At 41.1% G+C, this 110270-nt stretch overlaps 3 protein-coding genes and 1 long non-coding RNA gene across 6 annotated transcripts; 2 read left to right on the top strand and 2 right to left on the bottom strand.

Annotated features, from left to right (window-relative positions):
• The first annotated feature begins 12218 nt into the window (after positions 1-12218).
• Positions 12219-16395, top strand: LOC142151537 (interleukin-1 beta-like). The gene is made up of 7 exons (XM_075207287.1): positions 12219-12288; positions 12404-12458; positions 12739-12784; positions 13216-13435; positions 13600-13779; positions 14591-14733; positions 15892-16395. Exons 2-7 carry the CDS (start codon positions 12412-12414, stop codon positions 16099-16101), a joined length of 846 nt encoding a protein of 281 aa, XP_075063388.1. The 5' UTR covers positions 12219-12288; positions 12404-12411; the 3' UTR covers positions 16102-16395.
• On the bottom strand, positions 14413-52532 carry LOC142151538 (uncharacterized). The gene is made up of 3 exons (XR_012691203.1): positions 52446-52532; positions 41989-42055; positions 14413-14626 (listed from the first exon to the last, which is right to left on the bottom strand). It is a non-coding gene; the product is annotated as an uncharacterized LOC142151538 (long non-coding RNA).
• Positions 52533-52602: 70 nt separating this feature from the next.
• Positions 52603-68201, top strand: CKAP2L (cytoskeleton associated protein 2 like). The gene is made up of 9 exons (XM_075207286.1): positions 52603-52710; positions 58183-58252; positions 59071-59131; positions 59976-61123; positions 63368-63575; positions 64266-64421; positions 65098-65161; positions 65252-65447; positions 66601-68201. The coding sequence occupies exons 1-9, from the start codon at positions 52680-52682 to the stop codon at positions 66863-66865; spliced, it is 2199 nt and encodes a 732-aa protein (XP_075063387.1). The 5' UTR covers positions 52603-52679; the 3' UTR covers positions 66866-68201.
• A 2824-nt stretch (positions 68202-71025) lies between these two features.
• On the bottom strand, positions 71026-109464 carry LOC142151535 (cytosolic purine 5'-nucleotidase-like). 3 transcript variants are annotated; one of them, XM_075207284.1, is made up of 19 exons: positions 109174-109247; positions 107077-107133; positions 104155-104228; positions 103059-103176; positions 101657-101752; positions 99613-99704; positions 99440-99497; positions 98063-98156; positions 96732-96785; positions 95572-95655; positions 95440-95481; positions 83527-83637; positions 83099-83165; positions 80808-80978; positions 79566-79617; positions 78463-78523; positions 77079-77255; positions 76246-76341; positions 71028-72120 (listed from the first exon to the last, which is right to left on the bottom strand). In XM_075207284.1, the coding sequence occupies exons 3-19, from the start codon at positions 104171-104173 to the stop codon at positions 72010-72012; spliced, it is 1503 nt and encodes a 500-aa protein (XP_075063385.1). In that variant the 5' UTR covers positions 104174-104228; positions 107077-107133; positions 109174-109247; the 3' UTR covers positions 71028-72009. The 3 variants fall into 3 exon arrangements, with proteins under 3 accessions (XP_075063384.1, XP_075063385.1, XP_075063383.1); XM_075207282.1 differs by lacking the exon at positions 107077-107133 and having other exon boundaries at positions 109174-109463; XM_075207283.1 differs by lacking the exons at positions 77079-77255; positions 107077-107133 and having other exon boundaries at positions 71026-72120; positions 109174-109464.
• Between the last annotated feature and the right edge of the window lie 806 nt (positions 109465-110270).

Below are 110270 nucleotides of genomic sequence, written 5' to 3'. Positions count from 1 at the left end.
ACACATTAATGGTAATTGCAACACATAGTCAGTTATGTCGAAATATAGTAGTATTTATATGTTATATCAGAGTTACATACATATTAGTGAAATACACGGAACGGGTTAAAGGAATGATATCATGAGTGGTATCATAATGAACCTTGTTACATATCCTACTGTTTGGTTCACTCTGCGAGGGAATCGCAGAGTGCATACGCAAGTTATGAATGATAGGGAATTATGAACTATTTAAGACTAAGGAATCCGGGCGGGAAGAGCAGAGCATACCCCCTGCAGAGATGACCCCCTTCTTTGGATTCCTTAGGATGAACCAGCCAATGATTGACGACCCCTTGGACATTCCTGAGACCCGGACCAATAGATGCAAGCCATACCATCTTCATTGTATTGCTGTATTTGATTGTGTATATAAGCAGCAGCTTGTGATCCAGAGAGCAGACATCTTGTCCCCAGACTTCAGGATTGAATGACTGCACTGGATCCAGAGCGCCTGCGATAAGTAACGGCTGTATTTACTATTACTTCGCTTGAGCATATTTTTCCACTTATTGCGAATAAATCTTTGTGCTTTGGAAACACAAATCGAGGTTCGACAATCGTTATTGGTTAGCGACAGTACGCACATTAACAATTTGGGGGCTCGTGAGCTTTGGAGGTTTCGTTGCCGATGATACGCAAGACCAACGGATTTCGGTTCCTCAACAAAGGGTGGAGACGCGTCATAAACGGGTAAGAACGCATGGTGTTCCAAACCTGAATTTTACTCTGTGTTGCGAAACCGAATGTCCGTTTTGCATTATCTAGGGCACGCTAACTAGAACCTAGGGACAAAAGAGAAAACTGTTTCTTTTTTCTGTCATTGTGCGTTTTAACTGTATTGCATTGTTTAGCGTAGCGTATGTGTACTTCCTGCTGTGCATACGCGAACTTCCGGTAAACTTGCCACATGGTTAAACAATCGTTTTGATAGTTATTGTACATGTACAGTATAATTACTTGGGAAAGCCTCTGAGACATTATTACTATTGTTGGGAACTTTTGATTTTCTGCGCAGAAAAGGTGTATAGTGTGTGATGTTGTAACGTAGATACACTGTTTTATTGTTGAGGTGCTCAGTTGCTGTCTGACGAGGCGGATTGCCCAACTGAAGGACGGTATACAGGGCAGGTATACCGAATGCGAAAACTGGGTTTTCGTAAAGCGCTACCAATAGATCGCAAGGTTTGCTAATAATTAGTATTGGTAGGCAGTGCGATCCGGTCGCACCGTTAGTGCGAATTGGTGAAGCAGCTAGGAGGAATTATACTGGAAAGGCAGGTTGATTGTATCGACTTTGCGCTCCCAGCGATAATAAACTCAGCAGATTTTTGTGGTTGAGCCAGGGTATCGAGGAGCTGATAGCCCTTGGGGCCCACAGTGATATTTCTGTATTAGGGATCCTCGCCAGGGGCGAGAAAAGCGAGTGAACGCGGCTAAAGGAAATACGTTCACCGAGCATTATAGATCTCTAGCGGTGAGTATAGCAACAGAGTTGAAATTATTAGGTGGAAAGAACAGAGCATTGCGGTGTGTCTGTATTTCACATTTGGCCGGAAGGAACAGAGCATTGCGGTGTGTCTGTGTTCCGGGTAGAAGGTATATTGTTCAACATGGGTTCTAAGCATACGCTAGAGATGGTCAGTGTACTGCCTAAGGAAGGCCCTATTGGTTCAGCGAGGTTTCTCATGTGTAAGAAATATGGTGCATATGCAACTGTGTATTGTGACACGTGGGTCGGGATGACCAAAGCTTGTGATAGGCGTTTCCCAACAATAGGGAGTTTTAATGCAGAGGTACTAAATACTGTAAAAGATAAAATATGGTTGATCAAGTCAACGAAAAAGAGAAATAGACATAATGATTGTTTAAAATTGTGGCAAATGGAAGGTAACACGTGGCAGAGCAGCGAATGCAAACCGGAAATAGGCGTGGCGAAAAGCGCGCGCGAGGCGGATGTAACCATTGAGAAGCGTGGCGAACTCAGCGCAAGCGCGCCCCCGCCACCTTATATGGCGGGAGGGGTAAGTACAGCCGTTGTTAAAACTGAAAATAGAAAAATTACTAAGTTGTACCCTGTTTTAAATCAGTTTCAATCAAGTGTATCTGAAAATGAAGATGAACCCACTGTGATTTCGGCCATTGCCCATGCTGTTAATGTACTAGAGGCTCAGCGCAAGTATGAGAAAATGGCTGAGATAGGTGAGAGTAGCGTGATCACTAGGAGTGAAAGTGTTCTAAATCTAGGGCCTGTAAATCCTGTAGCGTCCCCTGAAGTTAGTGTACCAGAGGGTGTGTTCCCGGTCCGTACAATATCGGTTCCCAATGGGAAACCAGATAAGGATGGTGTAGTTCCTTTAAGAAATGTTACAATGCATTGTCCCTGGACTAGATCAGAATTACGTTCCATTATGACTGAATTCCCGGACCCTAGAAAGGAGTTAGCTAAATGTCAGAAATTTGTTAAAGACTTAGGGAATGCTCACGAACCAACCAGTAAGGATTGGCGGGTAGTGTTGAGGGCGTGTCTTCCTCCCAATACTAACATACAAAAATTTATTGGAGATTGTTTGTTGGAGGAAGATGACACCTTGACTGATGAGATTAACCAACGGAATATAGAACAAATTGTCAAACACTTAGCCATCTGTTTTCCAGTAGTGGTAAATTGGAGTAAGATTTTCACCATTAAACAAAAGGATAGTGAAACTGCCTCAGATTACTTTGCTAGAGCTATAACAGCGATTGCACGATTTACTGGGATATCCAACATAAGTGAGGACCCACATCACAGAGAGGTAGCTGTAGGGGTACTGATGGATGGCCTTAGGGAAAATTTAAAGACGAGAGTACAAACCACATTACCTAATTGGAGAGGCGTCACGGTAGACTTCCTTAGGGAGTCTGCTGTGGAGCATGACAAGAACCTTTTTAGAAAAAGGGAAGAGAAAAGTGATAGGTTAATGACGGTAAGTATACAGGCTCTAGAAGGGGTGCACACACGACCACCAGCATACAACCCATATAACAGGAAACCTAAAGTGATCAGGTGTTTCAACTGTAACGAGGAAGGACATTACAGGAGAGATTGTAATAAAGAAAGACTCAATACACATAGGGGTGGGTCACATAGATATCCTCCAAGAAAGGATTCACATAGACTAGAAGACTCACATCTACCCGCGCATATTACGGCAGCAAATGCTGCACGGGAAATCAATAGTCAGCGCTAGGGGTCAGGTCATACCTGTAGTCTACAGCCAGTGAGGTTAACTGAGAGTCAGAGTGAAGAACCAACAATGATAGTTGACATAGCTGGCAGGAAACAAACTTTTCTTGTAGATACAGGGGCGGCCCGATCTGTGATAACCTCTCCTTTCAATCTACAGGTGACCAGCAAAAATATTCCAGCTATGGGGGTGACGGGAAAAGTGTTACATTATCCTCTAACTAAACCCGCCGAAGTTACTATCGGGCCTCTGCATACTAAGCATTCGTTTCTCTTGGCTGCAGCGGCTCCTACTAACTTGCTAGGGAGAGACTTGTTATGTAAAATGGGATGTGTCATATACTGTACTTCAGATGGTGTGTTCCTAGATATACCCGAGAAGGTTGCACATGAGGTACAGGACATATTGGACACCCCTCAAAGGTTAATGTTACACTCTCCTGTTATAGAACAAAGTCTATCTCAAGTAAAGGGGATGTTGCTGGAAATACCAGGTTCCCTATGGACCAGAGATGGACAGGACACTGGACTGATGGCAAACGTAGCCCCTGTCATGGTCAATCTAAAAAGTGGTAGGATAGCTCCAAACATCCCAGAGTATCCATTAAAACCGGAGGTGGAACTAGGGGTATATCCTGTTATTGAGAGGCTGTTACAACAAGGGATTTTAATTCGTACAGCCAGTACAGCAAATATTCCTATTTTCCCTGTGAAGAAGAATGGGGGGAGGGGCTATAGATTAGTCCAGGACTTAAGGGGAATTAACAAAGTTGTTGAGAGCCAATTCCCCGTAGTGCCGAATCCAGCTGTCATCCTTATGCAGATTCCACCGTCTGCCAGTCATTTTACTGTCATTGATCTATGTTCTGCTTTCTTCTCAGTCCCTCTTCACCCTGACTGCCGATACCTTTTTGCATTCTCCTACAGGGGAGTGCAATACACATGGACCAGACTACCCCAGGGGTTCATTGACAGCCCCAGTATTTTCTCCCAAGCCTTACATGACTGTTTGCAATCCTTTCAACCCCACAATGGGTCTGTTCTAATTCAATATGTGGACGATTTGTTGTTGTGCTCTGATTCTTTTATGTCATGTTTACATGATACTAAATTGTTGTTGCTTCATCTTTCACAAACAGGGCACAAGGTGGCAAAGGATAAATTACAGCCATGTCAGACTAAGGTCAAATACTTAGGACACTGCCTCACTAAGGGGCTAAGACACCTGACAACCGACAGAATTGAGGCCATACAACACATGACCCTGCCGCAGAGCCAGAAGCAGATTCGTACTTTCTTGGGGATGTGTGGATACTGTAGGTCCTGGATCCCAGGTTTTTCTATTCTGGCATTACCATTGCAGGAGCTAGTCTCCTCCTCAAAACCAGAACGTGTCGTACACACAGAAGAGTCAGAGCAAGCGTTCTTTAACCTTAAAGATAGTCTGACAAGAGCACCTGCATTGGGAATACCTGATTATGAAAAGCCTTTTGAGCTATTTTGTACAGAAGCTGATGGCTGTGCAGCAGGTGTACTCGCACAGAAACATGGTGATGCTAGCAGACCGGTAGCATACTACAGTGCACAATTAGACAATGTGGCAAGGTCACTCCCAACATGTCTCGAAAGTGTAGCAGCAACGGCCCTTCTAGTAAGTAAGAGCGAGGATGTAGTATTAGGACATAATTCAACCATCTATACACCCCATGCTGTATCAGCTCTGTTAAATTCAGCCCAAACCAGACATGTTTCTTCAGCTAGATTCACAAAGTGGGAACTAGCCCTGATGGCACCCTCAAACATCACCATCAAACGATGTAGCACCCTAAATCCAGCTACATACCTTCCGTATGTGTCTCAAGAGACACAAAGGGTGGGAGGTGAGGAGACCCTGGTTGATGATGAGTTAGGCAAGAATACTGACACGCATGACTGTATGGAACACCTGAATCAGACCTTTACTGCAAGGCCCGACATACGTGACACCCCCTTAGAAAATGTAGATTTTACGTTTTATACAGACGGAAGCTGCCATAGACAGACAGAGACAGGAGAGCTATGTACTGGTTACGCTGTTGTAGACGATCAGGATGTGGTAGAAGCTGAACCCCTTGGTCCACCTCACTCAGCCCAGGTGGCGGAACTAGTAGCACTAAAGAGAGCGTGTGAACTGGCAGAGGGTAAATCAGCCAATATATATACTGACTCTAGGTACGCCTTCGGGGTAGTGCACGATTTTGGGGCCCTTTGGCGTCTTAGAAACTTTACGACAGCAGCAGGTACACCAGTGGCACACTCACAACATATAAAAGGACTTCTGACAGCGATACAGTTACCCAGAACAGTAGCCGTCATAAAGTGCAAAGCCCATACCTATGAAGAAGACCCAGTGTCATTGGGCAACAACAGGGCAGACGAAGCTGCTAAATGGGCAGCAGGGCAACCTATGACTGTATCGACCGAGACTATGATGGTTTTTCAGACATTAGACACGCAGAAATTAATTGAAATGCAAGATTTGTGTTCCCTGCAGTAAAAAGGCGGTCTGGAAGGCGAAGGGATGTGGTCAAGAGTCCTCAGGACTCTGGAGGGATGGACAAGGTAAGCCTGTAGCTCCCCGAACATACTATCCAAGCCTGGCTGAAGCAGCACACGGCCTGACTCACCTGGGTAAAGAAGGTATGCGCAAACTGGTGAGAGCATACTGGTGTGCTCCCGGATTTTCCTCTCAGGCTGGTAAGAAAGCAATGTCATGTCTTACTTGTTTGAGGAAAAATGTTGGGAAAACTATTCCAACTGAGCCATCCCACATCCCTCCTACAGACGGACCTTTTCAGGTAATACAAATTGACTATATCCAATTACCACCGTGCAGGAATCTAAAGTATGTGTTAGTGTGTATTGATGTGTTTTCAGGTTGGGTAGAAGCATATCCGGCAGCCACTAATACTGCTGTGTTCACTGCAAAGAAAATCGTACAAGACTTTGTGTGTAGGTTCGGTATCCCTAGAATCATTGAAAGTGATAGGGGTACCCACTTTACTGGTGATATCTTCCAAAATATGTGTAAACTCATGGGAATCAGTAGCAGACTTCACACCCCTTACCGACCACAAGCCAGTGGTAAGGTGGAGAGAGTAAACGGTACTATCAAGAACAAACTAGGTAAGATAATGGCTGAAACTGGGTTGGCATGGCCTGAGGCTTTGCCGTTGGTCCTCCACAGCATTCGAACCACTCCTAGACCTCCTCTTAATCTGTCCCCCTTTGAGATACTGTTCGGACGACAACCTCATTTGATCGTGAGTCCACAAGACGACTTGAAGTGTAATAATGAAGTGACTGTACAATATCTTATAAGAATGAGTAGACAGCTGAAACAACAACAACAAAAACTAAAAATGCTGTCACCTGGTATGCCAGAAACGAACTGTCATGATGTTGAACCTGGAGACTATGTTATGATCCGCAATTTCTTATGTTCAGGTTGTTTAACAGACCGTTGGGAAGGCCCGTACCAAGTGCTGCTGACTAGTACTACATCACTGAAGGTTGCAGAGAGAGACACTTGGGTCCATTCCACCCACTGCAGGAGAGTCCATAATCCGGAGAAAATGCAAGACAAGACTCAGACCGACGACATAGAACTGTCACTTGTGAACCTGTTCCGGGAGACCTAAAGCCTGCAGTTGAGACACCTGAACCAGAGACGTTGCCTCAGAACTATCTTTCCAGCGATGGAGTGGCAGTTTTTGTTTTTCTTTTGTTCCAGGATTTTCCTTGTTTTTACTTTTTCTAGGACATTCTATTTTTGTGAAGGAGGATGGAGGACGGAGGAGAGTTCTGGGAGTGATACGGATGAAATGGAGGCCGAAGAAAAGTTAATAGGATATCCTGAGCAGCCCATTATCAAACTTGGTCTAGGGGTTATGAAAAGGTCTGCTAGCTCAGGAACTCGGAGGCAGTGTGAGGGGCTATTGTCTGATGAGTATTGTATCTGCAAGTTCTGCAACTCCCTATTTGAAGAGAGATGCATCCAACGATGCCAGTCCCCTAGTACTCTGAATATAGGCGGGCATCCTTTGGAGGATTATCACTCCCTGGTGGGTAAGGTGCTAAACCAAACCGAGTGTTGGGTGTGCTCTCACGTGCCTCAAGGGCAGCATAACATAGGACTAGTGCCATTCCCTCTAAACATATCCGAAGTACTCGAATTAAGGGGTGGGAGGCCCATAGAAGGGAGGTACAATAACACTAGGTCCCCTAGTCTGACGCTTCGACAATACTCCATAGGCAGATCTTTGCTGTGCCTAAACATATCTCATGCAAAGCGCCTGGAGAATTGGGAGGCTGACCTATCAGATCAGACAATGGCTCGCCACACTCATTTTAGAGAGAGACTCACAAGGTCACTACTAGGCAGGAATGTTGATGGAAGTCACAAGTTAGGGCGTATAACCAAACATAAGAAGGTATCTATTGGAAAAGTCTCTACAGATAAATGTGAAAATATCATTAATGCCGACACGTGTCTAGAGCAGATGGAGACACTAGGCATGGGTAGTTTTATCAAAACTCTGTGTGATATAATTCATGGGCATACTGTTCCTTATGTTCTCCCTGATGATGTGTATTTTGTTTGTGGAAGGAAAGCTTATTCCTGGGTGACTCAGAGTTCCAAGGGCTTGTGTTTCTTAGCTAAACTGGTTCCTGAAATCATTACTATTACTCATGAAGAAATGGTAGATATTCACAAGACTACATCACCACCATACATACACACACAGTATGAACACCGTGGCAAGAGAAATATGATTCCTGGTGAGGAACCCATAGCTACAAAATTGATTAGTGAAACTGCTGGTTTCCAAGTTATGGTTGCTCTAGATCTCACCAGGACCGCTCGGGGAACATTAAACTTTAAATATATCCAAGACCTAGCTAAATTAATAGATAATATCACCGAGATGTATGATGACACTTTCAGGTATACTGGACGGGAGCTACAAGCGTACAAAAAGGAGTTGGTGCAACATAGACTGGTACTAAATTATCTCACTTTTTCTTATTTTTGGTCTTCTGTGGTAAGTGCACGGCTTAGCAAGTCAAGATGGTAGGAATACTAAGATTTGCTCCTTTAAATTGCAGGAGCTGTCAGAATTGGGGCCCGGTATCTTTGCCGAATACAGGTTAGCTACAGTATTGTGACTGACTATAAGCAGAATGGAAATACAATATGTCATGTTTTAGTATAAAATATTCCAATGAAATTGAAGGAGTAGAGACATTTACAGGGTGTTCCCGGTTTAGCCGACGTTCACAGTTCCATTCTGGACATAGAATTTTACTAGATTACTAGACATCTTCTGTAGTGCTGGCTATCGGGAATTAGCCATTACTTTAATTGGGACAAATGTTATATTTTTCACACAAATTTGTTATAGCAATGCACTTTAATTTGTGTTTGAAGACCAAGGTAATTATAACATTCAAATGTATAAATATGACACATGTAATAAAGACTGTCCCTATGTCACCTTAGACTAAGGCTGTCTCTATGATGCCTTACTCTCATGGCTTGTTCAGGACATATATGAGGCTCCAACAGGCAGCATTTTAGGAGTAAATAAAAAGATAAGATGTACATAATCATTGGGTGATCCAGAAATGATGTCAAGCATGACTTTGAGGTTTGTTTTTATTATTGCTGATATACACAGTCCTATCACAGACAAATGGTCGGAATACACATCCCCACAGATGCACATCCAGAAACTGGTGTGCGTGCACCAATGTATGAGTACGGTCCCTAAATAGGTGCATTTGCTTAAAGAAAAGTGCTGTAGATCTGCATCTGCATTCAGAGTGCAGGTATTGGATTACAAACAAGCAGGTCGCCCTCCCACAAACTACCAGCTTGCGCTGTGGGAGTGACTGTTCACAATTAAACATTTCAGGCAAACTCTCAGCTTATGCAAGAAGCCACAAAAGTAGTAACATAAATAACTTACATGGCATGAATGCATTCATCGCCTCCATGATTTGGATGCTACTGCAAGGAGTTAAACAGGATATCAGAACTCAAACTTACACTCACCAATCACGCAGATCTCGCTGAATAACACCCCAAAGCAATTCTCTCACATCTATACACAACTTAATCTCTGCCACCATCTATTATGTTAGTAACAGGAATCTATAACTCCATAGCTCCATCCATCTCGCTCCCAATCTGTGCTCCTGCAGAACGGGCACTCAAAACTCACCTGTTCCTGAAAGCCTTCCAACCATCCACTTAACCCCTCATCTACTCTGCTTGTTCTCCCCTCTCTCCCCTGCTCCTTTTCTCCCTTGCATCACTGCCTCCCTTCCGTGCCTGCTTTGTCCACCTCCCCTTAGGATGTAAGCTCGCATGAGCAGGGCCCCTATCCCCTCCTATATCCATACCTACTCTTCTGCTCCGCCCTCACTCCATATGTTTGCCCAGAGTTTCTGAAGCAGTGGTACTTTTTGTTTATTGTTCTGTAATGTTTCACCCTGTATGGTCTACTGTTTGTACTATGTAAGGCGCTGCAGAAACCTTGTGGCGCCTAACAAATAAATGATAATAATAATAATAATATAAAGCTGTTACCCAAATATACCGGCTGACACACTTTATGCTCTTGGTCAAAGGGGTTAATACTTGATAGCATCCAAAGAGTTAACACAGTCAAGCAAACAAAGGGTTATCACAGCATACCCTAACATTGAAACGGGTTAGCAAAGCCAAGCAATACTTCTCTTCTTAAAAAGCTTATGGATTTGTAACCATAAGGTTACATAAGGAGTAACAAGGCCAAACATATTACATTTTAGATTTAATATAAAACGGTACAGGGTACTGAATATAATAAAAAACATAATAAATGACATACAAAATAAAGACAATAACAGTTACAAAATAAAGTGACAAACATACTGAAAAGAGAGCAGTTATGTAGATTGTATAGTCTGTATTCCAGGGACAAGCATTAGTGAAATGGACAGATCCATATTGGATTGATTCACCAAAACTGACAATATGCCATACCATTCAATGGGTGTTTAAAAATGTTCCTCTGGAATTAACTTGGAGAGGCGGTGTATATTATAATACGGGGAGGAAATCTATACCTGATAGAACCCAAAATTGCCACAACCTGACACATTCCAGATGCATAAATTCAATAAACAGATCATAAGTTCCCACAAAACTGCATATCAAAACATTATAAGAGCCAATATTTTGGAAATTACACAATTACTTTAATTTATTTGTAGAGCTGCTATCTATGCTTGGCTCACCTTATTTGGCTACCTGTCACTGTGTTAAGATGGGAAGGCACAGAGAGGTCTCAAAACATGAAATATGAAGATTTAAGTTTTATAATTTCTATATAAATATATAGACCTTCTAATTGACAAGCTTAACATCTTTCAATACCAATGTCTGTAATTTAGATAGTTATCCTAAATAGATCGCAGGAAGGGAATTTGATTAGCAGATGAAACATTGCTGACATGCATATTCTAAGTTGAGCTGACTTCCCGAGAACAAATGTGTGCTATATGATGCCTGGAACCTAGTTAATCCCACACTGCTTAAATTCCTAAAGCAATTTATCAAAGGAGATTTATTATTTATTGACAGTCATATGCATGTGCTTAAGTGCAAGGTAGCCCACTATGGGACTGGCCCAGGGGACAGATGCCCCACAGTCCAGCCTGCCCCTGACTGCAAGTGGGTTAATCAGACTGCAAGGAATTAATAAGGCTGCAAGTTTTTTGTCAGTTTTAAGGTATTAAAATGATTTGGAGGCTGTAATGGGTTAAATGGGCTGCAATGAGGTTCATGTGTGATATACTCGGACAGCATACAGAGATGATTGTATATAGGAGGTATGTTAGATACATAAACATATAAGATACTGTGCATAGTGTGATTGGCAGCACGGTGGCTTAGTAGTTATCAACTCTGCCTCACAGCACTGGAGTCATGAGTTTGATTCCCGACCATGGATTTTTATGTTTGGGGTTTGTATGTTTTCCCCGTGTTTGCATGGGTTTCCTCTGGGTGCACCGGTTTCCTCCCACACTCCAAAAACATACTATAGTAGAAGTAGAAGGTTAATTGGCTGCTATCAAATTGATCATAGTCTCTCTATCTCTCTCTGTGTATGTTAGGGAATTTAGACTGTAAGCTCTGGCAGGAAATTATGTCAGTGTGGTCTCTGTACAGCGCTGATGCAGTGTAAGTACTATGTCAGTTTGCCTAGTATAAACTGCATGAAATCGCTCTGCACATGCTCACAAAGAAACCACACACATGTATGGGAACAGGAGTGTTTTCCTTGTTGTATTAGACCAGCTTGCAATAGCCTAGAGCTGAGAGCGATTTTTTCGGGGTGACCCATTCTGTTGGTCTCCCTGATTTTGCTGCTACCAGCCTAGATTATGAGCTGGTGCTAGCAACACATTGGGGTGCGAGAGGGGTCACCGTTTGATTTTTTAATTTTTTTTTATTTAAAGAAAAAACCCATCGAAAAGGAGGAACAGTGTACGTAGATAGCATGAGCATGGTAAAGTATTTAATAAGGCACCGTTCTCCTATTACAGAGACTCTTGTTGAGCCTCTTTATTAGGAATTAACTTAACCATTTGATAGTATTTTAAATGTATATATTTATTTTGTTGGTGCCATCTATATTGTGATTTCACTGTGATTACAGTAAAATTGAAGAAATCCCACCAATTTGTTTACACTTCACACCCACATCCGGACAATCCTGTTTTTAATATATGTGATGCAAGTTCACAAAGTGTGTTTTAGCACTGATATGTAAAATCCTGCATTGCTTAAACATCCGGATTTCACGTCTCTACTTGCCTATAAAAACAGCTGGAGTGAAGTGACAAGTTAGATTTTGCAAGCAGATAACATTTTCTCTTCCTGGAGAAAGGAACCACAATAGGACTCACTGAATTTCTTAAATCAAAAGGTAACAAGTTACTCTCTACTTCCCTCTTATATTTTTTAGGATATATTTTGCACGGTTTATTGTAAGAAATGTAGTTGCATTATCTATATTTATGTTTAATATTATTTCTCTACAGGTTTAACAATGGCAGAAGTTCCTGAATCAAATGTCATCTCAATGGACAGCTACAGGTAATATAGGTTATCCTTCTATATAAGGGTTAATATAACATATTATGAAGCAGGTTGAGGCAGCTCGCTCAGGAGAATTAGCTGGAAGGCAGCAAAAATATACAATATATACAAGTTCTTGCTGACAAATTCTAAATATGAGGCTTTGAGGATGAGGATGAATACAGTGCCAGTTCAGCTTCTGCCTCAGACAACTGAATTATTGGGCTTATATAACAATATTTATTCGTGACTCATTGTGTGAAGAAAATCTATTTTTTTTTTCTTTTTGTATCTTTAGTGAAAATGAGTTAGAATTGTATGCAGACTACTCCTGTAGAATGAAGGTAAATTTAACATGACAATTCTGTTACATTTAATAGATAAAATTATTATTTTAGTTAAATCCAGGAAAACTGACACAATCTGAAATCAAAATCTAAAACATCAAAACTCATTAATCTGGTCAGAAGCATAATATCTATTTACTTATTTCTCATAATTAGAACATTTTTTATATTTAGATAGAATAAATGTATGTATTTAAAAAATATAGATTTCCCATTTACATATTTGACTTGTTTTTGGGGGGTTTATTAAACAAAATTCTTGATTTGTAACTGTTATTTTATTAACACACTTTCTTTTAAATTACAAATTACACTTTTTTTTATTTTAAAAATGCCAGATTGTTAACAATTGTTATCTTTACACTGACAGAACCAAAAAAAAATCCAAAATCGAAAACATTTAAAAAATTGCTAATTCTGTTCCACAGAGCAGTATGAAGCATTTAGAATGGACCTCGTGTCACACCAATTGGTCACCGTGCAGATCTGGAATAAAGCCAGACATAAGGAAGCATAGAAAGCCTGTGCACTCCTTCAAGAAGGCAATATTGCCGGTAGTATTTGTGGAAAAGCTGAAGGAAGAGAAAGGCTGCAACAAACAGTCCTCTTTCAATGACATTGACCTGCTGAATGCAATCCTAGTGGAGGGTAAGAACACTTGCAGTTATTAATTCCTTTAAACAAGCTAACTTATGAGACTGCAAGACTGTTTCTATTTGAAAGACATGCAGTCCACGCGAGCTAATGCAGTACATGTACAAGAAACTGATTAAACGCTAAACATTTTTTACCTGTTTTTTTTCTTCCATTAGAAGAAATTTCCTTTGGCAACATAGAAGATACATGTGCGCCTCCATCCAAATTCCAACATAGAAATACAACTGTCCACATTATTCGAGACAGCACACAGAAGAATCTGAAACTACAAGAATTTCAAGGCAAGGCGCATCTTGTTGCCCTGTTTTTAAAAGGGATCAATCTTGAGGAAGAAGGTAAGTCATTACTTATATATTACTTATTCTGTATTCCAGGAAACTATTTTTATTGGCCTTCCACATTAATGATGAGGTTATAACACCCTATACTGCAGATGCCACCAAATTACACTGAGTATTTTTTCTGTGCAGTGTTCTCCCCAGCAAATAAAAGAAAAATGTTGTCTGGCATTCAGAAAAAAACAATATATAAAAATCACTAAAGGAGAATTTTGTGCACAATATAGCTATATTGGGGTTAAGCTCACCTGTCAGTGTCAAGGCATCTCCTGTAGGCGAGTTCCTAAGCGAGATGCCTAGATGCCTTGACGCTCCATCCGGCTGTTTTTACTTGCCACCCGGTGCATAAAGCCCAACACTTTTATAGCAGAATAAACCATTGTTTCTCCTATTAGAACAGGCACTATGTGAGCACTACAGCCAGCAGTGTGTGTTAGACCACCAATCCTGGCAGGTGTGCGCACTTACCTCCAACATTTTTCAATATTATTACAAAATACTACAATTGCCACCACTCAGATACTTCTTAATGCCACCCGGATGGCAACATTTTCTGGGGAGAAGACTGCCATGAGTTAAATTTATTTAAGAACACAATACACAAAACTGGAGTCGTTTAAGAATCCCTATTTAGTGTTTATTTATGCATTTACTATAAACTAAGCTTTAAATATCTGGATAAAATCCTACAAGTAAAGTTTTTCTGGTGTATAGTAATTAAGCAATTGACACTGTACACTTCCACAAGACAACATATTGTATTATACAATAAGAGCATATTATTCTCACACTTTTTTCTTCTTTTCAGCAAAGATAAACATGGGCAGCTACATTTCAGCACCTCCTGTGGAAGACAAACTTCCAGTCACATTGGGTCTGGCAGGTTGCAATCTCTTTTTATCTTGTAAACCTGAAGAAGATAAGGCAGATACTCCGGTTCTATCTCTGACGGTGAGTATGTATGAATGACGGTTCTTGCCAGTGGAGGCATTGATACCTCAATACTAATGGCTAGCACACCTAAAGCACATAAATAAAACACCTCAAATCACTTTGAAAGCTAACACTGATTATTTTCCATAATTGCATGTTCCATATCTATGTTTCCATTCCTATGCTAGATGAAAATAGAAAATAACTTAATATTAATAATCTCTTTAATCAATCAAAAGCATGTGCAAACAAATTCAAACACAATTAAACAGAACATAGGGTAATAAATATAACTAATGGCCTAGAGGGGAACCAGCTAGATTAGTATAATCAGTGCTCAGTGGTGAAATGTTGGAGATAATGGTAACAAGTGAAATAAAAAGGCAGGACTAGCAGGACCAATAGTCTAACATAAGGGCCCCTTCCAGAAGGAGTCACACCAATGTACATCAGCTTATTTGTGTACACAGTATAAGGATTGATCATTGTGTAACCAGACTTCTTTCTATAAAGCTGTTATGTCAGCATCTAAAATATGCAAAACTAATGTGCAAATACAATAATTACTTATTTTAATATCATTATTCCACACAAGTCGCAATTTTTCTATTCATGATATATTTTTACCAAAAGACAATAGTTAAAATATATGTCCACTGAAATGTTTTTTTTTTAAATTCATATAATCCAATTGATAATAAAATAAATGATTTGCAAACATTGATATTCATATTCTGTCTCCCTTATGGGTGGGAAAAATATTTAAAATGTTTAAACATAAACTTTATTATGTGCTTATTTTTCAACCACAAGAAAAAAACTATGGAGGTGGGGGAAGGGTGTTAAATAAATGTGGAGTCACATTTTATAGTCATTAAAGAAAAGCACATTTTCTCTGAAAAATTTAACTATGGATCACATAAAGGATTCAGATGTACTTGGGTTTTGGGAAAAAAAAAATAATAACCCTTTGTAGAAAACAATTGAGGACTCTGCAAAACAGAACATTACTACATTATAATGTGAAAGTCTGGTCAGAAAGACTGGTGGTGCACAATCTATAATATTATTATAAGTGGGATATTCCGAGTCAAAATTTTACATTTTCAGCTGTTGGGTGCACAATTATTCTCTCCCGAATCTCAGCTAAACTCTTCTCATATGTATTTCTCTTAGGAGGTCACCGACATGCTGGAGAAAAGGAACAATGATTTGCTGCCCTACCTCTTCTACAAAGCACAGAATACCAGTAATAGCACCACCTTTGAGTCAGTGGCTTTCCCTGGATGGTATATTAGCACGTCACAGGATGAGCACAAGTTTGTGGAAATGAAGCCGAAAGATGATCAAGTATTTCTAAGAGAATTTATATTTATCCAGAATTAATCTGAGATCCAACCACCTCTATGTATGTACTATGTACAGCACAGAATTCAGTGTCCTTTCTGTCACACATTTGACATTAGTTGTCCTTCAGAAGCTTTGTCAGACCTGGCAGAATTTGTTTTATTGTAATCACTTTCATAAAGTTCCGATTCTCAGTCAGAGAACAAAAAGTAGCTCCATAAAATGTTATATATTATATATATATATTGTTTATATCTATATTTTATATTGTTGTACTTTGTATTTAATATAACAATGGTAATGGTTGCTTTGTAATTAATTTATCTCTATTTATTATCTGTAGATGTTTCATTCATTTTTTATGGAAAAAATGCTGATTTTAATGACAAGATTTGAGATAGTACAATAAAAATAATGGGAATAAAAATCATCTTTGTCATTTATGTTTTTGACGGATTTACAAACAAAGTGCTGGGAATTGAAATGAAAGAATGAAAAAGGAGTCCTCTGGATCAGCTTGTGTTATTTTATGATGAAAGGTTGAACATAATGGACATATAAGTCTTTTTCCCCAATCGCAGGCTATGCGCCCACTGGCATGTCCTTTTATAAAATACAGCAGTATGACCAGGTGCACATAAGGCTCCAATATGACAGATAATAGAACATCATTAATGTTAAATTACAAATAAATTCAAGTGTTTTCTGTACCACATAAACTTCCAAAAGCAGGAAAAGCAGCCAACTACCTACTGGCTATTTCATAACCTTGTATTTTTATTACAATGAATTTTCTGCTAAAACCCCACACTCTTATAACCAGCTCACTCCCATAATGCTGAAATTGCTTTTAATTTTTATATACCTATCAGTGATCCACCACTGACTGAAAGATATAAAGAGAAGACACAGTTTTGATCACCTATGTTAATAGACAGATGGAGGACAATGTGATCTAAGACAATGAAGGTGTTACGCTATAAATAAAAGATACCTGTTTGGTCTGATTCTGCTGCTCATCCTGATCGGACACATTTGGCCAGACACGTAGGTGTTCCAATTGGTCGAGATCTAGACGAATGTGCACAGTTCAGATAATTATTGGGCATCTGGCCCATTTTGGTGCCACACAGGCTTAAATAATAGGCCAATTACCAGATATTACTTCTGATATCTGAAGTGAGTGGCAAGCTTTACATACACAGATATTTTCAAGAACAACAGAAATTCTCTGATGACCTTTCCATAACAAAGATTGTTCAGGTGAAAAGAGCACATCCATTGTGACTGGAGAAAAGACCATCACCACCACAAAAAGTGGCATTCTACTGGTTGGTTGGTCCGGTTGTAGATTTCAATACCGTAGAAGATGGCGAGGGAAAATTTACTAAATGGATTTTAAAAAATAATTGTATGTCTTTCTTGCACACATGGAAGTTAGTTAGAATTATTAACATTGGAGTAATTGTTAGAAAAGAATAAATCCGACTGCCTTCCCTGTGAGATTGAATTGACAGATGCCTTACTGAGTGGTTTGTCTTGCCTTTCTCTGGATTAAGATATTTAGGAGAGGTTAAGCTCACAAATTTTGAAAATAAAAAAGGGAGCCAAGGCTGTGAAAACTCAATTGTTTGTGCCCAATAGCAAAATGTGGGGGTGGGGCTCTGCAATATTCTCTGGAAGCGGCTGCTCTGCTCTTTTGAGCATGCGTGAGGACTGGTGCATGCACTTTGAAGCCTTAATTTGCATTCAGTTAATTTCCTAAACAGTGCTTCACTGTGCATGCACCAGCCCACATGCATGCTCATAAGAACAGAACGGGGTCCTCTGTAGAGGTTAGACCAGCATCATCCAGCCGTACAGTAGTGGCATGTTCTGCTCCACTGTGCCAATCTATGCCTGGTGTCAACACTAGTGTACAGGGTAAGCTAAATGGCGACTCTCTGCAATGGGCCACTAGGTTTATCTATGAAGACAGCTCAGTATTTCAAAGTGAAGGTGTTCTAAAGCAGAAATCTGATCCTGCTGTTCTTATATTCATACAAGAGGAATCTTCTATCTCTGATGACATTCCAGCCGATCTGCAAGTATCAAGTAGCAGATAAAGTCCCTGCAGTCTAATATATTGCAGATTACGTTCAATGACTCATTTCCTGTGAATCCAGTCATTGCTTCCTTTCCTCAGAGACCAATTGTTTCTTCCATTACGGAGGGTCCAGTTGTTGCCTCCTTTCCTGAGGTCTCTTAGACTACTGCCATAACCCAAGGTCTCTGAAACCTGCCCTCCTCGTAGCCTCTAAGATAGCTGCCTTACCTAATGTCACCAAGACAAATGCCTTGCCTGTGGTCTCCGCGATTGTTGCCCCAGCCTCTGGGCCTGAGGACAAACCTGCTCTCCTGGCCTCCAAGCCCAAGGACAAATCTGCTGCCATGTCCTCTGGAAAAATCTGCCTCCCGGAATTCTGGGCCTGAGGGCAAATTTGCTGCACTTTCAAAGATCCTTGCTGCACCTTTTGGGCATGATCCAGAACTGCTTACCTCTACATCACAAATGATGTGCAGTTCTCCTTATTCCGTCACTGTGATCTCAATTCAGGAAGTGGTGTCTTTGACATCAGCTTCATTGAATGCTCTAGTGATTCTACCATCCCTGACCCACAAGAACCTCAAAGCCTTGCGAACTGCAGGCTGCAGATTCCCACATTCTCCACAGTTCCTTTCTGGAAATTAAATCCTCCAACTTTGCTGGTTCGCTTGTGCCTCTTTCTGTTCTTCACATAGCTCTTGTACTCATCACGAACACGCTCCCAGCTGCCGTGACTTTGGGGTGATTGTTGTATGAGGTCATACACTATTCCAGCCCACAGTTTATCTCTACCTATCACACAGATTTTAGACCTACTGAATCGCCCCCAAACAGCGCTCACACCCCCACACACTTCAGGTTTTCCACCACCTAATGAATACGGGCAATAGGACCCCAATATACTGCTCCACACTGGCACACAAGGCTTCTAGCTGCTCACAGACTAGCAAAACCCACACCAGCGAACAAAGGGTTAACTCTTCACACCTCCAGTCTGTTACACAAATGTAAATGCAAGCTCACACTAAGCTTGTTAATCAAATGTATCAACAAATCACACATTAGCATTCAAAGGGTTAACTTGGTTGAGCTATTCCTTCTTAATAGGCTAATGAATTTGTTAGAGTATCGAGGAAGCAACATATTAAATTATAGATTTAATATACCAAAGTACAGGGCATACAGATATAAATAATAAACAAATAATGGATTGAGATAACATACACAAGCAAAGCAGTTTAAAATGAAAAAGTATTAGATTCAGAGTGTCACTTACATGAATGGCATACTCTGTGGCAAGGAAGGTGGACAGCTTATCAATGTGAATTGATTTCCCCAAAAATCTGACCTCTTGCTATACCTTGTCTCAGCCTTTTAAAGACACTTTCACACCTCCTTCTACCCCCAGGGGTTTGTGGCCCGTGACACTTTTTTCAATCACCATTTGCATGTTGCCTGATTTACTAACCAATTCTACTATATGATCTTTTCTGTGGACAATTAAGTGAGCAACGTTGCCCACTTTATTATCAAAACAGGCATTTTAATTCATTACCTTGCCGTACTGTAAATATATATGTTATCAAGCACTATTATGTTTGACACTATCGGCAAGTAAGTGATTTAATAGCTATACCAAAACCAGCAGAGTAATAACATAATAAGAAAATATAATAAGAACTTTTGTACCAATCACAATTTAATAGCGTGAGAACACAGCGATTTTGCAGTTAGATCTGCATTTTATTCTCACACAGCACATGTTTTTAATATATTTTCGCTAGTTGTATGAAATATTACTTTTAATGCATACTAATAAAATGTTATTTTAATCATATACCCCGGAGTGCCTCTACACATACTCTCTTTTCTCTTGGCCCTTTATTCGAATGTACAAGTATAAGGGAGCACCCTCTAGTTATGATAGGATAATAACTCTGGAACACACTATTAGTAAGATTGGGGTTAAGCATTGTCTATTTTATTAATCCACTTAGTGCGGTCATTTTTATCTTTAGTACTCTATTCAAGTCCGGCTACTCTACTCGTCTGCAAAGCTGACACTCCACTCTGGTACCGACTATTCTATTGTACTCGTCTGCAAAGCTGACACTCCACTCAGGTACCGACTGTTCTACTTTATTCGTCTGCAAGGCTGACACTTCTATCAAAGTTCCTCTACTCTCCTGCCTTTCCAAGAGGGTCTCGCTCAGTACTCTGGCAGGGGCCGCGACCTGCGGGCAGATGCAGCTAAGACCATACTGCTTTGCGGCAGTTCCTGGCGAACACCATCTGCTTGTTAGCGCCCTGTTAGTGTAACGCTAAACTGTGCAGGCCCTAGGATTCGCATTGTAAAGACTCGGAATCATTTGAGACCGTGACAGATAAAGACGATTGTGGAGGAGTATATATATAGGTAGTACAAAGGCAACATTTATCAGGATCCAGGATTGGGCATAACTAGTAGAGTGTCTAAAGTCATGTCCACAAGTTTTGAAAATGACACAAGTATTGGTTTTCACAAAGTTTGCTGCTTCAGTGTTATTAGACCTTTTTGTCAGATGTTGCTATGGTATACTGAAGATTACAAGCATTTCATAAGTGTCAAAGGCTTTTATTGACAATTACATTAAGTTTATGCAAAGAGTCAATATTTGAAGTGTTGACCCTTCTTTTTGAAGTCCTCTGCAATTCGCCCTGGCATGCTGTCAGTCAACTTCTGGGCCACATACTGACTGGTGGCCACCCATTATTGCCTAATCAATGCTTAGAGTTTGTCAGAATTTGTGGGGTTTTTTTGTCTACCCGTTTTTTGAGGATTGACCACAAGTTCTCAATTGGATTAAGGTCTGGGGAGTTTCCTGGCCATGGACCCAAAATTTTGATGTTTTGTTCCCCGTACCATTTAGTTATCACTTTTGTCTTATGGCAAGGTGCTCCATCATGCTGGAAAAGGCATTATTCGTCACCAAACTGTTCTTGGATGGTTGGGAGAAGTTGCTCTTGGGGGATGTTTTGGTACCATTCTTTATTTATGGCTGTGTTCTTAGGCTGAGAATCAACCCCACACATGAATCGTCTCAGGATGCTTTACTGTTGGCATGACACAGGACTGATGGCAGAGCTCACCTTTCCTTCTCTGGACGAGCAGATGCCCCAAACAATCTGAAAGGGGATTCATCAGAGAAAATGACTTTACCCCAGTCCTCAGCAGTCCAATCCTTGTAACTTTTGCAGAATATCAGTCTGTCCCTGATGTTTTTCCTGGAGAGAAGTGGCTTCTTTGTGGCCTTCTTGACACCAGGCCATCCTCCAAAAGTCTTCACCTCACTGTGCGTTCAGATGCACTCACACCAGCTTGCTGCCATTCCTGAGCAAGCTCTGCACTGGTGGTGCCCCGATCCCACAGCTGATTCAACTGTAGGAGACACTCCTGGCGCTTGCTGGACGTTCTTGGGCGCCCTGAAGCCTTCTTCACAACTATTGAACCTCCTTGAAGTTCTTCATGATCCGATAAATGGTTGATTTAGGTGCAATCTTACTAGCAGCAATATCCTTGCCTGTGAAGCCTTTTTTGTGCAAAGCAATGATGACTGCATGTGTTTCCTTGCAGTTACCCATGGTTAACAGAAGGAGAACAATGATTTTAAGCACCACCCTCCTTTTAAAGCTTCCAGTCTGTTATTTTAACTCAATCAGTATAACAGAGTGATCTCCAGCCTACAATCTACACTGTCATCATCCTCACCCTCATCAGTATATACATCATCTTCACACAATACTAATTAATCCCCGCTGGAATCTGCCATTACAGAAGTCTCTGTACTTTGGTGTAATTGCCGGTAATGGCCTTCCCTGTGGAATTTGTAGTTCATTTTACAACAGAGCTGTCACGATTTTTGTGCTGACTCATCTGCAGCATCACTGGGTGTCTTGAGAAAGCTAAGCTTTCTCCTAGCAGCAGCTGCCAAAGAAACTGAGGGAGGAGACGTTGCCGTGTCATGTACCACTTGAGGTGTCAGCTTGCTGACCAGGAGCTCATTGTATCTCTTGAGATCTGGGCCGGTTGGAAAGAAAGAGAAGACATACCTCTGAAACCTAGGATCATGAACAGTTGCCAAAATGTAGTGATCCGATTTCAAGATGTTGATAATGCATGGATTGGCAGAATTGGAGGGACAGGATCCTCTCTGGAGCAGGCTGTGAGGGCAGCGCCCCCTCTGAAACGGACTGCAAGGGCAGCACCCTCTTGGAAGCAGACAATGTCTCTGCGCTGGGGACAACGGCAGGAGACTCAGCGCTGGGGACAACGGCAGGAGACTCAGCGCTGGGGACAACGGCAGGAGACTCAGCGCTGGGGACAACGGCAGGAGACTCAGCGCTGGGGACAACGGCAGGAGACTCAGCGCTGGGGACAACGGCAGGAGACTCAGCGCTGGGGACAACGGCAGGAGACTCAGCGCTGGGGACAACGGCAGGAGACTCAGCGCTGGGGACAACGGCAGGAGACTCAGCGCTGGGGACAACGGCAGGAGACTCAGCGCTGGGGACAACGGCAGGAGACTCAGCGCTGGGGACAACGGCAGGAGACTCAGCGCTGGGGACAATGGCAGGATACTCAGCGCTGGAAACAACTGCAAGAGACTCAGAACTTGAGGCAGTGGATGGCACCTTTGAGCTGGAGGCAGTGGATGGCACCTCGGATCAGGCAGCTGAAACTAGCGTATTAAACCACAACCCAGGGAGCAGAACAGGCTGAAGTGTGGAAACAGGAGGCACTGTGTAAATAAATCCGTAATGAAGAGGAGTAAACTGGATACAGTTCTGTAGAAGGTCGTGGTCTACGGAGTGGGAAGTCTTGCAAAAATGTACATCACTGGCACAGTAAAGACATAGTTTATTGGTCCTTTTGCGCCATCGCTCCTCCTCGGTCAGATGTGGGCGTGGAGCACCTGAGAACCTGGAGTTTGCAATCAACTAAAAAGCACAGTGTAGCAAACTTGTAGAGACATTGAGAGGTGCCCCTTGTACAGATAAATTTAGTTGTTCCCTAGGTGGATCCACAGTATTGCAAGATACCTTCTCTAGAGGTTGTACTGCAGTGATAACTTTCTTCCTGGAAAAAGAGTTCAGAGTTTGAATTGGAGCAAGAAGTACGTGAAATGGAAAGTGGAAGTTGTTTAAGCACCTTAATTAGCAAAGAGGACACATGAGAAATTTGAGAGTGTAGCTGGAGAATGTCCACTTGGAGCATCTGGAGAAGGGGAATTTCAGAAGAAATACTAGCCATGGTCTCAGGACGTTGAATGCTGAGTAAAGCCAATACCCTGGGAATCCTCAAAACAAGTGTGGAAAACGTGCAACAACAGGCTCAATTTAGGGCCAGATCATACTGTCAGGATTCCCAATAAAAACCACAGAGAGCGTAGTGAAGTTAACTGGTTTTTATTAACGCCAGTTACACAGGTTTCAGGTTGCAGTACAGTAGGGTATGGCAGAAATATCTAAACACCACAGTGGATAACAGATGCAGAATATGATGGTCCGCAGGAATTTACCACAAAGTAGTGAAGATGGCACACAAGTTGCGACGGTCTGCAGAGCAAGGCACTGAAGTTTCAGAGTACAGGTAGCAATAATCTGCAGAGTGTTACCACAGGATACTGGAGTAGACAGAGTGGCTGAGATGATCTGCGGATAGATGTGCTGGAAACTCAGAAAACAGACAGCAAACAGGAGCCAGGGAACAGGCACAGCAACACAGGTAATTGCAACAGATGATCTGGCAAAGGTTGCTTGGGACAGGCAGGCTTATATAGGCCAGAAGCAGGTGTTTAAGCTTCCAGCAACAACGAGGCAGGTAAGAGCAGTCTAAGTACCACAGTGGCCCCTTTGGTGGACAGTGGTACTACAGGCAGGATACAAATATATACAAAGGTCCAACAAAGTACCTGCAAACAGGAGCTGCAGGATGCAGGTCGTGACAGACACCAACTGAAGTAAGAGGTGGTAACAAGGTGGAATTCCACACTTTATATGTTTGTGAAGATGGAGGAACAGCGAAAAGCCATCAACACTTAATCCACAAGCCATGAGATGGGAAAGAATGGGGGAATGTATTTTAGTCCAGCACAGTGGAGAATACTTTCTGTGTTGTGCAAGGTGCTGAAACAATTCAAAGTATTCACCTGTGAAGTGAATTCAGACACTGCTAGCCTGAGCAAAGTGATTCCCTTAATTCGACTTTTGGAAAAGCACCTTGAAAAATTGAAGGAGATGCCTCAGGGCCTCCTCTGTATTATTCTTCTGAAGCGCAGTGTATCTCTCGTGTACAAGCTCTCTTAAATCTGGGATCTCAGCCTGTAGGTCATGTTTTAATTTAAGTACGGTCTCCTCAACTGCATCTATATATTGGTTTAAATCTCTGTTCAATGCAGCGTATTCCAACATGACGGATTCCATGCTGCCCACATGTTCCGTGTCACAGTCTGTCTGAAGCATATGTAATGCCACTCCAGTTGTAATATCCATTCCTGTGTCTACATAAGTTTGGCAGTTCTTCAGGGATGAGAGGGAGGTATCCAGAGAGGAGAAGGAGATTAAATATGCAGCACGAACAGACATGGTTTAATAATGTAGAGTTGATTGACAGCACTGTTGGGCTTAAGGCAGTTAAGCTATTAGTAGCTTGTTTTGTGGGGGCCCAAACAAAACAAATCACTTCAGCCAGGGCCGTCTTTCCCATTGGGCACAATGGGCAGGTGCCCGGGGGCCCTGCAACCCAGGGGGACCCGTCGGAGGCAGCAAAAAAAAAAAAAAAAAGAAAAAAACCTGAAAAAAAAGAAGACAGTACTTACCTTGCGGTCAGCTGGCGATCCGGCTCCCTCCCTGGTCTCCTCCTCCATTGCGCTCGCAGTGCATGTCAGGCGTGACGTCATCACACACGCCCGACATCCATTGCGAAATCCAGCGCGAAAAACTGCAGATTCAAAACTAAAACCAAAACTAAAACACGGGGGTCAGTGAACATCTCTAGTTACAACCTTGCATTCACAGAATGAAGTCCTCTTTGCTAGAGATGCATACACAGGCAACAAGATTCAAGGTTTGCAGATACAGAATATTGCCAGGTCATCATCATCATCATCATCATCATTTATTTATCACCAGCAGATTCAGTAGCACTTTACAATAGGTCAAGATCAAAATCACAGATGCTCAGGATTATCAGGTCTGAATCAAGGTTTCAAGGTTAGTAGTTAAACAGGATATCAGGGACTGTAGCAGAGTGACACCATCAACTCCCTCACTGGTTCAACAAATCTGGCCTAATCTGCTGGGAGAACCAGAATTTTAAGAACCAGCCACAGGTGCTGTTCATCAACTGCTGAGAAGTGGAGAAGAGAAGCTTAACTGCTGCATTGCAGTAACAGTAGGAAACAAAAATACAGCAGCACCCCTGGTGAAAGTATGGCACTGCACCAAAGATCTCTGAAGTCCACTGAAAAAAGGGACTCCAAATCCTGACAGTAGCAATTAGCCAACCATGCATTCCCCAACAGTTAACAAGCTACACCTGTTGCTTGGTTTTAAAACTCTGGCTCTCCCTGCAATCATGGCCAGATAGTTTGTGTGCTTATGCTGTAACAGTTACATTTCCTGTGATTCTATACTGTAATCCTGAGTTCTTGGTACCCTGATCGTGACAGCCTGCTATTAATGTGCAACCGTGAGTTCCTGGTACTTTGCTACCAGAGTGAAATCCTGAGTTCCTGACATTCTGCTACTTGTGTGCAATCCTGATATAGCCTACGACCTTCAAACACTGTAAATTCTTCTATGTTCCAAGTGTAATAGTGAATTATACCCTTTCACAGATCTCCAACTCCACTTGTGACATAATTTTTGACATCCCTGACACAAAGGGTGTAGTTGGTTAGTGTTTTAACAATTTGTGGGCATGGCTAACGGTTTAGAGCATCAATACAGTATCAGTTTATAGGGATTTCTAAACTTTAATGTTCATCATGAATCAATAAAGGTGTTGGTATGGACTTCCTGAAGAGACTTGTTAAGGTTTATGTACATACAAAGCCTATTAATATGTGCAATAAGCCAATAAATATGACCATGAAACATGTGAGCATGTGACCCAGACTAACATATATGGTGTATGTATTATGAGATCAGATTGGAACATTAAATATATTTTTCAAGAGAGTAGAGGGAATCCAAAGGAACAGAGATCCTCTCTTACCTCTCTGTCTGTATGTATTACCCAGTATTGTTTTATCAATGTTTGTTCCCAATTGTAAAGCGCTATGGAATTTGCTGGCGCTATATAAATAAATGTTGATGATGAAAGAAACAGAGTGTGCATGAGTGTCATGACACCTATGTTACTTGTTTCTTGGGGATAATCATAGGTACTATTTAGTCTAAACATCCCAATAGTATTCTGCTACACTACTGTTTCCTTGCTCCCAAAACCAGGGAACCCCTAAGAACCCACAACCAAAAGTACCCACACTGCTCTTCAAGTGGACTCAGAGAGAAAATAGCAGTTATAGTCCTTTAGCTAGCCTTAAGCTGTAATACACACATGAAAATGTAAAGTCTAAAGCTATCAGTCACGGCAAAATAACCAGAGGTTTCTTACCATACAGGGCTTTGTTAAAAAGATGTGCTACAAACACAAATGGATACAAAACGTATTAAGATAAATAAATAAATAAAGAATAGTGGAGTATCTCCTCCAAACTCTCCCAATACATATTCCCCCCCAGGTATTTCCTGGACCTACAAAAATTGCCGCATGAATTTGTATGATCTCCCAGGTTTCGCCATGACATTTTATATAGGTAGAAGACACATGTGCTTCTCAACAGAGTCATGGAATGGACTAAAGCAACGCCCTCTAAGCAGTGGGTGTATATTGAAGGACAAGCAATGGGGACTCCTACAACCGTGCTACTCTGGTTGCCCAAATTTTCACATACCTTCCACCCCACAATTGGCCCTACGCTTCAGTGCTGGGCCAGGCTGCGAACTTTGAAATTTATTTAATTTTCATTATCACCCCTCGCCCCCTTGACTCCTTATTCAGACTTTCCACCTGGACTCACATCAGGGGCTTTCAGGGCATGGTCTACAGGTAAGATGATCAGGAGTGGTCAGCTGGTGGTCAATGGATGAATACGTGCCTTCTCGCTCTTGCAGGAGAAATTGGGATTACCCACCCTTTAGAGTTCTGGCTATATATGCAGGTTAGACATTATTTACAATTGAAAATAATTATGGGTGGAGCAAGTAGGGACCTGACCGACTTTGAGGGGTTGTGCTGCATCTCCACGGAACCAAAACATACTATATCCATGATTTACCAAATGCTCATTATTAATTTCTACCCCAACCTCCCTGGCTATGCCGGCGCCTGGGACAGAGAGCTAGGGATCCCTACCTCTGATCAATTCTGGGCTAAGGCTTTCCAATACACCAAGGTGAGCCCCTCTAGCCTTTCTGTGGTGGAGGCGGAGTACAAAGTTCACTCTGGTACAGGTGTCCCTTTTAACTAAGCAAGATGCACCCGGGTGTCTCGGGGTCATGCTGGAAATGTGGTTCTGGGTCGGGATCCCCTCGTTCATATATGATAGTCTTGCCCAGTAATTACATCATATTGGCAGGTGACAGCAGTTGCAGAGGAGATCATGGGTGGCGCAGTCCTAGAAGGGCTGGATTTCTGATTGTTTAGCTTATTAGACGTATCCATTTCTCTGTATAAAAAATCTTTACTTCAACATTTCTACAACGCTGCCATAGCAGTTATACCGGTCCATTCGTGGTCTACTGCGCCCACCTAAATGCGGGAGTTGCTTAGACGGATTGACCTTTATAGCCTTATGGATGACATTACTCCTTCTGGCCAAAAGAAAGTCACAGAATGCGCGACAAAGTGGCTCCGCTGGCTCGAGTTTAAGGAGTCTCCATCTTACCGCTCACTCACTTTTATCCAGGAGAAAACTTACTCTTTTTTGCCCTACTTTCTTTAATGAATTTTGCCAACCAAGGCAATCAAGCAGCTAGCACAGATGTGCATTAATTGTAGCACCTAATCAGAGGACCATGGCTACTGTCCAACCAAAATAACAATACACACACCAAAGTGCTACACTAGCAGGGTGTTTTAATAGAAGGGATAGTTGGGTACCGTAATACTCTAATTTAGTATTTCATGCAGTGACGTTTAGTAAAAAGCATGTACAGACATTACATACAATCACAAATAGTAATGGATACCTAGGACTCTGCTAGTGAGAGCTTAGAATCCAAAGGGAACAAGTGAATGATATATTATAATATATAGTCTGTGTGAGGCACACTGGTTGGTAAAAGTCTTGATTATGTAGGGGACAGGAAAGATGCAAGCAAGATGAAGAAATCACTGCTGTATAATTCCATTCCAACCGGCCCTGAGAACTGAAATTAAGAAACACTTGCGGTTAAGAAAGTTTATGTTTAGTAATTAAAGGACTGTGTGTTTTTTACAAATCATGCCACTCCTTGTTATTGTTATAGTTAAAGAAAACACCCAAATCACTTTTTTAAAATGCCTACTTTATGATGTGTCCTCTTCAAATATTGGGCAACTGGGAGGGCCCAGCATGCTTATATAATAAAATAACAAAATTAAAGAGCAGGGTGTATATTCAAAAAAAAAAAAAAGATTATAAATTAATTCTCTAATACCCAATACAGTCCCATGGTTGTTTATAACACTTTCATTAAAACGCCAACATACTAAAAACAAATATATTACCAAGCATACCAGCATTAGGTAGCTCCTTCGCTTAGCTAGATTTCAGCACCTGCAATCTACACTGTCATCATATTCACCCTCATCATTGTGTACATCTTCCTCAAACAATAATTCATCCCAGCTGTAATCCACCATCACAGAAGTCTGTGCACTTTGATGTAATTGCCAATACTGGACTTCCTCATGGAATTTGTAGTTCATTTTATGGCAGTATATAAAAAAAAAACAAGTGGCAGCGCTGGTATGTAAAATGTATCAAATTTTATTAAAACATGTACACAGACAAATGCAGTATAATTGTAAATAATTACGTGGGACGAGCTGAGATAACAGTGCAAAGTGTAATATATATGCTTTAAATCTGATTATATGGACACAGAGAGCGCATCTAATTCATCAGCGGTTCCAATATACACAGTCGCCAGAGATAGGATAATATAAACGCAATCCAGAGATAATTCAGGTAGTGTTTCTCTTGTTAGGGTTGCAAATTCCCTCAGTAGAACAAGATGCAAGTGTACACAGTCATTAGTGGAAAAGAACATTAAGTGCAAAACTAGATCTCATCATCCACATAGGCAGAATTCCTTACCTTGCTGGAACCAGAATCCACTTGTAAGCTCTCATATATGAAAAGAATCCTTTACTGTAAAACCACGGCCGTGGAATAGAGTCCTCTGTAAATCCAATCACTGCAGTGACTCGTATTGGAAGCGTGCATGCACGGAGGATCCAAACAGCAAATGTGTCCAACAGCTCTACCACGTGTTTCTGACGCATTTCTCCGCCCCCAAACTGGGCGGCTTCATCAGAGGTAAATTCATTCATAATCAGTGTGTTCTTATATATCCTGCTGTACCTCAATTAGGGATCACATGACTACTAAATACAAACGACATTCTAGCTAAATAGCTGTTAGTACAATACTCGTCATTAGCATATTGCTATTATCTAATTATGCCAATGTGGAGATAGTGAAACAATGAAAAATCCTTAATGAATCCTTAATAGAAAAACGGCTTAAGATTTGAATAGAGACAATTGTTAACAACATCTATTGTTTCAAAGATAAAATATCATTAACCCTCCTGCTCTTATAAGAGATACATAGCTGTTCAGTTAATACTGTATATATATATATATATATATATATATATATATATATATATATATATATATATATATATATATATATATATATATATATATATACATATACACACACACACATATACATACAAAACTAGTAGTTAACATCGAGAGAATCCCGATCATGTGACCACCGATGCTCTCGATCTCGGAGCAATCAGGACTGTTTTTCAGGCACATTTAAACCCTTAACATTAAGGGTGACACATCTAAGATTACCCACCATTACCAAACAACACTAGGTAGTTACATGTGGGCATCAAAGGAATAGAAAGGAAAATAATCACACTGGTATGAATGAGAAAGGGGAAGAGAGGGTGGCCAAGGAAAGAGGGAGGGGAAAGAGACTTAGGGAAGTATAAATGCTTACAGTGAAATGACAATAGAATTATAAAACATAAATTTTGTAACAGATGTATGAGACCATTCCGGAAAGCCATGTGAGACCGCAGTCCAGACATGACCCAGAAAAGAAAAATCGGTCTAGGAGCACTGAGGGGGATCAACAACAGCAACAATTGAACAAAAGAATTGGTGTGCACTACACCTCCAGGCAAGCACGGGATGAGCCGCACCCAGGGCTGTAGCATAGAAGAGCAGTGCAGCAACTTCAAAGCGCCTATATACTTTCATAACCATAATAATGATATAGCATGTAATGAACACATAACATATAAATTATTAAAAAAAGAAAACGAAATGTGTATGAGGAACTAGAGAACTCCACATTAGATGCAGGAAAAAGGATGGAATATATCAAACAAAACTAAGCTATTCCTGCAGGTCAACCAGCACCAGAGTAAGAAAAATGGGGACAAATGAGTCAGCAGGAAGCTAAACCAGTGTATTTCGTTAGGGGAGGATTTTGCCAAAATCGTAATTATGTCGTCCCAACAGCGGTGCATGAACCTAGCAGGGGGCGGCCGCTCGCAACTTGAGGGCCTGCAGGAGTAGAAGTGTAAACCTGAAGAAATAGAAATGTTTGTCATCAGGTTTTCCCAGGTTTCCCCAGAGAACGGGGAACATCCTGTAGAGAGGTAAATAATCACTTATAATCACTTCCAATTGCCGAGGACCTCTAGATGTAAATCCTGGGAAAAGTCCTCAATTAGGGATTAGAAGTCAGCACTCAGAATGTGTGTTCAAGTGTCCTCTTGAATCTGCTGATTCATACGTTTTTGTGGCGACCGTTTTGGCCTCCCTGATGGTTGGAACCTTTCTTCTTGGTGGCCAATTGCTGCTGGGTATAGGCGTTGATGACAGTCCTGTCACTCAGTAAGTGAGACTAGCGGAATGTCCAGAGTGGAACAGAAGGCCGGCAAATCCGTTGGTTCCCTGAGAACTGCTGATTTCCCTTCATGAGTAACCTGTAATTGAAACGGGAAACCCCAATCGATATTTAATGGTCTTATTCCGGAGTTCCACCGTGAGAGGTCTGAGCATCCTACGTTGTTATAGCGTACTCCAGGAAAGATCTTGAAAAATTCGGATTTCTTGGCCATTGAACTCAAGGCCCTGAACTCGCGCGCTATCTCATCCTTCTGGGTATAATAGTGTAGGCGACAGATGACCATGGGACATAGAGCCCTATCAAATGTGACTACATTGTCTGGCGGTAGCTCCAGGACTTCATTGAACACCTTTGTTAGAGTGTTTATCAGGCCACCATGTGCTTTAGAGCTGTAAAGCGTTCATCACCCTTTTCCTTGTGTTCCTCTAGAACTACAAAGCGATGACCGAGGTGCGCAATTTCCGTTTTCAACGAGGCCACTTCTTGGTGAACAATTTTTTGTAGTTTAGCTTCTAGCGCCTCAAAGTCTTTTTTGGAGGGTAGCTCTTGTTTAGTTGGAAGGGATTTAAGCATTTGCAGGATTTGAGATAGATCAGGTTGTTCTTTTGCTACAGACCCGCCCTGGCAACGTTTACCCTCCTGATGTGAATCAGGGGACGATGAGTTAGAGGCGGCAGGGGAAGATGCCATTTCAGGTTCTTCTGGAGGGGGAGGTTTCAAATATGTACGAAGATCAGAGCATTGGGGAAAGGATTGTCGCTGCTATTGTCCACCCACATTTGGTCTAGGCAGCCATCCCAGCGGACATAGCATGTGGTCTACATAAAAGAATTGTCACTCACCGGACTGTGAGTGCCATTTCCCATGTGTTCAGGAACCGTGGCCGTCCGCCATCCTGAGGGTCTGCGCATGTGCAGCCCTTATTAAACCTTCAGTACCTGTTGCTTTTCATTGATTGGATGATCAGGCAACCCTCCCTATTTAAACCACCTGTGATCATTACCTGGTGGCCTGATCTTGGAGTCTCATTCCCCATGAGCCTCTGAAGGTGTTCCTGTGTTCCTCGTGTATTCAGCTCCTGCTGATTCCTGTTTACTGCTATTGTGGTTTCCAGACCACTTCAACTCTCCTGTGTTCATCGTGCTTGCACTCAGCTGATTCCTATCTGCTATTACTACCGGACTCCTGTTCGTTTCAACTCTCCTGTGTTCATCGTGCCTGCACTCAGCTGATTCCTATCCGCTGCCTCCGTTACTACTACAGAGTTCCTGATCGTCTCAACTCTCCTGGGTTTATCGTGTCAGCTCTCCGCTACCTCCGTTACTACTACAGAGTTCCTGATCGTCTCAACGCTCCTGTGTTTATCGTGTCAGCTCTCCGCTGCCTCCGTTACTACTACAGGGTTTCAGACCGCCTCTACTCTCCCGTGTTCAGCGTGCCTTCTCTCCGCTGCCTCCACCACTACTACTGGATACCAGACAGCCTCAACTCTCCCGTGTTCTTCATGTTTCCAGTTCCACTTACTACTGCTTCCTGAGTATTGCTTCGTTGATTCTGGATTACCTGCCGTGCGCTGCACCAACCTGATTACCGCTTCCACCCTCCAGTGGTCTCTCCTCCTGCCGGCCTTCAGCCGTTCAGGTATTCCTGCACGTCTCTCTGACAGCCTGCTCTCCTGAACCACGGTATGCATACTTTCCATTGACTTTGCTTTTGTATTGCATATCCATCTGGACTGAGTTGTGTTCTCCTCCGGAGCCTCCTATCCACTGAAGCTATTGTTACCATTGACTTTGTTTCCTATTGCCTGGATAGCTATTGTGTCTTTGTATACTTCAAGCAGTGCTTGTCAGTTATCGTTGTATTGTGGATATCATCGTGGGATCCAGTTCTGTGTGCCCCGTGTATACTCTGCTTTACATTCATCTCCTCGTGCCCCTCCTCACATATATATAGCAGTGGTACAACTTGCTGACGCAGACCACTGACTCCTGTTCCCTGTGACACCAGTTTCAAGTATCCTCTCACATAAGCAGTGGTACAACTTGCTAAACGCAGACCGCTGACTCTCACTACCTCCTCGCTACTCCTGGACATTCCTCCTCACTATAGCAGTGGTACAACTTGCTATACGCAGACCACTGACTTTCCTCACGTTTCCTTGTCCATCTGGTTCCTCGTGTACATTCATCTACTCATTACCAGTTGCTGCTAGTCAGACTTTCCTCGAGCATTCTCTCACAATCTGCTGTTTCTCCTGTTCTGTTGTCACCCTGCTACCAGAGAACCATAGTACCAACTATATTACTCTGGTAAGTCCATCATCTGGTGATATCCTGGGCAAAGACTCCAAGTGCCCGTGACAAGAATATTACAGTGTATCCAATATGCGCCCATCTAGAGAGATAGCCAGGTTCAAAGGTGCAGACTTAAAATCTTGAAATATCAGAAGTAATATTATTTAGCCACCACTAGGTGTCAGTGGTACTGCACGAGGAAGCCTGCAGTTAGATCAAAGCTGTTACTTATATAGGCTGTAATTAAGTGTTAGCAAACACTGTGGTGGTATTAGACCTATGGCAGGTACCTGTTGCCGGGAGAGACCAGGGCTGCCTCAACACTAAGCCACCAGAACCCGGGAATCATTGGTAGTCTGCTGAAGTAGCCTCCCCTGTATAGAGCTTTATATGACCTGTAGTCGGGATCTGCAGCAGTCTGGGTGTCCCGGAAGAGAAGGCAGCAATGGCGGAGAAGGCACTTGCGGTCCCAGGAACACGGAGCCGACCAGTCACCTATCCAAGTTAGTGAAGCCGGAGGAGGCCCCACCAGTAAAGCGCCAAATCAGCTGTACAGGGGCCAGCCCTGTTCCTCTGTCGGCGGCAATGGTTGCAGATATGTCAGGTCTGAGGTCTGGCGTGCAAGGGATGAACAGCTAGTCTCGAAGCAGATCTCTCCGCAGAGGTAAATGTATGGGGCAAAATCCAGCAGTGGCGCTGTGCCAGAAAAGCCGCCCCTTGACGGGTATATGCCCACTGGTTCCGTTTTTTATAGCCAGGCAAGTAGAGCCGAAATAAAGTGCCCCCGTTTCGGATGGCCGCCAAGCCACACCCTAAAATAAAATTGTTAACTGAAACTAAAAAATTCACATTTCCACATTTACCAGACCTAAGAATGGTGAAATATTAAGATAAAAAATAGAAAAGTGATAAAGATAGACATCAAGTGCTATTAAAATACACTTTATCAGACCGTTAGGTGGGGCCAGCAAATAATGTCTGGAAAGTTAGGGTCTAAGTGTATTCAACTGTTAACATGTACTGCGTACATTTCCACCAATGTACTAATATCTATATGTACAAATTATAATGTATGCGTGTATTAATAAAATTGATATATCATCTGAACTTGTATTTTTTTTGTCTTATCATGCATACACTTTATTTCCTCTTCTGTACATATATCCATTGTTTTTCTTATATGTTTTCTTGTTTTTCTGATATGTCCCTTATCATCTTAACAATCATATAGACCCAAACTTAAAATCTCTTACATTATTTATAGTGCCTTTTACAATTTAATTATATTCTTCCAGTCTCGCTCCCATTTGTTTATACAATTTAATTATATTCTCCAGACACACTCCCATGTTTTTATTGCCTTTTAAAATATTAACAAGCTTTGCCTCAGTTATAAGATATTACATCGGAAGATCCATACTTATCGATAGGAAAGCTGAAAACTTGTCTAAAAAGTTATTAATTTTATGTAATCACTATGTATAATCTCTTTATGAGCAACAATTATTATTAAAGACAATGTTACACTTCTGTGGTTACTCTACACAATTAAGATATCAGGTGAATTATTAATAATAATAGAGGGATATAATAATGGCAACATATGGAATTAATAAAGAATTGAATAGACTAATTTTGAGTAAGATATACAAGTAGGGTTATGAATTAATGAAGAACCAATACAGACTAATTATATAAGTAAGGTACAATAGACCACATAAAGATGAGTATGAAACAAATATGTTATTAGGATAATATTTATGCATAGAGGAAATTGTACTAAAGCTGATTAGACTAATATTAGAAATCTAAAGAAAACACAGTTTCTAATATTAAGATGATATTAGAAACATATTGTTAGGGATCTTTGCAGAAATAATCCAAAAACGAAGTCTCTTCAGAATATTTTAAATTTATTTATGTATGCGCAATACAGACCATTCAATTCAAATTAGAATAATGGCAAATTCAAATTACTTTTGCAAGCATTCTTATACCTTAAGACCACACCTAAAACCACAGATTAGCACGTAGATAAAAGCATCATATAATACTTTAGACCAATAATATCACTCCACATTTCAGGAACTATCAATATCTCCCCCTCACCCCCCAGATATAGGCATTAATCCAAGTTAATCTTGCCACATTTTAACAGGTGCTTACTGTACCACAACTTCCCTATTCCCTTAATATGGAGGGTACATTTCATTTAGATACGTTACTGCTTTGCAATACTTTTTACACATGTTTCCCCACAAACATTAAGCAATATTGTCTCAAAAGAATAACATATTAATTTGTTAATATATATTTATGCACTATAACTCATTAACTCTTAAGCATCCTATCATTTATAATCAGCCTTAATTCAACTTCTATTTTGTGTGAATTGATTATCCATATCAGTATGATAGGCTGCTCAATCCATAAATCTAACGTGGGAACATTGATTGGTTTAAGGAACTATAGAGAGATACTGTTACCTGTAATTGGGTAAACCCTAGGACAAAGTTTTCTTGGCGAAACGTACGTCAGGTAGGACATCACAGACCCAGAAGTGGGAGTTGAGAGCGGCTAAGTGCCACGCATCTCCCATGAGAAAATTAAATTTGCCCAGATATATGATTTGGGAGATAGTATAATCACTAGAATATCTGAAAAAAAGAGCAATATCAGTGGGGGCAGAAGGATGCAGAATACTTATACGCTGCTCATTCAATGATAGTACCGCTTTTCCGTTGCAATTATCAGCTCTAGTAGCGGTGCAATAGGCACAAGTTATGTGACTCCTAAACCATGAATGTTAGGTATGCAGCTTCATTATAAGCAGAATTTATCCATATAAGGGGTATCTATTTTGAATGTAGGAACAATACTATTCCATGTAGTAATTTTAACCAACGGGGAAGATAATAAATGTAATGATGGATAATAATCATGCTATCTATTTATGAAGACATACTACCCCCATTGAGAGAAATATAAGTAATGCAAATTTCATGGTAGATATTGTCTCTGCTTAACTGTGGTTTACTAAGAGTGTGTGTAGAGTAACCATATAAGTGTAACATTGTCTTTAATAATAATTGCTGATCATAAAGAGATTATACATAGTGAATATTTTAAGACTAATTACTTTTGAGACAAAAGGTTAGTTTTCCTCAATAGTGGGTACAATTGATACTGCTTTCCCGTGATAAGTATGGATCTTTTGATGTAATATGACTATCTTACAACAGAGACAAACATTGCTAATATTTTAAAAGGCAATAAAAACATGGGAGGGTGTCTGGAAGAATATAATTAAATTGTAAAAGGCACTATAAAGTCCCATAATGTAAGAGATTTTAAATTTTGGTCTATATGATTGTTAAGATAATAAGGGACATAAACAATGGATATATGTACAGATGAGAAAATAAAGTATATGCATGATAAGACAAAATAAATAAAAATACAAGTTCAAATGATATATCAATTTTATTAATACAAGCATACATTATAGTTTGTACATATCGATATCAGTACAACGGTGGAAATGTACGCAGTACGTGATAACAGTTGAATACACATAGACCCGCAACTTTCCAGACATTATTTGCAGGCCCAACCTAAGGGTCTGATAAAGAATATTTTAATAGCACTTGATTTCTATCTTTATCACTTTTCTATTTTTTTATCTTAATATGTCACCATTCTTAGACCTGGCAAATGTGGAAATGTGAATATTTTAGTTTCAGTTATAATAAATAGTGATTTTAATACTGAAAAAATATATTTATTGTACTGGAGTGCCTTCCTTTTAAACTCTAGCTGTAATGAAAATATGTTCTTAACAAGATGGAAGAGAACTTCCTCTAAGTAAACACGAGACAGCAATGAGTTGCTGTATATGCTACAAAAATTGCATATGCACCCCTTGCATCGTAACATGGTTTATCCAGGTGCAATGTTGCACTTTGTATGCTGCTAAATCGAAATGAAGCTCTAAGGGGCGTATTAAATTGTCGTCGGAAACGCCGAAAATCCCGCGGTCCGATTACCGTTATTACGGTAATTGTGCACGGAAAAACAGTTAATACGGTAATTTACTCGCTGGATTTCAGCTCGCATCTCCCTGAGCCGCGAGCTGAAATCCAGCTAATTTTACCGTATTAACTGTACTAGTTTTAACGCCGCGGGACTTCTAAAGAACTGAATATGCCCTTAAGTGTATGGCACATCTAAGACAGTGATCAGTAGGTAAAAAAAATCAGTAGGTAAAATACACAGGCGTGTTTTCTGTTCAAGAACCGGTTATCTCCTCCATTGTTAAGTCTCAATGTGGTAATCGAACATAAAAAACACTTGCAAATAATGCAGTCTGTAAACATTTTTTTAAAATACTCCAAGATAATATTCAAGAATTGCAATTCCCACATTGTAGGGGTACCAACTGCTACTGTAAAATGACTTCAGACAGGAACTGTGACAAGAGCGTTTGCTGGTTGTTGAATCAGTAGGATCTCTTGGCTGTGGCAATAACACAGCTACACTAAGATTGCCAACACTTGGGTTTAAATGTTTCCGTTCACCTAAGCCCACAGTTCTATTGCCCTCCTGCCCACACCTTTGTGTGCATCAGACATAGCTTCCCTTAGCCCCTTTAGAAATAAATGCTAAATCAAAATGAAAAATACATATAAAAAACATTTATTAAATGTAATATTAAAAAAAAAAAAAAAAATACATCTGTTTGAAATATATAAGTACTGCCAGTTATAAAAAGCATATGAAATCTTATCTGACTGACAGTGGAGTGTTTCCTCCTTGTCTAATGTCGGCACCCGGTCATCAAAACAGCTATAATCTGTAGTTGGTCATCAGGAGCCAGAAGAACATACCCTGCATCTAAGGATCGCTAAACGCCAGGGCAAGTATCTACCATTAGCTGGGAGTTCAAGGGAACCAGTTAGACTCAGGATAAAACCCCAGTCTTCCCTCTCGCCGGAAATTGTACACTGTATTTTTTAAAATATTAATAAGTGATGTGCTTGTTATGCATAGCTGCCGTTTGTTAGCCTGTGTATTACAGGTATATCTGCCCTGAAAAAGCTGGAGCTAACCTTTTTCTTAGAGCTCTCACATATACTTTAATATGGAGTTGGTCCCCCTTTTGCAGCGATAACAGCTTCCACTCTTCTTGGAAGGCTTTCCACAAGATGTTGGAGTGTTTTTTTGTGGGAATTTGTACCCGTTTATTCTGTAGAGCATTTATGAGGTAAGGCATGTTGAACGAGAAGGCCTGGCTCGCAATCTCCGTTCCAGGTCATCCCAAAGGTGTTTGATGGGGTTGAGGTCAGGGCTCTGTGCAGGCCAGTCAAGTTCTTCCACATCGAACTCAGCAAAGCATGTCTTTGTAGTCCTTGCTTTGTGCACTGGGGCACAGTCATGTTGGAATAGAAAAGGGCCTTCCCCAAACTGTTGCCACAAAGTTGGAAGCATAGCATTGTCCAAAATGACTTGGTTGAAGCATTAAGATTGCCCTTCACTGGAGATAAGGGGCCTAGCCCAAACCCTGAAAAACAGCCCCATACCATTATCCTTCCTTCACCAAACTTCACAGTTGGCATAATGCAGTCAGGCAGGTAACGTTCCCCCGGCATCCACCAAACCCAGACTCACCCAACTGACTGCCAATCAGAGAAGTGCGATTCATCACTCCACAGAACATGTTTCCACTGCTCCACAGTTCAGTGCCCGTGTGCTTTACACCACTCCATCCGACGCTTAGCATTGGTCTTAGTGATGTGAAGCTTGCATGCAGCTGCTTGGCCATGGAAACTCATTCCATTAAGCTCCTGCCGCAGTTTTTGTGCTTACATTAATGCCAGTGGAAGTTCGGAACTCTTCAGCTATGGAATCAGCAGAGTGTTGATGACTTTTACACACCATGCGCCTTAACGTTTTTTTGTGGGAATTTGTACCCGTTTATTCTGTAGAGCATTTATGAGGTAAGGCATGTTGGATGAGAAGGCCTGGCTCGCAATCTCCGTTCCAGGTCATCCCAAAGGTGTTTGATGGGGTTGAGGTCAGGGCTTTTACATTGTCTTCCACTTAGTGGTTGAGTTGCTATTGTTCTTAAAAGCTTCCACTTTCTAATATTATTACTTACAGTTGACCGTAGAATATCCAGCAAGGATGAAACTTCACAAACCGTCTTATTGTAAAGGTGGCATCCTATCACAGTACCACACTTGAAGTCACTGAGCTCTTCAGAACGACTCATTTTGTATAGCAAATGTTTGCAAATGGAGACTGATGCTTGATTTTATACACCTCTGGCAAAGGGTCTGTTTGAAACACATAGATCCAGAGGGAAGGACGAAAAATGAGACCTAAGTAGCACTCCAGGTATAAATGGGTAATTTATTTTATTTCATTTTGTTTTTTTTAATTTCTTAGTAGTATGCATTATTGTGTGTATATGTCATAGCTCAAATAAATGCACTAAGAAAAGTCTATAAAGTAAAATTAAATAAAAGTGTGAAGTCTATGATTCGGTAGTGGATTATTAATAGAGGCAGAATCTATGCACCTTGCTATTTAGACAGGAAGGCTGAAGAGTAGTGCTCTCTGAACGTTTATTACAAAAGAAAGCCAGCAAAAATTAGCACCTATGAATATCAAAAAGCAATAATCTTTTGAGATCACGATTTTTGAATACTCTTTTCAACCCACGTATATACTATGTAAGGACACTACTAGCTATAGCTTTTTTTTATATAAAAGGGCATATATATGGAAATATGAGTACTCATCGCTGCCACCCAGAGTCTATGCATATATAATGGAACTATGAATTTCAATGACAAATGAAATATTGTTACCATATACATAACAGGATACCTGAAAAAAACTTTTATTAGTATTCTATCTGTTAGATAGGGACCTAGTCATAACAGCATCTTGTTATTCATTGCTGCCACCTAGAGTCCACAAATATATGACAGAATTCCTAAGTGTAATGGCCAGTGAAACACTGTTACTATCTATACCAGTGATGGGCAAACTAAGGCCCGCGGGCCAGATCCGGTCCACTTAGAGGTTCTATCCGGCCTGCCAATATTTTAAAAAATTTCATTAAAATATGCATAAAATTATTAGGGCCGACCCTGTGTGTTAGAACCTTCATTTTTATGCCTTCCCAGGTATTTCCTCCATTACACTTCATCCTCCTTCCTAAAAGGACACTTCATATGTCAATCACTCAAGCACCTGCCCGCCACCTAATGGCTGAAAGTCATGCGAGAAGAGATGGGCTGGGCCATATACTAAGGCGGATTTCGATTAGCTGCTGTGTTGTCAGTTAGTGGCTCACCAGAAAGACGGATCTGCAACAACCTGCTGAAATAAGTGCTGTATCTGTACGATCGCTACACTTATAGAGGTAACACTGCTATATAACACCCTCCTGTCCCATTCAAAACATTTGTATTATATATTTCGATATTTGAGTTTTTTAATAAATTATATTGGCCCGCCTAAAGTTTTTCTTTTTTATTTGGCCCGCTCCTAAAAAAAAGTTTGCCCATCACTGATCTATACAATAGGATACCAAATTAGTATTCCATCTGTTATATAGGGACCATCTAAGAGCAGCATTTTATATGTTTTCTGATCTTGACATAGGTTATTTATCCTATTTACATATTTATAAGGGATTAACTATCAGTAGGCCCTTTATTGAAGTGCCATATATATGAGATCAGCTACACCACAGGGTCTAATATTTTTAACTCTATCTTTTCAACACTACATTTTTTAATATTTCGCTTTTTTATTTTGGTTGTTTATCGGTAAAAGCCAATTTTAATGCATACCAATAAAATTCAATGTATTAAATTAATTACCCATTTATACCTGGAGTGCTACTTAGGTCTCTTTTTTGTCCTTCCCTCTGGATCTATATGTTTATGCATGTTGACCTAAGCAGGCGCGGGCTAGGAGGTACCAGCCCGGAGGGCACACAGGCGGCCGCATCACGTGACACGCGATGCGGCCGCATCATTTGAAACACTTCAATTCAATAATTAACAGGTGTGGCCAAATACTTTTGCCCATCTAGTGTATATATAATATAAATATACATAAAGATATACATAAGGGTAATGTGAATAGGAAAGTTAAGAAAGCTATATATAATTCCAAAACTGTTTGAAGAGAAACATGTGACTATCATTTAAAAAAAAATAATAACATGCTGCATTAAATTCATTGAAAATTTCCAAATTGAATCTCCTACCTCTCTGTGGATGTAATTTCTATAGTCTTTCCAAAGAAGAAAAGATGCAGAACAAAAAATGAGGATCCTAAAAAAAAAGGTACTAAACTACTTGTTAAAATACCACAGTGCCCATTACACCATAGCCAACACCAGGAACTGGGTAGCACGTATGGCCGGTGGCCAATTACTTTAGTGGAAATTAATCAGCAATTGCATACTTTTCTCTTTAAATATTCCCTGGGATTGGCAGACTTCCATGTCCCATAACCAGAGCCGGATTAACAATAGGGCTAAAGGGCTACAGCCCAGGGGCCTCGGGCAGCTGGGGGGCCCTGCCAGCATTCATCGGGTTGACTGTCACCTGTTCAAGGAGAATGGCAGGCAGCTAACAGCAAATGTTATGCTGTTACCTGCCTGCTGTCACTGTAGGACTTACGCGGCACGCAGTAATCTCCTTACTGAGGAGATCTCGTGAGAGTGAGACTTAAGTGCTACGGCGAGTCGAACAAAGGAAGGAGTAAGCTCACAGAGGTGGGCCTCATGGTTGGGAGCTCATGTTTGGGGCTCACAGAACCCTTAGCCCGGGTGCCTCCCTTCATTTAATCCGGCCCTGCCCATAACAAATAATTGAATTAGTATACACTTTAATCATAGATTTATTCTCTCAGTAAAGATGGTAAAGATCCTACATAATGCATATCATACAGACCTATAGAATTACTGACAGTCAACAATAGGATCCTGCCAAAAAATTCAGCTGCCAAACCAAACCAAATAATTACCTCTATTATACACCCCAACCAGTTGGGCTTCGTTCTTGGGAAGCCAATACTAGGAGGGTGTACAACATACTTGCCCAACTCTACCGAAGTTCTCGTAAGACTCACAAATTCTGGGTAGGTCTCAGAACTACCTGGAGAGGAGACCATTCTCCAGCATATTTCTAGAGGAGGTCTTGACCAGGCAAATCACAGAAAAACTAGTCATTTTGGCCACCCCTCGATGAAATGACGTGCGTCATTTCACTACTGGGGCAGGGCCAAACTGATGCGGTTTGCAACACCCCGCCCAATCCTCACTTGCAATTCACCTCCACATTCCTAAAAGAATAGGGAAATATGGTGTATAAGAATATGCAGTGCCGTAATGAAAACTCTGGTGAAAAACTATTGGTTTCATTAGATGCCACTGAAGTATTTGACTGAGCAGCCAGAACTCACAGCTACTATGGAAGCCCTTGTATTTGGAGAAGGCTTCATCCAATGTTTATATTGATTTGTGCTCCACTCTGCAAGTCCTTAGATTAGTCGCCTGTAGGTTACAGAATCCAATGTAAAATATTTACCACACTCACTGTCTACTTTACGTTTACAGGAAGTTTATCAGGCTGCACGCTGTCTGTGGAATTCCCTCCCTTGTACAACAAAATTTCTCCTGTCCTCCAAAGCTTCAAGCGACCCGTGAAAATTCACCTCTTCAAGCAAGCTCATTCAAATTCCAAAATATCCATAAGCTTTGTACCCTATTACTACCCCTCTACGCAGTTAACGTATTTATTTTCTTTCCATGCTCAAACAACCTACTGTCCACCCAACAAACATTAATGTGTGACTGGATCAAATAGTCCCAACAAGCACTTTTTCGTATTGCAATCTGGCTGGAACAATATGCAATTTTTGGCTCCTCCTGTACTAAGTTCCTATTTTCCCCTAGATTGTACACTTGTGAGTAGGACCCATTTACTTTTCTGTCAATTTGGAAATACCCAGGCTTGTTTTATTACTGTATTTGCTCCCAATCATATGTATGTATGTATATATATATATATATATATATATATATATATATATATATATATATATATATATAATTAAAAATAATAATGTTAAATGAACTTCAAATCAGAGAGTATTACGTTTTGATGCTCCATCTGGTGTCCATGATTATTATAGCAGTTGTACATGTGCCAGCATGTCCAGTTTAGGCATGACATGGTTTACTGGGACCTGTAGCACACCAGCCAAAAAATACTGATTTAATCATTCAATCAGATGCAATTCTGCAATCATTTAAATTAAAGTAGCACTCCCAGGTAGGTAGGGAGACTCCCAGGGCCCCCCCCCCCTCACAATTACCATCACAAATCTAAGAAGCACATTTCAGTGAGATGCAAATAGTAATAAACCTTACAAATAAATAAAATATCAGTATACTAACTAAATTCCTAAATATCTTAGAAAGTACTTTAAAGATAATGGGCAGTTTGAAGACCAGCAAATAACGGGGTGAAAAAAGTGTTATCCAAATGAAGAAGAGCCATGTTGTCATGATGTGAAGAAAAAAATGTCTTTGCAGCACACCAAGTGATGGTAAAGAAAAAAAACAGTGAATAGAAAAAAAAATTGGGAGGGGCACGAAGGATGGGGCGAATTTATTAAATATGCAAACAATCAGGGCCTGGCGCAGATTTTGATTATTTGAGTTCTTGTGTGGCGATTTCTACAATGAGGGCAGCTACAACACAGTTGAGGGAGAGTGTATTGTCACAAGTAGTCTTTAATTCTATTATTGAGGTGTTCTGGGGGGGGGGGGGTCTCCAGTCTGAAGATCGTGTAGACAAGAGTGAAGGGTGTGAAGCCTATCCATTATTTTTTGGGCATCTTTGATAACTATTCTATTTTGAGTTTCTTTATATTTAAGTCATTGAGCCAGAATTGAGTCTTCCTTGTCTCTGCATTTGTAGTATAGCTGGTGAAATCATTGCGGAGTTTGGCTGCTCTGGTTGAGAACATTTGATTGAGTTGACCACGGAGTGCGAGTAAATTAAGATTTTCGTTGAGGATAGCAGTGATGGTTTGCTGTGAGCAAAGCTATCACATGTTCATGTCCAGCTATGCACAGCTTCAGTTTTTTCATTTCACTAGAGACCAAACTTATGAGTACCTCTGATGGTGGCTTTGTGGGCTTCCCAGATTATAGTGTGGGGGAGGAGACTTCTGTAGAAGAGGTGTGTTCACTGAACTCCATGATTGCTCAGGTAATCTGACCTCTATTAAAATGATCTCTATATATCTTCTTGTAAAGAAGGTATTCTTGTAATCTCCAATGGAATAGCGTGGGGCCAGGAACCCGGAAGTCGACATCCAGAGACCCCATCGAGTGATCTGACAAAGGGACTGGAAGAGTATCTGCTGCGCAAAGTAGCTGCGTAGAGGAACGGTCTACAAGTATCATGTCTATTCACAAGTAAACTTGGTGAGGAGCTGGGTAATGAGTGAAAGCTTTAGCTGAGGAGTAGAGGACAAACCATGAATCATAAATTTTATGAATCTTTAATAATGTGATGTGCATGCGCGATTCTCTAGGTGGGTTTGCATTGGGCACAGAAGGAGGAGAACAATCCAAACGAAATGACCCTGTGAGAATTACGCATCTGCCTTGGTTGTCTGAGAAAAATGATCTACAGTGAACTGGACTGAATAATGTAGAATAGCTGTTCCTTGGGTTTTTTTATCTGAAGTCCCATAGAAGGGTAGTGTCTGCTAGTGAGATTAATAGGTCCTTAAGGCATTTAAAGTATTTGATCACCATGGTTCATTTTGTGGTTGGTTCAGCCCATTAATATTTAGTGAGATTGTCTCAAGAGCCATAGAAAGGAGTAGATGGAGGAAGTGTTTGCCTAAGACCCTTTGTTTCAGTGAGTTGAGTCCAAACCTAAGGGTACCGAGGTGAAGCACAGGGAAACGATGGTGTCAGTAGGGGTAGGGAGGGAGCAAAAGTCTAACTGGCAGGAGCCAGATTTGTATCAAACTTAACGTCATATCCTGTGTGCCGGGATCAGTGGTTTCACTACCCAAGTGAGCACAAGTGTGGGGGTAGAGAAAATGGAGTGGTGGCGCCTGGGTGGGCCAGACACGTCAAATAGGGGACTAGAGAAGCAGTTAGTACAAGAAGTGGGTACATGTGGCCAGGCCAAGCTAAACAACAAAACTAAAACATAAGAGCTGTCCTCTATACAAAATAAAGAACTATAGAGACAATGTATAATCATAAACTGTAAGAGGAATTAGAATGAATAACAACCAAGTAAAATAAACAAAAAAACCTGAACGTTCAGTACATCAAACAGCTGTAAAAACAGTGCAGTTCTTGAGTCATAACAATATTAAGTGTATCCAACGTTAACAGGAATATCTGTCATTAAGTGCGCTTACACTTAGTGGTACAATTGGGGTAGGAAGAGATGAGTAATCCCTGAGCAAGGTGAGAGGAGAGAAATGTGTCCACTGTGGATGAGTAGATAAGCTGATGAAGAGATCCTATTGAGCAAGTCGCAGGCTGATCCCTTTGCGATATCACGCTTTGTACCATTCTGGTGAAGGAGGCTTCCTGGCAGATGGAGCTACTAGAGATGATGAATCTTTTCATTCTGAAGCACTTTGTTTATGTCTACTAGGCCGTCCGTTCCTGCAAAGTATAAGGTGCAATGACTTGGTATATTTTCAAGTTATGGCACAAGTTGGGGACTTGCGGAGTGTTGCAGACTGAGGGAAATAGCTGTTCTTTCACCCTGAAATAATGAAACCTTTCTACAACATCTCTCTGTAGTTTGGTCAGGAGAGGGTTTAGATATCAGAGCCCAGTGAGCTCTATCTAAATGAAATTATTCTACCAGCATGTCTGGAAGACACTGCTGGAATAAGCCTTCTAGATATTTCAGAAGGGCGTCTGCATCGACTGATTGTGGGATGTTTCTAAAACAGTTATTATTCCTGCTCATATGATTTTCAACATCTTCCAGGTGTTCTTTCATAGTCTCAAGCTCCAGATGAACTTCTGAGAGTTCCCAGTCTACCGATTTCTGTTAGCTACAGAAGTTATCTACCGTTTGCTTGAGGGTGTCTGTGCGATTGCTCAGATATAATAGTTATGCTTTGAGATCTTGTGCAACAGCACACATTTCTGATTGTATTTTAGTTTGGATCAGTATCATGAGCTCAGAAGTGGAAAAAATTACCCAGGTGATTCCTCAGTGTCAGAATCTGGAGCAGGGAGGAGCGAGCAGAAGTAGATGCACAAGCTGTCTTTTCTCTCCTTCCGAACATAGCAGGATTGTGAGTGACAGATTTTTTTGTTTTTATGTGACATGGCAGGCAATTCAAGTTGTGATGAAACAAGTTTGATTACATCTTAACCAGCCTGTCCCTCGTTTCTCACAAAATGTGGAATAAAGCATGTACTTTTTATATCCCTTGCTTTTGTTAGCCAGCTCAACAGATTACAACTGCAGTGTCTAGTTACATGTGGATAAGGGGACATTGTAGCTCATTGCAAATATGTATATTGTTGATACGGCAGAGAAGCTGTTATTCATTGTGCTTAAAATGATGCCAGGTGGGTTATGGGCAAGGATTAGATTGTCGAATACATGTGAGTGGGAAGGGAAATTAGTATCCACTGTTCTCAACATAACTAGTCCAGAATTTTTGTCTAGAACCCAACAGGGGACCTTCTGTGGAAGCACAATTCATCTCCCCACCCCCTACAACCCTCTAGTCCAGCACTCACCAATGTTTAACAAGGAGAGACCCAGGAGTTTGCCCAGGGAGGGGAAAACACTATGGAAATTTGACCCTAGATATAAGGAGCCACTCCATGGGGGGAGGTGTTGTTCATTCTGTGATTTGATTCCTGGAAGGTGCAAGATCTGGTGTGGAGTTGTCGTTCTCTACCACAGACTACATATGCAGCTGAGAGAGATCCATGAGCTTTGGATTCTGCAATTCAGGACAGCCAGGTGACTATAACTCCTTAAGCTAGTGGTGTAAAGGACAGATAATGTGGTGAACCTGTCTGGCATTTATTTACTGTGTGTATATAATATTCTAGTGATTGTTGTTATTACAATAAATGTATTGTTTTACTTTCTAACTGTATTTGCCTGAGTGACTATATGAATTCTAGAAGGTACTGGGTAGGCTTCCCTGGCATAGTAGGGCACCCCTGGGTGGCCTTCCAGTTTGAAGTCTGTAGCATTGGGCCAGATAAATCCGGTATCTTCACACAAGTATTAACAGATACAGAGAGTGGGTTACGAAAGCAACAATTCTGTCTCTTAACTAGAAAATAGAGCGAGGTCTGCATGTGGTTCCGGGCCCAAGGATAGATTAGTGAAGAACCAGCATAATATGGTGGGCTAATCCCACTTTTTGTACTGTGAAGAGCATCATGCAAATAGCAGAGTGCTGTTTGATTTGAATGCCACTAGAGGGCAGCAGTGGTATAAGAATCGTAGTTCTCTGCAGAACCTGAATTGAGCGGATAACAGGCTACTTATGAGACTGTATGAGAAAACCAGACCTTTCCTAGTTTTTGTGTGAAGGACTCCCCTTTGTTTCTAGAGTGCACCTCTCAGAACCTTGTTGCTGTAGCTTGGGCTTGAGCTTAGAAGTCTCTCGTCTATGGGGTTTTGATGGGGGCGACAGTATAGCACTGAACTATTATAGACCCCTGTATGGAAGAGCAGAGCTGTAGGGGTTCTTGGACTCTGTGATGCAGGGCAGACATAGCCCTTGGGGAGTCACTGGTGTGCAAGTGTAGTACTAGAGCATGCAAGGCTTAGAGGTGAATGTGGAGAACAGCAGGGTAGAATTCTCTTTAGAGGAATTCACACAGACAGGCCTTGTATAGGTCCAAATAGTAAACTCAAGATGTGACTGTCATCTTAGGTAGCTAGGCCATGTCTATCTACTTAAAATGGCAGTTACTTAATTTTGGCCACCCATTCCTGGTCCTATATCCACCTACTGCTGACCTAAGGATTTGTGCGCTCTTATGCTTTGCATCAATGTGCAGTTTCTCTTCAAAACAGAAACAGTTCTTGTTTTTTAGAGCACATTTTGGTACTGCATACACATTTGTATTCACTACAAGTGAATGCAAAGGGGTAAGTGGAGTGTCCACCATTGACCCCCTCCCCCGAACACAAGTGCAAACGCTGGTTACCATCACATATCAAATGGAGTCACACAGGTCAAATTAAATCGCAGTTGACATTGTCTTGATACCAGGGGGGTAATCAGCCTTAAACGAAAATGTATAAATTGGTCTTTGGCCCATATCATTTCCGTAAAATTATGTAGAAAATATACATACTTCTTATACTCAAGAGAATTAGGCAGTTACATGTGCTAAATTTGACACAATTACCTAAATAAAATTTTGTGGATAATCATGTGTTTTTTTTTCTTATATCTGTTAATTGTTCCCTATAAAAAGCTCATAAAAGAAGCAATATGTAAAACAATTGTGACTGTCAATGGAGCGCTTCACTCGGTGTGCAGTCAAATACGTATCAATGAAGAACCACCAGAACTTCAATCATAATCAATATGATACATACATATAGCGCTGCCTTCACGCACACTTGCTGTATATGAATGGATGAACATGTGTAAAAAATGTCCTCCAGACGAGTCTCTACCATCTAAAATAACACATATAAAAAACAATAATAGTGCAGTACATCAACAAGATAGTATGAAATGCCAAAACATAGAGGTTTTCCTCTTTCCTCTTAATTCCCGTATACATGTAAATTACTGTGCACCCGTGTTGTCACTTATTATGGAAAACCCTTTTGGGTCTGCGCTTACAAGAACAGATATATATTCGCCCTTAGTAAGATTGGAGAACAGACCCAATTCTTCCTTCTATCTTGATGTCTCGTGCTCATAAAAAGATAATAAAGAAAAAACCACTCTGGCGCATTATCTTGTTTAATAATTAAAATTGCTAAAATCACATGGTACCAGATATCAGCAGTATAATGGCAAGGTAAGTATATACATCAGCATCTCACCACGATCCCTCCATGCCCGATGTTAAAAGTCCATACAGCAATCTGTCCGTGTCCAATGTAAACAACTTAATACCAACGCGTTTCGACTTACATAAGATATGAGATAGACTTGAGCTGGGACTTGCTTATTGCACGCGAGTTCCCTGGTGTGGGAGAGATCACAGAGAATTGGCATTTCATACTATCTTGTTGATGTACTGCACTATTATTGTTTTTTATATGTGTTATTTTAGATGGTAGAGACTCGTCTGGAGGACATTTTTTACACATGTTCATCCATTCATATACAACAAGTGTGCGTGAAGGCAGCGCTATATGTATGTATCATTATATTGAAAAGAAGCAATATGTCAGGCGCCGTCCCCGCACTGTGCATAGGTGCAGGGGACGGACGTCTGTCTCTCTGAACTAGCAACGGGACTTACTTCCCGGTCCGCTGGGCACGCAGACATAGACTCGCGTCTCGTTGCTAGGCAATGGGACGCTTCTCCACTCAGTTTTGACCTCCACTATCCTCCTCCACCGATCAAGGGCTAGGTTAGGGGTTATAAGGCACATTCTCCCATATGTCTGGGCCAGAGTATTAGTTTCATCTACTCCTGCGTGCTTTATCCTGCTCCCTTGCTCCTATTTATGTCCATTGGTTCCTAACTCCTGGCTTGTTCCTGACCACTCTCTCTGTCCTGCGATTTGGTGCCGCTTGTTATCTGGTTATGGACCTCTGGCTTGCTCCTGACCTTCTTTCTGGATCATCCTCGTGTACTGCTCTATCAATTGGCACCCGACCCGGACCTTACGACCATTCATGCTCACTCCCACTGCACTGTTAACTAGCTAGGAGAACCGCGACCTGTGCACCTCACACAGCCAAGCCCATACATTCTTGCGGGGGTCCCTGGTGAATATGGGGGTGAGTTAGACTCCGCAACTCCCTGTCTAGTAGTGTCATTATCGTGACACAATACTTATTCCAATATGCAACTAAATGAAAGTCATACTTGCTCCCAAATAAAAGAGACCGATGCATCTCCAAAACAAAGGCTGGTCGTATTACGAATGGGCGAAAAGCCTTTGATCATTAAATAAATATAAGCAAGACATTGAGTTTCGTGTACAGAAAACTTTATCAAAATATGCTATAGTAAAATGCTCCTAATTTAAAGTAATTGCATCTATCGCAATTAACACCAAACTCCTAGGCCCGATGTGAGTAAGCATGCAAAGCACTAGTATGCTACAGCCCTTAGAATCGTGTCACACAAGAATTTATACATAGTTTTCATTTAAAATCACTGCAAATAATCACTTCAAATAAGTTACCATAGATACCTGTAATATGTTATTGAAAGATGTCACACCAGTGACTTTTTTTTATTCTGTGCCGACAACTGACATTGTGGCCTACAAGATAAAGCTTTGCTGGAAAAGCAACTGTGTTGAAACAAATGGAACTGCACCAGCTGATTTTTTGTTCTACATGTAAAGCCTTCAAATCGCTTGAAAAAGTTGAATACATATCGCAGAAATTTTCAGCAGCAATCGGAGGCAGTGGAGAAATAGCTTAACAATAAATTCTGTAAATAGTGATTTTCAACTGAGGAAAAAACGTGACACTTCCCTAAGGGGGAATTCAATTCAGCGTGAGGTTCAATATGAGCTTCAAGAACACTTCTGAGTATTATGTTACCTGCAACATCACTGAATCTGTTTGCACCTCTGTGAGGTGCAAGGCAAAATCAGCAACATTATGGTTACTGAACACAATGCCTCATCAAGCAAGGCTGACGGAAAATCATGAAGAATCAGCCTCTAAGTGTGGTTTTCAAACTAGTGTTTTCCAGCTTTAGAAGTGTTCATTCCTAATTTTTATGCAACGTCCCCTTCTTCGCGATTAGGGAACAGTATTATGGTGTATAGTGTTTACTGGCGTATGCCTCTTATTCAGTTCTCCAGAAACGGTGCCTAAACTCCAGTATACTTCAGCAGTTCTGTGGGGATGTGGTTGGGGACCACAAGGGGGACTTGGGAGATCCCTTGTACCAACAACAAAATTCTGGGGATACGCAAACTAGCTGTAGAAACCATTAAGGTGCATCTATTTAATGGTAAATATGCTAAACAGCAGTAATCACAAGTACATATATAATTATTTACAATCAATGACTAGTAGGGTGCAACATAAGAGTGATAAACAAATAGCTTCTGTATATTAGTCACATAATCTGTCACACATTGTTAAACCTATCCTAGCCCAAGCAGTGCTGCACACACATTTTATCTATCTATATTAAAATTAAGTAACCCAGATTAAAGCTCAAAAGTGCACTAATGTAAACTAATATATATTTTTATATTGGTGAACTTTTAATTTGGATTATAACGTGGGTTAATTAATTTTTACTGGTTTATAATTTGAACATGGAAGTCCCAATCCCGCCATCTTTAGCATGCTGAGGTAAATGTCAGTGTTAGCAGAGTGATAAACAATAAATAACATCTCTTATCATTGACAAGTAGTTGACGGAAAGTACCCCTTTCACACACTATAAAGTTATACATCCGTCAGTGTACCCTCTACTTTATATACTGTACACTGCCCGGAGCTCTTCCTCACAATACTCTATATGAAGAGAACCTTCCAGAACCTCAGCGCTCTACCCGTCCTCCATCGAGCAACAGCTGACATCACGCCCAATCAGAAATGAGACCTGCAGCACAAAAACACTGAAACGTTCTCATACACAACCAGGCAATAAAGTTTTTCTTCAACAAAAAAAAAAAAAAAAAAATTATTTGTTTGACAGCGCTGATTGGTTGGTTTGAATCTCGGCGGTTGTGATCGGTATTAATGGAAGTGGCGAAGATGCTGACAGCGGAAGGTGAGTTATATATCTACAGTTCTATATGTGGTACCGATGTGTCCTACACTGTGCTGTCTAACAGCTCGCCTGTGTATGCAGATGTATATCTCCTACACTGACCTGTCCTGTACTATATTGTCTAATAACTCCCCAGTATATACAGATATATATCTCCTACACTGACCTGTCCTGTACTATATTGTCTAACACCTCCCCAGTATATACAGATGTATATCTCCTACACTGACCCGTCCTGTACTATATTGTCTAATAACTCCCCAGTATATACAGATGTATATCTCCTACACTGACCTGTCCTGTACTATATTGTCTAATAACTCCCCAGTATATACAGATATATATCTCCTACACTGACCTGTCCTGTACTATATTGACTAACACCTCCCCAGTATATACAGATATATATCTCCTACACTGACCCGTCCTGTACTATATTGTCTAATAACTCCCCAGTATATGCAGATGTATATCTCCTACACTGACCCGTCCTGTACTATATTGTCTAATAACTCCCCAGTATATACAGATATATATCTCCTACACTGACCTGTCCTGTACTATATTGTCTAATAACTCCCCAGTATATACAGATATATATCTCCTACACTGACCTGTCCTGTACTATATTGTCTAACAGCTCCCCAGTATATACAGATGTATATCTCCTACACTGACCCGTCCTGTACTATATTGTCTAATAACTCCCCAGTATATACAAATATATATCTCCTACACTGACCTGTCCTGTACTATATTGTCTAATAACTCCCCAGTATATACAGATATATATCTCCTACACTGACCTGTCCTGTACTATATTGTCTAACAGCTCCCCAGTATATACAGATATATATCTCCTACACTGACCTGTCCTATACTATATTGTCTAACAGCTCCCCAGTATATACAGATGTATATCTCCTACACTGACCCGTCCTGTACTATATTGTCTAACAGCTCCCCAGTATATACAGATATATATCTCCTATACTATATTGTCTAACAGCTCCCCAGTATATACAGATATATATCTCCTACACTGACCTGTCCTGTACTATATTGTCTAATAACTCCCCAGTATATACAGATGTATATCTCCTACACTGACCCGTCCTATACTATATTGTCTAATAACTCCCCAGTATATACAGATATATATCTCCTACACTGACCCGTCCTGTACTATATTGTCTAATAACTCCCCAGTATATACAGATATATATCTCCTACACTGACCTGTCCTGTACTATATTGTCTAATAACTCCCCAGTATATACAGATGTATATCTCCTACACTGACCCGTCCTATACTATATTGTCTAATAACTCCCCAGTATATACAGATATATATCTCCTACACTGACCCGTCCTGTACTATATTGTCTAATAACTCCCCAGTATATACAGATATATATCTCCTACACTGACCTGTCCTGTACTATATTGTCTAATAACTCCCCAGTATATACAGATATATATCTCCTATACTATATTGTCTAACAGCTCCCCAGTATATACAGATATATATCTCCTACACTGACCTGTCCTGTACTATATTGTCTAACAGCTCCCCAGTATATACAGATGTATATCTCCTACACTGACCCGTCCTGTACTATATTGTCTAATAACTCCCCAGTATATACAGATGTATATCTCCTACACTGACCTGTCCTATACTATATTGTCTAATAACTCCCCAGTATATACAGATATATATCTCCTACACTGACCTGTCCTGTACTATATTGGCTAACAGCTCCCCAGTATATACAGATGTGTATCTCCTACACTGACCTGTCCTGTACTATATTGTCTAATAACTCCCCAGTATATACAGATATATATCTCCTACACTGACCTGTCCTGTACTATATTGGCTAATAACTCCCCAGTATATGCAGATGTATATCTCCTACACTGACCCGTCCTGTACTATATTGTCTAATAGCTCCCCAGTATATACAGATATATATCTCCTACACTGACCTGTCCTATACTATATTGTCTAACACCTCCCCAGTATATACAGATGTATATCTCCTACACTGACCTGTCCTATACTATATAGTCTAACACCTAGGTTCCCAAACTGTGCGCCGCGGCTCCCAGGGGTGTCGCGGCGCTGTCACAGGGGTGCCGTGGCCAGGAAGAAGAAGAAAAAACAAACAAAACTTACCAACCCGGCGGCACCCGGGACCCAGCAACCTCCTCCCTCGTCGCTTCTCACTAATCACGTCATCACGCCCGACATATTCAGTGAGAAGCGGCAGGAGAAAGGATGCTGGGTCCCGTATATATATATATATATATATATATATATATATATATATATATATATATATATATATATACGCACATAACACACCTATCCACAGTGGTTAGGAGGTCCATGTATACGTTGCAAAGACACTTTTTCATTGTGATGTGAAATTAATACCAACCATAATGAAGAGCAGATGATCTTCAGCAGCCACTGCCCTGTCTACACCGACATGATCATTTTATTTACCAGAAACTTGAATATGCGGAATAGTAAAGTGACATGTAAAGACTCCTGAATAATTAGAACACATGCCTTCAAATGTAATTCATGTTTTAAGATTCCCACCATGTTAAAATATGAATAGTATGTTTGTTGTACCATAAAACCACACACACTTTACAAAATACAGTGCTTCAGATGTATTTGTACATGTTCATTAAATAAACAGTTAAAATAGGTTTTCCACCTTCATTTTCATTAACTGGCTTACACATGCCCTATTGCCCCTTTTGCTAAATACATTGCTGTCTTTTTAATTTTTTGCTAATTTATTTATTTTTCTTAAGACATTTGTTTGTGTCCTTTGTAATTGTATCCAGTGCAGAGACCCCAACAGTTGTGTGACTTCCTATGGCCGCCAATAAACAAACTGTCAGATGTAAATATATAAAAAATATTATTTATGCGTTCATTGGGGGTATTCAATTGAACGCAAGTTGTTTTTTTTTTTTCTGCAACATTAAAAAAAAAAAAAACCGCATTTTTTTAATCGCTATAGCGACCGTTTTTAGTTAACGCAGTGTTAAAACTTGTGCAATTCAATTGAAAAAGAGGGACCGCTGTCCCTGCGCGTCAATCATTGGTGTTTGCGAGTTTTTACGGGAAAGTTTAACGCCATCATGTATGACACACAAAAAAGGACTGGCATACATTTTTATACATTAGATTGCATTACACAACCATTCCATTTGATAATATCTACATTACAGTATGTTCTTTAACATATTTTTTTTTTCACTATTTTTTTACTATAGAATCATCTATCCCATGTCAAAACATATTAGTACATACATAATTGTACCAAAAACATACATAAATATATTTAATTTTTATTTTGTTTGGTTTTTTTTCATTATTTTTTCACAAGAAAGTCAACTTTTACATCTTATGCATTACCGATAAACATAGTTTATAATTTATTTTTATTTATTTTTTTCATTATTACATAATTTCAAATAGTTTTATTAGGTTTTTTATTTTTAGCACACCCCAAACAGGAGCGAGATAAAAGAGCATATTGGCCTATTTAACGCGCCGCGTCAAAAAACAATTGAATAGCTTTTAACGCGGTGGGCTATCAACCACCCTATACTTTCAATAGACCTTGTACTGGAGCACGAGAGGATCATTTCATGAAAAAAAAAACTGAGCGTTAAAAATGGAATTGAATTGCGGGTAAAGTTAACCCACTCGAAAATGACAAAAAAGCGTTAAAATGGATTAACGCAATGTTAAAAAATATCTCCCGGTCAATTGAATTCCCCCCCCATTGACTAATTTTTACGTTCTAATTATGTTGTGCTAGTGTTGTTAATAGTACTTCATCCTCTGTATGGTTATGAAAAATAAGGAGTAGAAGTACAACTCTCTAGTCCTAACAGAATTAGGTGATATCCATGTTATACGGTCGATAACTGTCTTTATTGTATAAATAACCAGTAAAAACAATTTGCAAACCATTTGAAAGCCAATGAGGAAAAGTTAGTGCACGAGCCCTAATAAATAATACAGTAAAATCAAACATGGCACAGTTCCATAATAAATTGCATTGTGGAAAAAAAACCAATAATTGCAGCGCAAAATGGAGGTAAAAAAGAAATTAGCGCTGAATAGCTGGTATATAAATCCCAAATGGTAAGCAGCAACAACACAAATCAAATTAACATGATCTCGATGAGTATCTAATTAAATGAAAATGTCCAAATGCTTTGGTAACAGTAAAAAAGTCCATATTTCGATAGACACTTATAGATCTTAGCTCTAAGGGGTTGCCAGTGATTAGATATACCAAAGTCCAGCAGGAATTGGTCCAAATTACACAAAGTCAATAGCAGCAGATAATTTGTTAAACAAGTAGCAGCAGTGTCCACAGAAAGCGTGCTAATCAACCTGGATGGTCCACAATAATGTATTCAAAATGTTAATAGTATCCGGATGATGTAACTTAATACTTGCTATTTTCGTTCAGCGTTGTTGAGAAACTGGGCACCCAGTGTCTTGATACTGCAGTGCAGGCTGTCGGACACGCAGATGGGGGAGAGGTATGATTTCCTGTGTCTCTACGTAGATGTAGGCTTGAACCAACGCGTTTTGTCAGTCTGTGGACTTTTCCAATGGTTATTGCAGCTCTTGCACATTTGAATAGAGCGCAGTCCAATATCTATTTGTATCAAGATGTAAATATATACCTGGAAATCACAGAAAAGATACAGCAATGCATTTAATTAGGCCCTCCTGCAGCTTAAGACCTGTGGCGTGGACCGTGCCTTGGCCCTGGAGCCATAATATGCAAAGTTACTTGTTGGGGGTAGTGTGGTGTGAATAGTAACATTTGTAATAGTAAACAGGGCATGCATGGGTGGGTTTTGTAAGTTTCACCTCGGGTTCCAAAGCAGCTTGCCTTGCCAGTGCATATTACCCCTATATATTCTGCTAGCCCTTGTAATAAGAAGAGTTAACAAATAACCTCCTGACCTGCTGTAATAGAACTATAGAGTTCCCAGCATGCACAGCTGGCTGACTAGCAGACTCACTGAGCATGCTCGGAGCTGTAATGAAACAGCATGACAGCCACACTTTCCTACCCGCTCTATATACAATACATTCAGGAGACTACAAATACAGAGTCCTCTCTATGTACAATCATATTGAGTTTTGATGAGCCCTTTCAGATTATGAATATTTGGCTCTCATTCCAAGATAATGGTATTAAAAGGAAGCACTATCTATTTTTTTTTTCTATTTTTTTTTTTTTTTTGCAGTATTCGCCTATTAGAAGGACACATCTTTTAATGCATGAAGATTCTTGTCTTTCATGTATTCACATTAAATGCACACTGTTTTCAAACGGTTACAAAATTGTGGTATAATGAACTGTTACCTTCATAAAGTGTTTATTTTAAACACCCTCATTTTCTCTGCAGAAGAACGTCGGCTAAAGCTCCTTGAATACCTTGCAGCTAAGGGGAAGCTGAAACCTCAAAATATCTCAAAGTAAGGAGAATCCCTTTCAGTGTTACACTGGAGAGTGAAAGGGCACCAGAAAATCTAGCTATAGGGGCCCACTGTGTGGTCTGGTCTTAAATGTAGCAAATACCCTTTATTTATAGTAATAAGGAGATGCATTTGGTACACTTGTGAATCTTCAAGGTAATATAGCACTTTTTCTTCGTTTCCTTGTTGGGTGTGTCTGAGGGCCCTCTTCGGTTGGGGGCCCACTGGTGAATCCTCTAGTTACTTAAAAGCTCTGTATGTGCTTGACCTGATTTTATGGATTCACTGACCATAGTGGCTCATTTAAATAATTCTATGTATTCCTGTGAAAATGATTGAGGTCAAGTTTACACTTTGGATTTCCTAAAGCAAGGACCTTTACACCACAGTCGAGCAGTAACTGAGAAGGTTATTTGTGAACAGGTGTTTTTACCTTTGCATCAGTGGCGGATCCGGGGGGGGGGGCATTCGTCCCCCCCCTAGCAGCAAAAAGCCTACCTTTAAAATAGGTCCCAGCCGCCGATCAAAACAGGAGGGGGCGGGGCCAATCGTGAGCGGAAGGCGGGGCTAAATGCCAGTCAGAGTTAAGGAGGGGTGTGATTATGCAAAATCGCCTCCCCCCCTAAACATAAAATCTAGGTCCGCCCCTGCTTTGCATGCATGTACAGAACAACTTTATTGCAGATATTTACATTGTGTGGTATTCAAGCAGACAAAAGGCTAATTGCTGGATATTTAGATTATTGGATTATTATATACATTATAAAACCTTGAAGAATGTTTCTATGCTTTTATTATATTTCTATGTTTATATGCAGGCAGTGCCTAAAGGATTGCAGCAACCTGCAAAATAAAATACCACCACAGATTTCTAAACAAGTGAGTTGATTGTAAACAAATGACAAGGATTTTTTATTTTTTTTAAAGTGACCAGATTGTTTGCTCCAGGATAGGAAACACCCTAAATATTCATTGCTATACTTGACTATCTGTTGCTAGCTGTAGAAACAGTGGTTCAGTAGATTATATGTAGGGTTTCCGGTTTTCAGTGTTTATTTTTTGGAAAAATTTGGCTTTTATTATTCCCGTATCCTGATCTGCAGCTCATACAGTCTCCTTCAAGCTTAATAAAAAAAACTAAATTCTGGACTGTTCTGTTGTTACCTGAAACCACATGAAAGCCCTCAGTTTTGGGAGGGGAGGGGGGGTCTTAAGCTTTTTTGGTGACAATTGTAATCAATAATTTTGCTTTAAGGGGCACTAAAGTAAAAGCAAATGTATTGATTTCAATCCCCCGCATTGACTAACCTTTACCTGCGACTATTTTCTGGTTGGTTGGAGACCTCCTGGTGAAAATGCCACATTGTAATACTCCCCCTTGATCAGCAATTGGGTGTCCGTGATCCTCTTGTGGCTTGAAAAGCATCTTCGGAGACTTTCTGAAGTAATGTGGCTCTAATTATACTATTGCAGGACTCCTGCAGAAGAATTTCACACAGTTAGCTGTGTGAGCGTCTATTTGCAATGTTTAAGTGGGAGGTGATACTATTGGGGAGTTTTTTCACTGAAGCCCTGTGCCGTGCATAGGTTACCTTGTGCAGGTAGATTCAAATAAACAAAAGATAGTTTACTGGTCCTTTTAAAATCTTGAGACGTCTCATGTAACTTCAGTTTGGTGTTTCTTATATTCTAATATCTGTCATTTTTTATTTTAAATTGGTAGATTTGTGAGAAAAAGAAAGATGTCTTCCATAGAGGAACACAATTTGGTTTTGAAGCAAGTAAGAACAGAACTTCAAACACTGGGCCCCTTGTGTGTAGATCCAAGGCAGGAAAAATACATACTTGGCAAACTGTCTCAGACAACCGGTTTGGGAATAAAGCATTATCCAGAATCCCTGTACCACCTAAACTCTGCCTACCTGGAAGTAGACCTGAGCAGCTGGACTATGCTGTGCAGACCAGACATGAGGACAATGTAGTAGGAAGCACATTGTCTTCTGCAGTTCCAGAGTCCTGTGAGAATGAGGCTGAAAGCGGGGAAGAGGCAGGCGGCAGATTAACAGTCACATTAGCCAAAAGCCAACGTGAGGACAAACCAGTGGTTTCTGAAATCTGTGTGACAGACAAGATATCACTGCCTAATAAGAGACCAGCTGAATCAGGGGAAGTTACAAGGTTTCAGACCAAGTCTACAGTTAAGACAAGAGATAAGAGGATATCCCAGTCTAGCAGAATGTCTGTGGCTAGAAGCTTATCCAGCAGATTGCAAGCTCCCAACATAAAGCAACTCCGTGAGTCCAAGATCCGGCCACCAGCTGGTAAACCTGTGCCCCTTGCTACCACTGGATGTAACCACAAAGTCTCTATTGTAAGCCAGCCTACATCTAAACACAGGATTACAACTGAAAGGAGTTTCTTAACTAAATCCGCCAGGACTGATGGCTCACATTCACACCAACCACCAAGTGTGCATGTAACGCACATGAAAGACCGCACTCAAAGACCAAGCTGCACTACCAAACCAAAGTCCACTATGCTTTCTGATTCCTCAGGTCTCACCGCACACAAGAAGAGCTCTGATCCTGTGTCTATTCCACAAAATAGACAGCGCAGTTTCAGTTATGCCTCCAAGAAAGCATCTGATGGTCAGAGCCAACACCAGCTAAAAAGCACAGCTCTGTCTGCCTGCAATAAAGCAGCAGGTAGACCCCAGGTGGAGGACAATAAACAGACCAACATAAGCGAGAGAAAGCAAGCAGTAACAAATGTCACTAAAGAATCTACCACATTCACTGAACCACCCAACCTGGCAGTCGGTGATGCCAACATCAGGCCGCACACTCCCAGGATGACTGCAGAAGATCGCAAGTATGTTAAAACATCTACACTATCCTAATGTTACTCTTTCCTGTTGTCGGAAGCCAGGAACCACACATATCTTGCTGCATTGACCAGATTATCCACCATGCCCAGTGGGATTGAATTTGATCATGCAGGATGAGGCCACTGTACATGCTACAATATCAGGCCAACATGGTGTAATAATAACAAACTTGCCTACAAAGTATTAGGGGTAAATTTACGAAATATTGTGTTTTGTGGCGGATTTTAATCGCCATCAGTTTAGTGCTCCAAACCGCCACATTTATTATAGGATGGTTTGAGACTGTGATGTAAAATGGGTGGCAAACGGCTAAACCACCCGCGATTTAGTAAAAACCACCATAAAAAAGAAGACATGCTGTCTGAGCTATTTTGCCATTCAGAACATAAGAGGAAGCACCATTGACATATAAATTATGTGGGCAATCATTATTTATTAAGGGGCAAAACTAATTTAGAACTAACTTACGGGAGCACTATGTAATGCTGCATTGTACATCATGAATAATGATATTCCCCATTAACAATCAAATAGTGTTGCTCAATTAATGTAATCATATATTCATATTTTGCCAATAGTATAGTACAATAAGTGTCCCCTTAATATCATAAAGATAAATTTGCTCTCATAAGTTAATTATAAATTAATTTTGCCCCCCATACCACTAAATAATGATTGCCCCCATAATTTATGTCAGTGGTGCCGTCTCTTATGTTCTGAATGGCAATATAGCTAAACCACATGCAATTTGAGCCTCTCACAACCACCTTTATTCTGGCAGTCTCAAACAGCAGCTTAGTAAATCTGACTGCTTGTATCTTGGTCATACATATATCAGGACTGGTTTTCATCCTTTTAACTGGTGGTTTGGCTTTTAGTAAATCCGGCGGTTTTAAAACCGCCGGAAAAACAGGCAAAAACTGGTATTTTCAGCAAACAGCCCTTTAGTTAATCTAGCCAGATGATGATTTAGCTTGCCAATTTATCCAGAAATTGATGCATTTATTGGGCCCACCTGATCTCTTAAAATGGCAAAGAATTATTCAGTCTGGATTTTAAAAGTTCTTGACAGAAAGTACAGGTGCCTGGTCATCCGCCTGACTTCCCAACATCCAGATCTAGAGCAACTTTTACTTTCTGTCCATTACGCAATTGGCTGGTGATGCAAATATATTCTACAAATCTCCAACACAGGCAATGCCTCACTAACAGTTTTAACAGTAATTTTATAACCTTGAAGTTATGCTTTAAGCTGGGTACACACTACAGAATTTTCCACCAACTTTTATGCCGATCGATTTTATATGCGATCGATGGTCCGATCGCTCGGTCCATGGACTGCATACACACTAGCCTTGTTTTAGAAGGTAAAAGGAAGAGCGGACGTCCCTTTAGCGACTTTTTACAGCCATGTTGTTGTGAGCAATGATTGCAATTTCATACACATCGGTCGGAAGTTTATTGGACGAAAACCGTGTAGTGTGTACCTAGCTTTACTAAAAGTGATAAGTGTTTGTAATCTCATACAGTGCTACCGAATATATGTGCTTTAGAAATATAAAATGACAATGATAATCTATTTTTGCCGATTTAATCCCGTTTAAAAGGATGATAATCTGGAGGGAGGGCCCAGAAATGAAAATGTTTTACACTCCATTGTAATTCTAGAACCAAATACTGCAGTAGCCAATGGACACCTAATCTCTCTGATGATTTGTGTGTGCTTTGTACCTATGGAAATGATTTTTTTCTAGCACTTACCTTTCTTGCAGATTCTTTATCTTTCAGTGTGCACTCTATCTACTTCCAGTTGTCACAAACCCAATGAAACTCAATGGTCAGCATTGCTGCCTCAGAGCTAGGTTCAATTCCGACCAGGGCCTGTGGGGTGTTTTTTTATATTCTCCTGTGTTTGATGAATTCACTCCAGGTGCTTCTGTTACCTCCCACAGTACAAAAACATACTGGTTGGTTAATTGGCTTCTGACAAAATGGACCTGTATGTGTTTGTGTGTGTGTGATAGGTTCTTACACAGTGGAGGGTGCCATCTTGTAAGTTGAACCAAATAGCCAGCCTCAGTAGCCAGTGTCTGATGAATACAGCTCACAAAGAGCCTGTCATTGATTCTTGGTGTAACCATAGGCTGTATCCACAGTGTTTAGCTGCAGGCACTACAACAGCTAGAAAATAGCTGCATTGTAACTATTTTATTTCCCCCATTTGTAAGGAAGAAGCTGGAAGAGTGGCTAACTTCTAAGGGTAAAACCTACAAGCGTCCACCCATGACATTGCCAGCCAAAAGGCCACCTACGGCACAGAAACGAGACACCTTTAGCCACAGTTTGTGGCATGAAATAGAGGAAGAGGAGGAGCTGCTGGTTCTATCCAAGAAAATCAGTCAGACACTTACAGAGTGTCTGGAGCTCATTAAGAAGGTAACGAGTGTGATGGGATCTCCGGCTCTTTTGTATGTACACTAACCCTGCCAGTGTTTTCCCTTCTAGTCTAAGAAAATCCATAAATCACTTGGTGAGTATGTAGCTAAAGTTTGTGATAGGAATTGCTAGTTGGTAACTAGCCATTGTTTGTGTGCACTAAAGGATAATTCTACTTTTGTCAATGTAACCACCACCTCTCTTACCCTTACCTGACCTTTGGGATGTTGGGCTTCCTGATGACATCAGGCCACCACAAAGGAGGGAGCTCAATTTGGCATAGGCTGCAGGGGCACGCTGTGCCTCCAGCTGTCGTCACCAAGCCGCTTCATTGGGACAGATGTTTCTGTGGTCTACATCACTAATTATCACAATGGTCGCAGTGCAAAAAGTTTAGTGCTGGGACTGAACGTTGATGGCACGAAGCAGCGTGATGACGGGGGCAGGGCTGACATGGCTGGAGAGAACTGCTCCAAATTGGGCCATCCTTTGCAGTGACGTGATTTCATTATTAACCCAACAGCTCAGAGGAATGGAATTGTCCTTTAAGCTGATATCTACCAGTATTTTCCATGCTTCACATACATTGCATTGTATTTCTGAAACGTTTCCTTACACATGCTTGAACTGATTGAACATGCAGTGTTCCTGGACTTTCCCTGTATTAATGGCTCTTTGCTGTTATTAAAGGGTGTTTCAGGTGAGACCATCCATACTGCCCTGGACAAGGTCCCTGAAGCAAAGAGGTTTGCGAAGTACTGGGTGTGTAAGGCCCGGCTCCTGGAAAGAGAGGGCATCTTTGATGTTGTTGAACTGTACAAGCAGGGAGTCCAGAGTGGGGCTATGGTAAGTCTTATCCAGCATTCAATTATTATATCCAATATACCCAAAAATTGTTATTGTTTGCATGGTTGTTGTCATGTCTGAGGCCTCTTTCTAAACTGGGTTATTCCCCGGTGACATCACAGTGAGTTTCCTCTACCCTCTGTGTTAGGAGTGTATTCTGGCTTAACCTACGATGAGATCTAACCAACCGTGACCCAGCCACCTGCTGGGAGTACTCACACATACAATACAGGTGCAGCTTTTATTAAAAAGGATATTTAAACTTAGAAATCACTTTAATTGTAACCTGTATAGTTGTGTTATGAGTTAAGCATAACAATATGTTAATATTATAGTGATCAGTATGTGGAATATTATGGATGAGGTGTTTGTATTGTACTCGGTGAGACACTTTAGGGTGAAACAATGGGAAATGATTCTGCTGGAAGAGTACAAAGAACTATAAAAGTCTTCCCATGAGAAAGCAAATCAAAAAATATCTGAAATACCTTTTCAAATATTTTCAAGAATGTTTTCAGATTCCTTCACTGCTATAGAATCCCCTTTTACGTTGAGCCACCCCTGCCGCTTTTATCTGGATATTTTTACTTCTGTTCCTTCAATTGTGCTGCAACGCTGGATATTAGACATTCTGTAATATGACGCACAAAGTACTAACCAGCTCCCTACTTCACAGCCGATTGATGAGCTGAGAGATGTTGTCTTTGACATCATGAAGAATACAAGCAAGAAAACAAAAGGTGATTATATATCCCCTTTGTTTTTTGTTATGCTTTTCTCAAAGTGAGAGTGAAATCTTTACTTAATATATGTTTCTCTTATTTATATAGTAGTCACATTTGGGCCCTTACCAAGCGAGGATGTTCTGGTGGAGAACGAGCAGTGCGAGGACAGGGATGTACAATGCTGTGGTAGCCCAACATGCTCCACCATAAGGCCTATGGGTAATGTAAGGACACCCTGCACTGTTACAGGTGCATGTGACCAGGGCTCCGCCGTCAAGCTCCAGGTTGCAAGTCTGTCCAGGTAATCGACTCCCCTTTATGTTCACTCACCTTAGAGTTGGGCACATATATATGGGTTTGCTTGTGCTCTAGTATTCTTTGACAACATTAGCCGACTGTTGTACAGTGTAACGCCCTGTTGTCCCCATCCTGCCAGATCCCAGTGTCTGTCAGCCAACGTCTGCACATAAGACTACAGGCGACCCTGGAAATATAAGGCATGTGTGGACAGTATACATTGAAGTCAAGTTGTTTGGTTGTTCACATAATGGGTCAAACCTGCACCGTATGGCCATTCATATGTGATTGAGCTGTATGGCTGGATAGCAGCATGTGTGGACAGTTTATGGTTCTATAATCTCAGACACTTTCTTGGCTTATTTGTGCCTAACACCGTTACGTGAATCCTAGTTTTATGCGCTCATTGTCTAATTACAATCAGAAAAAAATCTAGTGCCTTAAACAATATTTGAACAATAATTTTGTTGATTAAAGTATTAATGATATAATTCAGATTTATGCAATCTATATGAGACAGATTGTACATATAGGATTAATGTAAATTGTAATGAGACCAAACATGGGATGAATCCGAAAGGGGAGAGAGAAGCAAAAAAAACCGAAAAAACACAATGTCACTATTGTATTAGTTGATCTCAAAGGAGCAAAAGCCTACAGCTAAAATGCATCTTAAAACATTGGCGTTGTCCTTGATGTATGGCTGGACTGATTCTCCCTTCTGTGCTTCCTCCGTGCTCCTCTGTAGTAGAAGCCGGCTGAAAATGACAGGCTGCTCCCTGCTCTCTTAGGACTGCAGCCAAAGTCATATTCCTGTAATTAAAGTAACCCTGTCATTATAGTGTGTCTCTGGCTGTAGTGATGGCACAGACTGTTTTAACACTGTGCCTGGGAGATACACTGAAGCAGTGGGTTACTGGAGGCACTGCACTGTCTGGTAATATGGGTTACTGGGTGGCTACATGTGGAATTATGTATAATTATTGGTGTCATTGTGGCTGTCTGATCCTGTTACCTCTTGATGTATACCACTGTACCCTAAAAAGAGGGGGTGGGGGGTTTGTGTGGCTCAAAAATTGCTTCCATTTGGAGAAGTGTGTTCCAGGCTGCTTTAAGCTGTCCATGTCACAGTCTCACATTCACATGTACCCATACAGCAAGAAGGAGGATGGAATTGGGCAGCAATGGAAGCGATTGACTCCAGTGCGGAGGTCGCTGCGAATCCATCACTCGGTGTCACAATACCCGGAGGTGGTACAGGAACATGACCATGTGGTATCTTCTCTGGATGAGCTCCTGGATATGGCCGACACAGATACCTACTTGTACGTGAGAAATGAAGCCCTGCCCGAGGAGGCTGATCATATCATCGACATGATAAAGCAGGACACCCTGGAGGAACAAAATGAAGGGCCCGTGTGATGTACATAAACATTACAATGCCTTGTTGAGTCTACCTATCGGCACCTGTGTATGGGCTCCAGCCCTGTACTCTCAGAACAAGTCACCTGTATTTCTGATCACCTTACATGTGGACAGCAGCACAAATGATAACATTGCTTATAGGTCTACCCCCATCTGCTGGTTATTTGGATCATGTGCATAGAGGTATCCTATGATATGTTGTTATTTCACAGCAAGAAGTGTGTAGTACCGAATAAAAGCCCACAAATCTATTCTACGTATAAGGTTGTATCCGCATGAATTGGATCACAGAGTTCTTTGCCCTTTGGTACATATGAGCGTGACCTATGAATGTACTTGTAAAGACTATATTTTTTTTACATTGGTGGGAAAGAATCACTATTATTGGAATACATATACAATTCAGTATTATAAATGGAGCTTTACAAACCCTGGTATAAGTTTTATGCAATTTAGGTATCATCGACCTCTCAAAGTAAGTGAGTCATTGAACTATTTTTTATTAAATGCTAGAGTTTTACAAATTTTATTTATTAGCAGTATAAAACCATTTGGACAGTACATTCTAATTAAGATATATAGAAACACAAATAATTGTGTTTTTTTTGTTTTAGGCAATTCCAAAAACCAGGATAATTACACTAAGTCCCAATGGGGCACATAATGATGTGAGCGGTTCAGTATTCTCTGTACAACGCTGCCCAATATGGTGTTGCTATATAAATAAGCGGTCACAGGCTACCGTTTATAGCCATTCAAGTGGACTATCCACTAATTGCTGTATATTTTTAGTTTTTGCCTTTTTATAAATGGATAAACTCTTCTAGCAAGACACCTCACATATAAACATATGTTTGCTCAATAAAAACAGCATTGGCTAGAATATAAACTTACACACAAAATGGCCCTGTTGGATACACAAGGCTCCCTAAGCTGGCTAACGTCAGGAGAATGCACTTTCTGTAACTTATGTAATCTTTAGTTTTGCAGCTTTTTGGTTATAAGTAGTTCATATTTGACTCGTGAAATATTCTCGGATATTTCCTGAATAAAATCTAAGCATTTGTAAACTAATCCTAAGACCGCACCACTTTCCCTGTAGGCTGCTGAGTGATGCATTGCTGCGCACATTAGTCTATTTTATTTTACAGGTTTTTATGTATAGATGTTTGTTTTTTAACTCCTTTTAATAACTGTATGATAATGAAGTTTCCTCACCAGTGTATGGTGTCTGTGATCAGTCTTGATCAATATAATGCTACCACCCCATTGAGAAACTTGTATCCTACTTTTAGTAAGCCTGTGTGTGTGATAAATAAAGTACATATTGTTACCTTTGTGTCTACTTGCACGTCTTTATTGTGTCTCATATCCTGTGGGCTCTTAAAGGCCAAGCTCCATTTTCTCACATTGCATCCCCTCCCTATTCTCTACACGGAGAGAGGGGGGGCTGTGGGAGAGAGCTGGTGGTGTCCAGTGACCCTTTATCCCTTATTCGCTTAGGGCCCCTGATAAAATGTACAGGCAGCTGTTTTATGGGCTGAATGGATATCCCTGAGCATGCGGTCTGTCATTTCACCAGGAACCGGTGACATCACTTTGCCATCGCTGATTTCTGACTCCACCAGGGCTGCTTTCACACTGGATATCCACTGTGGGTCCCATAGTTAACAGATAAAAGGCTCCTGCTCTGACGGTAGTGTACTTATACCGACTGTAGGGAGTATGTCCTCCTGTATCCTTCCATAAGGACTTTTTGACATACTAAATTTTAGCAGAATATGGTGTCAAATTGTTTAGTTGTTTTTACCCCTCCTCTCGGAGGGATGTGACCCGTTTAAGTCCAAATTGCATTTTTTGTGTTGGTGATCGGCCCATTTCACCAAGGGTAGCTTAAAAAATACACATTTCTATGATTTGTCTTCATTACTTTCCCCCAATTAGTGCAATCCCAAATGTATTTTCATTACATCAATTCATCTACTTTTCCCAGGTATAGCAATATCAGGAGCAGCTTTTTGTAGAAGGTCTGACATGGTTCTAGGGTCCAGCAATAAAGGTGGACATATTGGTTTTGAAAGTTGTATGTTTTTCCTTATGTTTTGCTGTGTAAATGCGGGTATAATATACTGATGTACAACGTTTCTAAGCTTGGTGGAATAAATAGGTGGATAGAGCCAGGGAAGACCAGTTTGGGGCCACCATCATTGAGTGTAACATAAGCTTTCTGTGCAACAAAATGTATGAGTGTCACACAAAGGAGATTAAGGAGCATGAAATGCCTATATACGATCTCTTGTTTTTGGGAGTTTACAAACTCTTTGTTTTGCTGTTTATTTTATTTACTGATAATGATGGGAGTATTTGATATCCCCTGCATATTAAAATGATTACATTTTGGTGCTTTCAGTAATTAATAACAGTTTGGAGCCCCCGTTCCCACACTGAGGATTCCCAGTGACGTCACTGTGAACATGCCCAGCGTGTGGGAGTGCTTTGCACTTTGTGTGTTAGTGCTGAGCGCAGTGTGTCGCAGTAGGAGTGTCCGGAACTGAATCATTCTGCTCCTTCTTCCACCATCAGGGACAGTGTGGGTCAAATAATGGTGCACATGGGAATGTGTACTGTCTTCAATGGGCCATGTAACAAAAGGTATCCTCATTGATATAAAGGAAATCTGCTGCGATTGTGCGGTGGTTAAATATATTGTTAAAATTTCTCCTCTTTTATAAACTATCCCTCATGTGTCTGTAAATGTTCTCCTCAGCGGTCTTTGTTTTGTTGGCGAAACCGCCGGTATATGGAACCCCAGTGTGGACACCTAAAGTTGTGATTAAAACTCAATATGACTGTAGTTACATACAAGCACTAACAGTCATTTACGTACCTCAAATAGTATGGGCACGTAATGCTTTTTATGTCTTTGGAACTGCTGACAGATAATCAGTTTGTCTTGCTTTGCGGGTGTGCTGATTCATCAGAATGTGGCAGCACGGTGTCTTAGTGGTTAGCACTTCTGTCTCACAGCACTGGGGTCAGGAGTTCGATTCCCAACCATGGCCTTATCTGTGTGGAGTTTGTATGTTCTCCCCGTGTTTGCGTGGGTTTCCTCCGGGTGCTCCAGATTCCTCCCACACTCCAAAAACATACTGGTAGGTTAATTGGCTGCTAACAAATTGACCCTAGTCTGTGTTAGGGAATTTAGACTGTAAGCTCCAATGGGGCAGGGACTGATGTGAGTGAGTTCTTTGTACAGTGCTGCGGAATTAGTGGCACTATATAAATAAATGATGATGATGATGATGATGATGATTGAGGAAAACAATTTAAACCTTGCTTCAACTAACACACTTGGAACCCTTCATTTATTTATTGGAACTCTTCATTTTATCACCTAAAGTACAACCTGGTTTCGCCTCATTTAGGTCTCAGATTACGCATGTTAGGATGTGTATTAAAAGGTTATTTTATTACAATAGTTGAGGGCCTTTAAAAGTAGATTACTACAGAAAGATGTAAATCCTACTCAAAGGATAGGACCTTGGCCAATCTCCAGCTCCTCTGAGGTACCAGCAAATGCCAACCATTTAGCAGGAAGTAACATCTGTGTCCCATCCCGCAAAGCAGAAAACACCCCTGTATCAGTGACCCCCTCCACCCATTTACCCCATTTTAAATAATCTCATCCTACAAAACAAAGTTTTGTTTTTGCATGTTTATACAAAACTAGGCGCACACAAGAGCCTAATATGTACCTGCATGAAGGGGCCCACCCAACTCCTCCCATTGGCTAGTGCTGCAAATCTATGCGCTTTCCTGTAAAACAGTGTCAGTATGCTAAAGTACAGACGTGCTGTCATTAAAGAGTGTTGCGCTGCAGGTTTGTGAATAACACTGTAAAATAAACATACTGTCACCCCGCATCTACCTGCTCCTCTTAGCAAGTTACTTGATGGAACAAATACGGTACTGATGAAACAAGGTATCTAGAACTTGTAGAGTAGGTACTGTAGGTAGGATGGGTGTTTATAATGACAGATATGTTAGTTATATCATGGGGAAGCTATTGAGGAAAAATAATATTGGACTTGGCTCTTACATGGAAACATACCTAGTACGTAAGCATGTTTTATATTTTTCTTTATTGTCAACATGTTCCATAAAAAATACAGGAATAAGTAACTGTAAAATCTTGTAACTATTCTTACATGTATTAATATAAGTAGTAGAAGCCATGACACATAAAATGCTAAAATAGTTTTTATCAATCAATAACATTTAAACACCTGCATGAAGTTTTATACAGTTCATTAAAAAGAGCACTAAAACACATTAAGGATGTGTAGAAAATGGATGAGTTCCACATACTTTCACTGTCATAGCTAATAATTTAATGTTGGTGTGGAATACATTGGCATATTTCAAATGAAGCCATTTTGAGAGATGAATCAAAAGTTGCTGGTGAATTTATAGGCTGCATTTTCATAAATATCGCTTAAGTACACAAAATGGCTGCCTGTACTGTGAGTAGGCCACAAGTGTACTGTAACATCCCCAAAACTACTGCAAGCTAAGTAACCCGCAAAAAAAACAAACCTGGTACTTTAAAATTTACAAAAATAGTTTTTGCAATATGTTTGAGCATCACGGTTTGAAATGTAACAGATTGTTGTTATCAAGATACAGATGTGAGGTTTCTGGCATTGTGTAATTTTCTTTCTGACCACTAGAGAGCAGCACTTCAGAACAGTAACAGACACTGAATGGCTAACAGTTGGAGAACATACATTTGGACTTCGGCTGCGTGAATTAGCTGTCATGATCTCTGCTAGATCAATATGTACATTGGCCAGTTGCAGAAGTGATAAAACTGAGCTCAGCATTGGTGTCTTTATGTATTCATATAATGTAATCTTAATAAGTAGAAAATTAATTACATTTTTATAGTGTAAAAATATAATTTTTTTCTGTTGATTGAGTTTTGTGTTTGTGCAACATAAAATGCCAACAGATGCTGGAGTGGTAATTGTTACCATGTTGGTGTTTTGCAGATCTTTATCATACACTCTTTATTACTTTGCAGTGCTGCTGAATCATCAAAGCACACCTCTATCTCTCGTTCAGTTGTCAGCTGTTCACTACTAATACAGCATGATATCTGGGTTCCTTTCCTCTGTTTCAGGCTTTAATGAAGACGAATCCTCAAGGCTTAACCTAGCAGCGTTTACCAGCTTGAGCCAATCCTCTTGAATCTATAATCAGAGAATAGAGAGTTACCTTGTTGTTTTCATCTGACTGGTTTAAGCAACAGCTGTGTAAGCCTCTGTGACATACAATAGCAGTTGCATTAAAGGGTAACTCATTTTTCAAAAACTATGGCTTTAGAATTTGCTAAGATACACACGTTTAAGTTTACTAAAAGACCTTGGTAACTGGTGTCTCTGTTTATCACTGATTGCCCGTGGTTACAGGCTAAACCGCAGACGAACACTGCACATGAACGGCTTGCCAGCTGCCTCATTTACCAAACTTTATCAGCAGCCTAAATTGTAACCCCTGGAAACCAGGGATAAACAGTGCAACATTTCAGCAACCTGACATAAGTACACGGTTGCTAGAAGAACAGGGTCACACACTATTTTAGATGCTCCTTCTCTTCTACAACTGTAAGAGTGTGATGGTTCTGGACATAGCATTGGTTCGCAGCAAGACATAGAACGACATAGTTAGGCAACATTGTACGCATTCGGCCCTTCATCTTCCAGGATGCCACCAAATCTTTCATCCACTCTCTGATTATCTCCCTCTTGGACTACTGCAACCTTCTCCTTATTGGCCTCCCCCACTCTCATCTCGCTCCTCTTTGATCTGTACTCAACGATGCTGCTAGGCACATCTACCTTTCTCGCTGTTCCACTTCTGTCTCCCGCCCCCCCCCCCCCCCTCTACCAAGCCCTCCACTGGCTCCCCTTCCCATACAGAATCCTTTTCAAGCTCTTCGCTCTGACTTACAAGGCCCTTGCCAACTCCACTGCATCGCTAACCTCATATCTATTCACACTCCATCCCGCCCACTACGATCGACCAATGATCGTCGCCTCTCTTCTCCTCTGATTACTTCTTCTCACGCTCGTATCCAAGACTTCTCCCGCGCCGCCCCCCTTCATTGGAACAAGCTCCCTTGCTCCATCAGAACATCCCCTAATCTGTCCAGTTTCAAACGGACATTAAAAATCCCATTGTCTGTCTACCCCTCCCTTTTGCTCCCTTTAGATTATAAGCTCCTTTGAGCAGGGCTTTCTCTCTTCCTGTTTCCACCACTTTTAACTCTGCTCTCCAGCTACTCAGCCCACCTCCTCTTGGACCTTCTGCCCTCCAACTCCTCGCTTCTCTCTGTTCCTCTCAGTGGCTCTTAACCTGTCATCCGCGCCCATCTTCTTGGGCTCAGGTTACCAGCTTGTGCTGCTTAACCCTCACCCTTTCTCTTTAGCTGTGCTTTGAGCTCCCAGAGTTATAGTGCTTACTGTTAATTGTACTGTGCTGTTGTTTGTCCTTGAACAGCGCTACGGACACTTAGTGGCGCCCTATAAATAATAATAATAATAGAAGTTGGGGTAATAAATATACTGCTCTAGGGGTTACTAATGACCTACAGCGCCAAGGACTCTAGTCAGCTCTCATTTCCTTTCAGCAGCTATTCATACAGTAGATGACCCTCTTGTGCTTCAATCACTGTATAAGGGAAAATGGCACTCTAGTTTTCCAGTTACCTATACCAACATTATTTCAATAATTCAAACTCTTCTTCACCTATGTGTGGGTCAAGGTTATATCTTGTGACCTCTCTTCTCCATCTACACCCACCAGCTGTCACTTTTATTTCAACTTCTCAGCTGGTTCCTTTTCAAGTTTTGTATGCAATCTAAAATCTTACTTACTATTAATAAATCTCCCACTATGCTTTCTTCTGTGGCTAGCCTGATTTATACCTCCACATACATGGCTTATCTCATGTAACACCTCTCTTCTATGCTGGAACAAGGATCCCTCTTACCTTAAGCTGGGTACACACTATAGAAATTTCAACCAACTTTTTAGGCCGAGCAATTTTACATGTGATCGATGGTCCGATCGCTCGGTCCATGGACTGCATACACACTAGCCTTTTTTAGGACGATAAAGGGAAGAGTGGACGTCCCTTTAGCGACTTTTTACAGCCATGTTGTCGTGAGCAATGACTGTAATTTCGTACTCACTGTTGTGGATCGGTCGGAAGTTTATACACACTACACAACGGAAACGAGATTGGAACGAAAATATTAAACGGTACGACCAACCAAATGAGGCGATAATCGTTCATTTGGGCAGACTTTCGACCATTGTGTCACTGCACACACTGACCCGACTTTTGAACGAGCGGTCGTATGTCGGCTGTTTGAGCCGATTATTGGACGAAAACAGTGTAGTGTGTACCCAGCTTTAGAAAACCTCCTTAAGCACCACTTCCTGAGTAAAGTAATTAAATAAATAGAGGACTACTGCCTTACACTTTGACCCTTGTAGTTCAAGCTCCAAATAAGCACTCACTCAGACAAATTGTCTGTTTATTTTTCATTAATCATTTGAGACTGTAAACACCTTGGGGTAGGGACTTCTTTCTTATCTGTTTTCAATTGCTCAGCATTGCACTTTTATTTATGTATTCTTGTATATATTGCAAAGCACACTGTACCCAGTGGTACTATATAACTAACAATGTACCCCATAATGTAAATGATTAGAATATAAAAAGCAAACGAGGAGTTCGATGACCATATGAGGCCGCAGGCAATGACATAAATAGACATTTGTGGGCCCCATAGCAGGTTTTGGGAAGGGCCCATGTACTGCCCAAGGTGAAAATAAAACTACATATACGCATGGGGATGTGACAGGGGAGGCGAGCCCCAGCTACACCTTTGGCCACAGACCAAGTGCCTCTTTACAGGTGACTTTGTTGGAAGAGGAGCGCTATGCTCTGTCTCCTTGGTTACCTGCAGTTCTCCAGTGATCTAGGGTAGGAGGAAGTGGGGTAGAGAGGCTCTGTCTGAAATGTGCTATTGCGCATGCCCGGCCAGTGCAGAACTGGAAGTTTGGCTTTGTGTAACTCCTCCCATATCATTCACTGAGATAAATAGACACAGCTATACTAGCTGCATACCGAAGTACTAAAAGGTTCCCCAAAAGCTCCCATACAGTGACCGGAGGCACTCTATACAATAAGAGAGCCGCCTGCACCACAAGTACAAGCTGTTGCACGGACGTGCAGCATAGCCAAGAACCTGCCTGCATCTGTATAACTGCAGAGACATCAAGATATACAGGGCTTGAGTCATTAAGGAGAGCAAAGCATAAAAATGGAGTAACTTTGCACCTGAGCAAAACCATGTTGCATTGGACGGGGAGGTAAATTTAGAATGTGATGGCAGATTTATAGCTGGGGTACATTATGTCCTAGATTTACTTTAAATTTCAGTGTAAAAATAAAGCTATCCAGTATTTGTTTGCTAGATGAAAAAAAAAAACCAGTATTTAACTTATGTGCAAAATAATCAGCTAATTTTGCACCCCTTGCATTGTAACATGGTTTGTCTTGGAGAAGATTTACTTATTTTGTTGCCTTACTTTCCTTATTGACTCAGGCCCACAGTGTATAACAACCCTGCATCTCCATATACAAGAGTATAAAAGTGTATACCACTATATACAAGTGTATCTGCATATCTACAGCATAATACTGTATTACCTGATTGCTGCTGTACTACAAGTGACTGCCAACTGTGAGTACCTGCATCAAGTCTGATTGTTACCAAGTTCAGAATAAACAGCAACCTGTTTAAGTTCAAAGCGTTTGTGGCTTCACATCCACCTAACACCGCTGACACCTTTAATCACTTCCAAAGGTATAACCAATGGATCGAACTCTGAGCTCACATTTAGTATGTTTTTTTATTTTACAGTAAATTAGTCTTAATACATAAGTTTCAATTTGAACAAAACAGGTTGCTCATATGTGATTATCCTCCTATCCGGGTGTGTTTTACCTTCACTGATAACTGCATTCCATCACGGAACACTGTCATAATGAGTCATGTGACACAAGTGACATCACACCTCTCCAAATGTAAGGATACGTTTTACATATTCATGTCACTTGTGTATTATATAGACAAGTGTACATACATAGGAAGTCACACAACATGATGCAGAGAAAACAGCTGCTGGATATTGCTCACTGGGGAGAACTGCAAGCCCAATGGTTTTATATTTCTCATTAGGTCATGTTTATAAGCAGTTATACAGCAGACATAACCTCGTAATATGTGCTTTACACTCACATGTTCATTTTTGAAGTGTTTCAGATGTTCCCCGAGGATCTTCCTTGCATCTGCCCCATCCACACTTAGGTGGTCCACCGTGGATTCATGTGGCATCTGTAATGTACAAATGTGTGAAATCCTAAAGTGTCTGTTAGCAGCAATAACTATATGACACTATCAGAACGAGCCCTATGACACAATATATCAATAAAATATCCCAGGGCCAGCCAAGTGCCACTCCTTCTGCTTTGGTGATATTGGCCTGGAGTCTTAGGCGTTAACGCAACACTTTGTTGGGCCGGTCTTACAGGAGATGTTCATGCGTGCCCTGACTAGCCGGATCACGCGTGAGCAGTGGAACTGAAAGCCCAGATTTGGTGAACAAAAATTCACCCTTATCGTTTGCACGTTGATAAATAGGCCCCATATGGTGAATCTTATCACTGGTGAAAACACCTGGTTTAGTCAGCCTTTGGTCTTTTTGCTCGATGATAAATATATCCCAAAGTCATGGAGTAATAATAAATACAAAGTTTAAAGCGGCTGCCTGAGGACAGCAGTGGCTGATGTTTATTCCTGCACAATTTTCAGCAAGTAACCGAACTGAATGTTATTGGACAGCTATAACCAAAGGAAGATGATGTGACTGAAGAAAGGATGAAATGTACAGAAGTATAGCCATATATTCCGTTCTTTGACTGGAAAAGCTACAGGATGTTCTGTGTAAAAGCGTTATGGAAGGCTTAGAGCCCCGTAGGCTGTGGGCCTACGAGTTGCAGTGAGATAAATCTGGCATTGTGTGAGGAATACATGCGTTGCATTCAGCAGTCTCTGCCCTTACAGATACATACCAGTACAGGGAGAGCCCGAAACAAGCAGCTGAAAGGATAGTACAGAAGGTTCAGGAAAGAGGCAGCGTAGAGATCAGCATAACGAATTAGCTGGCTGGAGAACAGAGTCTGGCGTGAGCCGCTGCGGAACAAGCTGCCCATCTTCCCGTAGCACATGTCCATCTCATGAGTAACTTTCTGTGCACAGAGGAGAACAGCTTTGTCAGGAGTACACCACAGGAGCAGGACAAAATCAGGAAAAGTACTGTCATTACCTGAATAACTGAAAATCCACCATAAACTATGGGTTGTAGGAAGCATCAAAGTGTCCAATTTATATATCATACAAAAACTAATAATCATTTATAACTCTTATATATTGTTACCCCCTTTAAAATAACCCTATACCTATTTTGTGGATTTGTATAACTCAAGAGTTAACCTTTATGTTTTGTTGAAATCAAGTGTACAGTCAAGTGTACAGTCTCATAGCATGTACATGGCTGCATAACATTATCTTTGTAGAGTTGCATTAGTAGCAAATGTTTCTGTAAACAGCAAAAGAACACGCAGTTAGGCACTGCCTTCAGCATTTAAGAGGTACTGTATACCTTTCATTAAACAACATATCATCAATAAGTTTCAAATGAATCATCTGGTACTTACGTTTTATACGAGGCAGAGCGCTAACTCACACAAATATTTTAGCACAACAAGCGCGTCTGCAGCTTGGGTAAAAGCCTAGTGAGCGACAGACCTAACACAGAACCATTTTGTTTTGTATTTGTGTGGTCTGTCCTATCTGCCCATCTGACTAATAAACATAGTAAAGTGGAGGAGTGCACTGGCATAGGCTAAGAAGAATTTTCACAGTTTCTAATATGTGAACAAAATAAACCCAACCAAACCCACATTTAATCAAAGCCGTGACAATTCAAATGGGCCTCACACACTCACCAGTCACAATACTTTACCTACTTATTTCCCCCTCACAGTATGGGGGCATTAAGAGTCTGGAGATATCACATACTTGCCAACTCTCCCAGAATGTCCTGGAGACTCCCAAAATACGGGTCGGTCTCCCGGACTCCCGGGAGAGCAGGCAAGTCTCCTGTATCCAGCAAATACCTGGCCAAAATAATGCAATTCGCGGTGAATCTCGTCATTTTGGCCCAGTCCCCACATCAAAAACATCATTTTCGAAGCGGGACCAAAATGACGCAATTGACCGCACCCCACCCTCTAGTCACGCCCCCTGTCCTGGATCTCCCAGACTTCAGTGCCTACAAGTAGGCAAGTTTGCTATATCACCTCATCTTACTGCAAGGTGTTGTGATAGTATTTCAATAAAGAACAAGCGCGACCGCTACAGTGATATAAAGACTGAGAGGCTGGATCAGTGTACCTGAATCTGCTTCTGAATAGAGCTGATATCGGGATACTCAATGCTGTCACTGTCCATCTGTCTGGTGCAAAACAGAATTTCAAATGTTTAATTTTTTTAAATAACTTTATCAAAATATTTTCAAAATAATATTGAGCAATACTAGTGACGGGCAGCCTGCTACACTTTGGCGCTGCATGGTGAGACCTTCTAACCTTCAAAAGGTCTGCACATTACCTTTAGTAGGTAATAAAACAATACATTTAATCAAAGGAAGAGACACCTATCTGTAATAACATGTCAGCAGGCATTTTAAGCAAGTGTTACAAGCTATAACAAACAAATATGACAATAAGGCAAGAAGGAGTTGTGGGCTGCTGTAGATGGCTCGGAAGGGCCACCTGTTGCCCATTATTGATTTATACTATCTTTACTTTTTTTTATACAATGGAAACACTGAAAACCCACTAGGCACTATATTAATAATGGAGCCGGTGCTGATAAGATATACACATTGAAATACAGAACACTCTAATAGAATGTATGTTAAAAAGCAAAGAAGACATACATGTACATTATAATCGGTGTATCAAAGTTTACAAGAGTGTACATACATAGGGGCATATTCAGTTAGCCGCGAGGTCTGCACATTTTTTGTGGTAATACGGTACTACAACATCGTGGATTTCCCTTTGTACCCTATGGGGGGTGAAGGGAAATCCATGATGTTGCGGTAAGGCAGAGTGCCTTCGCGCCTGTTCCGAGGCATTCCGCACACAAATCTATATGCCCCTATGAATGTAAGACAAAGTGCATATTTCTAATCTGATTTATATAAATCTTTATTGTCATTCTTTGTCGTTTTCATGTGTTTTCTGGGAGAATTAACAGGTAATGTTATAAACAAAGTTTTAGGCATATTATTTGATATGTAGTGTAGTGCTTTCTTAGAGCTTGCATCATCAATATTTATTTATATACCGTAAGCAAATTCCGTAGCGCTTTACAATTAGGAACAAACACAGTAATAAAACAATACTGGGTAATACAGAGAGGTAGGAAGGCCCTGCTCGCAAGCTTACCATAGAAAACATTAGGAAATATTTGTATGTTGTTAGACTTACTGGTACAACTGAGCCAGAAAGATATTCAGAGTCTTCAGTTCATTGAAAAGCTCTGAAAAATAATAGTGTATAGTTTTCACCATTTGACCATAAATATATAACATTGTAGTTGGCAGCAGGTGCAGAACATTACATTATCGCTGGTCCCCCCCTCACCAGCAAAGGGCCTCTTCTGAGCATGCTCAGTCTAGCACACGCCAGAAATATGCATACGATGCTCAGAAAATGACTCCACTCTGCTCTTTGAGTGCTGAACAGGGGCCTCAGGCGGGAGCAGGGATGACCCAGGCACAGAAGTGAAGGGGCTTGCCAGGCCCACACAACTCTGTGCCCCGTAGCCACTGCACCCCCTATTTTATACCCCTGGTTGGCAGAGCTGTTTATGACAGCTGAGCTTTTCTGTCAAATATTTTCTTTTACTCTTCCGGTGGTAGTCATTATACCGGTGGTTGTAATCCTGACAACCAGTATAACGACGAAATAATGCTACTAATCCCAACAGATATAAAATGTAGACTTACTATTATGAAGACAAACCAGATCTCAGATATGACTTCTCGACGGCTGCTATAGGAGGAAGGAAATGCTGGCGGTTTAAAATTACGTCATTACCAATGGAGATAATCATTTTTTAAAGCGTCAATGCCAGGACCCGACGCCTACATAATGTAATCAAAGTGTTGGGGTTAACATTAGATGCTTAAAAACTAAAATCTCTGAGTCTCCATTCTAACTGACGTCAATTTAAACTGCCGACGTTTCCTTCTTTCGGAACCTATAGCAGCCGTCAAGAAGTCATATCGGAGATCTGGTTTGTCTTCACAATAGTAAGTACATTTTATATCTGTCGGGATTAGTAGCATCGCCATTATTTATTCGTTATACTGGCTGTCAGGATTCCAACCGGTATATATAACGTACCAACCCCTCTCTGCTACTTTCATATCTGCTGATTGTAACGAGAGGGAAACAAAACGTACAGGCTGGGAGCTGTTACAATTACAGACAGATAAATGTTACCTGAAAGTGCAGCATTAATGCAACATTATATATTTATGTTTAAACACATAGTAAGTTTTCCTGTATAAATGATTTGTTTGTGTTGTCCACTTGTAGTATCACATCAGATATTTTTCTTTAGTATATCCAATTTTCCAAGCAATATATTTCTTATATATCAGGATTCAATAAATCTATGAATCTCAGCCCACTAAAAAAATCTTCCTATAGCCAGATACTCACCACTTTTCTCAGTCCAGATGTTGAGCTCTTTGGCCAGTTCAGGAACAACTAGGAATGTTCTCCACCCCTGCCTTTTCTTACATTTTAGAATGTCCCCAAAGATATGATCCCCCACGTACAGGATGTCCTTTCCCTTCACCCCAAGCAGGTCACATACGATGTCGGAGGAGCCTGAGAAAGAGGCAGTCCATAAGACACAAGCGCAACAACACCACTCTCACAGTATGTAAGTGCATGCACACACATATATATATATATATATATATATATATATATATATATATATATATATATATATATTCCAGGTGAGGCGGCACTCAAGGATTTAAGACAAACTGTAGTTTGTATCAAAAGGGTGTATTTAATCCATTCCAACGTTTCAGTATAGTTTCCTCAGGGACATCATGTGAGAGTCTGACAAACATACTCAATACATATAGAGCACAGCATGGTGGTTATCCAGCAATCAGTGGGTAAATAGATGCTGGTTTAATACTTTTGTATTAGAATATTTGTGTTTTTTTCCATGTTTACAATTCGGGTTGCCCTGGTGACGTTTGTTAGCCACGCCCCTTATGATGATGTTGCTCTGCATTGTTTATTCATAGGCAGTTTTGATCTAGTGGGGGAGCTATTCCTTTACAATGCATGCTGGGATGGCAGAGCTAACATAGGCAGCTCATTTCACATTGCAGCAGGTGTAAGGTATGGTAATTATGCTGTGCACTATATGTATTGAGTATGTTTGTCAGACTCTCACATGATGTCCCTGAGGAAAGTACTATACTGAAACGTTGGAATGGATTAAATACACCCTTTTGATACAAACTACAATTTGTCTTGAGTGCCGGCTCTATATGCACATATATATATAAGTTAACCCGTGCATGATACTCATGCATTCTAGTCAAATCAAGCTACTTAAGGTGTTAAAAAGGTTAGCCCAGGCCCCAACCACTCCCCACTGTCACCCCCGGCAACCACCAACCACTCCCAACTGTCACTACTCCTTCAAGAAATATATATATATATTTTTAAAATCTTTATAAACACTTTTAACAATTAACAAATTAAATTAACAAATTAAAAACATCTTAGTATACCAAATTTCAGCCCTTTCTGAATTTTTTTTCCACACACACTAAGAATTTAGTAGGTCAGTGTATAACTCCGCCCAGCAGGTGGCGCTGCAGCTTGGTTTTATTTTTTACACACACACACACAGACAGACAGACTAACACACGCCACTAGACATTTATATATTTTATATATATATATATATATATATATATATATATTGGCATTGCCAATTCTATTGAAAACAGCTGCAAGCTGTGGACACATCAAAGGGATAATACCTGTACCCCCAGCCATTGGGCAGCTTAAGAAGGTAGAGGCCCAACTAGGGATGAAGTATGATAAGCCCCAACACCCCTCTTTGTTACAATAAGTATGTAAATTGGAGGTGAGTTACTGGGTGCTAGTTGGTGTTCAGCAATGGGTAGAGGGAAAAAGGGGGGAGGGGTGAGGTATGAGAACAGTTGCAATGGGGAGGGGAGGGAACAGCCAGTGTAATAGGAGCGAGGGGGGCTCGTGGTGAAGGGTGGTCAAAAATGCTTAGAAGGAGGCCAGGGAAATATAGGGTCAGAATGCTGCTTGAGTTACAAATTTCCCACCGACTACACCCATTTAAACGGCATGACCATCTATGCCATTGTTATCTCATTTTCTAGTTGCGGACAGAGCACCCGGGAAAGCATATTGGTCCACATTGTTATGCTCACATACCTCTTCACTTCCAGGGAGAGCACACAAGCAGAGGGTGGAGTGGTTATTGCAAGCGAGTTAACAAAAAATGTCTGTTTCAGACTGGACGCTGCATTAAAGGTCGTGTTTATGTCTTGTAGCCAACATGTTTTGTCACAGCAAGGCAGAAAGTACTTCAGGGAATGGCCTTTTGGGTGGCACAAGGAAGAGTCCTGGAGACACCCCTTGGGGGGGGGGGGTCATTTGTGTAAAGCCAGGGGAAGGTGGGTTGGATCCCAAGGACCTAGGGTGTCAAGATCACATGGCCAACCCAATCCTTATGGTTATGGTGAGTCTGGAGCACACATTTGCAGTGCTGGTCTTTGCCAGTATGTCACTAAATAAGCTGTGACCTCATATGGCTCTCTGTCTTTATTTGGGTTGAAGTTCAATGAGTGGGGAAGGGGGGGGAATAATTTGAGCTGAAAAGAGAGGGGAGGGCATCAGACTTTAGGCAGCTTATCATTAATTCAAGTAACACCTACCTCCCGAGTACACTGCACAGTGCTGGTGGGGACCTGTGTATGTTCCAATTCTCAATTTCCCAGTATCCTGTAAAGAAAATCGGTTCATCTGAACTATAGTTACTCCAGTAAGTGTAATTATCAACCTTTTATCAACAGTAATCCTCTTTATATATAAAATGCACTCAAAAAAGTTGTTTTCTCCAAAACAACAGTAAATCTCTAACAGCCTAGTTATTATTAGTGCCTCTATACCTACAGTACAAGTTCCTGGTGAGACTAATAACATGTGTAAATGTATATGTGAAAGTTCCCATTCTTTAATAGAACTTGAGAAGTCTAACTCTCTATTTACAGTTGCTGTACAGCTAAGTGAAAGCTATTGCTCCCTGTTATCAGTCATTTCTGCACAAGGTGGGTATAAGTGGCTGGATGTGTAGATCTCATACCTTGTTGACTTGACGAAGAACTGTTCCTTCAGCAAAGAATAGTGGCTTCCTGGTATCCACAAAGATCAGATCAAAGTAAGATTGCCATATTTTGCTTTTGGGTTCTTGGAACTACATGAAGATAGCAGAGAAAGAGAGAACAATCTGTCTATAAATGTCACCAAATATTTTATATATCAATAGGCAGCAAAGACGAGCACCATATGAAAAGCCTTCTATTCGATGAGGCTACATAGTACAAATATATAAGAAAATTTGTATCCGTGCTTTTTTTCAGCAAAAGCTACTGTCTTTTGTAGCACAGCACCAAATATGGCACCTAATTGTTCCTAGAGAACTATACTGCCTATATAGGGCCCATTGTAGACTTGAACGTAAGTCCAACTGCGGGTGGCAAAATCAGCATATTCATTAAGACTCAGTGGAATTTTGGGACCCATGTACCTTGCACAGGTCGCCCCCTGGAAAGGCAGATTAGGGGCAATCTCCTGTCCTGAAGTGATCCAATAGGACAAAAAAATCCTTGATTGAACAACGAGTGTTTGATAATAGCGAAGCAAATGAATTAACTTAATTGACCTGGAGGACTGCATTGACTAGCTGATCACTTATAACCCTTTAAGTTGATTCTCGCAATGGCTCTGCTAGGATCAGGCGCTCGTCATTCTATCAGGGATATTTCTTTCCTAGTCTGGTATTGGTTGTGCTTTTGCATGGAGACCCCCCCCCCCCCCCCCAATCTTTGTCCCCCTGCTTTAGCACTATGCCTAAGGCTATTACATTGGTGCTGGTGACTTATTTTAGGGGAAAAGGGTAGGTAAACATTTACATGTATTCATTTATTTAATTTTTAGAACAGCAGTCAAGATGATGATGATTGCCATATCTTCACTCAGGCCGCATCAAGATAGGCTTAAAGCACTTACAACACATCTTAATGCGGCTGTATATTCACAGTCTATTTTGAGTACGATACAGGCAGCTCAAAATACTAACGTTAGGCCTCAATTTTGTGGGCACAAGTTTACGATTAAATTGAGACTGAAAAATTGCAGCTTACTCTAAATAAGGCCCATAGTGTTCTAAACAAGTGTCAAAAATGTCAAACTGGAAGTCATGTCAATCAAAGAGAAAATTGAAATACTGGAGTCAAAACTGTGGGGTAGCCTTGAGAGGCAGAACTATAATGAACCTAACCTAAGATACAGAACCACCAACCACTTATTACTACGGTGTGGATTTACATGGAAGACAACTAAGCGGCTGGCAGGTCTCTAACCAAGGAATCAAAGTGACTTGTAGGAGATCAGAAGTGGTTGATCAGTGACTAATACAGTTATTCTCCATCAGTCTGTCAGGACACATTTGTAAGTCATAGTGCTAAGCTAGATGTGTCAGAATTTAGATGTCATAAATAAAATTTGAGACTGCAAATCACAGCTCTAATCATAAAGCAAATTATAAAACAAAAAAATATTTGTGCTGCAAATAGCGTGTGCTTTTTATACTGAATAGGCAACTGTTCGCCTTGATGGTGAATAACTAGTTCTGTATCCAATTTAGCCATTCACCTGGTTGGCCGAACTTGATAAATCTAGTCATTCAGAGGGCTCAATCAGTGCAGTCATTGGCCACCGTCCCCTACACACAGATTGTATCAGCAAATTATTCTTCTAGGTATTATAACATACAACAAACATTACTGTTATCATTGCCAGAGAAATTAGACACACACACACACACACACAGCAATTCATGTGGCCATGGCTGCCTCCTCTCTACACAACAATAGATGGCACAGATCCATTAGTGTCGATGGATAATACTTCATTTCTCCTAAGCCAATTAATCAATGTGTCGACTCAAGAAACTTCTACATAAAATCCCCTATATTTACTGTATATATAGAAACAGTTTAAGAAAAAAAAGAGTAAAAATAAACCCTACTTGAAAATGAGATATAACTAGTATTTATCATTCCTATGTAATCAGCAAGGCCCTGTGTAGCAGTCACATGCGCTGATCAAAGCCCTTCTCCTTTCTGCAGTGTCCATGGTCAGCTGGGAGCTTGATGAGCTTCCTACTGTGTGACTGCTGCCAGTTCTAGGGATTGGAAGCCCCAGAATGCCATGAATGTGAGCTGTAGAAGGGTACTCTGGTGTTTCCTTCTTTTCTGAGCAGAAAGTGAAGTGTTGAGCTGGGCGCAGTTCAGGAAGAGGTGGACGACGTCTCAGAAAGGAGTAAGGAGAGGTGAGGGAAGAGAAGACAGAACAGGGGAGAGAAGTGAGGAAAAGACAAAGGAGGGAGAGAAGGGAAGAAAGGAAAGGAGAGAGGAAAGGACAAAGGAGGGATAGAGGAAAGAGGGGAGGGAAGAAAGGAAAGGACAAAGGAGAGATAGAGGGGAAAGAAGAAAGGAAAGGACAAAGGAGAGATAGAGGGGAGGAGAGGGAAGAAAGGAAAGGATAAAGGAGAGATAGAGGAGAAGGAAGAAAGGAAAGGACAAAGGAGAGATAGAGGAGAGGGAAGAAAGGAAAGGACAAAGGAGAGGAGAGAGGAAAGGACAAAGGAGGGATAGAGGTGAGGAGAGGGAAGAGAGGAAAGGACAAAGGAGAGATAGAGGAGAGGACAAAGGAGGGATAGAGGAGAGGGAAGAGAGGAAATGATAGAGGAGGGAAGAGAGAAAAGGACAAAGGAGGGATAGAGAAGAGGGGGGAGGGAAGAGAGGAAGGAAAAAGGAGTGATAGAGCAGAAGAGAGAGGAAAGGACAAATGAGGGATAGAGGAGAGGAGAGGGAAGAGATTAAAGAACAAAGGAGAGATAGAGGAGAGGACAAAGGAGAGGGAAGAGAGGAAAGGATAGAGGAGGGAAGAGAGGAAAGGACAAATGAGGGATAGAGGAGAGGAGAGGGAAGAGATTAAAGAACAAAGGAGAGATAGAGGAGAGGACAAAAGAGAGGGAAGAGAGGAAAGGACAAAGGAGGGATAGAGGAGGGAAGAGAGGAAAGGACAAAGGATGGATAGAGGAGAAGAGATAGGAAAGGACAAATAAGGGATAGAGGAGAGAGGGGAGGGAAGTGTCAGAATCACTAGGTGGAGTTGATGATGCCTGCCAGCAGTTGGCGCTACTGAGTACTGAGGCGCGGAGTCTAACACGCCCCTGGTTTTCACCAGGAACCCCCGCAAGGAGGTATGGACTTTACTGCAAGGGACGTGCAGGTCGCGGCCCTCAGTAAAGAGGGGAGGGAAGAAAGGAATGGACAAAGGAGACATAGAGGGGAAGGAAGAAAGGAAAGGACAAAGGAGAGATAGAGGGGAGGAGAGGGAAGAAAGGAAAGGACAAAGGAGAGATAGAAGAGAGGAGAAGGAAAAAAGGAAATGACAAAGGAGAGATAGAGGTGAGGAGAGGGAAGAGAGGAAAGGACAAAGGAGAGATAGAGGAGAGAGGAAAGGACAAAGGAGGGATAGAGGAGAGAGGGGCGGGAAGTGTCAGAATCACTAGGTGGAGTTGATGATGCCTGCCAGCAGTTGGCGCTACTGAGTACTGAGGCGCGGAGTCTAACACGCCTCTGGTTTTCACCAGGAACCCCCGCAAGGAGGTATGGACTTTACTGCAAGGGACGTGCAGGTCACGGCCCTCAGTATCAGTCAGCTGGCGAGGTAACAATTGAGGCAGCGGTGACGGCCCACCAGGATGCAGGATGGAAGAGTAGTCAGCAAGCCGGGTCAAAACCAGAGGAACGGATATACCCAAATCAGAAGCAGGAGAATGGTCAGGAAGCCGGGTCAATACCAAATATCACTCTAAGCCAGAATCAGGAACCAAAGGAGAAGTCAGGAACAAGCTGAGGTCAGAATCCAATAAACAGCAACACAGGAACAAACGCTGGAGCAAGGCTGAAGACCAAATACTCTGGTAAGCAAATGGCCACAGAGTGTTCCTTAAATAGAGAAGAGAGATCCCTTATAGGTGCATGAAAATCGGCGGGGAAACCGCAACCAATCGCTGACAAGTCGCAGGACGACGGAGGGTGGAATCTTGCGCATGCGTACCGATGGCAAGCGTGAACGGCGTCATGTTGCTAAGTAACGGTTGCCAAGCTCAGCGTATGCATGGAAATAGAACGGCAAGCATCTCTAAGCAGTGGGACGCCGATTCAGCAAGGAGACAGGCGTTCGTTTAGAGGCAGAAACAGGACGGCGCCTGACAGTACTCTCCCCTTTCTTCTTTTTCAGGGCTTGCAAGGTCACCTCTCTCTCCTTCTTGAATTTAGCCAATAAACAAGGGCATGAATCTCTTGCACATCGATCCAAGATCTCTCCTCGAGGCCATAACCCCTCCAGTCAACAAGATATTGGTGGCGACCCCTGGAGATCCAAAAATCCAGAATCTGATTGATCTCATTCTCCTCCCCATGATCTGTCTTTCTGACCGGGGGGGGGGGGGGGATGGGGGGTTCTTTTGACAAATCTGTTGAGAACGAAGGGTTTTAATAGAGCAATATGAAAAACATTGTGAATCTTGAGTGATGGAGGAAGAAGGAGTTTGAATGTCACAGGATTTATAACTTGAGTGATTTGAAAAGGTCCGATATAACGGGGTGCGAGCTTCATGGTGGGAACTTGAAGTCTTAAATTCCTTGTGGATAACCACACTCTGCCCCCAACTTGAAGTCTGGGGATCGGTCTATAGCGACGATCAGCGCTAGCTTTGTAGCTTTGGGAGGATTCCAATAACTTAGACTTCGCTTGAGACAAGTCCTGAATGAGATTCTGCACGGCCGGAAGCGCTGAACCAGGTTGGGAAAGTTCAGGAAGGAGAGAGTGAAAACCATAGGTAAGGAAAAATGGAGACAAACCAGTAGATACATGCACTTGGTTATTATGAGCAAATTCTGCCCAACACAAGAAACGTCTCCATTCAGCCTGATTACCTGAAGAGTAGGTCCTGAGAAATTGTTCCAAGTCTTGGTTGACCTTCTCTGTTTGGTCATTGGTTTCAGGGTGGTAACCTGAGGAAAACTTTAGAATGACCCCCAACTCTTGGCAGAATGATCTCCAGAACTTGGATACGAACTGTACTCCTCTATCAGAGATAATATCCTGGGGACAGCCGTGAAGATGGAAAATCTCCTTGATGAAGAGGTTAGCAAAGATAGAAGCTGAAGGAAGTCCCTTGAGAGGTATGAAATGTGCCAACTTGGAAAATCTATCCACTACCACCCAGATAGTATTGAATCCATGGCTAGCTGGTAAATCGGTGATGAAATCCATAGAGATACTAGTCCATGGTCTCTCTGGAATGGGAAGTGGTACCAATGGTCCTGCAGGAGACTGCCTAGGTGTCTTGTGTCTGACACAGACTCCACAAGCGGCAACATATGCCTTAACGTCCGCCTGGATAGAGGGCCACCAATAATGGCTAGAAATCAACGAGAGGGTCTTCTTGATACCCGCATGCCCGGCAAACAGAGAATCATGGGCCCACTTGAGAGCCTTAGCCCGAAGCCTGTAAGTGAGAAAGAAGCGACCAGGAGGAGGAACCTTGGTTGAGGTTCTAGTGAGGGCCACAATGGTAGTAGGATCCAAGATTGTTCTGGGGGTGGGAGCGGGTTGAATATCTTTATCATCAAATGACCGGGAGAGAGCATCCACCCTGATATTCTTAACCCCAGGTCGAAAGGTCAAAATGAGATTAAAACGAGCAAAAAACAGGGACCAGCGGGCCTGACGTGGGTTCAGACACTGAGCTGTTTGCAAGTACGTTAAGTTCTTATGGTCCGTGTAGACAGTAACAGGATGCTCAGCCCCTCTAGCAAATGTCTCCACTCCTCTAGGGCTGTTTTGATGGCCAATAATTCTTTATCCCCGATACCATAGTTTAATTCACTGGGGGAAAATCTTTTGGAACAGAAACCACAGGGATGAAACTTTCCATCGGAATCTCTCTGTGAAAGAATGGCTCCTATGCCAATGGAGGATGCATTGACTTCAACAAAGAAAGGCCGAGACAAGTCAGGTTGCAGCAAAATTGGGGCGGAGGAGAATGCCATTTTTAATGACTGGAAGGCACTGAGGGCTTCGGCAGACCATGATTTTGCTGCTCCCTTGCGGGTGAGAGCAGTAATGGGAGAAATGAGAGTCGAAAAGTCTTGGATAAAGTGCCGATAATAATTGCCGAAGCCAATAAAACATTGAATAGCCTTGAGACCCAATGGTTGTGGCCAATTGAGAATGGCAGCCACTTTCCCAGGATCCATGGAAAAACCAGCACCGGACACAATATATCCCAAGAAGTGGACCTGAGAGGCTTCAAAGACACACTTCTCCAGTTTGCAGTAAAGGTGGTTGGAAGGTAGTCGAGAGAGAACCTCCTTAACGTGACCTCTATGGGATTCTAAGTCGTTGGAGAATATAAGTATGTCATCAATATAGACAACGACTGAGAGATAAAGTAGGTCTCGGAAAATGTCGTTAATGAACTCCTGGAAGACTGCTGGGGCATTGCATAGACCAAAAGGCATCACCAGGTATTCATAGTGGCCATCCCGAGTGTTAAAAGCGGTCTTCCATTCATCGCCCTCACAAATCCTAATCAAATTATAGGCGCCCCTGAGGTCTAGTTTGGTGAATATCGTGGCACGTTTAATCTCATCGAATAACTCAGAAACCAGGAGTATGGGGTACCTGTTCTTCACGGTAATGGCATTGAGTAGTCTGTATTCGATGCATGGTCTTAGAGAACCATCCTTCTTCTTTACAAAAAAATAATCCTGCACCAGCAGTTGAGGAAGATTTTCGAATAAATCCTCGTTCGAGGTTTTCAGATACGTACTCGGTCATGGCTCGAGTCTCAGGGAGGGAAAGAGAGTATGTTCTACCACGAGGAATCTTCTCTCCAGGAATAAGTTCAATGGAACAATCACAAGGGCGGTGGGGTGGAAGAGTCTCAGCGGCAGTCTTACTGAACACATCCCTAAGGCAGCGTATTCAGATGGCAACCCAAGACTGGGTCTGAGAGCGTGACATCTAATAGGTAAAGTATTGAGGCATCGATCAGCGCAGAGCGGACCCCAGGAAGTAACCTGAGCACGTTGCCAATCAAATTGGGGTGAATGGTCCCTTAACCAGGGTAATCCTAATATTACCAGATTAACAGTCTGTGGAAGGACTAGAAACAAGATCCATTCAAAATGGAGACCAACTTGCAGTCGGATCGGCCGGGTGGCCTGAGAGATAGATCCATTGGCCACTCTGTTACCATCCACCGCTGTCAGAACCAAGGGTTGCAATAATGATTCCAGGGGTAGATGAAGGTTAGCTGCTAAGGATGCAGAGATAAAGTTTCCAGCTCCCCCTGAATCCACGAAGGCCTGAAGGGAGACCAGACCCTGGGAAGCATGTATGATGATGGGCATCAAAAAAACAGTTTTGTCTGAGGAATAGGGGGAAGATGTTCTCAGCCCTAGACCGGCCTTCCCGGCACCAACTAGGATCTGGCGTTTCACGGCCTCTTGGGACACTGTGATAGAATGTGAGAGAGATCAGCGTAGTAGAGGTATAGATGGTTTCTAAACCTTCGTTCCCGCTCCTTCACAGTTAGACGAGAACGCCCAATCTGCATGGGCTCCTCAGGCAGAATTGGTGGGTTCTGAATGGTGGGAGCCAAGCGTGGACTAGCCCGGCGAGATTGTTCTCGTTCCTGATTATGCTCCAAATACTGGATATCGACCTTGATGCATAAGGAGATCAGATCATCTACGGTAGCTGGCAAATCCCTGGAGACCAACTCGTCCTTGATCCAATTTGTCAGCCCCTGCCAGAAGGTAGCTACAAGGGCCTCGTTATTCTAGTTCAGTTCTGAGGCGAGAGTTCTGAACTGAACCGCCTACTGGCCCACAGGAAGGCTTCCCTGACGTAGCTTTAAAATTCTGGAGGCTGCTGAAGCAATTCGACCAGGCTCATCGAACACTTTTCTGAAGGTTTGTATGAAGGAAGACGAATTTTGTAACGGGGGTCATCATGCTCCCAGAGAGGAGAGGCCCAGGCAAGCGCTTGATCCATGAGTAACAAAATAATATATGCCACCTTGGCTCGTTCTGAAGAAAAATTTCCTGGTTTTAGCTCAAACTGAATGGCACATTGGTTGAGAAACCCTGTGCACTTTCTCTGATCACCACCAAATTTGTCGGGAGGTGGGATGCGAATCCCTCCAGTAGGATTGGGTGCAGCTGAATCAGAAGAGCCGACAACGGAGGGTGCGGGAGCAGCAGAAACTCCGGGAGTAGTCAGGGTTCTCTGGAGAGTATCCATGCGTATAGCCAGTCCCTGAAGGCACTGCAGGAGCTGAGTCTGGTTAACCTCCTGTTGATCAACTCGGCGAGTCAGGTGCTGCAGGAGGTCAATAGCAGAGAGGTCACCAATCGCTGACAAGTCGCAGGACGATGGAGGGTGGAATCTTGCGCATGCGTACCGATGGCAAACGTGAACGGCGTCATGTTGCTAAGTAACGGTTGTTAAGCTCGGCGTATGCATGCGAATAGAACGGCAAGCATCTCTAAGCAGCGGGACGCCGATTCAGCAAGGAGACAGGCGTCCATTTAGAGGCAGAAACAGGACGGCGCCTGACAGGAAGAGAGGAAAGGACAAAGGTGGGATAGAAGGAGAGACAGTGGAGGATCCAGAGCTATCTTTATCCCATTAAATTGTGGTTGAGAGGTCTGATCATCTGGGACCAATCAATCAGGGTGAAGGAGGGGCATGGCTATGCAAAATCAACCCCACCTCCTCAAAAAAGTCTAGTTATATATAGATTAGGAGAGCCCCTAACTCCAGCGAAAAAATGGGTTTATCTACCATTCATAAATAGGGACTAGAGACAGAAAGACATTCTACAATTTCTTATTCCAAGTGATAGGAAGATTTCCCCTTGGCCAATGATTTGCTTGGCACTACATATGCAAAATATCTCAGTCTAAATTTGACATTTTGGGACCTAGGTTGTAAACAATATATTTATGGTCTCTAGAAGCATTAAAATAGATGTAAACAAATTTAATGACAACAGCTGGGTCCTTCTAATACAGCATAACTGAGTCATCCAATACATTCAGACATTTGCCAACAGCCCCTTAGTAACACTATATAAAGGGCCTAACACAATAATTACATAAAGCTTGGTTGATGTGACCTTCAACTTTCTGTTTGAGATTAAAGTCAGTAACTAAGGGAATTTACGTGGAATTATGAGAGTATCAGCATTACATAGCACAGCTGCTTTGAATAACACAGAACACAATAAGGGAGGCCTGGAGCACTGGCTGCCAGTACTTGTGAATGTAATAACCTCAACTGGATATTTCACAGGTTCCCAATGTCCTAGCACAACTAATTAAACATGTATGTAAAGTTATAAAATATAGCTAACAAAAAATAATAATTTCCACTCATTTACTGACTGGTACAGGCATGGGAGGGCTGGCAAGTTTTAGCCCGGGGGCAAGACGCGACTCAGCAGTCTATTTTAAAGGGAGAAAAATGCAGGTGGCCCAGTGATCCAGCCCAAGGTAGGCCATGATTGGACTGGCCTGGGCGGCAGATGCCCCCAACCCAGCAAGCCGCTGGTGCCAGGTATAAGTTCAAAGTGATCCTAGATTGTAAGAATCTGCATGAAAACACATATATTATGTTGGATGCCAGGCTCTGCTCTGCTCTTTTGAGCATGTCTGGAGGGTGGAGTAAGACAAGCCCATTTTCAGATTAGAGTTTCACTGTGATAGTTATTCTAATTCCTAGGAATTATCACAGTGCAACTCAAACATCAAATGAAATGGGCAGAATAGATGCCTCACGAGTGGATGGACACGCATCACTGGAACCCCCTTCCCTGCTGAGTCCCATGCAGCCACCTGGGCTTCTAAGGCAATAGTTACACCCCTGGATAGATTTATTTTTTTTTTAAAGCCCAGAAAGGTGCTTTCTTCACCCAAAAAAGTGTAAAAAAAAAACCCGTGCATCTGGGTAGGGTATTCAGTTTCTCCTCTAAAGAGGAAGGGTCCCTGTATACCAACCACCGAAAACCAAAATGTCCATTATCAAGAGTAAAAAGACCCCCTTCGCTGCAAGGCTAGGGGGGTCCCTTTTGCCCTAGGTTCTGTAAAGTTTCCCTTTACAATGCAGCGCCGCTTTAAATTTAAGCGCTGAAGAGGCTGAACACGCCGGAGATGAAGAATCCGGAGATTCATACATTTACCCCCAAGTCTTAAACTAGTGAGCTAGTGACTTAGTGGTTTTATTTCCTATTTTATTTCTGAAACTTATTTGTGCAACATATTTTGTATGTCTTATTAATAACTATTTTGTACTTAGAAAGCCTTAGCTTAGCTTTAGAATTTTTTTTCGGATTAAATACATTTAATCTAGCATATTCTCTGTGATTCTTTGTGAATTTACAAAGCAAAGTTAGGCTACTGCATGTGATTTAATTGTGTAATATTAATAAGTGGCTATGGTGAACATAAAGACTCCTTTGTGGTGGCAGAAAAGGTGTATTCATTGGTAAGTGGCCAAGTTAATTCCAGTCACGTCCAGCTGTTTCAGATTGCTGTATCTGGGACAGGCTGAGCGTTTGTGACAGCAGATTTAAGGTATTTTGGCTTCCTATGATTGTTGTGCATCTGTATTTGGCATCCAGTAATGTGTGACAACTAGTGCTGTAATGAGTCTCAACAATAATAGGTTCATATTTATGGGGAATTCATGCCCTCCTCTGCAGTGAGAAGAGAGCCTGAACCACTTCTAAAAATAATTAGCTGCTCCAAATCACCTGTTGTTTTGCTGCAAAATCGATCAGCTCAACCTTACTTTACAATGCTATAATGGTGTCAGTGAGATCAGTGTCCTCCTGTCATCTAAATAAGCCAGAGGACATATTTAACCTCTCTCTGACTGCTCCACTTGGTTTGATGTCATATACTCTAGGGGGTAAATGTATCAAGCTGAGAGTTTTCCGATGGGTTTGAAAAGTGGAGATGTTGCCTATAACTACCAATCAGATTCTAGCTGTCAATTTATAGAATGTACTAAATAAATCATAGCTAGAATCTGATTGGTTTTTCAAACCCGCCGGAAAACTCTCAGCTTGATACATTTACCCCTAGATGTCATACACAAAATGCAAAAGCGTGGTGTGGCCCTGTCCTGAAATAGGCTCTTCCTCATCGTAACTTTGTCTGCTTGGCTTAACTGAGACCTTCACTTTCCTGAATCTTGTAAACTTTTCCTTCTGCATTATACCAAAAAAGAACTTGACCACACTCTTTGTCCCAGTGGGTGGGACAGTACAGCCACACCCCCCAAGAGTAAGGCAACAAGATCAGGGTGATTTTCAGGTGGAACTAAAAATCCAAAAATGCTCAAAAGACCATTCCAAGTCATGTTTTACATGTCATTTTTATGACGGAACCTGGTTCATTTTCATATCAGACATTCACTTCTGGAGAGAATCACTGTCCTTTTGGACAACATACATGATCCATGCATCTGGTGCTCAGACCAAAAGGCCGGATCACTACCAACTTGAACTGGAGTTTGTTTATAGCACTGGGAGATGACCACACACATATTCCAACCACATCTACCAACTTGTCCGATAATAATCTGATCAATTTTGATTTGATTAATTACCATGCTGCAAGATCAGGCTAGTTGCTAACATCTCAGCAATGGCCTGTGTGTGTGGTCATCTTCAGGCAGATCTAACAGGTCATAGTGATGCCAGCAGTGCTTCGACCCCTTTACAGAAGTACCAAATATCAGGGTCTCGTCCACATTGGTCATGTGTGTGGGCAGATTGGAGAGTGATTGTATGTGTGGAAATTCTTGTGCAAGATGATTGTGCTGTGTGTACCACACTAACCTTATCATCATTTTCATCCTCAAACAGGTAGGACATAATAACCTGGGGGAATGAGAAAGAAAGTGAGATACTCTTTAGAATACAGAGGAAAGACTATTGTGGACAAGGGATGGGAGGTTTATAAACACTTACATTGGTGTATTTGTAATCACTGTTTGTGGCTAGAAAAACCTTTCCCACCTCCCTCATCCGAGTCAGGAGCAAAGGTATTCTCTCCTAGGAGGGAAGACACAAGAATGTAATATGACTTATTATCTTTTATTTGTAAGCCACCACAAAGTGTCTGCATCACTGTACAGAGAGTATATAGTAAAACAGTGCATAACATTACAGGACAATACAATACAACAACATACAATATACAGAAAAGAGTTACCGAACCAGCAGCAATGAGGACTTAGGAAGGATATAGCCTCACTTTATAACTTGAGGAAAGGAACATATGAAGTGGGGACAGAGTAGGGAACAAATCAGCGCAACCTGTACCCAGGAGGATGGGCAGATGAGCTAGGTGCAGAGATGCTGATAGCGGAAAGGTGCAAAGAAACGGGTATGCTGGTGGCAGAGGTAATGAGAGAAGGATACGAGGGAAGAGTGCCCTGCTCATAAGAACTTACAATCTAACAGGGGGCAGACAAATGATGATACAGAATGGTCAGTTGGTGTGAAGGAGGCAGTAAGGTGGGTTAGGAGGAGAGCTGGTAGGCTTTCAGAAAGAAATAGAATTTGAGAGCCTATTTAAACCCTGGGAGAGAGATGGAGAGCCCAATAGGGTGAGGGAGTGAGTTCCATAAGTTGTGAGTGGCATAAGATATATGAACATTCCTACCACTAGGGGTGCAATACCTATGGCACACGTGTTATTAGAATGACATTTGTCTCACTACAAGCCTCTCCTTTCAGATCTTACAGTATGCAGTGACGCTTTCTATTCTCTATTCTCTGACGGCCTGATCTACAGATGGCTCATTTCTATCATTCCCTTAAGTCAAATGAATGTAGACTTATTAATGGTAATTGTATAATCCATTTGGTAATGGGAAATCTATTAAGTGTAGTAAATACTCATACTACACTATACTAATACCGGTTGTATTGTCATTGATGATAGACAAATGTTGCACTGTCTAAACGTCATTTTATAACCAGAGGTAAAAGCATTTTCTTTTGAAAACCAATTTCATTTGAAATTTCAGTGTACAAGTGTATAAATCCTTCCGTATGGGTCACTATACAAACATTCACCACATTTATAAATAAATTGCTCCAATTAGTATGAAGATAAAACTTACATCTTTGAGTACATATTTATTTAGATCCTGCAGAGTTTTCTCCTTCAGGCAACCCTGGGGAAATTATCAAAGAGAATTTTATGGATTACTCTGTAAACGTCCCGTTTTATAATACAATGTAAACAAGGCACACTTATCATGTCCCCAGTTACTGCATAAAGCTTCTAAGTGACACTCAGGCATCCTGTGACCAGCTTTGGATTGATGAATTACATTTTGACACACAAGTACTAATTATAAGAATGATGTATATTTGATTTAGCAAACATGTATTGGATTGCTGATTTGACATCACACTAGCTAAGACTTGTATAGCGCCCCCTCCCCATCAGTTATTGCACTGCATCTCCCATAATTCTTACACTGCCATAGAGTGACTGAAGGAAGCATGAGGGTTATGGAGTTGCAGTGAATATCATTAGAGGACTACATACAGAGGACAACACTGTAAACAATGAATAACCTCTCCGAACCTATGTCAATATTAGCTGACACTATATTGGAGTGTCCAGGGGACTCCTCTCAGTCTCTGCAATTTTACTGGACGATTGGAGAAATGGTCGGGACAAGGGCAAGATCAACATGTCTGCCCACTAATGGTAGGCAGGCTGTGGTAGAGAATATCTTCTCACTATGACCAGCGCATCCTGCCTTTCTAGACCTTCTTCCTGCAAATCCCAGAGGGCAGGTCTACAAAGACGTCAAGTATGGAGGCAGCCATTTTGTGGATTGAACCAATACTCATACAATACAATCCAATATGAACCAATAACATCACTGACACATGAGGCACAGTGGTCTCTGCTTAATATATTAGAACCTTCACAGTACTATTAATTCAATGTTTTCTCAGAATGTCCTGTGACGTTCTAGTGTTTGACATGGAATAAAGCTTTATTTATTGTTCTCAGAGGACACACCTTATCATCTCTGCCATACAAGGTTCTGTACAGAAATAAACCTCACGCTGCTTTTGTCTTTCTCTCACCCAGCAGGGGTGGTAAGAGATAACAAAGGCCAGTAATTAAACAGTCATTGAAACATCTTATGAAGTTGTCTTTTTTGAATATGAAAAAAGACCTGATGAGTATGTGTTCTCTTTTTGTGGGAATGTTGGTGTTGATCACACAGTGTGAAGATGTGATGACTGGCGTGTTTCCAGAGGCCCTGTCAGGGACCTGATCTAGTAAATATTATGGATCAGCAGAGAAAGGCGTGCAGGGAGCAGATGCTCTTATCTCCCCCATATTGTGCTCCTGCTGACGTTTTGCTGGCAGCCCTGTTAATGAGATAATGTATATGAGACTTTCACACCCCTCTTGTGTTCTCACCGAGTCATGCACGTAGTCCATTGCGTCACGCACGTCTTGGAACATGCTCTTAAATGACATAAACAGGTTGCCGTGGCGGTACCCAGTGTCATAGCTGCAGAGGAATTCGGGAAACGTGGTCACTGGCACTGAAGTTTTATATAGAGTAGTAACAAACAAAGTGGCAGATAAATATAATATGTTAAACCTAAATTATAATAAATATACATATATTACACCCAGAGAATTCCTCTTTTGAATGGGCTTCCCCCCAGATGACTTTAATGTATTGGTTTGTACATGTTTCTTCTGCAACTAAATACATTCCTCTGACATGAGATTTACTCTGGGCTGTCTTGGCCAACGTTCCTCCTTCCTCTTCCAAATAATGTCCTTTACCACTAATCCTGTTAATACGGTGGCATCCTGAGTCTGACGTCTAAGAATTACAGCATTAACAGTGGCAAACATACAGTACTGTTCTGAGAATACAAGGAACCCTTATTATATTCATTATTCATAAGATCTTTCATTGATCCATGGTGGCTCAGTGGTTAGCACTTCTGCCTCACAGCACTGGGGTCATGAGTTCAATTCCCGACCATGGCCTTATCTGTGTGAGGTTTGTATGTTCTCCCCGTGTTTGGGTGGGTTTCCTCTGGGTCTCCAGTTTCCTTCCACACTTCAAAAACATACTGGTAGGTTAATTGGCTGCTATCAAATTGACCCTAATCTGTTGTCTATGTGACTAAACAACATTCACTGAAGAAAAAGCACCATTTTGTTTGTTTGTTATTCGTAGAGTCAGATTCAATCACAATTTAGGTCAAGTTAATGCAGGCATCATCATCATATATAACATCAGGCATAATATTACCTCCAGGGTTTACAACCAGCAGTCTCACTACTGAATCTCTGGCCCGACCCATGAAAACCGTGAAGAATAAAAAATAACCTTTTAATATAAGTCTTCCGCATACTCCTTCTGTTTTTTCACAATTTAATCAGTAACTTCTATTACACCTGTACTGTACAGTGAAAAGCCATAGTGGACCCTGCTGACTGAAGTAGTGACAGGGATAAACATTTTCATATGAGTGTATTGTCTGGCTGGGGAGTCGCTGCATATGCTCTGAACCGCGCATGATTTTGAAAGCAGAATGTGGCCCAGAAGGGGGGAGGGGCCTTGTAGGGTGGGGGCGAGGGCTATGAGATTAGCAGGCCCCCATCACCTCTGCCTCACCCATTACAGTGGCGGTAGTTCCACTACTGAGTAGCGGTACGCTAATGCTTAGCTACCACTTATTTCACCCCCAAATAATCACTGGCTGCCTCTGAACCACGGATGTGCCTAAAAGAATATAATGAATTGGAAAATTGGAAAGAAAGGACACTTACTTAACGTATCGGGGACAGTCAGTGAAGAATTCCACCAGACAGGCATAGAGATAAGTCTCTGAGGGGAAAAAAGCACAATCGACCAACCTGGCATTTTTGTACATGTATTATTATTATTATTATTATTATTACACCTACTCTGTCACTATCACCTGACAGAGCCTATTTCTCACCTGACAGGTTGAAGAGTGTGTTGAGCACATGGTACCTTTTGGTGTCATCTCTTTGGATGAATTTATTGGGGTACTTACTCCAGATTTCTACCCTGAAAGAAAAAAGGATGAAGTGGCGAAGAAAAGAATCAGTAGGGATTGGTAATAAAGGACACAGCCAGGGTTAGTAATTTGAAGCAGCCTATTCACTTACTGAGAAAAGAGACATAAACGCGTTAGTTACATAAAAATGAGCACCGGGAAATCTTATTCATTAAAAATACTAATAATCAGCAGACTCTTATCACCCAAAATTAAGACATCCACACATGCAGCGATTGCAATGGGCAATTGGGTAATTTTTACGGCATTGAGCGCAGATTGTTGAGTTTATGGTCCCAACGCAACTGCTGACCCTGAACAACATAAGATCAGGATCTGTCAGTCAGTTGGGACTGGTAGAAAATGTGGACAGAAAATAGCCGTGATCTCACTCTGTTCACAATACAATCCAGCCATCCGGACAAGTTGGACCTAGATCAGACATTACTGCCCATATTTTTAAACCTTTAAAAGTCACTTTCATTGTTTATTGTTTACCACAGATAAAGGTGACAGTAATTTTAATATGTGTGGTTTACATTGACATTACCCATTCTCTCTAGTAGGGTATAATTAGTGTATTTGCAGTGCATTGACAGATATCGTGGCACTCCACATATGTAAGGCATCAATTTTGAAGTCGTAGGTTCACCCATATGCATACCTGCCAACATTTAGAGTTACAAAATCGGGACAAAATAAGTCACACCCGTTCTGCCCAAACTCTGCCCACAAATAGTCAAATGTGGTTGAAACTCCACCCACTTTTATTAAGCAGCGCAATTTTTTTTTACCATGCTCAACTATAATGGGGGCCCCAAGAAGTTGTTGTACCAGGGCCCTGAATTCCTCTTGGCAGCTCTGGCTCTGGGTACAGGTTCCCCTAACCTGCTAAGTCCCGTAGCAATCACATAAAGGTGCAGATTGATCAAACATCCTAAAAGGAAAAGTGGAGGTGTTGTCCATAGCAACCAGTCACATTCTAGCTATTATTTTTTAGAATGTACTAGATTATAGTACATGCTAGAAAATGCTAGCTGGAATCTGATTGGTTGCTACGAGCAACACCTCTCATTTTCCTTTTTAGAAAGTTTAATAAATCTACTCCTAAATATTATATATATTATTATTATATATGTTATTGTATTATAGACTTACAATACACAAGTGATGCTAGTATATGTATGAATCCCTGTAAATACCTTTATAAACAATGAGTTCTGATGTCATACAATTGGTGAGTTCCAATCACTTGTTCATTAGGAAAGGTAGTGTGTTATAAAGACTAATGCACCCCTTCCTGTAAATTATTATGGCCTGCAACCTTGTGCCTTTACATGGTCACGAAACTCCTCTGAGATTTAAAACATCCATATCGTTTACAGTAGGATATATATTAGAACACTTATAATTATTAAGCAATTTTTTCCCATTTACTTTTTCCACTAATAATGTATTGATTACTCGTTTACTATTCTCTCTGCAAAATATTGTTCTGATGAGCCTACACCCTGACACGCGCACAAATATTTTAAAGACATGTTATATGTAAAGATCTGTTCCGGCTCCCGAGGAGAGACATAGTCCCTCCTTAATAGCAGCGCTAGTTAGGAAGATGTAACAGGATTGTGGGTAAAGCGCCTGTAATATAGTTGCTCTGAAATAAGATTTCTCCTAGAGAAGGTGATATTGTGTCAGGGTGAGAGGACTGTTCAGACCTCAAGGTCAGCGGGGGAGATATTCAGAGGACAGAGAGGATACTGAAAGGAATTCTGGTCCCTGGACAATGGGTTTATTTATAGAAATATTAAACCTAAAGGGATCTGCTGGGAAGGATTTAGCATGATGACAGCACCCCCCAGCTATCCCACGCTGGATCAAGACCCTATTTTCATCCTGCAGCTGAGCGCGCAGGGCCCAGCCAGTAAGAGTTGTGTTTTTCCCACAGACCTCTGTTACTCACCCTTTCAGGAAGCGGAAACCATGGGTGCAGACAAGCACATTCCCATTAGAGTCAACTTTCAACAAGTTTCCATACAGGCTGTCAAACACCAGCCCCCTGCCAGAGACACAGGACACAAATACTCTATAATCTGAATGCATTGTATACACTGTACAATATTACCATCATTGAGACGGGGTAGTATCTGTACACAGGGAAGAATAATGCTGTATCATCTCTGTATTGCTGTGCTCAGTACAAGCAGTACACAAATAATACTGCATCATGTGCATGTCAGGATAACATTATCAGTGCTAAGCAGAGCACACAATGCCCTGAAAAAACAAGCGCTATGATGTCACCAGAGACACAAGTAAGGAATCTCCTTTGTATTCAGTGTTGTGGATCCAGGTTTGAGGTCACACAGTTTTTATGGCATGTTTAATGTTAGTAATAAAAAAATGATTTTCCATAGATAGCATAACACAGTGCACCATCTAGAGGCGTGATATGATACTACACCCACAATGAACTAGAGATCTGGGGCCTGATTCATTAAGGATCTTAACTTTGGAAACTTCTTATTTCAGTCTCCTGGACAAAACCATGTTACAATGCAAGGGGTGCAAATTAGTATTCTGTTTTGCACATAAGTTAAATACTGACTGTTTTTCATCTAGCACACAAATACTTGATAGCTTATTTGTACATTGAAATTTAAAGTTGATATTTGTGTGCTACATGAAAAACAGTCAGTATTTAACTTATGTGCAAAACAGAATACTTATTTGTACTCCTTACATTGTAACATGGTTTTGTCCAGGAGACTGAAATAAGAAGTTTCTAAAGTTAAGATTCTTAATGAATCAGGCCCCTGTTGTTAAAGCTGCGCTATTCATTTATTATCATTTATCAAGACTGGATATTAGCAGACAGACCAAGAGGTAAGACGCCCCTGCTTGCTAGCTTACAATTTATGGGAAAATAGGAGTTTAATACATGAGGGTAAATGCCAATGATTACATATTCAATACAGTTCAGCCAAATTGCAATGGGATAAAGTGTTCATTGAAATAGACAGGAAGATATCTGCAAAATGAACATGTTTAAAATAAGTAGTAACTCATTTTGAAATATTATTAATGACAATCATTATATATACAGATACACACAAACGCCCCTGTAAACCCAACTGTTTATTCACTTTTAATAAGCGATTAACAAAGTCATGAATAGTATATAATAGTATATATGTATATATATATATATATATATATATATATATATATATATATATATACATCATATCTGCTTATAGTTGAATATGGACATGCGTATGTCTGAATTACATGCGTTTATAAAAAAAAATGCCTAATACATTAGGTTTGCGTGCCTCATTGAGTCATTTGTACAATAAACAAACCTTGTGGGGAAGGATGGGTCATACTTATACGCAAGGATTTCGTGGGGATATCCAATGCAGACCAGTCTATCCAGCAGCAGCTCAAAACCAAGTTCCTCATAGTCAGGGGAGCGGTACACTGCGGAGAGAGATTCAAAGGGGCATATTCAATTGTTGGCGCTATAGCCAAAAATCTTGCGGCGCGTGCACTATTACCGTCATTACGGTAATAGTGCGCGTAAATACCGGTATTACGGTACTTTTCTCGCTGGATTTCAGCTCGCGGCTCAGGGAGCCGCGAGCTGAAATCCAGCTTCCTAATACCGTAATTACCGGCTTTAACGCCGTGGGGAAACGAAACAATTGAATATGCCCCATAGAGTATAGAAAAACATTTACAGGAAATATATATAAATATATTTGTATCATTTATATATACATGCACTTATGTATTAATATATGAATGAGAAAAGATATTTATTCCATACTTGCCAACTTTTGGAAACCTAATTCCATGAGATCAGGGGGTGTGGCAGGGGGTGTGGTTGGAGGGCGGGAGGGGCGCGGTGAAATTGCGTCATTTTGGCCCCGCCCCCGCAGCAAAATGCCGTTTTTGTCGCGGGGCCAAAATTACGCGATTCACCGCAAATCGTGTCATTTTGAGGAGCAAGTTGCCGTATGCGGGATACTTGCCTGCTCTCCCAGGAGTCCGGGAGACCTACCCGAATTTGGGGAGTCTCCTGGACATTCCGCGAGAGTTGGCAAGTATGATTTATTCCAAAGAAAGCTGTGACTCTTAAAAACTTAGGGAACATAACCCTAATAATTTAATTAGTATATGTTAATAAATTGAAATGGCAACATTTCAATCTAAAATCAAGCTAAATATAGTAATACAAGTAATCTATTATTGAGTAATATATTGTATATTTTGAAAAAAAGCAGCTTACAAATGTAAGACGTGCAGACATTTACTGTTTTAAAAAAGTCAGTTTTGGTGTACTGATACGTCAAATAACACACCAATGGTAAACCTGGTGTGCAGTTTGTAGACCTGGTTAATGTTTTAATCAAATTAAATTATCATTTTAGAAATGAGAAAAATATTTAAACTCACTGGCCAATGTGTAATCCATATCAAAGCCAAAACATTTTATCTTCTCCAAGCCCAGGCTCCGATTGACAAAAATCCTGTAGGAAAATATGGAGTTAATGTTGAAAAAACACCACACGCAAAATGGAGTCACAGCCACGACAACATGGAATCTTGGTCCGCTAAACTATGCAGTGGGAGGAGCAGACATCATGTGACAAATGAATGACTTGTATTGTGGTGCTAAGGCAAAAATATTAAAACATATCTTAAATGCATGTGAAAGTTATATAGGGGCATTTTATGCTCACTATGGCTAGTTTTGACGTCAAAGCTTGCAGTTCTGTGCTGCATATTCTTACATGATATAATAGAACTGCATTGCACTAATTGTTTTGCATTTTTAGGAGGTGAAATGTATTTTCTGGCACACACTTCTCTGCTAACAGGGCAGTTTACTTATTCATGTATGTCAGTCACTTGGAAGTTGGGACGGACTGAATAATTATCTGAGTAAACAGATGACAGGTAAGACACTACAGTGCACCCCACTCTACAAAATATCAAAATATATTTTCTGGTTTGTTTTACAAATTCTTTACACACTCTGGAAACTTTCTTGTTGTATTGTATGACACATGTAAAGAATGTTGAGAACGTTGTTCACAGGGGACCTGCCACAGATCATCATAGTTTATTTATAAGGCACCACAGAACCTGCAGTGCCGTAAAATCATACTTGCCAACTTTAGCAAGTTTGCCTCCGATAGATGCAGGGGCAGTTGGCCATGTGGGGGCGAGGCCATGCTCAGTTAATCGTGTCATTTGGCCCCGCCCCCTAAACACACTACATCAGTTATAGCCTATTATGGCAGAGGGCAAGGCCATGATGACGTGTGATTCGTGTAATAAGTCCCGCCCCACCATTTAATTAATTAAGTGTGTCCAGGACCTGGGAGGTTGCCCTGCTCTCCCGGGGGTCCGGCAAAAATTTGTGAGTCTCCCGGACATTCCGGAAGAGTAGGCAACTATGCGTAAAATCAACAAAATATAAACAGAACATTATACAAATAAATAAGGGGCAATAGAAACAATAGAACTTGTAAAACTCAATACAAGAAGAGATAATAGAGAAAGCAACTACATTAGAAGTCACAACTAGAGCAAAGGAAAAAAGGAAACTTTACAAAGAGGACGAGGGTATAGCTAGCGTTAAAATTCAAAAGGGGCAGGAAACAAAGGGAGAGGATAAGGGTGGAGGGAAGTGAGAGGAAGAGGTAGGTGAAGTGAGAGGAGGGAGTTGTTTAGGATAGGACAGGGTAGGACATGGGATGGGAAGTGGCAGGTGGAGCGTGAGGAGGGAATTGCATTAGAATGGGGTGGGGTAGGCAAGCGTGAAAAAGGTAAGTTTTGAAGGAGCTCTTGAACGAATGGAGTGTGTGAGCGAGTCTGGTTAGGACAGAGGATTCCAAAGGTGGGGAGCAGTTTGGACGAAGTCCTGAAGGCTGGATGAATATACATATATGAATATAGATGAATTTATATGACATTAAACAAGAAGAAGCAACGAAACAAACTGAAGGTATTCTTAGACATGAGTTTCCATAGGCATATAAAGGAAATTACAGCCTATTGAGGTCAACAAAAGGTTGAAATAAATGTTGAATATGCAAGAATCTCAGTATTTCATAAAACCCTGATTTCATATGTAACATGTCTGCACTGAAAATTGTCTACTTGTTCTATTATTTATTATGGGTGTTATGTAAGGTCAAAATAACAAAACAAGAAACTAAAAGGAGAACGTAAATTAAAATAAAACAATTCTGCTGTCCCCTGAACAAGGCGGCCCTAGGCATGTGGCTAGGAGGCCTAAATGGTAAATACAGCCTTGATCTGCATACTATTAAAGCAACACACCTGTGGTGGCACAGTGGATAGTATTTTGGCCTCACACCACTGGGACCATGGGCTCCATTCTGGACAGGGCACTATATGTGTGGAGTTTATATGTCCTCCCCGTGTTGGTGTGGGTAGGTTATCGTTGGTGTGTTTTGTATTGTAGGGAATTTAGACTCTAAGCTCCATGAATGATGAAACATTCACTGCATAATATGTTGGCTCTATATAAATAAAGGTTAATAAAAAAATAAAGATACATAAATAATTCTCCACCACTGTCCCTGCCAGGTGTTTGCTCCCGTTCATTACCATGTTTGTTAAGATGTAGAGATACAATCTAATGGTGAAGTCCCCAGCCCTATAAGCCACCAGAACTGCTTTATGAAATGTCCCTTAATGTTAGACATTTGTGGAAAAAATAAATATGTGCAAATATAAAAGATGAAAGCCACGAAATAAGGCTCGACCTGTAAAATCTTACAACTTCTGTAGTGTAAGATGGGTAAAAAAAGCAAGTGTCTGAATGGTTTGGTGCATGTTACATTGTGCAATATTAGTTGACAACATTTAAAAATAGCTTCCAGGGACCCTTTGCTCCCCATTCGGTGCATATACACATCATTAGCAAATACTGTCTCCATGAACCTTGGAGCACTACAAATCTCATCATGTCCTGTACCCTACAAACCCCTCAATACTTATTTTTGCATTGTAAATATTTGTTTTCAATACATTTTAACTTACAAAACCTAGAAGAAAATACATAGTAAGATATTCTGCAGTTGGTCTATATTGAAAAATAGGGATGTTCTTTTAAATTGGAACTGTATTTGGAAATTAGGAACAGCTGTCAAAAATTAGCCCTTCCGTAGTTATTTGTTTGGCTAGGTGTGAGTTCTCAGATGTGTCCCGTGTCAGCGTTACAGCAATTTTCTGGTCCTACGTTATGTATTATAGACACAACAATCTAGTGATATTGGGGTGAATATAAAATGAATGTATTACGGTGGTGCCCTTCATGCAGTAAACTGAGTAAACAAGTACCGATGCTGTCCTGCTATCTCACTATCTCCATCTCAGGATGGCGTTAGCCAGGGTTCACTGCAGGAAAAATTGAATTGTTAGTAAAAAAAAATAAAAAAAGATAAAACATTTTTCCTTCTTTTTAAATATAAAGTAAAAATTAGAAAACAAATATATATATTTAATTGAATTAACATGTGCAGAAGGACCCTGCACTGGCCTGGTGAGCAATAAGACGCCCTTTACTGCTGCCATCCAGTGTTGCCGGGAGCTGCCCCAGTAACATTTGTTTATTAGTCTGCACGGTATTAGTCTGCACGGTAGCAGTACAAATTGTTTTTATAGCACAGGGGTCTCGTTAAACAGACCCCTAAATATTAAATGTACCTTGTTTAAAACTAAAGTTTGATTTTGTCTTCTGCTTCTTTATACCCTATAGGTATTAAAACTAGCGGAAACTGCCACATTATTCTAATAGCCAAACCAAGCAAAAAAACATCCAAAAAAGTTTATATAACCGTAGACAAGTATAGAGGGGATTTCAAATGCCCGGAAACCACCCTCAAGTCCAGACTGGTTTAAAAGAGAAATTGTTCCACTGCATAAGCACTTAAGCAACACTTTTTTTTATTGCAAGGCAGTGTGATTTGTGGGATTTGTAACCAGGATATATAGCCAATGTTTCCTATATATATATGGTATATGTAGTATAGTCGATTAGGTATGTACATAGAATATGAATATTTTTGTAGCAGGACATTTTGAAATCCCCCTGCCACAATCTTGTGTTCAGTCTTAATAACAGTCCCTGTTCCTTGGCAACAATTATGAAAGAGACTGACCCGCACAATAGAATGGCAGCCAATACTATTACCTAAATAGCAGGGATGCACGCAGGGGGGGTTTCTGGCTCTCCAGAAACCTCTCCCCTCCGTGAACGAACGGGCGCCAAATATTGCCCCTAAACAGCAGCACTGTACTGTACAGCATCGCCGAAATGGAGCTGCTCTCTATATATTTGTTTTTAGGTAGGGGAACCCCCCTTAAAAATCCTGCGTTTGCCCCTGTATAGGTTCCACCAGGTCCCCTCTATAACACATGCAAAGAAAAAACTGGTATAGCAGAATGGCTCTAATCTCTTACGCATAGAGATACATACAGGAGTTATGGGCAAGACTATGACACTGAGTATAATCCAGTCCACACTATTGATACAAATAAATATCATAGTCAAATAAATATACGGCATCCGTTCCTGCGATTTTCATAAACACAGATGTCGGAACGATGATCTTCCAAGCAGAGGTCCACAGGTATATAAGTATCCTCAAATAAAAACAACAATATATAATGGTGTAATACGTTCTTACATATCAAATACACGCTTTGAGGATACCATTACCACACTCCAGATGCCGAAAACGGTGATAATAAGTATGATCCTTAAACCAATACAGCACAAAGGTAGAAATCATGATATAGTTTAAATGAACATTAAAAACAAACTCATTCACCTATATCAATCAACCCCTCTCGTGTGAGTGCCTGTCCCTTGCCTAATTATCAATGAATACAAATCGAAAAATATTTGGTTAGCCAAACCATTCAGCAAACAATTACTTAGACACACACACAGCAGAGTGTGAGGAAATGCTAAATTCCACTAATACAAAAGTAAAGTACTTGCAAATCAGGGCAATGACATAATTCATGATGGATGATGACATCTGCATACCAATGTCCAAGAGTTGTGAAATAAACATCCCTTAAGTACCATGACCCCATGTGACTGTTTTATGGTTGCGAGATAATAGTGGTTTTGTGGGTAGACAATCCTGGGAAGTGACAATGATATTATGCAGAAGAGTAGGGTAATCAAACCACAGCTGCGGAGATTGGGAGATGTAAAGGGATAAAAGTCAATCAGGACCTGAATCTGACACCTGAAACATGATCATTTGGGTCTAGAGACTATTTTACTGTCTCCCTCCTTTCTGAGTTTCTGCACCCCCTCACTAGGTTGTAGATACAGCCTAAGTCCTGATATATGTATATATATATATATATATACAAATATAGATACGTAATTAGGGATGTATTGACTACTCTGCCACTCACCTGTGGTGGAAGTCTCTGTTCAGTGCTGGTAAATCCACAATGCTAGTGTCTATGGAGCCGAGATGCTGGTCTGGCAGCTGGCAACCATCAGTGCCCATGCTATGCTCCTTGCTGATGCTGCCCATGACCACACTGCTTTCTCTGCCAGCTGTGTGCTCAGTGCTGCTCTTAGTCTACTCTGAGTGCCATATCCCTAAAGCTAAACACTTACAGGTCCAAGGGTCTATCTTATGCTGCAGATTATGTTATCAGAAGAGGACAGCCGTTGCCTCATCCCTCCCTTCTACGCCTGTTCCAGCAGTCCCCCTCCTCCCTCCAATCCCTCCACTTCCCAATTCTCTGCTTGATACTCAGTTTCTCTCACTCATCCACATACACACAATGTGTACGTCTATTTGTTTTATTCTTCCTTCGACTTGATAAGAACTCCCAAAGATATTTCTTGTTGGTTTAAATTAATACTCCCTCTTCTTACCATAATGCTTGCTCACACATTGCAGGTATTCTACTTAGTCTGCTCTAAATGCAGTGCAGAAATGACCACACTTATGCACATAAGGTCTGGTTTTATGTACTTAAGTGCATCTACACAACGTAAACATGCAATTTGGTGCAAAAGTGATGCTCTGGCCACAGCTTGCCTCTGCATTTAGAGTTGTGTGTATCTTGCACTTGGAGAGGGGGATCAGCTTGTTAATGTGTCAGTGCAGCACATTAAGTGTATGCAGAAGTAAGTTAAGCTTGCCCCTTTGAGATGCGTCTCATTTTCAGTTACATGTTCATCTTGAAATACATTAGGTAGCACCTTCATAAACCGTGTGCACATTATGAAGTTGTTGATGATGATTATTTCATCTTTTCTCTGGACACATCTATATACTAGATTTAAGATTTAAGAGCCGACTTGTAATATTGAGAATTTCAACTCTAAAAGCGCCTAGGATATTCGTTTTGCTTTTTATTAAATGTCAATGCTATTCATTTCAAATAATTTAATGGTTGGGGCTGGTTGCAGGAAGAGAGGCCTAATTATTGAACGTGGGTGCTATTGATTTAACTGCGGGACTGGTTGGGGCTTTCTAAATATGATTTACCTG

This window comes from Mixophyes fleayi, chromosome 4 (genome assembly GCF_038048845.1).
Source record: "Mixophyes fleayi isolate aMixFle1 chromosome 4, aMixFle1.hap1, whole genome shotgun sequence".
Taxonomy (NCBI): domain Eukaryota; kingdom Metazoa; phylum Chordata; class Amphibia; order Anura; family Limnodynastidae; genus Mixophyes; species Mixophyes fleayi.
The sequence above is the reverse complement of the archived record's forward strand: the minus strand, read 5'-3'. Positions and strand labels throughout refer to the sequence as shown.

Bases quoted from the DNA above. Each gene is read 5' to 3' on its own strand.
- LOC142151537 (XM_075207287.1), top strand. From the start codon at position 12,412: ATGGCAGAAGTTCCTGAATCAAATGTCATCTCAATGGACAGCTACAG. The intron at 12,459-12,738 runs GTAATATAGGTT...TTGTATCTTTAG, and splicing joins ATCTCAATGGACAGCTACAG to TGAAAATGAGTTAGAATTGT. The intron at 12,785-13,215 runs GTAAATTTAACA...TCTGTTCCACAG, and splicing joins ACTACTCCTGTAGAATGAAG to AGCAGTATGAAGCATTTAGA.
- CKAP2L (XM_075207286.1), top strand. From the start codon at position 52,680: ATGGAAGTGGCGAAGATGCTGACAGCGGAAG. The intron at 59,132-59,975 runs GTGAGTTGATTG...TTAAATTGGTAG, and splicing joins CACCACAGATTTCTAAACAA to ATTTGTGAGAAAAAGAAAGA. The intron at 65,448-66,600 runs GTAATCGACTCC...GTACCCATACAG, and splicing joins CAGGTTGCAAGTCTGTCCAG to CAAGAAGGAGGATGGAATTG.
- LOC142151535 (XM_075207282.1), bottom strand. From the start codon at position 109,298: ATGGGCAGCATCAGCAAGGAGCATAGCATGGGCACTGATGGTTGCCAG. The intron at 101,753-103,058 runs GTTTGTTTATTG...TGTCTCTGGCAG, and splicing joins GACCCATCCTTCCCCACAAG to GGGGCTGGTGTTTGACAGCC. The intron at 78,524-79,565 runs GTAAGTCTAACA...GTTTTGCACCAG, and splicing joins TTTCTGGCTCAGTTGTACCA to ACAGATGGACAGTGACAGCA.